The sequence below is a fragment of the Acomys minous genome (assembly GCF_964271855.1).
Source record: "Acomys minous genome assembly, chromosome: 9".
In the NCBI taxonomy this organism is placed as follows: Eukaryota; Metazoa; Chordata; class Mammalia; order Rodentia; family Muridae; genus Acomys; species Acomys minous.
Genome location: NC_140490.1, coordinates 82,352,086 through 82,473,981, shown reverse-complemented (window position 1 = coordinate 82,473,981; position 121,896 = coordinate 82,352,086). Strand labels below are relative to the sequence as shown.

The 121,896-nt window shown below is 43.4% G+C and overlaps 2 protein-coding genes across 19 annotated transcripts; both read left to right on the top strand.

Annotated features, from left to right (window-relative positions):
- Positions 1-6,240: 6,240 nt before the first annotated feature.
- ZNF554 (zinc finger protein 554) lies at positions 6,241-80,104 on the top strand. 15 transcript variants are annotated; one of them, XM_084795224.1, is made up of 5 exons: positions 6,251-6,383; positions 18,120-18,269; positions 18,352-18,478; positions 18,719-18,779; positions 19,309-21,391. In XM_084795224.1, exons 3-5 carry the CDS (start codon positions 18,445-18,447, stop codon positions 21,026-21,028), a joined length of 1,815 nt encoding a protein of 604 aa, XP_084651350.1. In that variant the 5' UTR covers positions 6,251-6,383; positions 18,120-18,269; positions 18,352-18,444; the 3' UTR covers positions 21,029-21,391. The 15 variants fall into 15 exon arrangements, 14 of the variants coding, with proteins under 14 accessions (XP_084651342.1, XP_084651350.1, XP_084651349.1 ...); XM_084795222.1 differs by lacking the exons at positions 6,251-6,383; positions 18,120-18,269 and adding exons at positions 6,558-6,724; positions 7,565-7,675; XM_084795225.1 differs by lacking the exon at positions 6,251-6,383 and adding an exon at positions 6,559-6,724.
- Positions 80,105-92,353: 12,249 nt separating this feature from the next.
- Positions 92,354-104,159, top strand: LOC311604959 (uncharacterized protein). 4 transcript variants are annotated; one of them, XM_084795211.1, is made up of 5 exons: positions 92,354-93,505; positions 94,639-94,739; positions 100,329-100,455; positions 100,656-100,716; positions 101,409-104,159. In XM_084795211.1, exons 2-5 carry the CDS (start codon positions 94,698-94,700, stop codon positions 103,213-103,215), a joined length of 2,037 nt encoding a protein of 678 aa, XP_084651337.1. In that variant the 5' UTR covers positions 92,354-93,505; positions 94,639-94,697; the 3' UTR covers positions 103,216-104,159. The 4 variants fall into 4 exon arrangements, with proteins under 4 accessions (XP_084651337.1, XP_084651335.1, XP_084651338.1 ...); XM_084795212.1 differs by lacking the exon at positions 92,354-93,505 and adding an exon at positions 93,780-93,821; XM_084795209.1 differs by lacking the exons at positions 92,354-93,505; positions 94,639-94,739 and adding an exon at positions 93,682-93,821.
- The last annotated feature ends 17,737 nt before the right edge of the window (positions 104,160-121,896 follow it).

Sequence of the window (121,896 nt, the reverse complement as noted above, 5' to 3'; positions counted from 1 at the left end):
GACTTTACTCTTTTATTTCAACAAGAACCATTTGCTCATAAATGTCACAAAAAGGAGAAATGTAGGAGTCTGGTTCCTTTATTAGTAAGGGTGCTTAAAAGTCTCTGCAGCCAAGTCTCGTGACCTGAGTTCACTTCCTGGAATCCATAGGGTACCAACTCCTGCACACTGTCTTCTGACCTCTACAGGTGCACCGTGGAAGGTAGAGCTACCTCTCACCCCACAGTGTGTGTGTACACATATATACCCACCCATGAGAAGTTAATACACAGATGCATAAAAAAAAATAACAATATCAAGTTCTTATCTGTGTTCTGGTAAAGACAAAATTCTTACTCCTGTCAGGGCTAAAAGTCTTCACACACTGATGCCAAAGGACCAGAATGAAGTGAATTCTGCGTCACAGTCTAGAAAGCCTGGGCCTTTCATCTCATCTATGTGCTCATTTATTTTTATGCAGGACATCACCCTGTGGGCTAAACTGGCCCGAGTTTTCAGTATAACACTGACTGGGATGGAACTCATGGAATCCTCCTGCTTCAGCACTCTAAGTGCTAAGATTGCATGACTGACCCAAGATGCCCAGTTTCAGTCTCCTTAACAGCAATAGATTACTAGCCTGCGGGAGGACTGTAGTCCCTGAGTGGCGTGCTGAAAGAGCTGTCGAAATGATAGGCCCTCCTTCCCAGCCCAGCCTGTGGCTACCGTATGGTACCACTACAGGAACTGTCAAAAACCTGTCAAAAACTTGGCTCCTGTCAAAACGACACCTCCTCAGCCTCCCCAGCCTGTTGCTGTCATGAGGTATCCCACAGGAGCTGTCCACCATGGCTGTACCTCCTCTCCAACCTCCCTGGGCAGCTGCACAGTGATTATACCTCAGCCAATGCCACCTGCAACCAGAAAGGTCTTCCTATCCTATCCCATGGGCCCAATGCAGGGGAAAGGGAGTGAAAAAAGTCGCCAGTCACTAAGCAGGAAAACTCATCAATCTCTGAGCTCCCTAAACTCAGGACATGAAATTCCACCAGTCCTCACTGTGGAAATCTCTGCCCTGAAAAGCTCCACCCCAAAAGAAATCTTAACATAAACCCTGCTGTTACAATAAAATATATCTGTTCAACCTAGGAAGCCAATAGCTGACACAAAGAGACTGAAACGTAATTCAAATCCGCAAGCACTATGCCAGGAAGAATCAAAACTGCTACTTTTTAAAAAAAACATTAAACTAAACTACTCTAATCCTCATAGCCTACATATATATCTCAATCACTTGCCAATCTGATCCTCTGTGGCTTCTCTCCTCCCTCTCTCAGTCAATTGTCAACTCTCTGCTCCTTCCCCTCTTCAGGAAGTCCCGCCTTCCACTCCATCCTTCTGCCCAGGTGATTGGCTAAACAGTGTTTTATTGGCAGTTGTTACATCCACTCAAGACATTCCTTCACAATTCCCCTTTTTAGTCTAATAATAAGAAAAACTTTTACCTATACATTTATATAATTATAACGATATACAATATACACACACAAGAACCAGAAAACGATGGTTATATTCATGTTATACTCACAATGTTTCACAGTCTTCAACTCCATCAGAGACTTGAGAAGGAAGAAAATTAATTACCTGAGTAAACAGGAAGTACAGGTTAACAGCTTCTAAAATGAAAAAATGGCAGGGATACTTTGCTGCCTGAACAGTCATTCAAAACTCTCTAGTACGTTGGAGCATCATCTTCAGCCTTCTGGTCCACTTTATCTGATAGAAATATTTGTGAAGCAGGGACTATTGAGGACTTGCTTACACTGTCTTGGTAGAATTTGGCCGTCAACTCCATCTGCATCCAAGCTTGCCCATTTCAGGCAGAATTCTGCCTGTGGCAGAAAACAAGGACATTTTTTGTCCAGTGGCTTGTTTGCCACATCTGAAGCCATCGCCATAAGGAGGTTCCTCGATGCTCTTTACCTTCTTTGAGGCAGGCTGGGTGTTGCCAGGAGTCAACCTGCCTCATTTTCAAAGAATCCTCAAAACAAAACAAAACAACAACAACAACAAATCTTTAAATGCTATATTCTGTAGGACTCTGAGGTTTTTTAAGATCTTACCTAAATATTTTAACTTATCTACCTATTGAAGCTAGGATGTATAGTCCTGTGATAAAATTGAGTAGCACAATGAATTAAAATTAAACTTATTTCATGTCAATATGTAAATTTTATATCAATGAATTAAAAATAGCTTTGTGAGTAATAAGTAAGGCCTTAAGTTGAAGAGTAGATTCAATAATCTAACTTTTGCCCTATCATCCGTATATATTTCCATATTCTCAGAGAAAAATCACTGAGTCCAATCTTGTTCTCTCTCTGAATAAGACCAATAATAACATAACCAGTGAAAATAAACATCCATAGCCCAAAACTCTACCCAAACCCCCTAAGGGAAATGGGACGGCAGTCTCTTAAGGCTTCTTCTGGCTGATTTGGGACGAATAATACCTATGTAGGGGCCCAAATAAAAATAGGAAAATGGTTAAACAAGCTAGAGACAGCATTTGTGGTCCAGCCTCTAAATATTGAGAAATTCAGGCTTAATAAAAGTCCTGTGTGGGACAGTCTGAAATGCTGGACCAATTGGAATCAGGAGCTTTCTTCTAAGCTGTCCTGGGAGCTGTTCTGTTCTGATGACAACAGCAACCAAAGCACTTGTGGATGGAACATGAGGAAGGCAGGATGTCAGCATCTCAGCATGCTGGAGGGTGAATCCTGTCGGGTCTGACCCAGCATCAGTGTCCAGTTCTTTTGTTCTGAAAGTATATAATTTCTCACAAGCATTGTACATTTCTAAAACTCTAAATGCACGAGGTGTGCAGGATGCACAGAACAATCAAGGCTGGTTCTGTAGTTTGAATTCATGTACGTATAGACTGACTTAAGTGAGCAGCCTCCCTTTCATCCAGGTCTGGTTTATTTTGATCTCCTTCAAAAAGGAAGCATAATATCACCATTACCAAAGGACATACAATCATTATCTAATTGAAATCAAAACAAGATTGTAAAGTTCTAAACGTCCTTCTCTAGGCTCTGTGGTGCCTGATGTATAGGCCAGGCCACTACCTGTGTTCTGAGAAAATGTATCCTGTTTTAGAGATAAGACAGTTTCCCCGACAAAAGAAGAGGCATTAAGGCTTAAATAAAATTATGAATATCCTAGGCATCTTGTACCTGGGTTTTTACATTTATTGAAAGTGTTTTTGTCTCACTCCTTCTCCCCATTGGGGATGGATGCTTTCACCTTTTAAACTTAATATAAACTCTCATTTTAGAGTTCATGCATACCTTAGGCATCTTGTACCTGGGTTTTCACACTTACATAAACTCCCATTTTAGAGTTTATGCATACCCTGGGGATCTTGTGCCTCAGATTTTACATTTGGTGTGGGTGGTTTTTGTCTTACCCCTTCTATTAAGGGATAGACACTTTCACCTTTTAGTTCTAAATGTCCTTTTCTAGCTTCTAAGACACCTGATGTGTAGGCCAGGGTGCTACCTGTCTCCCAGGAAATGTACCCCATTTTAGAGACAAGCCAGTTGCACTGAGCAAAAGAAAAGGCATTAAGCCTATTCTTTTATGTATATGAATTGTAGCCTTTGAGTTTTTGGGATCTAACTAGGCTGATGTGTACCTTGTCACCTGTAAGTCCTCTGTGTCTTTTTGCATCCGGTGTGACTGCCACCTGTCGCCACCCCCCCCACCCCCCCACCCCCCCCCCACCCCCGTGAAAGTAGCTCACGTTTAGAGGGAATTAGCCAGCTGCCAGAGCAGTGACACCTCAACTCAGCATACAAAGGGTTTTTGACATGGAAGGCATGTAGCTTGCATGTCTGTCACCTGCTCAACCCTGGTCCTTATATAGACCAACAGAAAATGTCTCGTAGGCCAATTACCCTTTGGCACCAGTTCTCCCAATGGAAGCTCCACTTTAACGGAGATTGGCTGGCCATTTTAGAGCAGTGACATTTTCCTTACATAAACCTAAGATTGATGTATATCCATCGTTTAGATTAGTAAGGACATATAATCTATCATTAAGACAAAGGAACATACTTAGTAAATTTAAGGAAAAAGTTAAGCGTTTCCAGGGTCGCACTTTTCCGTTCCGTGGTTGCCAGCACTTCAGGTTTCTGTGAAAGAAGAAGAAGAAAAGATTTAATCCAAGCGGGAGAGTTGTTGTTAACTAGAGCTTCCCAGACCACAATGTATGGCACTTCATCTGGGTGTGCTACCTACGGACAGAAGATAATCTTTTTCAACCGCATGGAAGTCTTTCAGTCCCCTGTGGTCACCGCTACCCAGCATGTCTGCTCCAACAGTCCACACACAAATTTGCCACAAGTCTCAGAACAAAAATCAGGGGTTCAGAGGCAGACACAGACAAGATGGTTCCAGATTCTTCTGTTCAGGGATCCTGGGAGCCTTGGGGTTCTAATCCAATGCACCAAAATGTTGTGCTTAGTTCACGAAAACCCAAAGACCACCAAGGATCTGATTCCAACGCAAACACACAAGGGTCTTTCTTGTTAGCTTGAGCAAAGCTCACATCGTCACCAACACAGCAGTTCTCAGATGTGAGCCTCAAGCCTAGGGAAAAAAGGAATTTTTATGGATTGTAGCAAGCAAGCAAGCAAGCAAGCAAGCAGGCTTCTAGCATGACGAGCGTCTCATTGGTTAATATTTGTAGCAATAGAGAGACCGGCCTGGGGGCCTTAGCAATGGTGCCCAGTTCACCCATCACCCCACAGCTCCCTATACAGTACTCCCCTGAATTCTGATATGCCCCCTACATCACAACCACCCACCCAGGTGTACGCACTCACAGAGAGATGGGGGTAACCAGTATGGGACAGTAGGTGAGAGGAAAGATGGGGCAGAAAGACTCAGAACACAGTTTGATCTTCTGGATTCATTGACACAATTATGCAATTAGGTATGACTGCAATGCAATATTTAAAGTCCTGCCTCAGGGGTGGAGACCCCGTGTACAACTTCCACGAAGAGGATGGGCATGTGGTCAGGGGTGGAGCCATGTGACCCCTTGAGGGGGTGGTGGGATCTGGGACAACTGAGTCAATAATTGAGGCTGACTGAAATATCATGCAATAGCTAACTTTACTCAGAGCTCCAGACTGTATGTGCTCTGAGGTTTAAGAAAGAGTGTGTGAGGTTAGTCAGGTCACAAAGAAACCCCATATTCAAAAACAAGAGAAAGAAAGAAAGAAAGGAAAAGAAAGAGTAAAAACCTGTTTTGTCGTCCCCCCTAATCCCCCCCAAGCATAAACATTTGTTTGAAGAACAGCAGCAAGCATTAGTGAGTAATATGAAGTAAATTCACTCTTATCCAATAAAATTGGAAAGTGCACGAAAGCACTGAGGACGCAAGACTCCTGTCTTGTCTTCCTGGAATTGTTCTCACAGATGCTCAGAGTTCTGACAAGCCTGAGCGGGACTGGCTCATGCAAGACCTACTGATGAGTTCTGCTTGTTTGTTTGTTTTTGGGGTTTTTTTCCGAGACAGGGGCTCTCTCTGTAGCCCTGGCTGTCCTGGAACTAACTCACTCTGTAGACCAGGCTGGCCTGGAACTCAGAGATCCACCTGCCTCTACCTCCTGAATGCTGGGATTAGAGGTGTGAAGACCACTGCCAGGCGATACCAAACTTTTCTCTTTATCTTCTAATCCCATGGTCCTCAACCTGGAACCTCCACTTTGGGGACCCTAATTGTGGGTGTTTCCCTTCTCAGACAGATCTGGTTTAAGCTTTTCATATCCTCCCTCCTCTCACCAAATGCTGCCTGATAGGCCAGGGGCACCTCAGAAGGCTGGGAAAGTGTTAATAATGGTTCACTTAGGATGTGCAGCTGTGAGCAGGCCTAGCTTTGCCTGATTGAAATTGCTGATGGGTGGTGACTGTCAATCGGCTGAGACAGGGGATCACTCTAGTACACATGGGGTAAAGGTCTCGGGACCCAATGCCTGCACAAAGGGACAGTGTCTACTGGGCGCAGCGACGACTTTGCAGTCCAGGCTCAGGTTCTACCGTGATGCCCAACTCCGCAGGTCTGGACAGCTCTGTGCCTGGGGTGGAAGCCAGGGCTGGGAACCGCTGTGCTGTGACTCTGTCCCTAAGGGAGCTGCTCCTGTCACTCAGGCCTCACTAGCCAATCAGGGCCTCGAACAGGACTGTCAGTCAGAATGGAGGCGGGCACTTCCGGTCCTCCATGCTTCAGGCTCCGCTTTGTCTGAGGGAGGCTCTCGGGTTCCGTGTGCCGCGCCGTGACCCGCGGCCGGGAGCTGTGAGGAGAGCGGGGCGAGCTCGGGATCCGCGCCATGGTGAGCGGGGCCGCCGTCCCCACGCGGGGAGGAGCCGCGGGAGCGCGCGTGGGGCTCGTCCCGGGGTGCGGGAACCGGCGGCGCCCGGCGTGACTCATTTTGTTCACTGAGCTCCCTGCACCTCCCAGGCGGAAGCGGGACCTCTGAGTGATTGAGCTCCCAAGGCTGCGCCTGCGCACAGCATGGGAAAAGGGAGCCGGTGCCTGGAAACTGTTTACGTAATTGTGCGGGGCGCGCGCATGCGCGGCTTTCACTGCCAGGGAAGGCGGACTCGCTGCCTCGCAGAGCCCTGGCTTCTCTGGTGTCTTCTAGGAGTTCTGCGCTGGGCACTGGACACTCAGGTGCAGGATCCGTGTGCAGTTAATTCTGTGCAGGTGGAAAGTCTGTGTCACTGACACATTTGCATGTGGATGCCGCGGGGGTCCAGTGTGTTAGTAAGACAGGCTTCCTGCGTTTCCTGGCCTCATGTATCAAAATAGACCCAATGTCAATTTCTCTCTAATTGTTCGTTCATGTTCTTTTGATCTCTTTACTCTTTCCCAGACAGCGCAGTCTTTATTGCAGGTGTGTGGGAAGTTTTGAAGTCAGGTGATGTCACTGTGTGTGTGATTTATTCAGTCTTGTGTTGGTCGTGTTTTCATTCAAGATGACGTTTTGCCATCAGTTTTCTGATGTTCATAGCGTAAATTATTGTTTTGGAGTTTTTATGGTTTGTTGGTTTTGGGGTTGTTGTTGTTTTTGTTTTTGTTTTTTCGAGATAGGATCTTTCTGTGTATCCTTGACTGTCCTGGACTCACTCTGTAGACCAGGCTGGCCTCGAACTCACAGCGATCCGCCTGCCTCTGCCTCCCGATTGCTGGGATCACAGCCGTGCGCCACCACCGCCCGGCCTAGATTTTTTTATTAGACTTTTGTTGAATCTGTAGTTCAAATTTTGTACTGAAAGAATATTAAGACTGCCTGTGTGTGATCATGGAATCTTTCTTCTTTTATCCAGTTTTTTGATCTTTTAATTTCAAAATTATAGTTTTAGCTGTAGATAATTGTCACATTTCTGTGTATTTTTGGCCATTTTATCCATGCTGATGTATATGAGACGTGGGGTCTGTGTTTTTATCTTACTAAATTTATGTGCATGAGTGTTTTGCCTCTATCTGTGTGTGTTCATCACTTGGGTTTAGTTCTCCCAGAAGACAGAAGATGCTACCAGATGCCTTGCCTACATGATTTACAGATGATTCTGTGCCACCATGTTAGTGCTGGGAACTAAACCCAGTTCTTCGGCAAGAGCAGTAAGTGGTCTTAAATTTTGAGGCATTTCCCTAGTCCTAAACGACAAATTTTCAAATTTTCATTTGTGTGTGTGTCTGTGTGTGTGTGTCTGTGTCTCTGTGTCCGCGTGCGCACGGAACTGAATGTCAAAAGAATTTGGATTTGCTTTTTAAAAAATCTGTATTTTGGGGGTGGCAGATGACTCAATGGGTATGTTGATTAGATGTCAGTGGGAAAATGTATAAGGCATTTTCTTAATCAATCATCTATATAATATTGGCCAACCCAGTGTGTTTTGTGTCACCTTGGGCTTGTGGTCTTGAGTTGCATAAGAAAACAGTCAGCAAGCCATGAGATCAGGACAGTGTCTTAGCAAACTTCTGTTGCTGTGAAGAGACACCATGACCATGGCTACTCTTAGCAAATCACTTAGTTAGGGTGTGTGGTCTGATTCTATATTGGGAAGGCACATTAATTCCAGATGAGCTTTACCTTCAGGCTTTCAGATAAATATTTTTACAAGGTCTTTTATATTGATTCGGGTTGACTCCACTCCACTGTGTAGCCACACAGGCCTTGCTGTCCTTCTGAGTCACCCTCCTGAATTCTTGAATTAAAGGATTGTAGTACCACACAGTTCTAAAAATACCCATTTGAGTCATTGAGTGCACTGTCCATATCAGTAACAGGAAAAGGATTTGTGTGGATAGCATGGTTTCTTTCTTGAGACCAGAACAGAAGGAATAGTTTAGTGTGTACACTGCAGGGGTAAATAGGCTAGGCAAAAGCTGGGTTACGGTTGGTTCAAGTTTAAGTCAGTGAGCTGCAAAGGTTTCTGTTGTATATGTTTTGATCTCACAGGTAAGTGACTTCCTGTTTACATTCTCAGCATGATTAATTCATACCTTACGAATGAAGGCTAATCAAATTGGTGAATGTACAATTTGATGACATTGTCCTGGACCAATGAAATTTCCAGTTGGGCAGCTCTCTCATATGGGTCAATACAAACCTGGTTGGCTCACTTCAGTCTGGTGAGAGGACTCAGACACAGGGCGTTTGGCTGTGGCTTCTGTGTCAGCATACAGCACTCAGCAGCTAACGTTTTACACAGGGCATTTGGCTGTGGCGTGTCTGTCAGCATACAGCACTCAGCAGCTGACGTTTTACACAGGGCATTTGGCTGTGGCGTGTCTGTCAGCATACAGCACTCAGCAGCTGACGTTTTACACAGGGCAGGTCATACAGTCCCCTATTAATGGCATTCCCTCCACCAGGAAAGAACTTAGTCTGTTTTAGTATCAATACACCTTAGTGTTCCTTATAGTTATTTTTATCTCTTTAAGAAGCCATGTATTGGCGTCTGGCTTAGTGTGGTGGTTTGAGTGGGTCTTTGAATGCTTGGCTCATAGGGAGTAGCCCATTTAGGAGGTGTGGCCTTGTAGGAAGTGTGTCACCATGGAGGCTGGCTTTGAGGTCTCCTCTATGTTCAATCTGTCCAGCGTGGCACAGTCCCCTCTTCTGTTGCCTGAAGATCAAGATGTAGAATTCTGAGCTTCTTCTCCGGCACCATGTCTGCCTGGATGCTGCCATGCTTCCTGCCGTGATGATAATGGACTAAACCTCAGAATCTGTAAGCCAGCATCAATTAAAATGTTTTCTTTTATGAGAGTTGCCACGGCCATGGTGTCTCTTCACAGCAATGGAAACCCTAACTAAGACACTTGGTCAGTGTTTCATTGCTGTAAAGAGACACCATGACCATAGCAACTCTTATAAAACCTACATTTTCAGAGATTGTTGTTGTTTTGGGTTTGTTGTTGTTAGTTGGCTTGTGTGTTTCTTTTCTTTTCTCACTTGTCATCATTGTGTGCAGCATGGAGGCAGTCGTCAAGTATACATGGTGGCTGAGAGTTCTACACCCAAAGCTGCACTCAGCATGAGGAGAGAAATCCACTGGTCCTGATGGGGACTTTGGTACCTCAAAGTGTCCCTGGGCCATCCTGATCTACGCTGTCTTCCATGCTCTTCTAGTATGGCCCATTAAGCCCTATTTAGAACATTCAACCACTGCCTGAATCCAAACCCCAAAGTGCACGCTCTGCCAACAAGTAGCATGGTCAGGCCTGTCAGAGAAATACCCTGCTTCCTAGTACCAACTTCTGTTTTAATCGGTATTCTATTGCTATGAAGAGATAAAGTGACTATAGCAACTCTTATAAAGGAAAGCATTTAATTCGGACTTGCTCACAGTTTAAGCGGTCATCATGGCATGGAGAATATCAGCATGCAGGCAGACATGGTGCTGGAGAGGTAGCAGAGAGTTTACATCTGGATCCACAGGCAGCATCTGGTTCCTGAGTCTTTACTGGTAAAAATCAAATGATTGAAATTTTGTTTAAAACAACACCATACTGTCTCTTATCCAGGGGTTTTCTCCCTCTCTCTCCCTCTCTCTCCCTCTCTCTCCCTCTCTCTCCCTCTCTCTCCCTCTCTCTTCCTTCCTCCCTCCCACTTTCTCCATTTTTTGAGACAGGGTTTCTCTGTGTAGCCTTGGCTGTGGACTGGGCTTTCTTCAAACTCACAGAGATCTGCATGCCTCTGCTGGGATTAATGGCATTACCACCCCTGCCAAGCAAAATCAGCACATTTTAATGGCTGTTAATTAGAGAAGGTTTTGCCTCCCTTGGAGTATAAATAAACTTCCAGTTTTCCCTTTAAACATTTCCTTGACCCTCTTCTCCAAATTTACAATCTATCAATCTCTGTTACGTTTTTCCATCTAAATACAAGTTGAGCACGAAAGAACTCAGGCTAAAATCCCCATATAGAGGTGGCTTTATAAGTGAGGCTGCTGGGTTAGAAAAGGTACAGTAGAGACAACATTGTGGCCTGCACCAGTGTCTCCACAGACCTGCAGGCACCAGAAAAAGCCTGCGTACTGCTGTGGCAGGGCGCAGCGGGAGGTTGAGTAAGTAGGTGGTGAAGTGATGGGAGAGACGGAGTGAGGAAAAATGGAGGCTTTGTGCACTGTGAAGTGAGGCGGAACTGGAGGCTGAAGGTAGGTTCTGTTGTTTTTCCTTGGGGAATGGTGACTTACGGGTTGTGATCCAGCAGTAGCGCCAGTGACAACTGCAAATGCTAAGCATCCTATGCATTCTTCCTTTGAGAAAACCTACCACTGGCTGAGTTGCTGTTACCCCAGGAGCTGCATCCTAGTCCAGGAAGAAGAATAGTGCATGCAGAGTAGAGACCCAAAACTGAGTCCACATGTCCTGCTGTGTTTACTTCCCACCACTGGCCCATCTGCTAATCTCTCTAGTTGGTTGTGGTGGTTCAACCATGAGCCATGATGACTCTATGTTGAGTTACAGTTTTCCTGTGCAGTGTTTAACTTTGGCAGATATTTCTTTGCAGTCTTTTGGTTGGGCAAACATTTGAAGCCACCCAGTGTTAGGGTCTGAAAGTGTAGAGCAACCCGAGAAGGCAGAAGAGTCCATGCAAAGCAAGATCTTTATTTGAACTGGGTAGCAAATGCTAGCCATTCAGGGACAGCGGCCTAGAATAAGGAGCTGATTGTGTCCCCAAACGTTCATCTTAGTAATTATCTAACCAGAAAAAAAAATCACAAAACTCACAAGTATCTGTGCCAAGATACGGTTCAGTTTTTCATCACTCAGAAACTTGGGTTCTTTTGAGGTCAGGAACAATCATTTGTGGAACAAAAGAATAAGGAGGAAGTTGTTCATCATCTGGAAAGTGACCAGCTCTCCTACAGCCTGAATTTCCCCCTTTGATCAAAATGGAGTCTGAACCCAAAATGGCAGCACTTAGCAAAAGTCTCATTTGTTTGGTCACAACATTCCCCCCTTATTTTTTTACCTTATTCAGGTCTTTGTTTATCTGTTTCAGAGTAGAGGAGGTTGTATTGGGTCCTCGGGATCTTGAGTTTAACTGACCTTTGGTGGTTGTACACAAACTGAGCAATGCCACTAATAATACAAAAGCAATATAAAAAAACAACAACGTTAGGGGTCTTATAGAACTAGTGAGGAGGGTAGTCAGCCTGGGGGACCAGTTAAGCAGAGATTCAAACCACTTAGAGATCTCACTGCTTTCTTCTTCTTTAGCAAGGAGGTTATCTTCTACCCTAGCCAGTTTTTAATAACTCCAGAGTGGTTAGCATCAAATCAGAAGGTCTCTCCTAGAGTCAAGCAGAGGCCTCCTTCTTTTAAAAGAGCAAGTGTATCCCATACCTCTTTTGGAGTACTACTTTGGCCAGGGAGTCCACTGGCCCGTCTGCTGATTTTTCACAAAGTAAACAGAAATATAAGTGGTCCTCTGTTTTTACCACAGGTCCCATGGCTTTGGAGGACTTGGTAAAGCTAATTTCTCAGTGGTGACTTTGATCCCTGTGTCTTCACCTGTCTGATATGCCAGGAGCCCCCAGGTCAATCCTGTGTCCCATCTAAAAGGGGGTAGGTGGTGAGTCCCAATCCCTGAGAGTGATTTGATAGGGTTGCATGTCCTTGGGACTTTACCAGAGGAGTGTTGTCCCCTCCGGATATGAATGTGTTCATCCTCATACTGCGGCACAGGGCTGTCATCCCCAGTGGTCACAATGGAATTGGCCTCTAATGCTAGAAGTGGACCCCTTTCTGTCAGCCAAGCATATTTCCTGCTCCAGAGCCTCTTTTTTTAGCCTCTGTCAAGTGGGCAAGGCACCCTTGGAATATTTCCCCTTTGCAAGGAACTTGGAGGGAGACCCCTTTCCAGTAGGCCATAAGGTCTACTTTAAATTTGGGATCTGAGGTGAAAATCTGATAACATAAATATTGACTATGGACAGAGCTAAAATTTCCTGGTTACTGTTCCCGGTGGAGGAGAAGCACGGGAGGGACTGACCTCACCTTGTTTAGGCAAAATGGGGCAACCAACTCTCCAAAGTCATGCTTGTCCACTGTTTTGGCTGGTACCTAGCAACATGGGAGGCACTGGGGCAGTATTGCCGAGTGGTTAGTGTTACCACAGTCCAGGTGGAGTCCTTTGTCTCTGTGCCATTGTCTTTTTGGAGACCTTGGGGGTCATTACTAGGATCCGAGAGTCTCTGTTTGTCATAGTAACTTTAAACATGTTGAATGCAATATTCAGCAGATCTCTGACAGGTTTGAGGGCCTCAGTCTCTTCCAATCATTTCCAACGTAAACCATCCTTGCCTATTTTTAGTTATTTGCTCATAAATCAGGATCCTAATAAGGCTTATTCTTATAATTAATTGCATTCGTATTTAGTATGAGTATGAGTCTAGTTCTTACCATATTAAAGAATTGGATCATTTTCAAGGTGACTGACTTATTTACTTGTAATTTTTTTTTTATCTTTCACAGTTTGCAAAAAAAAAAAAAAAAAAAAGAAGACAATTTCTGAGTTAAACCTCTTTCAGAACCAAGATACGACTTTTAAATATCAAGATTGGGAACTTTCTGGATCCTCCATGATATACCATTATAGAACACAACAGTTTTCCTGTATGACTCAGTTTATCAAAATATCTATAGCTTAAGAATGCTAGTAAAAACTAGCAAGTTAGACATATATCTTTAAGTCAGTCTCTGATGGCCTGAATAGGCCTTAGGGAAGGAGAGACATAGTTTTAAGCCAGTGATTCTCTGCTCTTTACTCCTGTAACCCTTCCACATAGTTCTTTTTTTTTTTTAAACATGTGGTAACTGAAATCTTAAAATTAACATCTGTCTTGCATGCAGCCCTAGGCTACCCATGTAAAAAAGGTCTTTTGACCCCCAAAGGGTTGTGACCCTTAAGTCAAGAAACTTTTCTTTCTTAGATTGCCTTAGTTCATTGTTCTACTGCATCAGAAGTGAGACTGTATAATCTGATGTTTAGCTGTAGCATTAATTTTTATTTATCTATCCATCAAGATCATATATTGACAAGAACATTACAACAAAATATCTGATAAATTTTAAAATGTCCCAGAACCTTATAAGTGTAAACTTTTGCTGTTTTTAAAATATCCAGTTTTTAATTTTCTGTAAAATTCCAAAACTTTCTTTAAAGAAGTTTAAAATCTCTCAATTGTGTGTTTTTGCAATATCAAAATAAAGTACCATTTAAAGGAGTAAAGACATGCAACAAAATCATTTTTAGAGGGAAAAGCCAAGTTTTAACAGTGTAAACAATTCAGTGTTTCCCAAACCAATACCAAGTGGGTTACTTTTATTTTACAAAGTTTGGCTGCCAGTGAGAAAAATTTCTACATATAAACACATGGAGTTTTTTTGTTTTGTTTTGTTTTGTTTTATCAACCTGATTTTAAAAACAGGACAGGGATTATTTAAAAATCTTATCCTAATTTAAAAGTATCTGTGTACACCTGTTTTGTTGGTTGGCTCATGCCATGTGTTGCTGGCCAGAATGTCTCTAACCATGAGTTACAAGTTTTAAGTTAATTTTTTCTTACAGATGTTACAGATTTCTAACCATACTCAATAACTTATAAGCCATCTATTACCAAAACATACATTACACAGTAAACCTACACACTTACTATACAAACATGTAGTGTCCCCCTATATTTATGCACTTAAACCGACAAACTTTCCTTAGTTTCTCCAGCTGCAGTTTTAAGGGAGGAGCACCTTGCTGCCTGCTGAATCCAGTTCTCATGGGCACAGCTTTTCTGTAGCATGACCAGCCACTGGCTTCCCTACCTGAGAAAGCTGAGGAGCTGCTGGAGCCCTGTAGTAGCAGCTCGTACAGATCGGGTGGCCCAGGCTTCACTGTTAGCCGGATCCAGGCACGAGGTGGGGCATTGCTCCTAGCTGTGGGTACAGGGCTTCAAGAGCAGCACCAGTTTATCAGTTTCTGTGGTTCTTATTTAGCCGCTTACTTTTTTTTTTTCCTCTTAGAAATTTTTGAAATGGGTTAAGACAAAGTCAAGGGATGAACAGCTGGTAGATGAAGTTTGGCCCATTTCTCCAACAACAATCAAGCTAAACAAAACTAGAGGTACAACTGACAGACATGGACAGACCTGCATGCCCAGAACCAGAACCAGGTGCTCCCCCAATGGGAGCTAGTGGGAGACCAATACACCTCCCAGGGTCTCTGACCCTAAGAACAATACTGTGCCCAGTTTCTCCTTCCTTGTGTCCCAGATGGTGTCCACCAGAAACCAGAATACAGGCTTGCCTCAGGAGGTCCAAGTGAGTGAAAAATAGTCCCATGTGCTGCTGATTTGGCTTTGTGGGTCACGTGTGTAGAAATTTGGTTCCTAGACAACACACCAAATGTTATGGTTGAAAATACAAAACAATCCAAGCAGACACAAGAGTTTATGCAAAGTAAGATATTTACTTTAATTAGGCAGCAGAAACTGACCAGTCAGCGATATCAGCACAGACCAGGAATCTATATAGATGTTCATGGCTTGTATTACCACCACAGGCCATGCAGGTGTTCCCAGTCTGGACTGCCACTTGGGTCCATGTGCTGTGATCCAAGGGCCTCACAGAGCTAGTCTTGCCTCTCACTGGCTTCAGGACATGGGAGAGCTATCCCCACTAGCCTTGGCTGCACAGTAGAGTTGGCCTTGACGGAGTGAGCTTGGGAGACCTGGCCCTGCCTTTTGCCAGCCATGTGGTAGCTATGAGGGAAAGATGCCTTCCCCCTCCTTTGCCCCTTGCTGCCTGAGGCAGACAGGAGAGCTGGCCCTGGTGGAATAAGTGCAGGTGGGGTGGACCTGAGGATATGAAAGCAGGAGAGCTGGTCCTGCCCCTTACCTGGTGTGTCATTGGGTGAGGTAGGTGGGGCAGTTCTATAGAGCTCTTCCTGGTGGTAAGGATGTGGGAGAGCTGGTGGTCTGACCAACTTAGCCACCACCCGGGCCCAGATCAAGGGCTAGGAGTTAGCCCACACTAACATCTACCTCATCCACAAACTGCTAGGGCACATAAATGTGCCAGTCTTACAGATCCTAAACTCCAGGATCTCGTTGACACAGGAGAACAACGGTATATCTTAGCGCAGTCCTGGTGAGGACCCAGTATTGATAGTGCAGTAGAGGCCAGAGGACTCAAACCAGACCAACGACTCATTGCAACGAGCACTTGCGAGTAAAGGTATATGGACAACAGGGTATACTGTGCGAAACACTGTGACACACTGCAGCTTCCACAATGAGGTGGCAGGGGCAGAGGGCTGAAACAAGGGGATGGGCAGATGAGTGGGATTCGGGGTCATGATGTGAAATTCATAAAGAATGAAACGTGGCTGCAGGGCAGCATTTCCATAATTATAGTGATGGTGGAGTCCAGCCTATTGTGAGCTGTGCCACCCAGGGGCGCAGGCTAAGCAAGGCAGTAAGCAGCAGCAGCCATGACATGTGCATCAGCTTCTGCCTCAGGGTTCCTGCCCTGCTTGAGTTTCTGCCCTCACTGTTTTGGATGATGAACAGTTATATGGAACTGTGAGTAGAGTACACCCTTTTCTACTCCCCCACGATTGCAATCTGGAATTCGGTACTCACTCATAGTTTAAGAGCTATAGGATACAAAGTACAGAAAACATCTGAAATAGCTGAAACAGAAACAATGTTAGAATGTTGTTTATCCACAGCTTGTTGATGTCAGAGCAACTGAAAAAAATGAAGATAAATGTATAGGTTCTTAGTGCACACTTGGGCAGACACAAGACTGGATATCACAGGTGGAACAGAATTAGTCCCGAGTGTCTTAGGGAAAAATAGGCATGGAGATTACCAGTTGGGGCAGGGGCGTGAGGTGAGGCGTTAAGACCCAGCATAGCCTGTGTCTGCAGCCTCCAGCTGCCACAGCTGCTCCCTGGCAGCAGCTTGTCTAGCACCCAGCAGGCTGTTCTTCTGGTTCCCTTTGAATTGTGCTTTCCCAACATTAATGTCTTGGCTGATGTAAATTCTTTGAAGTTAGACTAAATACATTTTGCATATGGGGTGACTGAGAGCCTCTTATGACTGGTATGGAAATGTGGTGGCTTGAATGGACAATCCCCCAGGTAGGATCTTTGAACACTTGTCTCTTGTGTGTGGCTTTCATTGGGTTGCGTATGGAACCTTCAGGAGGAGGATCGCTTCTGAAGGAGTTGGTCTCTGAGACTGGGCTTTCAGTGTTTATACCCTCGCCGCACTTCCTCGTTATATGTTTTCTAGTGTTTCACACTGAGCAGCCCACTTCCTTTTTGTGCTGTACACCATCACCACCCTTATAGAGTCCATCCCTGAAACACATAAGATAAAACAGAAGCAATTGCTTTTCCTTGCTACGCTATTTTTCTGGCCTTAATTTTTTTTTTTTTTTTTTATTTTTTATTTTTGGCTGATGGAATTAGGTTTTTGTAAATGCCAAGCACTTACTCTAGTGGTGAGCTTTACTCACATCTTGACTTTTGAACTTTGGCAGTAGTTGGCATTATTGTTTTCACCAGGATGGCATGAATTCATGACATTAATACTGAGTCTTTAGAATCACTGGATTGCAGGTCTTGAACATTTTCCCTACCTTTGTGTACAATTTTGATTTTTATAAAATGGTATGAGTCTTTTGCACACATGTATTTATACACACACACACATACACACACACACACACACATGAATGGATGGATGGATGGATGGATTTTACCACTTGTGTGCATGGTGTTCACTGAAGTCAAAAGAAAGAATTGGATTCTCTGGACCTGGTGTTATGAATGGTTATGAGCCTCCAATGAGTGTTGAGGATTGATCTCGGTCCTCTACAAAAGCAACACATGATCTTATCTATTGACTCATTTTTCCTGTGCTTTTTGGATTTGATTTTGGATCAACATTTATATGCTACTATTTTTCAGAAATCTTTTGTCAGTCAGTTACTTATTAAAAATGCATCCCTTTGTAGGAATATCATAGTCCATATTACAGCTTAAAGTGGGGTACTCCAGTTTTATGATAGACTAGTATTGAACTGAAGGGAATGTTAAACTCTTTGGAGGAATTTCAAGTGAGCCCCAAGTGCTTTCTGTTTGTTTGTTGGTTTGAGAGAGGATCTCACAATGTAGTTATGGCTGTCTTGGAAATCACTACATACATTAGGCTGGCCTAGAAATCACAGAAATGCACTTGAGGTATGGGATTAAAGGTGTGCATCACCACGTCCATCTTGCCCATCCTTTTCTGAAGTTAGGATATATTCAATAGTGTTGATCTGTTTGAGTCTGTCTTTAATATCTCTTAGTTGTCATTTCTCTGGCAATGTCATATGGAATTTAGCAGGCCAAGAAATGAAAGGTGTGATCCTCCTTTTCTGCTTTCTTCTAAAATAACTTGGTGATTGCATTTGAAGTCAGTGATATGGAATATATGCGTTGACCACCCAGAATTATGTAAATATATTTTTAAAGGTTTATTTACTTTTATTTTTATGCATACAGTGTTCCATTTGCATGCCTGCCTGCAGGCCAGAAGAGGACAGCAGACCTCATTATAGATGGTTGTGAGCCACCATGTGGTTGCTGGGAATTGAACTCAGGACCTTTGGAAGAACAGACAGTGCTCTTAACCTCTGAGCCATCTCTCAGCTTGTAAATATATTTTCAATGAAATGTGCATTTACCATCATTAAGTCTCACCATTTCTATAACACAAATGTATTGGATACTTCAGGATGCAGTCACCTATGAGGATGTGCATGTGAACTTCTCTCAGGAAGAGTGGGCTTTGCTGGATCCTTCTCAGAAGAGTCTCTACAGAGATGTGATGCTGGAAACCTACTGGAACCTCACTTCTATAGGTAAGAGTGTTAGTTGTCCTTTACTTGTCACTAGGAGACAAGTTTCTCTTGGTTATTGGTGCACTTCTGTTATGTGTGTTGTGTGTGTGTGTGTGTGTGTGTGTGTGTGTGTGTGTGTGTGTGTAAGAGGAAGAATGTAGTGAATAATCAGACATGGTTCTCAGGTTCACCGAAGATACTAAACTAAAATTTATATAATTTTCAATAATATATAATAAATGTTCTGGTACTACATTTTAGGTTACAAATTGGATAACCGGAATATTGAAGAACACTGTCAAAGTTCCAGAACATATGGAAGGTAAATTTCATGTACAGGCTGATAGAAATATGTCACTGATATTTTAATGTGCCCTGAAGGTTTAGAGAAAAGCAACAGTGTAAATAAGCACAGCACAGCGTTATGTATGTTGATGATTATTAAATTCTCACAAGACCAGGTAGCTGACCTGTGTTTGCAAGGCATTCCTCTAAGAAACAAGACAAGGAAACGATAGCTTAACATATGATACATTTAAGTCATAACCCTGAGAGAGCCATGATGTGTAATTTGTCAATCCATTTAGTTTGATACCATTCAGTTATCATGAAATCATGCACATCCATTAGATCAGCGTATGTCAAGACTGCTTATAAATGAATAGTTCATAGTAAAACTAGTGTTGTTCATATGCTTACCAAAGTTTAGTGAGAGCAACAGTTTGTGGGAGGCAAGGAGGTTGTTGCCATGGACCAACCTTAATCTCCATAGCACATGTCAATGGGGAACAAAAAGTTAACCTGTGTGAATGCAGTGTGAAAACTCTTCATTTGTTATTTCTCCTTTATAGGTATAACGCCTGTCACTGTGGGTACAAGCCTTGTGAGCATAAGGGATATGGAAAGAAGCAGTGTACCTTTGCATGGGACAATTTTCTTCAAATATTTGAAAAAATCCGCTCTGAAGATGAACCCTATGAATGTTATCAATGCCGTAAAATCTTTACAAATGTCCGTAGTCTTCGAAAACATGAAAAAAATCATACTAGAGAAAAACCCTATGAATGTAATCACTGTGGGAAAGCTTTTCCAAGTCGCAGTTCTCTTCAAATACACATAAGAACTCACACGGGAGAGAAACCCTACAATTGCCCTGAATGTGGTAAAGCGTTTGCTTGTCGCAGTCATCTCCAAATACACAAAAGAACTCATACAGGAGAGAAACCCTATGTTTGCAATGAATGCGGTAAAGCGTTTGCACGTGTCAGTAATCTTCAAATACACAAAAGAAGCCATACCGGAGAGAAACCCTATGACTGCCCGGAATGTGGTAAAGCCTTTGCGTGTCGCAGTCACCTTCAAATACACAAAAGAAGCCACACAGGAGAGAAACCCTATGATTGCAATGAGTGTGGTAAAGCCTTTGCAACTCGCAGTCGTCTTCAAAAACATGAAAAAACTCACACTGGAGAGAAACCTTATGGATGTAATCTATGTGGTAAAGCCTTTGCAGGCCGCAGTCATCTTCAAATACATGAAAGAAGTCATACTGGAGAGAAACCATATGAGTGTACTCAATGTGGAAAAGCCTTTGCATATAACAGTGATCTCCACAGGCATGAAATAATTCACACTGGAGAGAAACCCTATGTATGTAATCAGTGTGGTAAAGCCTTTGCAAGTCGTAGTAGTCTTCGAAATCATGAAGAGCACCATACTCTTGAGAAACCATATGAATGTACTCAGTGTGGTAAAGCCTTTGCATATTGCAGTAATCTTTATATACATGAAAGAATTCACACAGGAGAGAAACCATACAAATGTAATCAGTGTGGCAAAGCCTTTGCACGTCCCAGTCATCTTCATATACATGAAAGAATTCATGCTGGAGAGAAACCCCATGAGTGTAATCAATGTGGAAAAGCATTTCTATTCCGCAGTAGTCTTCAAATACATGAAAGAACTCACACTGGAGAGAAACCTTATAAATGTAATCAGTGTGGTAAAGCCTTTGCACGTCACAGTCTTCTTCAAATACATGAAAGAAGTCATAGTGGAGAGAAACCTTACGCATGTAATCATTGTGGTAAAGCCTTTGTATGTCGCAGCAGTCTTCAGATACACGAGCGATCTCACACTGGAGAGAAACCCTATAGCTGCAATCAGTGTGATAAAGCCTTTGCACGTCGCAGTCTTCTTCAAATTCATGAAAGAAGCCATAGTGGAGAGAAGCCCTATGGCTGCAGTCAGTGTGATAAAGCCTTTGCACGTCGCAGTCTTCTTCAAGTTCACGAAAGAAGCCATAGTGGAGAGAAACCTTACGAGTGTAATCAGTGTGGTAAAGCCTTCGCAAGTCGTAGTAGTCTTCGAAATCATGAAAAACATCATACTGGAGAGAAACCTAATGAATGTACTCAGTGTGGTAAAACGTTTGGATGTTGTAGTCATCTCCAAATACGTGAAAGAAATACTGGAAAGAAACTCTATGAATGTACTCAATGTGGTAAAGCCTTTGCACGTCGAAGTAATCTTTATATACATGAAAGAAGTCATAATGGAGAGACCATATGAATGTACTCAATGTGGTAAAGCCTTTGCATATTGGAGTAGTCTTCATAATGACAAAAAAAGTCATACTGGAGATAAACGCCACAGATACAATCAATGTGGTAATGCCTCTGCATGTTACAGTCTCCTTCAAAGACATGACAACATTCCTGCTGGAGAGAAACACCATGAATCTAATAAATAAAGCAAAGCCTTACACACCAAGCACATCCCCCCTCCCCAAGTCATCTCGCTGTTGCTCATGTAAGATTAGTATAACCATTTCATCATTAAAATACTATCTTATTTTTAAATTGTATACAAAATGTCATCCAAGGACAGAGGTACACAGCATAATTTGAATAATAAACCTGTTTAAAAATGAAAGTGATATTTATACTGCCATCCATTTTTATGGGTTATGTTAGTTTATTCTGAGGAATAAATACTTGTTCTTAACAGTTTCTCAGAAACACAACTGAATACCAGAGAATTGTCTTAGTGGGTAAGGGTGGTTGCTGCTGAGCCTGATGACCTGAGCTTGTTCTCTTCAGAGACCCACATTACTCATGCAAGATTTTTTCTGATTATTACATGTACTACTGGATTTAATGTATACTATACTAATATAATAGGTCAAGCTATATTTAGAGGTCTCTGATGTCAAGATCCTGGTGCTTTAATTGTGGGAAACGTGGTCATTTGCAAAGAAGTGTGAACAAGCTGGTAAAGGTTCCCATCTCAAAATGCCTAGTACATTAACTGTGATAAATATGGTACTTTGTGTTGGAAAAGTGTACGCGTGGCATCTTTAAGGGTAATGGTTTTCCTAATCTAACCAGAAAGACAGCCTATGCTTTCATGGGTGTGCAGGCAATGTGGCAAAGATTGCCAACGGACCAATGAGTGTAGGTTCAAAATAGGTATCCAAGGCAATTTCTTACTATTGGGAAAAGCTCTGGCAGCCTGGCTTGAGGTCCTGCAGGCGGGGGGGTTGGGGGGGGGCGGGGAGCAGAAAGTAATTTGCCTCTTGTCAGCTAGGAACTAAGAAGCAGGCAGAAAAACCTCAACTAAGTATTGTAGATCTAATGCAATTACTGCACGCAGTGCTGCTCTAGACTTGGCCATAGCTAAACATTTTACTTTATCGACACATCTCAATGTTACCAAAAAAAATCTATTGGAGTTTATGGTTCTTTGTCTTTCAGGACAGTAAAAGGGGTGGGGGTGGGGGCATGCAATCTAATGCAGCTGATAGGATTGCTCACCTGCTGCTGTTCCCTACATCAAAGGTGAAGCTGCTCACATAGAAAGAGCGGGAAGGTTTGGAAGTACTGGAAAACATGTGTTATGGCAAACGGTTGTTAGTGATCAGAGGCCAAAATTTAAATTGCAAGTAAATGGTATTGAAACAGAAGGTTTGGTGCATGCAGGAGCTGATGGAACATTTCACAAAAAAATGTAAGACTGCAGAATGGCCACTTCAAAAGCTTTGTACCTAGTTTCCAGGAACTGGAAAGTTATCTCAGATAAAATGAAGTGTGCGGTGGGTTAAATGTATGGGACTGGAAAGCCAAAAGGAATGGTAAGGCCTTATGTGGGTGACATATCGGTAAATTTATGGGGAAGAGCTCTTGGACAACAGTGGAGTATGCAGATTAATATTCCTGCAATCCCAGAGACAGCCTCTGATGTCATTAGGGGTGAACTGGTAGATGCTCCTGGGGAAGGTAGTGACGTGTGTCATCAAAAATAACCCTAGACTGTGCCAATTGTTAAAACACAGGACATCACAGGGATTACGTTTCCAAAGTTATATGGTTGGGGGGGGCACTGCTGATGTACCAACGACCCTATACTTTGACTGATAATTCTTTATTGAGCAGCTGGCAACAAAGATCACACTTGCCTTAAGGAACTCGATGCCCCTAGTGAGTAGTCTAACTATAATGTCACTTCTTTCTTCATCTATCCTTTTTTCCCTGTCCTATTTAATGTTAGGGTTTGAAAGGGAGGAAGAAAAGTGATGGAGGAGGGTGGGAAGAAAAAAGGACCTACAAACTACCACATGCTGGCTACCTCTGGGCTCACCTCTACTTAAGTCTTTTGTTGTCTGCACTCTCACAAAGAGAGCTGTGTTAAAAATGACAATGAAAAGCAATATGCAGAATCCATTCACAAAGGGAGAGTTATCCATTCAATTCTTAAATATACCAGAGATTGGTATCACCTGCAAGTGATAGAAGACAGAATTAGTAATGGGGCATCTTCATCTTTGGCGTTGTAATGACATATTTGGGGGTCTGAAAAGCTGACTTAATGGTACTGATTTTTTTTTTCAACTTTTAGAGACTTTATTTTCCTTCCATTTCCCCCTTTGCTCAGGTGTCTGCGGAGCAGCTCAGGACCACTCCGTGGTGGCTCCAACCCACTCGGTGGCCTGCGCTGTAGGAGCTGCTGACCAGTCCTCAGTAGGGGACTGCTGGATGGGTACAGAGGGCACCTGCACACCCTCAGAATGGTACTGATGCTGTTGGGATCAGTTTCCTAGCACCCAGACCAGGTGGCTCAGAACTACCTGTAATTTCAGGTGCACCTGATGCATCTTCTGGCTTCCTTGAGCACCTGGTATGTAAATGTTAAGATACACAGGCTTGCACGCACACACACTGACTTCCATATTTTAAGATGTATATGTGTGTGTGTGTGTGTGTGTGTACACATATATACGATAAAAATAATTGATGTGTTCTGTTGGAACACGGTAGGCTCTGTTTCTTAACAATTAAACTTTATTATACAACCCAACTAGCTTACACAAGAGGGAAAAAAGGTTAAAGGGAAAAAAGAGTGAACCTTACAGTATCCATTCCACGGGACGGGTCCTTAGGTGTCTCCGGCCTGCGTGCTGGTCCAGCCTGTTCGCTGATCCACGTGCGCTCAAGCCCAGTCTGAAACTGCTGCTGCTTTTCCCTTCACCTCTCTCGGTGACCTGCAAAGGGCGGTTTAGAAAAACAAGAGTCCAGGTGGAGTCCCCAGGTCTGCTTCCTGAATTCCAGGCCCAGGATGGCTCCACTCAGTCTGTCACAAGGTATCCATGGGGTGCCCAAGGGTAAAGCCAGACAAGACTGCTTCCACCTGTGGCAACACTTACAGTCTTTCCCACAGAACACAGTTCTGTAATGGAGTCATGTGAGAGGTCTGAATGCTTGTGAGAAAACTCCATGAAAACAAAAGATGAGATGTGACTTCAGTTTCTTCAAATCACAGAATGGGCCGGGCGTGGTGGCGCACGCCTTTAATCCCAGCACTCGGGAGGCAGAGGCAGGGGGATCGCTGTGAGTTCGAGGCCAGCCTGGTCTACAAAGTGAGTCCAGGACAGTCAAGGCTACACAGAGAAACCCTGTCTCGAAAAACCAAAAAAAAAAAAAAAATCACAGAATGGTTTCAGCAATGTTTTTGTGCTCATGTTAGGTGTAGCAGATAGGAGCGAGTGTGATTACTCATTATTGATTGCGGTTGTTCAGTTAAAAGGGTAAACTGTACTTTATATGCTTCTATGGGAAAACATGTTTATGCCACATGCATGAGAACTTTACTCGGGTGACATTTCTCAATCCTCGGAGCTCTGTATAACTCCGCCTCTGTGTAAAGTTGGCTATTGATGAGACTTCAATCCATTGGCTCCTCTATTGGCCCTGTTCTCCCAGGTTGCACCCTCCCCCACCCCCCCCATCTAGAGCAGTGAGAGGAGGTGAGTCGGGAATAGGAATAAACAACGATAAAGAGAGTGGAAACCCTCACAGGAGGTGAGTGTGAGAGATGGGGGCAGAAACCAGGAAAGGCTTTGCCTTATGTCGAAATTATCAATTCATCATTTTTGAAAGCAAGAAGGAGCATAAATCTTAGGATCACATTTATTAGAGTTCTTGCAAGTCACTTCTGGTTATAATTCCTGGTTTCCATAAGAAAGACTTTAGATGAGGAAGTATGGGACAGAGTCCAAATGAATATTGAAAAGAAAAATGAACTAGGAGGGAAAAAAAAATCCCCATTCAATTTTGAATCACTTTACCATAAATTTGGACTATTTCAAAATACTTAAGGAAGATAATATTAATTATGAGGAAGAGAACAAATTTTTGAATGAATCAAAACTATATATCAAGCATTAAAATGGTAAAAGAGGAAAAAAACTTTCCCTGTTCAAGCAGTATCAGAAGTAAAAGCGATGCCACTAATGACTGCCCATGTGATCACGGTCTCACTTCCCTTACTGTAGTTTCTTTTATTTTTGTTTTTTTGGTTTTTTTTTTTTTATGGTTTTTTGAGACAGGGTTTCTCTGTGTAGCCTTGGCTGTCCTGGACTCATTTTGTAGACTAGGCTGGCCTCGAGCTCACAGAGATCTGCCTGCCTCTGCCTCCTGAGTGATGGGATTAAAGGCGTGCACCACCACGCCCAGCTTTGTAATTTCTTTTAAATAAGCTTCCTTCGTTGCCTGAAGATGGCCTTGAAGCGTGGAGCAAAGAGTTTGGTCATCAGTCTTAAGCTCCTACCATTTCCTGCTGAGGACTTAGAAGAGCCTGTGAAACAGCTAACTTTACCACCTAGACAAGCGAGGGAGGGCACACGTGGAAGGGGAGTTTGTTTGCCAATTCCTTCACTGTGTCATGAATTGCATTTGGTATTTCAAGAAAATGGTTAACGTCTAACTATGCACTAACCAGTTGAAGTAAAACTCTAGTAGGATAGACAGCATCGAACAGGGAAGAGCGGCAGCTGTTTGAATTCAGCCGAAAGGAGGCTTTTGTATTTCCTTGTGGATCCTAAACTGCCTTTAAACTTACTTATTTTAACCACTAAACTGTCTTCTGCAGGTCTCATAACACAAGATGATAAACCTTTGGTGTAGATTTATTTACCTCATATGAGTCAGAAAATATTAACTGCTTCCCTTACCCTTCTTGGTCAACTAGTAAATCAGGATAGCCTGATGTCAACAGTTATACGGATGTGATACTGTAAGACCCCCGGCACGGTGGTCTTAACGTGGAGACCCCCACCAAGAACCAGCGAGACCAAGGTTTCGGTTGCAACACGCAAGAGGCTTTATTGTAGAGGGACGGGTACCCGGGCGTCTCAGTCTCCGGAGAGGCTAGCGCGCCGAGCGAGTCTTTCGGGGGCCTTTTATAGGGATTTTAGCGAGAAGCGCGGGTACAGAAGCGAGAAGCATAGTTACAGGGCTCTGATTGGTAAATTTAAATGAGGCGAGGTTATAGCCCGGTCATTAGATGGGCTCTGGGAACAGGGGAGTTCACTCGTTCTCTGGGCCAGGTGGTCGTCCATAAATATCTTGTTTGACATGAGGCGAGGTTATGGCCCGGTCATCAGATGGGAACAGGGGAGTCTACCCATTCTCTGGGCCAGATGGCCGGCCATAAATATCTTGTTTGACAAGGACAAACTGTTTCTGTTATCTTAGCACGCTTTTATCTTTTTCCTCTGGGCCCCAGGCCTCATCTTATCCCAGGAATCTATTATTCTAGTCTTGCCTTGCAAGATAGCGTTACTGCTGCTATGCTTGCTATATCGGGTGCACAGGGGAGGGGGCCTTACAATACTTGCTGCATTATGACACCCTTAACTGAAAATTAATTTTTCAGAGCGTTACACAACTCTATGCGTTTTCAGGTTTTATTTGTAGATTACCACAGGAGGATAAGGAATCATTTTCCAGCTGGCAAGATGTGGGATTCTCTCATAGGAACTGAATTTGTGATTCCAAAAATTGTCCAGCCTTCTGCCATTCCATGGGCAGATACTCATTTTATTGATGCCTAAACTAATCGTATAGAAGGGGTTGATGGTCTAGATAATCATTATTCATCAATCTATTCGTAGTTTGTTTCCCCAGCCCAACAGGTGGAACTGTGTGTTTTGGATTCATCTATCGTGGTTAATTCCGTCATTGCAGAGAAGTATTCATCTGTCATTGCAGATAGATCTATTGTGTGAAATGTTTTCCAGTAAGGTAAAAAAAAACACTACAAAGGACCTCTGACTTTACTGTCTTATTTCACCAAAACCATTTGCTCTTAAATGTCGAGAAAAGAAGACATTTTAAGAGTCCAGTTCCTGTACCAGTATAGCTTCCACATAAGCCTTGTGGTCTGAGTTTAACTCTTGGAATCCATGGGGTACCAAATCCTGCACACTGTCCGCTAACCTCTACAGGCGCACTGTGACTATAGAGACGCTTCCCGCCCGGCAGCGAGTGTGTACACATATATACCCACCCGGAAGAAATGAATACCCAAATGCATAAAAAGAATATTTAGTTCTTATCCGTGTGTTAGGTAATGACAAAGTTCTTGGTCCTGGAAGGACTGAAAGTTTTCACACATCAATGCCAAACACCAGAATGACGTGAGTTCTCAGTCCGCAGTTTAGAAAGACTGGACTCTTTTCATTTCATCTGTTTGTTCTTTTTTTTTTTTTTTATGCAAGCTATTGCACTGTGGTCTAAACTGGCCTGAGTTTGCAGTATACCTCTGACGAACTCATGGGATCCTCCTGCCTCAGCATTGCAAGTGCTGAGATTGCATGAGTGAGCCAAGATGTGCATGCAGTTTCTGTCTCCTTAAAACAACAGACTAGTAGCCTGAAGGAGGACTGTAGCCCCCCCTAGTGGCATGCTAAAAGAGCTGTCAAAGCGATGGCCCCTCCTTCCGAACCCAGCCTGTGGCTGCTGTAAGGTACCATGATAAGAGCTGTCAAAATGGTGGCACCTATCAAAACAGCAACACCTCTTCCTGCTGCTGTCGTGAGCTACTGCCACAGGAGCTGTCCACGATGGCTGCACCTTCTGTTCCCACCTCAGACCGCAGCCATAGTGAGATAGCACTGCGGGAGCTTTCCATGCTGACAACGCCTCCTTCCGGCTCCTGACAGTGAAGTGACTGTACCGCAGCCAAGGACTTACCGCCCTAACCCATTGTCCCAATGTAGGAAAAAGGGTGTGAAGAAAAGCCACCAATCCCTGAGCTTCCCACAAGCGCTACCAATCCCTGAGCTCGCCGAGCTCAGGAATTAAAATTACACAAACCCCCACTCTAGAAATCTCTGCTCCCAAAAGCCCAGCCCCCCTATGAAATCCTATATAAGTCCTGCCCTTTGTTCAAGTCCCTAGGGACAGCAAACTCTAGATTCATCTTTCCACACCCTGGACCTGTTCGGAGCCAGCCCAGGGTCATTCAAGGCTAAAGGAATCTACTAGCTAAGGAAAAATACTGATGCCCCGTTCCAAAGCTAACTTCCTCCTTTCAGCCTCTGCAGATGTTGTTCAGCAGGATAGCTCGGGACTTTCCGAGAGATAGTGTTCCGAGATGAACCACAGGATGTTCCCCTGATGGCATCATCTGGAGGCATTCTCGGGCCCCACCCCTGCTGCTTAGCCCCTGCCTCCACTCCATATAAGCTTTTGTTTTTGATTCAATCAACAGACCTTGACAGGAGCGCTACTTGGTCTCGGCTCTCTCTTTCTCGTCCCATCTTTCAGGTATGGCTCCCCTCGCGACCCCGTAATTACTGGTCCTGCTGGACGGGACATGGACCCTCCCAATAAATCTCTTATGAGATTTGCTGCCTGGCGTTGCCTCTCGTATTGGGAGAAGCCAAGAAGCAATGAAGGAAGAAGAAAAGAAACAAAGAAATGGAGCAGGGCTGAGGCTCCTCAGCTCCTCAGCTCAGCTAGGGATACCCCTGGTAGCTCAACACCTCTGCTGAGGAGGCTTCTTCTTGGGACTGTGTGGTCCCTAAGCTTCGGCATCTCAGGATGTCCTTCCATTGAGACACAGTCCCACCTCAAAGGCTTGTGGTTCCTTATCGCTACTGCCTGCCAGTAGCAAAGACGCTTAACACCAGGATTCTTCTCAAACACGCTTTATTGGGAGCGCCCTTGAAGCTGAAGCGAAAGACCCCGAATACCCCTAGAGCTTGGACTTAAATACCATCTATAGCGGTGTGTTAGAACCTCACAGGTTCAGGCTGAATGCCTTATTACCATACATATGCAGATAGGTCGGCAGCTTTCACAAGCGTGGCTACAATTAGCATATCCCCTTTTCGGGAGGGGCGGATAGAGACAGCTCTGGTAAGCGCATGCGCGCTGGCAGTTGTTTACAGAAAACCCGCACACAGACTGGCGCCATTATTGGGTGCGGCTGCCGTGGTCGTGGCTGGCGCCTTACAGTTCCTGGGCTCCCATGTCTCAGGATGCCCAGCCATCATGATACCATCTCTCCTCAGAGTTTGTGGTTCCTGGGCTTCCGAGTCTCAGGTTACCCTTCCATCCGAGCAAAAGATGGTATGACGTGGAAGTGGATGTTACCTAAAATGGGTGGTATTAGGAAGGTGAGGACATTTGAGGACCACTTCTTATATCATGTCCATAAGGGTTGAGAGAGTGAGATGTGTACACTACCCTCTGTGTTTTGATCGTGCCTGGTGGGCAGCTGTGGTAAATGCTATACTAAAGTTTACCAATGTCTCTTCCCATCTCCCATCTATGGCACCATGGGTCCTTAATTAGAATATAAAAGATATTTTTGCATCATTTGTGCAGTGACAGAATTTGCCATCATTGAAAATTTTGGCCACTTGAATTGTACTAAGGCCAAGCTGTTGGTGGTAACCGATTGAGGCTTTCTTTAATAAAATCTGAGTCCATGTTGGAAGAGAGAAAGAGTCACAAAACAAACTCTGCTGGAGAAAATTTCTATATGCTCCAAGTAGGAAATGAGAGGCCCAGAAGCCCAGGAGGATGTGGAGAAGCTGTGAGACTTGTGAGAGACAAGGTTGTAGAGTCCCAGAAGGGTTTAAGGAAGCTGCAGGGCTTAGAAGGTATCACCCCGGGGGGCGGGGGGAGGAAGGGAAGCAGGGAGGGTTCCAGTAGAAGAAAAGGAGCAAGTGTTTTAATAACTAGAAAGTTGCCCACGTGGTGAGGCTCTGGAGAGCTAAGCAGGCTCCAGGAGCCAGAGAAAGGCTCCTTACTGAGTAGGCAAGGAGGAGTGAATGTGTAGAGCAGGAGGGGGGAAGAGACTGATGGAGAGGCACACTCTAGAATCTGGAACCAAATACGATAGGTGCCAGAAGCCAGCAGAAACAGAGGATCTCTACATACTGTAAAGGGAGCCAAGTCAGTAACTTGAGTCAACATGACATGTTAGTATGTGGACATGGCTGAAAGGTAAGTGTAGGTTCTGATGTCACCTGAAGAGAGAGAGAGAGAGAGAGAGAGAGAGAGAGAGAGAGAGAGAGAGACAGACAGACAGACAGACAGACAGACAGACAGAGACAGAGACAGAGACAGAGACAGAGACAGTATTGGAGACCCTTCTGTTAAGAAATGGTCTACGTGGTGGAAAGAGAAGACTATAGTAGGTGAGTTGAAGGTTAATCCCTTTTGATTTGCGTATAAAAAGTTCAGGTACAGCAAGAGCTCACAGACATGGTCCAAGTTTTAAATTGAGGGTGAGCAGTTTTGACGTTGACAAGAGAGAGAAATAGTATTAGCTGAGCAATCCTATCACCTGTGTTAAATTGCATATCTCTTTTAACATAAGCCATTATTTTAATTTATCCTTTGAAATCTTCTTCTGTAATTCCTGGTATGCACAGTGAACTCTGGAGACATCAAACTGCTTTTTCCCCGAGACCATCCCTACTGTCCCTGAGGGTAGAGGACCTTAAACTCCAGGGGTTACTTTTAGAATATTAGCCTTTTTGAGGATAGTGTAAGATGCTTAACCATGGCCAATACTAGAGCAGCACCACCTGCAGTATCTGGTATTATTTCCTGGCTGACAAGAGACAAAGGACTCATACTTTTTGCTGTAGGTCCTCAAGACAGGCCTCCCATTTAGCTGCCCAATGACAAGAAATTACCTACACTCATTGGCCCAATGGCAACTCCTGCCATGTCACCCTTGGGAGCCTAGGCCTTCTTTCTTGTTTATATTTAGAAAAGCCATTAACTTTAGAGATGCCTTGCTCACAGTTTTGTTTCAAATATCCATATTTTCCACAACTAAAGCACCAGCTCATCCTGGAAACACAGGTAGGTGGGGAGGGCACAGCCAGCAAGGTCTTGTGAGTTCAGCCCATTTATCACATGGGAAACTGAGTCACAGAAAAGGAAGAAAAATCTCAGCTAGAGCCTCTCCGGGTGTGGATGCTCCAGCTGGCTATTGTCTCCATGGTAACAGATGTCCAGCCCTTTCTGCTCTCCCTGACTGTCCCCATTGGGAGTAACAAGCGCAGGGAGGTGATGTCACTCACACAAGGTCGCACAGTCAATACATGGATCATAAGCCAGGATTTGGACCCAAGTTTCACATCTGTACCTTTAAATTTTTTCAGATTCCTTACATTTGTTTTTGTTGCAGTGAGTACACACCAACCAGGTGGGTCCGGAGGATTGAACTCATGTAGAGAGACAGACTTGGCAGCAACTGTCTTTAGCCCTGAGCCTTCTTACTAGTCTCCAACTTTATCTTTTTGTGTGTGCCTTTTGTGTGCACGTCAGTATGTGGTGGCCACAGGTCAATCTTGAGCATCCCATAAAATAAGGTAAAAATCCCAAGTTAGGTTTATGGGTTCTGAGCATGGTGAGACAGCTCCAGAGCCTAGTTTTTTTTTTTAATGTGTTTAGTTTTTAAAAAATACTTATTTATTATGTATACAGTATGTATCAGATCACATTATAGATGGTTGTGAGCCACCATGTGGGTGCTGAGATTTGAACTTAGGACCTCTGGAACATCAGTCAGTGCTCTTAACTGCTCAGCCATCTCTCCAGCCCCAGAGCCTAGTTTTTTTCCTGAGAGGTGCCAACACATGTCCTAAGATCAGGGGAGGCAGGATGGTGTGTGTGTGTGTGTGTGTGTGTGTGTGTGTGTGTGTGTTTTATGAAGAATAAAAATAAAATAAAATAAAAACAGTATTTATTGCCCCAAAGGCTACAGAGTGTGTAGTTCCTGTTTGCTATAAGCAGACGGGGCCATGTAAGGATAAAACTTTGTTGATAAATGTCACACTGTGATTTGGAATCTCTTCAAGGGTCACAAAAGAGAGTTTTCTTTGAAAGTATCTACTATTCCCCTGACGTAATCATTGTCTCTGAGGCTTACTGCCTTCGTCTGCTTGCCTAAGCCTAGTCCTAGAAGCTTCTAACCACATACAGTCTAATCTAGGCCTAGAATGTCCTCAGCCTCTGAGACTTTTGCTGAATAAACTCACCTTTTCTAGCTCTTCTGAACTCCGGCTGCCTCAACTCAGCCGTTCTAGCTCAAACGCCTCCCCCAGCTGACTGAGTCGATCTGGCTTCTCTCTAGGCCTCTGACTGAATTGCTCTGCTTGGCCTCAAACTAACGCTAGCCGCCCATTCTAATCTTCCGGCTCCTTCTCATTATCTGCTCTGCTCTGTCTTCACCTGTGTCTAGTTTGCTCTCTCTTCAACCCGTCTCTGTAAAATTCTCCCAGTAAAACTGCCTCTGGATCCTACGAACTGACCTGCCACTGTAAGACCCCCGGCACGGTGGTCTTAACGTGGAGACCCCCACCAAGAACCAGCGAGACCAAGGTTTCGGTTGCAACACGCAAGAGGCTTTATTGCAGGGGGACGGGTACCCGGGCTCTGGAGAGGCTGGCGCGCCGAGCGGGCCTTTCGGGGGCCTTTATAGGGATTTTAGCGGGAAGCACAGGTACAGAAGCGAGAAGCATAGTTACAGGGCTCTGATTGGTAAATTTAAATGAGGCGAGGTTATGGCCCGGTTATCAGATGGGCTCTAGGAACAGGGGAGTTTACCCGTTCTCTGGGCCAGGTGGCCGACCATAAATATCTTGTTTGACAAGGACAACTGTTTTTGTTATCTCAGCCTGCTTTTATCTTTCTCCTCTGGGCCCCAGGCCTCATCTTATCCCGGGAACCTATTATTCTAGTCTTGCCTTGCAAGATAGCGTTACTGCTGCTATGCTTGCTATGGCGGGTGCACAGGGGAGGGGGTCTTACACCACAAACTCAATTCCACTGCCCTGCCTCTCAACTGTTCAACTGAACTGACTACACCTCGGGTGTCTGCATGCCTCTCTTTCTTAGGTGCTGGGGCTGAAGGCAGGCACCACCACGCCTGGACCTAAGCTTTTCTTTGCCTGAAACTTGCTCTATATCAGGCTGGCCTTGAACTCAGAGATCTGCTTGCCTCTGCCTCCCTTCAGGAAAGGCATGTCTGTATTCCAGCCAAATCACACAGACCTAGAAGGCCTTTGGCTGTCATCTCTTGCCAGGGCAGCCATGTTCTGAATTTAAATTCCTCTACATCTTTCTTTTGATTCTGCCCCCCCCCCCCGCCCTCCAAACATTTAAATATGTGAGGAATGTTTTCAGCCCTGGTGCGTACAAATTCGAGTTTGAGGTCAGCTCAGCTTCTGGACCATATCAGTGACCCTGTACCAGGCTGCCCAGGAAAGGTACAGAGGTCCCTGGTTTCTGCCTGGCTCAGAGTGGCCACTCATAGAGGCCCTTCCTGTCCTCCGCCACACACTTCCCGCCCTCCCCCCCCACACACACACCAGATCACAGATCTGTCCAAGGATCTGTGCAGAGGGAGGCTGTGAAGGCGCAGCAGGTAGGCTCAGCCATATCTGAGGAGAAGGCCCTGTACAGCCAGGTGACAGAGTTGCGGCAGCAGATGGAGGTACCGACTCTGTGAGTCACAGAACAGTCAGAGTGCTGGTGGCCGGGCAGGGGACCTCTCAGGCACTTCCCTGATTCAGCCATCGGCAGCCACTGAGTGTGGGGTTTTGACTTGGATGCAGAGTGTGAGGGTGTGTCTCGCTGTAGGTGGGCCTCCTCTCCCCTCTCAAATCACCTCCTTCCCTTCCCTCCCCTTTTAGTTCCCTTCCTCCCCCCCCCACCTCTTTTTTTGAGTCAGTGTCTCGCGTAGCACTGTGTAGACCAGGATGACCGTGAATCTCTGATCCCCTTTGCCTATGTCACAGGAAAAGGCTTAGGAGCATGGCGCTGTGGTGGCTTTAAACCGAACCCATCTCCTGTATGCCATTCAGGTGAGTCTCCTGCCTCCTGCCTCCATCCCAGGGTGCCTACCTGGATTTGCCATTCCTCTGCCACTGCCTGGGCCTCAGCTTCTCCTGTTCAGAGCCAAGCTGGGGCTTTTGAGAACATGTTAATGTTTCCCTTCTCAGACCAAGCTGGTGTAAACTTTTGACGCCCTCCCTCCCCACCTCCCAAACGCCGGCATGATAGACCAGCGCCACCACAGCAGGCTGGGAGAGTGTTCATGTTTGGCTAACAGTGTGCAGCTGGGAGAGCTGTGAGCAGTCCTAGGTGTGCCTCACTGCAATTGCTGACGCCTGGTGCATGTCAATCAGGCGCCTTAGATTTGACCTGGATGTGTTCAGCATCCTTTCGTTTGTGAGGCAGGGGGATCACACAGTGCACGTTGAGTCATGCTCTGCGTGTGTCTATAGACACTAGTCTAAAGAGAAGTTATCTACGGAGTGCAGGGACGACTTTGAGGTCCGGGCGCAAGTTCTACCGCAATGCCAGTCTCTGCAGGTCTGACAACTCTGTGCCTGGAGTAGAAAGCAGGGCTGCTGCGAACCGCTGTGCGGTGACACTTCACAGCACTCTGTCCCTAAGGGAGCTGTTCCTGTCACTCAGATCTCACTACGCCAATCAGGACCTCGAACAGGACTGTCAATCAGAATGGAGGCGGGCACTTCCGGTCCGCCGAGGGGCTGGCTTGGCTGTGTCTGAATGAAATTCTCCTAGTCCGGTACACTTCGCCGTGACCCGCTGCCGGGAGCTGTGAGGAGAGCGGGGCGAGCTCGGGATCCGCGCCATGGTGAGCGGGGCCGCCGTCCCCACGCGGGGAGGAGCCGCGGGGGCGCCCGTGGGGTTCGTTCCGGGGTGCGGGAGCCGGCGGCGCCGGGTGTCATTCCGTTTGTTCACTGAGCTCCCTGCACCTCCCCAGCGAAAGCGGGACCTCTGATGTATTATTTTATTCCCCTGTCTGCGCCTGCGCACAGCACGGGACCCAGGGGCTGGTGCCTGGAAAAGGTTTACATTATTCTTCAGGGCTCGCGATGTGCTGCCTCGCAGAGCCCTGGCTTCTCCAGTGTCTTCTAGGAGTTCTGCACTGGGCACTGGACACTCAGGTGCAGGATCCGTGTGCAGTTAATTCTGTGCTGGCACTGACACATTTGCCTGTGGATGCCGCGGGGGTCCAGTGTGTTAGTAAGACACACTTCCTTACCAAGAAGAGACTTGATACCCTATGAGCATATACAGGGGGAGGAGGTCCCCCTCAGGCACAGTCATAGGGGAGGGGAATAAGGGGAAAATGGGAGGGAGGGAAGAATGGGAGGATACAAGGGATGGGATAACCATTGAGATGTAACAAGAATAAATTAATAAAAAAAAGAAAAAAAAGACACACTTCCTGGGTTTCCTGGCCTCAAGTGTCAAAATTGACCCAATATTAATTGTGCTTTTATTTTTAAGTCTTTTCCCATGTTCTTTTTTCTTTATCCTTTCCCAAACAGCACAGTCTTTATTGCAGGAGTATGGAAAGTTCTTAATCAGATGATGTCACTGTGTGTGTTGTTTGTTCGATCTGTGTTGGCCTTTTTTTTTTTCCCCATTCATAATGACTTTTGTCATCAATTTTCTGTTGTTCATAGCCTAAATTGTTGGGCTTCTTGGTTTTGGAGACAGGCTTTCTCTGTGTAGCCTGGCTGTCCTGGACCTATCTCTGTAGACCAGACTGGCCTTGAATTCAGGGAGATCCTCCTGCCTCTTCCTCCCAAGTGCTGAGATTAAAGGTGTGTGACAGCACTGCCTAGTTTTGTTGAACTATAGCTCAAACTCTGTACTGAATAATATTGAGGCTTCCTGTCTCTTAGAATCTCTCTCCTTTGACTGAGTTCTTTGATTATTTCAATTACGAAGTTAGAGGTTTGTGTCCACCTTCTGCCAAGAAGCATTATGGTCTGGCCTGTCAGATAAATACTCTGCTTCCTGGTGCCACCTTTTGTCTTAGGCAGTGTTCTATTGTAAAGAGATACCATGACCATGGCAAATCCTATAAAGGAAAACATTTGTTTGGACTTGATTACAGTTTTAGAGGTCCAGTCCATTCTCATGGCCAGGAGCATGGCAGCGAGCAGGCAGACATGTTGTTGGAGAGGTGGCTGAGAGTTCTTTGTCTAGATCCACAGGCAACAGGAAGAGAGAAAGCCAGTGGGCCTGGCTTAGACTCTTGTAACTCAAATCATGCCCCTAATCACACACTTCTCCTATGACCACACCTACTCCAACAAGGCCTCACCTCCTAATCCTTCTCAAGCAGTGCCTCACCCTGATGCCCAAGAATTCAGACATATGGGCCATAGGGGTCACTTTCATTCAAACCACCACACTGTTCACTTTTAAATCTTTATTTTTGGGCATTGATCACTGCTCTGATCATTATTTGCTCCTGTTCCGCAATGTTTCTCAGCTATTAGGAAATTCATTCAATTTTCAAGAAGTTTTTCGGGGCTGGAGAGATGGCTCAGCGCTTAAAAGCACTGCCTGCTCTTCCAGAGGTCCTGAGTTCAATTCCCAGCAACCACATGGTGGCTCACAACCATCTATAGTATGATCTGATGTGCACTGTAAATGTAATAAATAAATCTTTTTTTTTTAAAAAAGAAGTTTTTCACTTATTTATTTTTAGAGTAATGCGTTACGCGGGTGTCTTAGTTAGGGTTTCTGTTGGCTGTGATGAAACACCATGACCAAAGGACTAGTTGGGGAGGGAAGGGTTTATTTGTCTTATACTTCCGAAGCACTGTTCAGCGTGGAAGGAAGTCAGGACAGGAACTCAACCAGTGCAGAGACCTGGAGGTAGGAGCTGATGCAGAGGCTGTAGAGGGTACTGCTTACTGGTTTGGTCCCTATGGTCTGCTCAGCCTGATTTCTTATAGAACCCAGGGTCACCATTCCAGGGAGGGCACCATTCACAATAGGCTGGGCCTTCACCATTAATCACTGATTTTATTTTTTTTTATTTTTATTTTTTTTAAAGATTTATTTATTTAAGTATACAGTGTTTCGCCTGCATGTACACCTGCACACCAGAAGAGGGCACCAGATCTCATTACAGATGGTTGTGAGCCACCATGTGGTTGCTGGGAATTGAACTCAGGACCTTTGGAAGAGCAAGCAGTGCTCTTAACCTCTGAGCCATCTCTCCAGCCCCTAATCACTGATTTTAAAAATGCCTTAGAGGCCTGCCCAAAAACCAGTCTCATACATCTCCTGACTTGAGGTTCCCTCCTCTCAGAAGACTTCACTCTGTGTCAAGTTGACACAAAACCATGCACCATAAAATGCCACACTTGCCTTGCACTATATCACTGAGAATTGCTTTGAACACCTAAAACTGGCTCTTCTGCCCAGTGCTTGGAACGCAGGTATATTCAGGTCAGCGAAAAGAAAAAGAGAGAGACAGAGGAATGAGTGTTCTGGTAGAGCCCAGGCCTTTTCTTGGGGAGTTACAAATACTGGGGACCCTGTGTAAGAATCGGAGTCCACTGTCCACTTGCGAAGTCTTGTAGTCAGAGAAAGGGACGTAGTAGGGACAAAGTTTTCCAGTTTTTCCTGCAGATGGGTTTATCAGTGATAACTTAGGCAATCAATTTTAATTGATTGATAAATACTGTTTTTAGGGTCCACGGAGCAGAGCAAACAAGAATGTGGATAAGGAAATGGATTTCCTTCTAGAAACCAAACTACTGTAGTTACACTAGTTCAACCAGAACGGAAGAGCTGGACACATTGGTTTGGCTCTGCCTACCTGAGCTGTTGGTTTTTCTGGCTGAACACATAGAGCCTGAGAGAAAAAGTTTGAGTTATCCTTGGTGTGCTTAAATATAAATTGTTAGTCCCCTGCGCACACGGGGCCATAGAGCCTGTTTCAGTGCTTTAAACATATTTTTTGAGATCATAATTACCACTTAGCCTGTCCCTTTTCCTCTCCTTTTGTCCTCCACATACCCTCTTTCTTTTCGAATTCGTGTCGCCTTCTGCCTTAATTGTTGCTCCTATGTGAATTTGACCTAAGGTTGGCTGCAGGACTTCCCGGGTCTGGAGGGCAAAGGGTTGGCTGCACTGGTCGTTGAGTGTGTAATAGGCTGTGCACACTGGAGAACCTACACCTAGGAGGAATACGTTTGGAAGCTGGAAGAATTTCCACTTAAATGCAGGTGTCCAATCTGGTGGCTCTGCGTGCTCATGGACGGAGGGCAGAGCTGTGAAGACCTGTGTTTCGTGACACATTTGGTCTCTGATCATAGTTCAGGATAGTTGCTCTCTAGTGAGGCCTGTATAGCAGGGTATCCCTTGCCAGAGAGATTCTCTGGATAGGCCTTGCAATGGGAGCATCAGTGAGGAGTAGCATGGTGGTCCTTTCCAGAGTTTTCCTCCTGGGCTAACGTGTGAGTCTACTGTGTCTAATGTGCTGATGTGTATCTGAGTATCTGAGCCGCTGTGCTTTCCCAGAAATACACTGTGTTGAGCAGGTGGATCAGGTAGCGTATGTGGCAGGAAGCAGGTGTTAAATTATCATTGAAGAGTTTTGTGTGTGGGAATGTTAGACGTATGTTCAAGGTGGCCAAGAAAGAGACTACCACTCCAATTGTAGTGTCTGGAGGAGGCAAGCATTACTCTTGATTGAGAGATTCTGTTCCTGTTCTAGACAGAAGGTGCTCTTGTGTTTTATTCTAAGAAAAGTGGTGGCTGTATCCCTTATCCTTTGGCTGGTGTCTGGCTTCAACATTGTTGGTTGGGTACTCTGGAAAGAATTGCTGCTTAAGAAATGACGGACAAAGCAGAAGAAAGGCAGTGCTTTAAGGAGAAAAGAGTCTCCTTAAATGTCCCAGGTCATGAAAGTCCTACAAAAGAGAAGTGAATATTTGAGTAAACAAAGGTTTTACTGAGTGGGAAGATTAATAGGATTTGAATTTCTTGTTCTGGGGCTGGAGAGATGGCTCAGTGGTTAAGAGCACTGCCTGCTCTTCCAAAGGACCCAGGTTCAATTCCCAGCACCTACATGGCAGCTCACAACTGTCTGTAACTCCAAGATCTGACACCCTCACACCAATGCACATAAATTAAAAACTAAATAAAAGATGAATTTCTTGTTCCCAAAATGAACTTAATAGTATTTGATGGAAAAGACACATGTATGGGTTTTTGTTTTTGTTTTTGTTTTTTGACAAATTCCTTCCTCTCATGCTCTCTTTAAAACACTTTGTTTCAAACTCATTAATATGTTGGAATAAGAAGGTGCAATGGGGAGGGAGTACCTGATTAGCATTAGCTGATTGAATAATTCTATGTCAGTCCTCTAGTACAAAGGAATTATTACATGTCTTTCATCAGTGTGGTTTATGGTGAATCTCTTCGCTAATTAGGAATCTGTGAGCTCCTGTCTTAGAGACTGTGGCTCCTCTCTTAATGAGCAGATCTAAAAAAACTGCTCTGTAATCTTGTTTTCTACATAACTTCTTGCCAGATTACTATAAATTCTGCCCCTATTTAGTATGCCAGTAATTAACGTTATTCTTATAAAACAGTATTTGTTTCTCTTTATTTCTTAACCTGGCTATCACACAAATAACTGAGACTCTTTTATATTTGTTTAAAATCAAGCTTCACAACACAGTCTTGAGCAGTTTGTGCCTATTCTTAACCTATGTTATTTTGTCTCACTCCCAGCAAGCATCCCAGCAATACCTGCACTTTGTAGCTTTCCCCAGCTCCAGCTCCTTCCCTCTGGTCTTCCTTGGACCTCTACCCATGGCTGAATCCCCTGCTTTCTCTACTAATTCCTTCCTAGCTGGCAGGAAGTCCAGCCCTGTTCTCTTTGCCTGCTCATCAGTTGACTGTAAGCTGCTTTATTGACATAGGGGGACAATTGGGGAGCAGAGCTTATACAACATTTAGACAGGAAATCAGAACTTAAACTACACAATAACCTGATGCCCGCAGGGGCTGTTCCCGAAGATCCAAAGCTGCAGGATCTCCATGACCCGGAACAACAACGTGGTGTGTGAGAGTGGCCCTGGTGAGGATCCAGTATTGGTACTGCAGTAGAAGCCGGAAGACTCAAACCAGACCTATGACTTGTTGCCATGAACGCTTGCAAGTAATGATGTATAGGCAAAAGGATGTACTCCGGGGCACCCTGTGGGTACACCACAGCTTCTACAATGAGATTTGTGGTTTCGGGGGGGGGGGTTGCGAGGGCAAAAGGCCAATGCAAAGGGACAGAAAGATGAGTAGGACTGGACTGGGATGCATAATGTGAAATTCACAAAGAATAAAAGGTGGGGGGGGGCATTTTCTTATAGTAATACTTGGTCAGGGTCCAGCCCACTGTGAGTTATATCACCAGGGACTAGTGGTCCTGGGTTCTATAAGGAAGCAGTCTGAGCAAGCCAGTACACAGCGCCCTCCACGGCCCCTGCATCAGCTTCTGCCTCCAGGTTCCTGCCCTGCTGGAGTTTCTGCCCTCACTGTTTTTGATGATGAACAGTTACATGAAGCTTTGAGTGAAATAAACTCTTTTCTTCCCCACCTCCAAAATCCGCTCTTATATCCAATACTCATAGTTCAAGGGCTATGGCATACAGAATACAAAAAAAAAAAAAAATCTAAAATAATTGAAAAGGAAACAATGTTAAAATGTTCTTTTGTCTATAGCTTGTTTATGTGAGAGCAACTGAAAAATTGCAAATAAAATTCAAGTTCATAGGGCATGCTTGGGCAGACACAAGAATGGGTCTAACAGGTGGAACAGGAATCCTGAGTGTTTCAGGGAGAAGCAGGCATGGAGATTACTATTAAGGGCAAGAGCACGAAATGAGGCATTAAGATCCAGTGTAACCCGTACTGGCAGCCTCCATTTGTCATAGCCACTCACTGGCAGCAGCTTGTCTAGCAATCAGAAATCTATTCTTTTGGTTCTCTTGGTTGGTGTGCTTCCCCAGGGTTGACTGTCTAGGCTGATGCAAATTCACATTGAGTCTTTGAAGTCTAAGCGTTGTGGAGCATTAGCAGCTTCCTTTCATACCTGACTATTTGGTGGAGGTCCATGGCTAAGAGAATTCTTCATTTTTCTGGGGAAGCCAGTAAAGACATCAGGTAAAGCAGTGTGTCAAAAGCAAAGCAAAGCAAATGCACAGCATGACAATCTGACATCTTAGTATTGGTGGAGTAATCCCCTTAGGGCTCAGTGACACCAGGAACTTTATGGTTGTTGACATTTGGTTTATGCCATGTATTTATAGTAACCAGGAAGTCAGGTGGCATTTGCCCTGTTTTACGAAGCCATGAAAGATGAGAAGTGTCAGAGAGGATGAGGCATCTACGCCCTACAAAACTGAAATCCCAAGTGTCTGACACAGAGCTGCAAGACTTGGCTCTTGCCCAGTAAAGTTACAGTTTTTCCCTGGTCCAATCTTTTCGTTCTCTCTTTATTTTTTTTTTAAGATTTATTTATTATGTATACAGATTTCATTATAGATGGTTGTGAGCCAATATGTGGTTGCTGAGAATTGAACTCATGACCTTTGGAAAAGCAGTCAGTGCTCTTACCCTCTGAGCCATCTCTCCAGCCCGAATCTTTTCTTAATTCATTGGAAAGGAGATGTGTATTCTGTGCCATTGTGTGTTATGAAAATATGATTTGGGTTTTGTTTGCTTGTTTGTTTTGCAGGATGTCACGGTTAATATCTTGCCTTGAGTTTATGAAGAAACTTTGGGCATTGGAACGGTGTTGGGACTGTTCTATAATATGGGAATCTTTCAAGTTCAACTAAATATGTTTAGCATATGGGGTAACTGAGAGCACATCGTTGAAATGGGATGGGTTGAGTGAAAAATCTCCCAGGTAGGATGATATCACTCAGCACTTGTCTCGTTTTTGTGGCTTTAATGCGGGTGCTTATGGAATCTTTAGGAGGAGGATTCCTTCTGGAGGAAGTTGGTCTCTGGGGCTGGGCTTTCATGTTTATACCCTCACAACACTTCATCTTCTTATGTTTTCTGGTGGTTCAACCTGAGTAGCCTGCAGCCACAACACCACCATTACAGACTCTGTCCTTAAAAAATGTAAGAGGAAACAGTAACAACTGCTTTTCCTTGCTGTGTTATTTTTCTGACTTTATGTTTTTTTATTTTTATTTTTTTATTTTTTGGCTGATGGAATTAGGTTTTCATACATGTCAAGCATTTACTCTTGTGCTGAGCTTTACTCTTATCTTGATTTAAATTTTCGCAGAGGTTATTATTTCCTTCAGCATAATGGCATTCGTTCATGACATCACTACTGAGTCTTCAGAGTCATTGGATTGTAGGTGTTTAACATTCTCCCTACCTTTGTGTATGTTTTTGAGAGAGAAGGGGAAAGAGGAGAGAGAAAGAGAGAGAGAGAGAGAGAGAGAGAGAGAGAGAGAGAGAGAGGGGGGGGGGGGAGAAGGATTGTGTGCCTAGTGTTTACTGAAGCCAGAAGAGAGCATTGGAGTCTCTTAACCTGGATGGTTGTGAGCCTCCAAGTGAGTGCTGGGGATTGATCAAGGTCTTCTGCAACATGTGATCTTAACTGTTGACACATCTTTCTCCCTTACACTTTTTAATTTTTATTTTGGATCATTTATTTGTTAATATTTTTTAGAACTCTTTGATCTGTCAGTCATTATTAAAAATGCATTCCTGTATTAGAATATTATATTTCCCTTATGTATTAAACCAGGGCACTTAAGTTTTCTGATAGACTAGTGTTGAAATGTGGTGAGTGTTTAACTCTCTGGAAGAATTTCAAGTGAGCCCCTAAGTTCTTTCTATCCTTTTTGTTTGTTTGTTTGTTTTTTGAGACAGATGTAGGCTCAATTTTCTTAACCAATATATTTTATTAAGAACTTATTAACCAAGCATATGTCCCTTTATAACCCAAGTAACCAAAACAATAGGAAAAGAGGATTAAAGAATACAATAACAAAACTGTAAGGATATCAGTTCCGAGGGATGATTCTCTTGATGTAATTAGCCAGATTTCTTCTGCTGGAGTCTGGAGTAACCAGAACCCAGAACCTTAGCAGGAGCCGGAGCCCCGAAGCCGTCCCTCGAGCGGTTCTCTCTAGGAGCATCTTGAAGTGGAGCAATGAACAGCCAAAAATATCCCAAGTCTCCAAAGGCCCCGCCTCCTGTTTTGAGCTCATTTGTATATCTCCTCCCAGAGTCCATTCACGGATCTTTTCAGCTGGCAACAATGAAGCTCCCGCAAGAGGTGGTTTGTCTCCTAGTAGATTAACCTCACCTGTTCTCACAAGACCGTTCTGATCCCACACTTGGGGTCATAACAAAAGCAGGTTTATCTCTCCTTCAGACAGGGTCTCACTATGTAGCTCTGACTGTCATGGAAATTACTACATAAACTACAAATCACAGAAATTCACCTGTCTCTGCCTCCTGAGTCTGGGATTAAAGTTGTGAATCACCACATCCATCTTGTCCGTCCTTTTTAGAAGTTAGGGATTTTGATACAGTTTTGCTAATATATTCTCAAGTGTTTGAGTGTCTCTCTGTATTATCTGTCTGTCACTGTGTCTCTGGCAATGCCATGTGGGATTCAGCGGGTCCAGAAATGGGAGGTGTGATCCTCTTTTTCTGTTTCCTTCTAACATGACTGGGTGACTGCATTTGAAAGTCTGTGACATGGAATAAATGAGTGAAACACCCAAATTTTTATAAATGTATTCACAATGAGGTATACATTTACAATCATTACATCTCACTATTTCTATTATACACCTATATGGGATACTTCAGGATGCAGTGACCTATGAGGATGTGCATGTGAACTTCTCTCGGGAAGAGTGGGCTTTGCTGGATCCTTCCCAGAAGAGTCTCTACAAAGATGTGATGCTGGAGACCTATTGGAACCTCACTGCTGTAGGTAAGGTATTAGTTGTCACTCGTTGTCTAAGCCAGGTGACCAGCATATGCTGGCTAATGGTGCACTTACGTGATTTCTGTTGTGAAGGAGGGAGAATGTGGTGAATAACCAGACATGGTTCTCATATTAGTATCTCAGAGATACTAACTTTAAATTTGAATCGTATCCAATAATATAGTGTAAATTTTCTGGTACTATATTTTAGGTTACAAATTGGAAGACCAGAATATTGAGGAACACTGTCAGAGCCCTAGAAGACATGGAAGGTAAATTTCATGTGCAGCTGATACAAATGCATCACTGATTAAAAATTTTTTTAAAGATTTATTTATTATGTATACAGTGCTCTATCTGCATGTACACCTGCAGGCCAGAAGAGGGCATCAGATCTCATTATAGATGGTTGTGAGCCACCATGTGGTTGCTGGGAATTGAACTCAGGACCTCTGAAAGAGCAGTCAGTGCTCTTAACCTCTGAGTCATCTCTCCAGCTCCCGCTGATGAAATTTTAATGGGCCCTGAATTTTAAAGAAAAGCAGCAGTGTAAATAAGCATGGCTTTAAGCAAATTGTCCATAGTAAAGCTAGTGTTACTCACATACTTAATGACTTCCCAAAGTTCAGCGAGAGGAACATTTTATGGGAGGCAAGAGGGTTGTTCTCATGGAGAAGCCTTACTCCCTACAGCACATATCTGTGGGGAACAAAAATTTAACCTACGTAAGTGCAGTGTGAAAATCTTTTATTTGTTATTCCTCCTTGAACAGATATAACATCAGTCACTCTGGATACAAGCTTTGTGAACGTAAGAGATATAGAAAGAAGCAATGTAGCTTTGCATCAAACAGTTTTCTTCAACTATGTGAAAGAATCCACTCTGAAGAGGAACTCCATGAACGTAATCAATGGAGTCAAATCTTTTCAAATTTCCCCAGTCTTCGAGGACATGAAAAAAATCACACTAGAGAAAAACCTCATGAATGTAATCACTGTTGTAAATCCTTTCCAAGTCACAGTTCTCTTCAAATACACAAAAGACGTCATAAAGGAAAGAAACACTATTATTGCAATGAATGTGGGAAAACATTTTCATGTCACAGTAATCTCCAAACACATAAAAGAATTCATACAGGAGAGAAACCCTACGTTTGTAATGAATGTGGTAAGGCATTTGCATGTCGCAGTAATTTTCAAAGACACAAAAGAACTCACACAGGAGAAAAACCCTATGACTGCAATAAGTGTGGTAAAGCTTTTGCATATAGCAGCGTTCTTCATAAACATGAAAGAAGTCACACCGGAGAGAAACTCCATGTATGTAGTCAATGTGGTAAAGCCTTTGCCCGTTATAGAAGTCTTCAAAATCATAAAGAACATCATACCCTTCAGAAACCATATGAATGCACTCATTGTGGTAAAGCCTTTGCATATTGCTGTAACCTTCATATACATGAAAGAAGTCATACTGGAGAAAAACCCTATGAATGTGAGCACTGTGGTAAAGCCTTTCCAAGTCACAGTTCTCTTCAAGTACACAAAAGAACTCACACAGGAGAGAAACCCTATGTCTGCAATGAGTGTAGAAAAGCATTTGCATGTCGTAGTAACCTTCTAATACACAAAAGAACTCATACAGGAGAGAAACCCTATGATTGTAATGAATGTGGTAAAGCCTTTGCATGTCGCAGTAGTCTTCAGAAACATGAAAGAACTCACACTGGAGAAAAACCCTATGAATGCAATCAATGTGGTAAAGCCTTTGCACGTCGTAGTGACCTTTATATACATGAAAGAAGTCACACTGGAGAGAAACCCTATGAATGTAATCGATGTGGAAAAGCCTTTCTACATTGCATTAGTCTTCAGAGGCATGAGCGAACTCACACTGGAGAAAAACCTTATGCATGTAATCAGTGTGGTAAAGCCTTTACACGTCGCTTTAGTCTTCAAATACATGAAAGAAGTCATAGCGGAGAGAAACCCTATGAATGTAATCAATGTGGTAAAGCCTTTGCAAGTCGTAGTAGTATTCGAAATCATGAAAAACATCATAATGTTGAGAAACGTAATTAACATAATCAGTGTGACAAAGCATGCCACCTTCAAATACATCGAAAGAAATCATACTGGAAAGAAACTCTTGAGTATAGTCAATGTGCTCAACCCTTTGCATGTCAGAGTAGTCTTCATAATCACAATTTTTTTTTAAACTGGAGAGAAACCCTATGAATGTAATTGATGGAGTAAGCTTTGGCACATCAGTGTCATCTTCAAACACATCAGAGGACTCATACTAAGAATGTGATTGATCATTGTGATAATGCCTCTGCATGTTACAGAGCCATGCATGAATTCCTACTCTGAGAAACACTTTGAATCTAATAAATGGCCGTAAAGCCTTGCACAGCAAGCACATTTTTCCCACTGAGCCATCTCCCGGGGGCTCATGTAAGATTAGTAGATCCATTTCATCATTAAAATATTGTCTTGTTTACAGGTTATCATCCAAGGATAGAGGAACACAGAATAACATGAATAATAAACCTTATTTGCAGATGAAAATGATTTTATACTAATATCCTTTTTATTGGTTATGTTAGTTCATTCTGAGGAATTAGTACATGTTCTTAGCACTTCCTCAGAAACACAAATAAATACCAGAGAATTACCTCAGTGGGTAAAGATGGTTGCTGCTAAATCTGATGTGCTGAGCATGTGTGTAATGTGGAGACTCACATTGCTCATGCTCATTTTTCTCTCATTACTACACCTGACAGCACATACATAAATCTTTTTGAAACCTAAATAAGGGCCAGTGAGTTCACTCACCGGTTGAAGGTACTTGCTAAACTTGGCCACATGGGTTTGATCTCTAGAACTCTTCTAGAGAAACTAGGGGAAAGATAACTGTAAGTTGTCTTCTGACTGGCAAATGTACAACATAACACAGGTATGTACATACAGGTAAAATTTATTAAAGATGAAATTCAGAGCCGGGCGTGGTGGCGCACGCCTGTAATCCCAGCACTCAGGAGACAGAGGCAGGCGATCGCTGTGAGTTCGAGCCCAGCCTAGTCTACAAAGTGAGTCCAGGACAGCCAAAGCTACACAGAGAGACTCTGTCTTGAAAAAACAAAACAAAAGAAAAAGATGAAATTCAGAAATCAAAGAAAATAATCAAATTATTGAGAATATAAGAAACTAAACAATGATGTTTCCTGTTTAAATCTTATATTTTCTTTTCATTCTATTATTCAAAGATAGGGTTGGTTTTTTTTTTAACAGCTGGGTGTAGTGTTTGCATGCCTGTAATCCCAGCACTTGGGAGATAGAGACAGATGGATTTTTCTGGGTTTCAGGCCAGCTTGGACCACACAGTGAGTTTCAGGATGGCATAACTGTGTAGCAAGAACCTGTCTCAAAAACTTCAAAACAACAAAGAAACAAAACCCAAAAATATCCAAACAAAACAAAACACCTAAACTAACCAACCATATCTCCCTTTATGGATATCTTCTAATATGATCTGGATGTAGTGAGCATTTTGTGATTTAGGTTTCTTTTAAAAACAGGAATACTATGGGACTATGTTTTTGTTTTAATCTTAGATGTGACTACATGGCGCGTCATCACAGCAGGTAAGTAGGAGTTGCCTTATGCTTTAGCAGAGGCAGATAGTGTCTGCAATTGTGTGACATTTGGAATTCTGGGGACTTTTCAGAGGGTATAGAAATTCCAGGGCCCTGAGAGATGGTGTTAGTGGCTGGTTAGTGGTTGGATGATATTGGTTGCTGTTGGCCATTGTTTGTTAAGTAGTCACTCACAGAGAAACAAGAAGACATTAGATATCCCAATGGCAAAGATCGACCTTGCCCCCAAGGGACTTAACATCCCTAATCAACAGTAAGTAGTCTAATGATAATGTTGCTTCCTTTCCTCTTTATCCTTTTTGTCCTCTCCTATCTAGTGTTACAAGGTTGAAAGGGAAGAAGAAAAAGGGTGGAGAAGGGTGGAAAAAAGAACCGGTAAAGTAGCAAGTGTTGGCTATAAGTGGCCCAGCTACACATGGGGCTAGGCAGGATGGGAAATTTAATTTGAAAGAATGTATATTTGTTTCAAGATGTAAGCAAAACATTTATTGTGTTTACACTTCTGAGATATTTCCTGGTTTATTCCCAGAGGGAATTTTCTGTGATCTTTTTTTTTTCTCTTTCTATATTCTGTTTCAAAAAAAAAAAAGAATTAGAGAATGACTGAGCAGTTGGAAAAATTGTGGCTGGACATGGAGGGACCTGAGGAAAAATGGCAGACATGGGAGAAAAAATGGTTAACTCAGCTCTTTTCTGAAAGGGTTACAGAATTGGCAGGGCAACTGGAAAAAAAGTGGTGGAGGGCAAAGCACTTGGAAAGCAATAAACACTGGAAAAGGGACTACAAAGAGACTAAGGTCTGATCACTGTGCAAGAGAATGGGCCAGTCTGGTCTGCAAAGTGAGTCCAGGACAGCCAAGGCTACACAGAGACACCCTGTCTCGAAGAGAGAGGGAGAGAGAGAGACAGAGACAGAGACAGAGACAGAGAGACAGAAGAAAACAAAGTATCTCTGAGGGAAATGTTTTTTCTGAATATATACCAGAAGGAATTATTCCAAAAGTATGAAGGTGATGTTTCGAGGGTTGCCATTGGATCAGTGAGTGTAAATCCAAAAGAGATCCAAGACAAGATCTTACCATCAGGAAACAGCTTTGGGGGCTTGGCTAAAGGCCCTACAGCAAAAAGCACAAGCCATTTGTTTCTTGTCATCAAGGAACTAACAAGCAGGCAGAAAAACCTCAAATAAGTATGACAGATCCAATGCAGGATACTGTAGGCAATACCTCTCTAGACTTGGCCATAGATAAACATCTTACTCTCTCCCAAAAACTAAATGTCATAAAATATCTGCTAGAATGTATTGTCCAATTGGATAGTAGGGATGATCTTAGGAAAAGTGGGCTGACTTCCCAAGGATTCGTTGTACATCCAGGAATTACAGGTGAAGATTTCAAAGGAGAAATTAAAATTATGATCTGTGTGTGTGTGTGTGTGTGTGTGAGAGAGAGAGAGAGAGAGAGAGAGAGAGAGAGAGAGAGAGAGAGAGAGAGAGAGACGCAAATGAACACAGGTGACTGGATTGCTCTGCTGCTACTGTTTCCCTACATCAAAAGCAAAGCTGCTCCAGTAGAACAGGAGGGTTTGGAAGTTCTGAAAAACAGTTGTAAATGATCAGAGGCCAAAACTAAAACTACAAATAAATGGTATTGAAATACAAGGTTTGATGGATTCAGGAGCTGATCCGTTATCATTTGATTACTGTCAAATAATGATCACTGTCATTTCACAAAAAACGTGGAATTCAGAATGGCCATGTAAAAAGGTTTATTCCCAGTTTCTAGGAATTGGAAGGTTATCTCAGATAAAATAAAGTGTAAGATGGGTTAATTGTATGGGAGGAACTGGGACTGGAAGGTCAAAAAGAAAGTTAAAGCCTTATGTGACTGAAATATCCATAAATATATGGGGGAAGGGAACTTTTACAACAGTGGGTACTCAGATTAATATTCCTGAAATCCCAGAGATAGCCCATGATGAAATTAGAGGTGAGCTAGTGGATTCTCCTGGGGAAGGTACTGATGTATGGTATGTAAAATAACCCCAGGCTATGCCAATTGTCCAAACATCCTAGGGATTGAGTTTTCAAATGTATAAAAGAGGGAGAACATTACTGAAGTACCAATGACCCTACCCTCTAAATGGTTGACTGACAAACCTGCATGGGTAGAGTAATGGCCCTTAATGAATAATAAATTATAGGCACTTCAGCAGTTGGTACAAGAGCAACTGGAGGCTGGACATATAGAAGAGTTTACCAACACATTGAATTCCCCTATGCTTGTTATAAAAAATGGAGAATGTTAACTGATTTAAGAGCAGTGAATAGAATAATTCAACCAATAGATCCATCACAGCCTAGAATTCCTTTACTTTCTTTATTTAGCTAAGGCATAGCCTAAGATAGTAATGATATAAAAGATTGCTTTTTACTATCCCCTTGCATGAGCAGGATAGGGAAAAGTTTGCTTCCACAATACCTACTTATAATAAACGTGTTCCAGTAAATGGGCTTCAGGGGAAAGTTCTTCCACAAAGAACATTAAATAGTCCAACTCTATGTCAATATTTTGTGCAACAACCTCAAGAAATAATTCATAGACAATATCCACAATCCATTATTTATTATTACATAGATGATATTTTTTGGCTGATTCTGGAGCAGATATCTTAGAGAAAATGTTTAAGGTAACACAAAAGAATTTTGCTATGCTGGGGGTTAGAGACTGCTCCTGAAAAAAAAAAATACAGAGAGGACATCCTGTTAACTTTTGGGGGTTATAAAATAAATTAACAAAAAATTCAGCCACAAAAATACAGATCAGAAGAGTTCAGCTGCAAACTTTTTGATTTTCAAATATTAATTGGCTACCAGCCACCATCAGATTAACTAACGAAGGTTAAGTCATTTGTTTCAAATGTTTCAAGGAGATTCAGACTTAAACCAAGATGGTTAACAGCTGAAGGAGAGAGAGAGAAAGAGAGAGAGAGAGAGAGAGAGAGAGAGAGAGAGAGAGAGAGAGAGCGCTCTGGTAGAACAGAGACTGTGAGATGCATATGTGGACCACATAGATACCAAACTTAATTTTCGTTATTTTGCCTTCATCTCATTGTCCCACTGGGCTCATTATGCAAATGACAGATAGTATTATTGAATGGATTTCTTAGCACACAAAGTAAAAAATTTAAGACTTACATTAAAATTTTTCTGACTTAATCATAAAAGGTAGAGTAAGACTGCATCACTTGTCAGGAACAGACCCAGCAGAAATCATAGTAATACTAATACTGCGAGTATGTCATTATGGGTAATCAATAAGATTGGCAGAGTTTGTAGCAGCTATTAGGGATAAATTAACAACAAACATCCTAAAAGGTTTTTTTTTTTGTAAAGAATTGGATCTTTCACTTATTGTAAAGGGAATGCCAATTCCAGAAACACCCACATTCTATATGAATGCAAATAAGTTAGGAATGGTAGGCTATAAATCAGACAAAATGGACAAAGTAATTTAAAGCCCGTATGCTTTGGTTCAAAACTCTGAGCTGTATGCAATTCTTAAGACATTAGATTTTCCTGAATCTCTTAATATAATTATTGACTCTCAATATGCAGAAAGAGTTGTTTTGCATATAGAAACTATTGAACTTATTCCTGATAATTCAGAATTAAACTTGTTATTCACACAACTGCAATGGGCAATCTGAAATAGAAACTATCCATTATGCCCCACCCATATTCAGTCTTATAAAAGGTTGTCAGGTCCACTGGTGCAAGGAAATGAAGAAATTGACCAGTTATTAATAGAAAAAGTGGTAGAAGCCTCAAAATTTTATGAAAACACCATGTTAATAATAAAGGCTTTAAAAAAAAAGTTTCTATTACCCGCTAACAAGCCAAGGAAGTTATAAGAAAATGTCCTATTTGATCTTTGTATAACCAAACTCCATTGCCCACTGAAAGTAGCACAAGGGGTACTAAAAGAAATGAAGTCTGGCAGATGGATGTATTTCATATTGCAAAATTTGGAAAGCTAAAGTTTGTACAAAATTCCAATGATACATGCTCTGAGTTTCAGTGATCAATATAAGTTATGTAAAGGAAGATTTTTGTAATTACACATTTATGGGGAAAAATGGCTATTACCTGTCCAGATGAAGACTGGCAATGCCTCCTCATTTATCTCCAGTAAAAGGAAGGAATTATTTGTTTATTATAATATAAAACACATTACAGGTATACCACACAGTCCTATAGGATAAGCAGTTGTAGAACGATCTAAGCACATCTTAAATGCTTATAAAACAAAAATAAAGACCCCCCCCCAGGGACAGACTAAATAGTAGTCTGTTAACTTTAAATTTCCTTAATGTTAATGAGAAAGGAACAACAGCAGCTGAGAAGTACTGAGTTACAAAAAACTGGAATTAAATCAGACTATATGTTATAAGGATATGTTAACATAAGAATGGAAGTCCACAGATGTTTTGTGTTGGGGACAATTCCAAGGAAATGAAAAGTTGTGGATACCATCAAAACCGATAAAGATTAGAAATGAGTAGGAAAGCTCTCCTGAAAACCTTGGCCACTGATCCAAAAGTGCTTATTTCCATGAAAATGTCTCTTGTTTCTAATTTCTTGCTACACACACTATAATTAATGGCTTGAAACAGAAAAGAAAAAAATGTAGTGAGAATTTTGTTATTCTAGTTCTTTAAGATATTAAATGTCTATTTAAATAAAAATATTTAAAATGGAAATATTATGGGGCCATGTTTTTGTTTTAATCCCAGGTGTGGGGATATAGGACTGCTTTAGAGCAGGTGACTGTGATTTGCCTCATGCTTCAGGAGAGGCGTGATTTTGGCAGAGGAAGATAGTTTCTGTAATTGTATGATGTTCGGAACTCTGGGGACTTTTCAGAAGGTATATAGTACCTAGGGCCCTGAGACATGTTTTGGGTTGCTGGTTAGTGGCTGGATACTGTCGGTTGATCTTGGTCATCACAAAGACCCGAGAATAAGAAACTAAGTATTCTGACAGCAAAGATCTAACTCACTCCCAGGGAACTTGATACCTTGAATCATCAGGAAGCAGTCTAATGGTAAGGTCACCCCCTTTCTGCTCTACCCTTTTTGTCTCTCCTATCTAGTGTAAGGGGTTTGAAATGGAAAAAGAAGAAGGGTGGAGCAAGGTGGAAGAAAGAAAAACCCACAAAGTAGTAAATGGCAGCTGTATCTAGACTCATCTCTTCTCAAGCAAATCTCTGTTGTCTTCACTCTCATCAAGAGTACTGTGTTTAAAATGACAATGAGAAGCCTGGTGTGGTCGCACACGCCTTTAATCCCAGCTCCTGGAAGGCAGAAGCAGGTGGCTGTCTATGAGTCCAAAGAGAATATGGAAAGCTAGGGCTCAGTTACATAGAAAAATCATGTCTTGAAAAAGAAAACAAAGCCGGGCATGGTGGTGGCGCTCACCTTTAATCCCAGCACTCGGGAGGCAGAGGCAGGCGGATCGCTGTGAGTTTGAGGCCAGCCTGGTCTACAAAGTGAGTCCAGGACAGCCAAGGCTACACAGAGAAACCCTGTCTCAAAAAACCAAACCGAACCAAAACAAAACAAAACAAAAAACTATAAATGACAATGAGAGACAATATTCAGTGTCCCTTCACAAAGGGATAAATATCCCTTCAATTCCACAATATACTGGGGATTTTCTTCACCTGCAAGTGACAGAAGACAAAAGGATTAATGTGGCATCTTCATTTTTCTACATTATAATTACACATCTGAGTTCTTGTAAGTGAAGTCAGTAGTACTGCTCCTGTTGGGTGCTCAATTGTGTTTCCTAGCATCCACGTCAGATGGCCCAGAACCACCTATGGATTCCAGGTGCAGAAGTTCCGATGCACTCTCCTGGCTTCCTGGGGCACCAGGCATGCAAACACTGTAAAGACACACACACACACACACACACACACACACACACACACGACTCCATATTGTAAAACTTGCTTTCTTCCTGTATATGTTACTTCTTTTTAAATAAAAACAAATTTACTGGTGTGTATCGTTGGAACACAATCTTGGAATGGAGTCATGTGAGGATTCTGAGTGCTTGTTGGGAACACTCCAAGAAAACAAGAAAAGAGTCTTATGGCCTCAGCTTCTTCCTCACGGATCAGTGGGAATGATGGGGCAGAAACCGGGAAAGATTTTGCCTTATGTCAGCCTCATGTCTCATTCTTGGAATAAAGACGCACAGGCATTGAGGTCACGTATATTAAGTTCTTATAAGTCATTTATGACTATCAGTCCTGGTTTCCGTAAGAAGGGTGGTAGATGAGGAAGTATAAGGACAGAGTCTGAGAGAAACGGAACATAAACTAGGGCAAAAGATCCCCGTTCAATTTTGGGTAACTTGACCACTAATTTGGGCTGTCTACAAAATACTTAAGGAAAATAAGGAGGATATTAATTATGATGAGATAATGAGTATTTGAAGGAATCAAAACTGGACAGTCGGGCTGGAGAGATGGCTCAGTGGTTAAGCGCACTGCCTGCTCTTCCAAAGGACCTGGGTTCAATTCCCAGCACCCACATGGCAGCTCACAGCTGTAACTCCAAGATCTGATACCCTCACACCAATGCACACAAATTAAAATTAAATACAGATTTTTTTAAAACTGGATAATCAAGCCCTAAAATTGGTAAAATTAGCCAAGGTGGGGGCAGATATTTTCCCTGTTCAAGCAAAATTGAAAGTAAAAAGAGTGTCACCAACTCCTCAGACCCCTTATTACAGTTATTTTATATATGGCCTTGCCTAGTCTCAATAGAAGATTGTCCTACCACTAGGTGGGGCATTAAGTTTATCTAAACCTTACTGTCTATTCAAATGTTAATTGATTGGCCCTAGAAGATCCTTGCTGCTTTATGAACAAATCTTCACCTATACAAGATGATGTTACATAAATCTTGCCTCCCAAATCATCCCTGATTGGATAATAAAAAGGCTGACACTGGGCAAAGAGAGAAGTGGGAGGCAGGACTTCCTGGGAGAGAGAAAGGAAATCTGGGAGGAAAAGGAGAAGTTGGGTTTTTTTGTTTTGTTTTGTTTTTGTTGTTTTTTTTGTTGTTGTTGTTTTTTGCCAAGAGACAGGGAGGAAGCAGATGTGACTGTGAGCCTGGAAGGTATAGCAAGCCATGTGGCTGGACAGGGCTAGGTGGTCAGGTTAACTTAAATGGGCTAGTTGAGTGTTCACCCAGCTAAGACCTAAGCTTCAAAATATTAAAAAGTCTTGGCATCTTTATTTTTATGGCCTAACGGCCTGCCTAGGTTTTAGGCCTTTTCACCAGGGGACATAATTTGTTGGTCTTCCACATTTGGTGCCCAACTGGGTAGCACATTATCCATGCCCTTAAAATTCATATCCAGGCATTAAAAGACAGGCTGACTGTACATGTTTTCCTAGGGTAGACCAATCTGGTCCATCCCCTCTCATGGCGGCTCTCCTACCGCTCCATTCTCCCACCCACCACACAAAACCATCTCTCCCAAGCCAGATACAACAAGCCTCGCAAAAGGTAAAATTGCTGCCTGTTCTTTACTAAGAAGGTTAAAGAATGTGGATCTAAAACATTATAGTCAAATATAAATATTTTAAAATTGGTAATTTTAAAGAAAAATGGGCAAATAAAATAAAGGACACACTGATTCAGACCCTTTGGACTTTAAATAATACCATTTTAGATGGCTTAAATATAGGAAAATATAAATATTGCCATGTTAATAACTATTATATTGGTATTAATAATAATCTTCCTTAAGTCATTACTTTAGAACAAAGGGCCTTAAGAAAATATTTAGAAAAATTATAATTAAAATTAAAGAGGTAATGGAAAAAGTTGGAGACGTTTAGAGATCAAAATGAACAACAAAAGGAAAAAGTTAAAAGCTTAGAGGGGGCAATGGAACAAAAAATACAGAATTTTATAGATCCAAATGAAAAGGATACTAAAATATCTTAATTACAAAATAAAGAAAAATTAAGATATGAAGACAAAGCTTAGAATAAAAGATACACATTTTTATGGATCAACATGAACAACAGAGAAAGATGAAATATATAAACAAATCTTAGAGGAAAAGTTTCAAAAATTTATAAGTCAGAATGAAGAGAATACTAAGATATCTGAAAGACTGAAAAAGGCAAGGGTGAAATATAGAAGCCAGCATTAGAGGAGAGTTTAAACAGGTTTATAAGTCATATTAAGGAAAATGTTAGGATAGAAAAATGGGAGCATAAGAGAGGTATGAACTATGGGCAAAACCTTAAGAGAGATTTAAAATTAATAAATAAACATAAGGAAAACATTTACTCAGATAGACAGACGATTAAAAAAAAAATTTTAAAGCCAACCAAAAGTTGTTAGAAAGCAAACTCTAGTCTATCCACTTGGTACACATCAAAAACAGCAAAAGGAAATCATCCACAAAATTATCACGAGTATGAATGGCATCCTGTGGAAGTATTGGATTTGAAAAAGTTCCAGGAAAGTATCACTAATTTGGGGGCACATTCACTACTCATAAAGCAAATCATGACTTCTTGGGCAACGGCAATAAAAAAAAAGAAAAGAATAGTCCCCAAGACTGGAAAGATGTGACAAAAGCAACATTAGACCCTGGGCCGCAGTTACAATACCTCTCATACTGGAGAGAAGTAACTAGAGAGACAGCAAAGAGAAGTATAGCCAAAGATATCAATATTGCTAAAGACCGGCTGCTAGGCAATAGTCAATATGGTAAGACGGAGACACAACTCTTATTTAACAAGGAACCCTGTGGCATTGTGTCACATAGCAGCCTTAAATGCCTGGGACGAGGCCCAGGGACCACAGTAAGGACCGGAACCATTTGCTCAAGCAGTACAGGGTCTAAAAGAAACGCTCACGGAACTTTTACAAAGACTGACTCCAGCTGCATTTAGAAAGGTATCGGATCCACCAGTTAGAAAAACACTAATCAAATCTTTGGCTTTTGAAAATGATAACACTGAATGTAAAAAGGCAGATCGTACCATTAAGGGCATGACCGGCACCTACAGTTAATATTAGATACCATTCACCTGAGATAACCTTAGTAGGAGAAACCATGATTAATGGTTGTGGAAAAAAAAATACAAATTCACAAATGTCTTAGTTTTGGTGAACAATGTTATTTAAAGAAAAATTACCAAAAAAAAAAACCAAAACTAAACTGAGTCCAAGAGAGATCCTATGCCTTTTATTACGTGCAGAAGATGTGGCGAAAGCTATCATTGAACTAAGGATTGTAGAGCAAAGCAGACAAGCGGGGTAACCCGTTATCAAAAAACACCTCCAGAGTCCTCTAGCACGCCCCATCCAAACAGCAAAATATACTCTCCCACAACACAAGTAAACACCAATGCTCTGAACTTAGACACTCAAAACCCAGATATCACGGTCAGAGCAACATATAGAGGTAAAACAAAACAAAGCAAAACAAAACACAAGATTTGGGTTGCAGAATTAATATGTTGGCAAACTTTTGTAGATAATTAGAGCAAAGAACTAAAGGTATTTATAAATCATAGTGAATTCGAAGGAAGGGTAGACATAGGCGCCAATATCACTGTGATCTCTCCAGAGTCTTGGCCCCAGATTGGGCTCTGCAATAAATAGACATTTAATTTCAAGGAATGGAACTTTATCCCAGGCGAAACAAAGTATCAAGTGGCTTAAATGTATAGGGGTAGAATATCAAATAGGAAAGTTAAGGCCATACATGGCTGATCTAGCCATGAACTTATGGAGAAGAGATCTATTACAACAGTGGAAAACACGGATTAGCATCCCACCAACTTCAGGAACAGACTATAAAGTAGAGGACGGTCCTTTTTTTTTCTTTTTGGTTTTTCGAGACAGGGTCTCTCTGTGTAGCTTTGGCTGTCCTGGACTCACTTTGTAGACCAGGCTGGCCTCGAACTCACAGCGATCCGCCTGCCTCTGCCTCCCGAGTGCTGGGATTAAAGGCGTGCGCCACCACGCCCGGCTCCTTTTTTTTTTTTTTTCTTTTAAGGTTTAAATATTATCTAAGACAGTTACAGACTGTCCAGGCAGTCCATAAACAGGATATCATAAAGGCTGACTCTTCAATTTTAGTTGAGGCAGCAACTGCTGGTAAAACAAACCACTGAGGTGGTTGACTGACCAACCTATTTGGATTGAACAGCGGCCTGTGACAAAAGAGATATTATAGGCACTAGAACAGCTAATCCAGGAACAGCCGGGGGCTTGACACATACAAGAGTCTACCAGCCCTTGGAATTCTCCTATATTTGTCATTTAAAAAAAAAAAAAGTCTGACAAATGGAGGATGTTGACTAATCTGAGAGCAATTAATAAAATTATTTAACTAATGGGTTCCTTGCAGGCTGGAATAAAATTACCTTCCTTCTTAGCCAAGGAATAGCCTACCATGGTAATTGATTTAAAATACTGCTTTTTAAAATTTCCTTTGCAAGAGCAATGTCCCGTCCAGCGGGACAACTTCAAACCAGGGTTCACCTGAAAGAAGAGGTGCAGATGGGGGAAGGACAGAGAACGCGGAGACAGGAAGGCCAGGTCGAGGATCTCCGATCAAGGCCTCCGTTTATTAAAGCACAATGCAAGGTTTATATGGACATCGGACACCTGCCTGTATACTCCACCCTACCTTGCCCTCGGGGCAGGCTGTAAAGGAAGCATTCTCCTGCTAAACTCTCCTGCTACAGAAACTTGTTACAAGTCCTCCGGGGCAGAGGTGGGAGTGAGGGGCGGGGCTGAGAAGAGAGCAGAGCCTGGAGAGACCCTCTGCCCAAGTTCCTTTGTCTCATCTCAGCAGGAGGTAGTTCACACCTTCAGGTGTGGCAGCTTCCTCAGCAACGCAAAGGGTCCTCCCAGAACGTTGTTTCTGGCTAGCAGAAGGCTGCCTTTGCGCTCACAGAGTCACAGTCCTGAATTACGGCTCCCTGAAGAGCAGGGTGAAGGAGATTTTCTTTCACAGTGCCTACATCTAACCACTCTATGCCAACAAAAAGATATCAGTTGAACGTCCCGCCGCAAAGAATGCCAAACAGTCCTACCTTATGACAACATTGTGTACAACAGCCATTAGAAATAGTCTATAAACAATTTCCTTAATTCATAAATTACCATTACGTAGATGATATTTTGTTGGCCAATACAAATAGAGATGACTTAGAAAAATCATTTAATGAAGCAAGGAGAATTTTGCCTTATTGAGGATTACAAATTGCTCCTGAAAAAAAATACAAAGAAGAGATTCTACTAATTATCTAGGATATAAGATAATTAACAAGAAATTCAACCACAAAAGGTACAAATCAAAGATTATTGGGAGATATCAACTAGCTAAAGCCTACAGTTGGTCTGACTACTTAAGAGCTGAGTAATTTATTTCAAACTTTAAAAGGTGATAAGGAATTAAACAGTCTAAGAAGGTTATTGGCCGAGGCTGAAAAATAATTGGCTCTGGTAGGAAAGAAACTACAAAATTCCCATACAAATTATATAGATCCAAAAATGGCCTGAATTTTAGTTATCCTGTCTCATACTTATTCTTCCACCAGATTCTTACGCAGTGGGAAGATTATATCTAATCATGGATATTTTTAGCACACACACTAAAAACTTAAAACCTATATAGACGAGGTCTCTGAACTAATTCTAAAAGGAAAAAAAAAAAAGAGAGAGAGAGAGACATCATCAATTAGCTGGAATAGATCCACCTGAAATTGTAGTACCTTTTACTAATGTAATGTAATGGGAAAAAAAGAAAAAAGAATATTGGCAAAGAGCTTGCAGTAATTTTTGGGAGAGATTAACAACAAATGTCCAAAAAGCAAGCAACACCAGTTTATGCAGAAGGCTCATTGGGAACTCCAATTTCTAGAGCCCTGACATTTTACAGCCACGCATACAAATAAGGACAGGCTGGGTATAAATGAGAAGACATAAGGGAGGTGGTTGAGTGTCCTTAAAAATCAGCTTTAAAAATCAGAGTTATATGTAATTCTCATGGTATTATTAGATGTTCAATAATCTCTTAACGTAAAAAACTGACTCTGAGTATTTGAGAAAGTGCTTTTTTTTTTTTTTTACATATAGATACTACTAGATTTATTCAGGATGATTCTGAATACGTTCATTGTTTAGTTAATTACAAGTAATCAGGAATAGAAATCATCCATTGTATACCGCACATCTGATCCCAAGCAGATCTATCAGGCCTTCTAGTACAAGGTAATTATGAAATTGATCAGCTTTTGATAGGATATGTGCTAGAGGCTTCAGAATTTTATTTTTAAAAAACCATGTTAATAGCAAAGGTTTAAAGAAAGAATTTTCTATCACTTGGCAACAGGCCAAGGAAATTATAGAGTGATGTCCTACTTGTTCTTTATATAATCAAACTCCATTACCTGCAGAGAGTAACTCTTAAAAGTACCCAGAGAAATGAAATTTGGCAAATGTGTATGTTTCATTTTGCAGAGTTTGGGAAACTGAAATACGTATACCATACTATAGACACCTATTAAGATTTCGGTGGGCAACCGCTTTAAGTTCTGAAAGGGCTGATCTTGTAATCACACATTTGTTAGACGTTATGATAATTATGGGAACACCTGTACAAATTAAGACTGACAATGCCCCAGCACATTTCTCTAGTAAAATGAATATTTTTTTACATATTATAATATAAAACGTATTACAGGTATATACCACACAGTCCTACAGGACAAGCAATTATTGAGAGTCCCAATTGTACTTTAAAAGAGATGCTTAATAAACAAAAAGGGGTAACAGGGGACCCCAGAGATATAAAATGCCTTATTAATTTTAAATGTTTTAATGCTAATAAACAAAAATCAACAACATCTGAGAGACATTGGATTATGGGGGGAAAAAAACTGCTAAACTAAGTCAGCCTGGTTATATTAAGGAAGTCATAACCTCAGACTAGAAGGCAGGAAATGTGTTGTGATGGGGAAGAGACTTCGCTGGGCAAGGAGCTGTGAGCATGTTCATACAGAAGAAGAGAGATTAGAGATTCCATCCAAACTGATTAAAATCAGATTTGACACAGGGAGACCTCCCCACCCAATCCCCCCAGCACAGCCCCCCATGCCCCGCCCTTGAAGCTCTTGGCCAAATTAAGACCCAAACGGGTAATGTATATTTTGGTCCCTTTATGGGAACTCTAAGACTGGCTGAGACATAAATGTCTATGCATAGCCACTAAATAATGTTTGCTACAAAATCTTCAAGAATTATTATATGCCAACCCTTCGTACGGCATGAGTGGAGACTGGATTACATTTTGGTATACAATCCAGACTGGCTTAAAGAAAGACAGATACTTCACCTGCTCATACAAAAAATTTGTTTTAAAAATCATCTTTAACTGATACACGGCACTGTGCACATCTCATGAATGTACAATTTCAGAACTGTATGTTACTTGTGAGAGCTTATATATTTGCAGGAAAAAAAAAAAAAGACCAAACACCAATAGAATGAGACAGACCTGACAGACTCCCTGTGAAGGATGCTGAGACACATCTTTTCTTCCAACATTCTGCTTGATCAAGCATCAGACTATTTCAGTTGCTGTTCCATCGAATCTTGTTTCCAGGACAGCGGCAAAGAAAACTACAGTTTCATCTGTATTACCAAACTCTCCCTCATGAAGTGAACCACATTTTTCCCATGAAGTGTTGTGATAATCTTTTTTGGTGTGCACTGTGTACAGGTTGTTTTTGTATCATTCAAATGTGGTTTTCTGTATGAGCAGAGAGTTGAGTGCAGGCCAGGCTTTGGTGTTGTTATTTTAATGAAGCCTCATGTGGCTTTTAGTAACTGTAGCTTTTTTGTCTTGAGTTGCTTTGTTTGTGGGTTCTTCTCCTAGCTCTCTCCTAACAGTGTCTTTGTCGGCTCAGCTCAGCTTCTCCTGCTCAGCTGTCACCAACTGTCTTCAGCTCTCTCTGCCAGCCCAATCCACTTTCAGTCTTCCCTTCCCTCTGCTCAGTCTTGTCTTCTTCTCTCCAGCCTTACTCAGTCTTCTTTCTTCTGGCATCAACTGTCTTCTCTGACCTCACTCTTCTGTCTCCTGGACCCTCCTCCTGCCTGTTCCTCCTGCTCATCTCTCCTCTCCACCTCCCAGCTCTAAGTCTCTGCTGGCTTTCTATGTCCTCCTGTGTTCCCAGAAGTCCAAGAGCCAACTGACCCTGAAGGGCATAGGGTCATTTAAAGGGCCAGGCACATAAAACCTTTTCTGTACCAGCAGAGAGTTGAATACAGGCAGGATTTTGGTCCTGTTATTTTTGTGGAGCAGCACCTGTCTTGGTGTTTTGTAAGCACACTTCCCTTACCTCCTGACTGATTTAATAAAGACCTGATTGTCTATAGCTCGATGGGACAGGAAAGGCGGGACTTCTGGGCAGAGATAGGAATGGTGGGAAGAGCTGAGAAGCTGGAGGTTGGCTAGACAGATGTCCTGAGGCTGAGGAGAGGTAACGGGCCACACGGCAGTCTGTGGACTAGTACAGACTGGATTAAGTCAGTTATATGAGCTAGTTGGGAATAAGCCTACGTGGTAAGGCCTAAGGTTTCCATGTCTTTTTTTCAATCTACCGGAGGTCCAGCGAATGCCCTGTGATGATGAAGGGACTACATAACACAGTAATAATAATTGTACGATTTTTCTCCCACTTTATACTGGCAATCGCTTGGCGCTTTAATTATGACTACAATTCTACCTGCCCCTGTCTCCCAAGTGCTGCGACTACAAATGTTCGCCACTGCAACCAGATGCGGTGTTTATTTTTTAAATGACCTCCCTTTGAACTAGAGAACGAAAGAACATGATGCAAGGTGTAAACAGTAGCCGTCACTGGAGTTCAGAAACGCGTCTTGGAATTCTGCGATGTATTGATTTCAAATGGCAAATTGTGTCCTGTGTTCCTCAATATTTTGGTTACTTGCCTTGTTAATTTCATCTTTTTTCAAAAAAAAAAAAATTCAGCCGTGCGTACACCTGTGCTGTCATGTGCATCTGACACTCAGAGGACAACTTAGAGGTGTCTATTGTCCATTTCTTCTGTGTGAGGCAGCCAGATTTGGAAGCAGGAGCTCAAATGGCTTGAATCCAGAGTAACAGACATATATATGCCTATTAAAGGAAGAATAACACGTAGAAGGTTTTCACACCACATTCACAGAGATTACATTTTTTTCTCCTCATAGAGATATGGCATAGGGATTCAGGTTTCTCTGCCACAGCATTCTTGTCTCTTCTAAGCTGCTCCTGTCACTAAAGTAGGGTACACTACAAGTGTATGAGGGACACTAGCTTTAATATGGATGATTAGCTTATAAAGTTCCCGGATACACACTAAGCTTACCATCGATGTGTAAGCCTTTTATGGTAATTGAACAGCATGAAAGTAAGGGAATGGAGAGTTCTGCACCGTGGTTCTCATGCGGCTGCGACCAAAATTGTGATGTCTGTTAAAAGGTATTGTTTTCTTGTCCTGTTTCTCAGAAAACTGCCTTGCAAATACTGATCAGCTGCCTGACATTGAGATTTACGGTGCTGTGAAAATTTAATGATCCTCACAAAACTGTGCTTATTTAAGCTGTTGCAGAAGCAACAAGATCAAGGTGGGAGATACTACTTGGCCAATTAACTCCTTTTGTTGCCACATTTCCTCTTGATAATTTGTCTTTTTCTTCAGATGTTTCGTTTTTCCAGTGGTCTTTGGATTCCTTAGTTAGATATTTTTATTCTCCTGGAAAAATAAAAACAAAACCCTGCCCCAACACTAACTCTGGGGGGGGTTTCTTTTCTTTTTCTTTTTCTTTTTTCTTTCTTTTTTGGTGGATTGTATCTTTTCTAGGGCAAAATGTTTTTTTTTTCACAACAGAAAAAGTATTATCTCTGAATTGAAATCTTAAAAAATTAATTTTTCAAGTGGCTCTTAAAATTAAATCACTGTAATTCCTATGTGCCTGCCCCTGTCTCCCAAGTGTTGAGATCAAAGGCATGTGCTTTACAAGTGCTGGGATTAAAGGTGTGAATTACCTCATCTGCATCTAAGTTTTTCTATGCTAGGAACTTGATCTGTATTAGGCTGGCCTCGAATTCAGAGATTTATATGTTCTGTCTCCTGGGTGTTGGGATTAAAGGAATATGACTCTCAAGTGCTGGGATTAAAGGTGTCAACCACCTCTACCTCTGTTGGTTGTAACTCTAGAATTTAGGAAGCAACTAACTTATATGGATCTGCCTGTCTCTGCTAGGATTAAAGGCATGGGCTACCATTGCCTTCCTAAATTTTTTTATTTTAGGTCAGGCTGACCAGGCTTGAGTTTCAGTTTCTTAGAAAATGAAACCGCAGTTCCTGGAAAAAACCTAAATCCTGAGCAACCAATCAGCTTCTGCCCTGACACCTGGCCTGAGTGAAAAACAATGAATTCATAACTACCCTGGAAAGTCCCTGTGTGCTGGAACAATCCTCAGTGTCTCTGTATCTCCTAGGCCATTGTCAACAACTCAAATAAAGGTTACCTAACCACCCTTTCTGTGTTTAAATTAAGCCTGTAAGCACATTTCAGGGTCACCATTTTGTGAAGGTGGTGACCCCCGCATGCTGGAAATCTCTGCAGAATAAATGTTCTTTGCTTTTGCATCCTGCCTGAGTCTGGGCTCTTCTTTCAGAAGCTCACACAGATCCCAACAAGACTTATATGTTAGTTTGAACCGAATGTCCAAGCTGTCTGATGAACTATCAACTCTTTTCATACAGGAGATTTCTCCTATTCAAATCTAATCTTTATCAATTTGTGTCTACTAACCCTTCAATTCCGATGCTATTTATTTATATTTTTAGCTTAAGTCTCTGATAAGTTATAGCAGTTTGCCAATATATTTGTTTTATGGTCTTTCTTGAACATTTTGTTTTATCTATTGAAGCTGTTTTGTCATTGATTACATCCAGATCAGTGCTGTGTTTAACAACAGGCACTAAATCTTTTAATTGCTCTGTGAATGAGTTTCTCCTACACTGACAGGGGATGACTGAATTGCATTGGATGTTGGGACCCTCAGGAGGCTCCCGTCGGCATTTCCCAAAGGCCTATTCCTTGTTGATCTGTGCTCCTTAGTCCAAAGCCTACACTTGCCATACTTTCTTCATATTCCAAAAGGCTGGGTCTTTCTTGGATTATCTCTAGAAAACCATTGTTTCTAGGAAAGCCTTGCCTACAATTTTTTTTTAAGACAGGGTTTCTCTCTGTAACAGCCTTGCTTGTCCTAGACTCTCTTTGTAGACCAGAATGACCTTGAACTCAGAGATCCGCCTGCCTCTGCCTCCCGAGTGCTAGGATTAAAGGTGTGCGCCACCACTGCCCAGTTTACAATCCTTTTTCAAATGACATTTCTTACCACAATTAAAACATCTGCCATTTTTATTTTTTCCTAAGTCATTTAGAAATTACTTCTCCTATCAGATTAGCATCATAAACATGAGATCCAATATCAGTCATATGTCTAATCCATTTCTTTCCTGGTGCTGATCTTGCCTTTAAAGCTCTAATTAGTCTATCACATTCTGAATTAGCATTTTTCAAAAGCCAACGTTTCAACTAGTACTTTTCTGCCTACCGAATCTGATCCTATTCTATTTAGTCAATCTTTGCAAAAGTTCAGTAAAAGTTTCTTTTGGGCTTTGTGTAATTTTAGTAAATGGCACAGACCTCTTCCCCAATTCTTAAACCTTCTCCCAAGCGCTTAAAGCTGCTATAGGGCATAGTGCCAAGGTGTGACCCTCAAATTCCTACTGCCTTTGTAAATCAACATATTGACCTTCACCTAGCAACTTACCCTGGGGAATATCAATACCTCTGGCCTGATTTCTTTGCTCTGTGGCCTTCACTTCATCTTTCCACCAAGATTGTCATTGTGACTGAGGACCAGGCTCCAATATTGCAGTTGGCAAATCTTTCCTGTCTTTGAGGATAATCCTGTTCTGAGTTGACCATGAATATAACATCTGTTTAACATAGGATGAACGTATATCATAGGAGATGATTGCTTCCTTAAATCTCCTCAAATCTAACATATCTATAGGATGCCATTCAAATTTATTATAACCCTGGGGTGCCTATCATCTCCTGGTATGTTTTGTATAGTAACTGATTATACTAAGGCTGGTTTTCTAACAACCTTAGACCACGTCCTTCCAGTTTTCTTATGCTGTTGCCTGATAAGCTCTTGTCTAAATTCCTCTGTGTGTATCTGACTATTTTTCCTAGGTCTTTCACTAACGTTTGTCTAAATTCCTCTATCTTTGTCTGAGTATTTTCCTTAATCTCATTTATAAGTTCCTCTAATTTCCCTGGTATGGCTCGTATGCACTTTGCATATTTCTCTTTTTTCCATGTATCTCTCAAGGTTAGAGAGATGCAGAGATACAGACATCTTAGAGAGGGTACAGAAAGCTGTTATGGCCATTAATCATCATAACTGGTATGGAGCCAATTTCATCTAAGTTAGTTTTTTATTTAAAGCTTCTATTTTTAGGCCCTGCGGAGTAGCACTGAGCAAGGTTCTACAGCCTTCTATTAAGTTCCAGCTACTTCCCATCCTCAGCTCTCTATTTAAGGGTTTCCCAGATGACTTACCAAACCTGATGGCTTCTCAGTTTGTCCTCAGCTGGAGTGATCGCTCTGGCTGTCGGGCCATACCCCACATTGGGTACCAACATGTTTTAAAGGAAAATCCCAAATGTTCTATTTTACTAATAAAGACTCAGGAGTGAGATGCTGGGGTAAAAACCTGCTAGCTCAGAGAGGCAGAGAAGCCCATGTCCTGACGGAAGAGGCTGAAAAGGCTCACTAGCTCAGCTAACAGCCCAGGGAGAAAAGGCCAAATAACTCAAGGCTAAAGTATTCCTAATTCAAAAGGCAAAGCAAAGGAGTTGAAGAAACTCAAGAGCTAAAGAGCTAAAAACTAAGAGAAACTCTGTGTCTAAAACTCATGAAAAAATTAAAAGCTAATGAGCTATAAGCCCCAGAGTTCCTTCTGCTTCTAAGTACTGTACTAAAGACCCCTCAACTCGAAATTCCCCCTACTCTTTAGTCACTGTCAGCTGTTTTCTTGCATCACCTCTTGACCTTGGGTTAACTTTATTAAATACTGTGTACAGAAAGCTCTGGGATCAAAGGTGTGTGTTAGAACTCAACTGAACCAAACAGAAGACAGATTTTTATAGTTCACAGTCTCTGGGATGACAGTGGGATTAAAGATCCTGCAACAGCGAGCTTTCTTAAGATTTAATACTTTCCCAGATTTCTATGGCTTCTAAAAGGAACATACACCCCAAATCCAGGAATCAACTTTAAGAAAGGTATGCCCCATTTCTCAGGGAGATGGTGGTTGTGGTGGCTTTTTGGTCATTCAGTGTGTTATGTGTGTTTGTTGTTTAAGGGAATTGCTTGTAAGATATTAAATTATTTTTATCAGGGAGGAAACAAGGTATAGGAGATTAGACTCAGGATTTTCTCTCTTTCTTTTTCTTTTTTCTACCATTTCTCATGTAGAGGGAGAAGGGTTGAAAAGGAAAAAAGTGGGGGTATAGAAATAACAGGAAAAAAAGGCAGACGATTGAATGTACTCTGATAGGTCTTTGTATATTGATACAAAATTAAGTTTATATTTGGTGACATTGATGAAGACTTTTGTATATTGGTACAAAATTTAGTTTATATTTACAATAAAACATACTATGCATCAACTCTTTTTTAAGGTATTGTGCCCATGTAATTCTTTAAGATGCAATGTGATTTTCTAGTCCCTTGGAAAGCTACTGTTACACACTTCTTAGGATAATTAAGACATGTAAGTCCTTGTCCAGTTGAGACATCTGCACTGGGGAGTTGGTGAGAGCTGTCTCTTCTGTTTGAACACGGTGCAGACCAGAGCAAACTGTGTCCCGGGAGCCGTCAGCAGCCACCACTTGACGTATTCACCTTTGCTACCAAGTTTTCCTCGTGTGCATCAAGAAAAGCTGAAAATAAGTATGCAGGACGGAATCCAGTCAGTGTGTGCCCAACTCCCAAATAGCAAAAAAGACATTGGAGAATTCTTCAGGCTGTCCTCTAAAGATTCTGAAAAAGAGAACAATTTTCCTGAAGACCCTGGAAGCCATAGCTTAGGAAAAGCAACGAGAGAAGTGTGTCCCTTGCAACCTCATCACACAGGCGATGAAAATAAACAGAACTTAATCATATGAATAATGTGTTTAGTTTACTTACATATTCTAGAAAGTAAATTTGGGTATATGTATTTGTTCAACTGGCTTGTTGAATAGGCACTTAATTGAAAGAAAGGCTAATATTTAGCCACTTAAAAGGAACTGTAGTGGATGTAAACATGTTTTGTTTTCATCCTAGTTGTGGGATGTGAAACTGCCTCCTGTGATGATATTTATCATTGAAGACAGACTCCTGAGAGGGCTTATGATGTTTGTCTGCTAGAAAGGGAACTGCCTCATGCCGGGGCGTGGTCTTTGCCAGTTGAAAAACATCCTGTGGGGACTATGGGGGATTATAAATATCCCCCAAAACAAAGATCAATCGCTTTTACATCACTTTGCTTTGCTTCTTGGCTTCGAATCTCTTTGCTCTGAGATGCTCCTAGCGAGAAATGGTCCAGAGAAGGCTTCAAAGTTCCTGCTGCCGTAGTTGTGGTCATTTTTCCTGGATTGCCAGTTTGCTATTTAAGGGATCTGCTGGAATCCTGACGATAAAGAGTGAAATCACCCCAAGGAACTGAGTCTGAAAAATTCCACCTCTCCTGTCCCTGTTAACCTTCCTTCTCTCCCACCCAGGTTCAGTGGGTTGGAAGAGCATTATACGCATTAAAGAACGCCAAGTAAAGAGGGTTTAAAAAGATCAAAGCCCACAAGCACCTAGCTATAAAAAAGGAGTATTTGAAAATTTGTAAATTCTAATTGCACTCCTGAATTTATAATGCCATATGTTGCTTCTTTTACCTGTTAACGTTCTTGCTAGAAATCATGTTTGCATGATGTTCTAATAACTAATCTACTGTCTTTGCAATTTGCTTAGATCTTTATACTGATGACATTTTCTGGGCACTGGTTATGGAAATAATGCCATATTGTTATGGCTGTTTTGCTTATAAATGTTGACAGTCTTTTTCTCATTAAACATTCAGTATTAATTTAAAAAAAATAAATGCAAGTTAATAGTCAGTAGATCAAGCTTGTGGTTCTGACATATGCTAGTTTAGCTAATCACAGATGTTCTCTAAGTTAATCATAGAGTAAATAATTAGAGACGAGCAACATTTTCCCATTCAACTATACTGAGATAGATAGGTGGTCATCAAAAACCTCAGAGATCTGTAGAATATGGCATTTAAAGATGTTTTATTAACTTGAGACTTTTAACAATGAGACATGTCAGCTCCTGGCAGCACCTCCAAACTTCAAAGAAGATGATGATTATAAAACAACCTTCTTTAAGAGTTTGCTTCAGATGCGGCATGCCGTCACTGGGTTAGAAACTGACCTTGCCTCAGCTGCTGACAGTGTGCTTTCCAAGCTGTGGACAACATGACATAAAGAAATCTGACTGCCGAACTCTACCGGGACAAGGTTGAGAAGTTCCTCATAATTCCTGCTTCACAGAAAAACCTGCCAGATAATCTGAGCCAGTAGGCTGATGAGACGGACGCTCCAACCACAGCAGAAACTTGGGTGATTGTTTAAATGGCCAACATTGTCTGGTATTTCTATAGATTTGGAAGCTGCTTGCTCTGTACTTCCTGTGTATTCTGGTAATATGTATCCTTCTCAGGCCTCTGACTGGGTTGAAGACTAGATAGTTATAGACTCATAGTTATGCTCAAGTTGTTTAGGGTTAAAAAAAATGGTTTTGGGTGTAAAAGGATGTTTTATGTTGATAAATGCAAGTTAGGAAAGAAAGTGATTTCGATATAGAACTTTGTACTCACCAAGGCAGAATAGATGGTAGAGTCCTTTTGCAGAGTTTGCTAAATAGAAATGGCTTGGACATTGTAAGTGTAGTTCTTACCAGACAGTACGTAGTTTATTGATGTTGTCTTTTATTTAGACACAAAGTAGAAAATGCATGAGATTTGATCACATTGCAAACCCTGAGATTTTTGAAATGGAAAAACATGTTACTTGTGGTATGGCTCAGCCCTAGCACACACCTTTAACACACGAGCTTTCTGTAAGGAAGAGCTAAATAAAGTCAATCATAGGTTAAGAGAGGAAGCAAGCAACCACATGACAGGACGTGAACATAAGAAAACACAGGAAGTAGGAAGGAGGAGCATTGACTGGAAGGGTGTTTAAGATAGCGTGAGCTGAGTAGGAAGGGCAGCTGGGTGCTTTCTTGCCTCTCTGAGCTAGCAGGTTTTCACTCCAGCATCTGGCTCCTGAGTCTTCATTGGTAAAGATTAAACAACTTGGATTTTTATTTAAAAACAACAACAACAACAACAACAATCCTCAGCTTCATTGCAGAGTTTAAGGCTACTCTGCCTCACACCAGACCCTGTCTCAGAACAAGCAAACATGAGAAGCCAGTTGGAAGAGGAAGAATGGAAACTGTTCCCTCCAGAGACTCCATGTAACAAGTAACACACATGTAGAGAAGCCATGATGAAGGGGACTCAGTGGGCTTTATGTAAATAACCTACAAAGATCAGGAGCTGGGGATGACACACAGAAAGTACATACGCTGTGCAATGCATGAGGCTCAGAGCCCAACACTGCGCCCTGTGTGTGGATCCTGGCCTGGCCCCCAGGTCCTGTCTCCCCTGTGCCAAGAACTCAAGTGTCCAAACACAAAGAGCAAGGGGCCCCCAGGAAGAGGAAGGATCTTCAGCCAGCATGTCTCTTCCCATAGAAGTAGGGTGGCTCAGTGTGGGATGGGGCTCTGCCTCCGAGGCTGACACATACGCTATGGGCAAATTACAGATTCAGCGTTCTCTCTTCCAATAAGAAACTGTCCGTCAAGTACCTGGAATTCCTCTCCATGTAAATGAAGCATTCCAGGCACCTCTGCCCCAGCCAATAATGTACACCCAGCTTGGGAAGCCCTAACCACCGGCCATGTTTTACGTAGCAGGCCCTCGTTACGCCTGGAAGCTGACTCCCAGAAGTCTTTCTGCCATATTCTGCCTGCTTGCATCTTCTGCTCCCCGTGGCCACTGTGGCTTGGTGGCCAATGACCTCTGAGGAAAGGGTGACCCACAGCTAGGTGGGTTGGGGCCTGGAATGGGGGTAGAAAGGACAAGGACAGGGCAGGGGCAGGGACATCATCAAAGTGTATGGTGTCAGTGCTGGGAGGGGCAGGGATGAGAAGATCCAGGGCAGGGATTGGGTGGAGCCAGGACAGGTGGGCGGGCTTGATGAGTGTGGAGAGTCTGGTTGGTCAGTGCCCGGCCAACCCTGACGTACCCGGGTTTCACCCAGGCACCATGGTACACACACTAGATCCAGCCACACATAACTTCCACAACCCCACATATCTATGAAGACTTCTCCAAACACACACACACACACACACACACACACACACACACACACACACACACACGCAAACATGGCCGCCACACTGACACATGCACCACCCACTCCCTAAACATGTAAATCTACCGGTTATACTCAGGCCACACCCCTCACGCAAACACCCACATAGTGCTCAAAGTGTGCATTTAGGGTAGACAGATGGGCCAGCCCATAAAGTGGTTGCTGCTAACTCTACTGACCTGTGTTTGCCTTCCACATGATGGAAGGAGAGAACCAATTGTCAGGTTGCCTTCTGCCTGCCACCTACGTACTGTGGCATGTGTGCGCACCCTGTAGATTACACATAATCACACAGGAAATATATGGTGTCCGCAAGCCCCTTTATCCACTGAGCCTTCCCCCAGAGCTCTGGTCTTATTTTCTTTTTATTGCTTTTTTGGGGAGTTGTGTTTTTATAATAGAACCTCATGTAGTCCAGGCTGACCTTGAACGTATGACCCTCCTGCCTCTACCTCCCAATTAGAGGGATGGCAGGTGTCCCCACTAAGACCTGTTTGCCCAGAGGCCTGGTGCATGCTGGGTCAGCTCTGTACCCACTGAGTCCCGTTGAGAACATTGATACAGCCGACTTGGTGATGCGCAGCTGCACACCGAGGCCCTGTCTCAACAAAACAAAAAGCAAATGAACAAACGCCCTTAGAAGGGATTGTGTGAGTGTGTGTGTTTTGAGACACAGTCTCTCTCAGTATCTGGGCTGGCCTTAGATTCACACTGTAGCCCTTGAACTCCTGAGTCTCCTGCCTCTGATGGGGTTGAAGACTAGATAGCTACAGTGTTACTATTTTTGAAAAACTCTGGACACTAAGATAAGACTCAGTAGGATAAGATAGATAGTGAAATAATTTCTCCAAGATTGTCAAATACTAATGGACTTGTCCTTGTAAATGTGACCTTTACTGGACAATTCTCATATAATTATTTCCATTGTATATAGTTTATTATATATAATAGAAAGGGATAGATGAAGGGGAGACGAACCTGTTTCTGTTTTGATCCCAAGTGTGGGATGGGGAAGAGGGCAGGATGTTTACCACTTAGATGTGAGAAAGCAGGATGTTTTTCCACTCAGAAGTCGAACTACTTCGTTAGGGAGCTTGGTGAGACTGAGAGGGGAGATAGATAGATAGACAGACAGACAGACAGACAGACAGACAGAGATAGAGATGCCAAAAACAGGAGAGGGGGCTTTTTGAAGGGACTTGGTTTTTGGCTCTTCATCCTTTCACTTCAGAAGGCTCCTAGAGAGAACCAGTCCAGGGAAAGCTTCAAGGCTTTGGGCTCCAGCTGAGGTTTCAGGTTGCGGTTGCTCCAGGTTCCAGCAGCAACTTTGGTGGGATTGCTGGTCTGCTGAGGTCCCGCTGACTACGCCAGGAGAATCATTCACCGGAACTGATAACCTTAAGGGTTCAATGTTGTGTTCTTTAATCTCCTTTTCCTATTGTTTGGCTTAGTCGGGTTGATAGGGAGGTAGGCTCGTTTAATAAGTTCACAATAAATGTAACTGTCAAGAAAATTGAGCCTACAGATGATGATGAAGGAGAAGACGAAGAAGTACGAGAAGAAGAAAAAGAAGAAGAGGAGGAGGAAGAAAAGAAAGAAAAAACAACATGTTATTCCTGAGAAGCATAAACACTTGCCTGTGGAACAGCAGCAAAGCAGGAAGCAATAGCTAGTAACGTGAAGTAAACTTACTCCTTCCAAGAAAGCAGGAGGAACATGAAAACACTGAGGTCACGTGACTCTTGTTATCGTGGAATGTGCTCACACGCTTTCAGGAGTCTCCTAAAATGACGCAGTTCCTGGATCTTGTTCTGACAAGCAGCAACACGATCAGTTTATTTAAGACCCAAACTTTTTTTTCCCCTGTACTGCGTTTCACTGTGTAGCCTTGGCTGTCCTAGACTCGCTCTGTTAGACCAGGCTGGCCTCAGACTCACAGAGATCCTCCTGCCTCTGCCTCCCATGTGCTGGGATCAATTGTGTGAACCACCACTGACTAGAGATGTCAAACTTTTCTCTTTTAATTTCTTTATCCCAGGTCCTCACCCTGAAACATCCCCTTTGAGGACCCTAATTGCAGGTGTTTGCCATCTCACACCAATCTGTTTTAAACTTTTCATGACCTGCCTCCTTCCCCCAAATGCTGCTTGATAGGCCAGTGGCACCACAGAAGGCTGGGAAAGTGTTTGGCTCACGATGTGCAGCTGAGAGAGCTGTGAGCAGTCCTAGCTTTGCCTGACTGAAATCGCTGATGGGTGGTGACTGTCAGTCTGGTGGTTTAACTTTGGTGTGAATGGGCTGGACGTCACCACAGCTGAGGCAGGGGGATCACACAGGGCACACTGAGTAATGGTCGTTGTATGCTAGAGACCCTGTGCCTAGACCAAGGAGAAGCGCCTGCTGAGCGCAGGAAAAGTGCAGGACGACTTTGCAGTCCAGGCACAAGTTCTACCGCGATGCCAAACTCCGCAGGTCTGGGCAGCTCTGTGCCTGAGAGGGTGGAAGCCAGGGCTGGGAACCGCTGTGCTGTGACTCTGTCCCTAAGGGAGCTGCTCCTGTCACTCAGGCCTCACTAGCCAATCAGGGCCTGGAGGCGGACTGTCGTCAGAATGGAGGCGGGCACTTCCGGTCCGCCAGGCTGTAAGCTGGGCTGTGTCCGCCGAGCATCTAGGGTTCCGTGTGCCGCGCCGTGACCCGCGGCCGGGAGCTGTGAGGAGAGCGGGGCGAGCTCGGGATCCGCGCCATGGTGAGCGGGGCCGCCGTCCCCACGCGGGGAGGAGCCGCGGGAGCGCGCGTGGGGCTCGTCCCGGGGTGCGGGAGCCGGCGGCGGCGACTGCAGCGCCCCAAGTGACGCGGTTTGTCCCCCGCAGCTCCCGGGCGGAAGCGGGTCCCCCAGGGACTTAGTTCTCCTCGGTGCCGCTGCGCAGGGCGCGGGGAGCGGGAGCTGCTGCCTGGACGCAGTTCTTGTCCTGCAGGGCGCGCGCATGCGCAGCTTTCATTGTCAGGGAAGGCAGATTTGCTGGCTGGCAGAGCCCTGGCTTCTCTAGTGCCTTCTAGGAGTTCTGCGCTGGGCACTTGACACTCAGGTGACATTCGGTGTAGGTGGAAAGTCTGTGTTATGCTGTGAAAGTGTAAGACAAACCGTTTCCCCCCCAGCTTTGCTTTTTGGCCATTATAGCAAGAGAAAAACTAAGATATATATATATATACATGACACATTGCGCTACCATATGTATGTGAAAAACCCACTTGAGGAAAATTGAATGTCATTCTAAATAACTGAGGAACATTGAAGAATAGAAGCAAATAGACATTTGAACAGTGATATATGTAAAAAAAAAAAAAAGAAAAGAAAAGAAAAGAAAAAAGAAAAGCCGGGCGTGGTGGCGCACGCCTTTAATCCCAGCACTCGGGAGGCAGAGGCAGGCGGATCGTTGTGAGTTCGAGGCCAGCCTGGACTACAAAACCGAGTCTAGGGCAGCCAAGGCTACACAGAGAAACCCTGTCTCGAAAAACAAAACAAAAAAAGAAAGAAAGAAAGAAAAGAAAAGAAAAGAAGAACTTTTAAAAAATGATACTGTGGTGGTTTGAACAGGCCCATGTGTCTGAATGCATGGTCATCAGGGAGTGGCACTACTTGGGAAGGATTAGGAGGTGTGGCCTTGTTGGAGTAGGTGTGGTCTGTGAGGAAGTGCGTGACTGTGGACAGGATCTGAGTTTCCAGGGCCTAAGCCCAGCCTGTTGGCTGGCTTTCTTTCTTCCTGATGCCTCTGGATCTAGATGGAGAAATCTCAGCAACCCATCATGCACCGTGTCTGCCTGGATGCTGCCATGCTCCATGGCATGGTGACAATGAACTAAATCTCCCAAACTGTTTAAGTGTTTTCCTTTCTAAGAGTCGCTGTGGTCACAGTGTGTCTTCACAGTAATAGAACACGGACTAAGACAGAAGCTGGTACCAGGAAACAGGGAATTTCTCTGGCAGCCTGACCCTGCTTCTTGTGAATTCAAATAGTTATTTCTGTGCCCTGATAGTTGGTTGCAGTTAGGACACGGGCGCTGTCATGAAAATTGAACCGTCTCCTGTATCAATATGGTGTCAGGCATGCTCCCCAGTTATCTCTTATTGGTTAATAAAAGTCGTAGCATAGGAAGGAGGTAGGCTGAACTTCTGATCTGAACCGAGGGAGAGAGAGAGAGAGTCTGAAAACAAAATGGCAGTACTTAGGATAAGTCTCATTCGTTTGTTCCCAGCATGTCTCCTTTTCTTTGTACCTTATTCAAATCTTTGATTATCTGTTTTAGAGTAGAGGAGATTGTATTGGATCCTCAGAATCCAGAGCTTAACTGTGCTTTTTAGTGTTTGTACTCTCTTCACACATCTTTGTATGTCTTCTGGTGATTCAAACTGAGCAGCCCACTTTCTTTTTCTGCAGTCAGCACACACACCATCACCACCATTATGGACTCCATCCCTAAAAAAAAAAAAAAGTAAGATAAAATGTAGCAATTGCTTTTCCTTGCTAAGCTATTTTTATAGCCTTATATTTTTATTTTCATATTTCTGAGTGATGGAATTAGGTTTTTGCACATGTCAAGCATTACTCTAATGCTGATTCTTTACTCACTTGTTGACTTTCAAATTTTGGCAGAAGGTATTATTACTTTACCAGGACAGCATGCATGCATGACATTAATACTGCATGCACACAATCATTGGTGTTCAACATGCTCCCTTACCTTCGTCTGTATTTTTTTATTTTTTATTTTTAATAAATGTGCATGAGTCATACACACACTCACGTATATATGGAAGTGTGTCTGGTGTTTCCTGAAGTCAGAAGAGAGCATTGGATTCTTTGGCCTGGAGTTATGAATGGTTGAGAGCCCCCAAGTAACTATTGAGCATTGATCTGGTCCTCTGCAAAGCAACACGTGATCATAACTGTGGACTCATCTTTCTTTCCTATGATTTTGTTTTTGATTTTGGGTCAACATTTATTTGATAATATGTTTGAGACCTCTGATAATGTCAGTCAGTATCTTATTAAAAATGCATTCCTTTGTAGGAATATCATATTCCCCTTGTGTTTAAAGTGTGGCACTGCAGTTTTCTGATAATATAGTATTGAGCTGGAGTAAAATTTTAAATCTTGGGAGGAATTTCGAATGAGCCCCTGAGTGATTTGTATCCTTTTTGTTTGTTTCTTTGAGAGAGGGTCTCACTATGTCACTCTAGATGTCATGAGAATCACTACATAGACCAGGCTGTCCTAGAAAGTCACCTGTTTTTGTCTCCTGAGATCTGGGACTAAAGGTGTGCATCCCCACATCCATCTTCTCCATCCTTTTTTGATGTTAGGGATTTTCATACAGTTTTGCTGATGTATACTCAACTGTGGTTATCTGAGTGTCTCTCTGGTGAGTTTGTCATTTCTCTTGCAATGCCATATGGAATTCATTGGGCCCAGAAACAAGAGGTATTTTCTTCTAAAACAACTTGGTGATTGTATTTGAAATTCTGTGATGTGGAATAAATGTGTGTAGCACCCAGAATTGTATAAATATATTCTCTTTGAAATGTATACTTATAATGCTGTAAGTCTCACCATTTCTATAACACACATGTATGGTATACTTTAGGATGCAGTGACCTATGAGGACGTGCATGTGGACTTCTCTCAGGAAGAGTGGGCTTTGCTGGATCCTTCTCAGAAGAGTCTCTACAAAGATGTGATGCTGGAAACCTACTGGAACCTCACTGCTATAGGTAAGAATGTTATTAGTTTTCCTTCACTTTCTAAACAAGGGGACACATATTTCTTGGTTATTGCTGCACTTCTGTGATTTCAATTGTAAAAAAGGAAGAATGTGGTGAATAATCAGACATGGTTCTCAGGTTCACCAAAGATACTAACTTAAAATTTGTATGATATCCAGTAGTATATCATAAATTTTCTGCTACTGTATTTTAGGCTACAAGTTAGAAGAGGAGAATATTGAAGAACATTGTCAAAGTTCTAGAAGATATGAAAGGTAAATTTCACATGCAGACTGATACAAATGCGTCACTAAAGAAATTTTAATGTGCCCTGAAGTTTTAAAGAAAAGCAACAGTGTAACTAAGCACAGCACAGCTTTATGTATGTTGATGATTATTAAATTCTCCCAAGACCATGTACTTCAGTTTCAGGTAGCTGACCTGTGTTTGCAAGGCATTCATCTAAGAAACAAGACAAGGAAACAATACCTCAACACATGACACTGTTTTAGTCAGCCTGGAGAATGCCATGTGGTAGAACTGTGAAGAGTCATGCTGTAGAACTGTGGAGAGTCGTGCTGTAGGACTGTGGAGAGCCGTGCTGTAGGACTGTTGAGAGTCGTGCTGTAGGACTGTGGAGAGTCGTGCTGTTGGACTGGAGAGTCATGCTGTAGGACTGTTGAGAGTCGTGCTGTAGGACTGTTAATCCATCTAGTTTTATAAGCGTATAGTTCATAGCAAAGCTAGTGTTACTCATATACTTACAATGACTTTCCAAAGTTTAGTGAGAGCAACAGTTCGTGGGAGCTGAGAAGGTTGTTATTGTGGGACAACCTTAATCCCGATAGCGCATGTCCACGGGGAACAGAAAGTTAACCTGTGTGAATGCGGTGTGAAAACATGTTGTTTTTATTTCTCGTTTAACAGATATAACATCAGTCATTCTGGATACAAGCATTTCCATAAAGAATATGGAAAGAAGCAAAGTACCTTGGCACGGAACAGTTTTCTTCAAATACAAGAAAGAATCCACACTGAAGAGAAACCCCATGCGTGTAATCAATGCAGTAAAGCCTTTGCTAATTTCCGTAGTCTTCGAAAACATGAAACAAATCATATTAGAGAGAAACCCTATGAATGTAATCAGTGTGGTAAAGCCTTTCCTAGTCGCAGTAATCTTCAAATACACGTAAGAACTCATACAGGAGAGAGACCCTATCACTGCAGTGAATGTGGTAAAGCATTTGCACGTCACAGTAATCTCAATATTCACAAAAGAACTCATACGGGAGAGAAACCCTATGAATGTACTCACTGTGGTAAAGCCTTTCCTAGTCGCAGTAATCTTCAAATACACGTAAGAACTCATACGGGAGAGAGACCCTATCACTGCAGTGAATGTGGTAAAGCATTTGCACGTCACAGTAATCTTGATATACACAAAAGAATTCATACGGGAGAGAAACCTTATCACTGCAATGAGTGTGGTAAGGCCTTTGCATATCACAGTAATCTGAAAACGCATGAGAGAAAGCACACTGGAGAGAAACCGTATGAGTGTAATCAGTGTGGTAACGCCTATGCAAGTCGTAGGAGTCTTCAAAATCATGAAAAAAATCACACTGGAGAAAAACTCTATGGATGTAATCACTGTGGTAAAGCCTTTGCACATCGTAGTAGCCTTGAAATACATGAACGAACTCACACTGGAGAGAAACCTTATGGATGTAGTCAGTGCTGTAAAGCCTTTGCACGTCGCAGTCTTCTTCAGATACATGAAAGAAGTCACACTGGAGAGAAACCCTTTGAATGTAGTCAGTGTGGTAAAGCCTTTGCAAGTAGTAGTAGTCTTCGAAATCATGAAATACATCACACTGGAGAGAAACCCTTTGGATGTAATGAATGTGGTAAAGCCTTTGAATTAAAATGCGATCTTCAAATACATCAACGAATTCACACTGGAGAGAAACCCTATGGATGTAATCAATGTGGTAAAGCCTTTGCACGTCGTCGTTATCTCAGAAATCATGAAAAGCATCACACTCTTGAGAAACTGTTTGAGTGTATTCAATGTGGTAAAGCCTTTGCAATTCGCAGTCATCTCCAAAAACACAAAATAATTCATACTGGAGAGAAACCGTATGAATGTACTCACTGTGGGAAAGCCTTTGCATATTGCAGTAATCTTTATAAACATGAAAGAAGACATACTGGAAAGAAACTATGAATGTAGTCAATGCGGTAAAGCCTTTTCAAATTGGAGTAGTTGTCATAATCACAAAAAAATGTCATACTGGAGAGAAACCCTGTGAATGTAATCAACTTGATAACAACTCTGCATATTATTGTCTTCTTCAAATGCATGAAAGAATTCCTACTGGAGGGAAACACCATGAATCTAATAAACGCAGTAAAGCCTTGCACACCAAAACATTCTTTCTACTGAGCCTTCTTACTGTTGCTTATACAAGATCATCAGAACCATTTCTTCATTAAAATATTGTCTTGTTTTCAAATGGTATACAAATTCAAAGACGAGGAACACACAATTTGAATAATAAAGCCTATTTGCAAATAAAAATTATGTTTATACCACCATCCATTTTTATCTGATGTTAGTTCACTCTGAGGAATTAATACATGTTCTTAGCACTTTCTCAGAAACACAAATGAATACCAGAGAATTGTCTCAGTCAGTAAAGGTGGTTGCAGCTAAGACTGATGACCTGAGTTTATTCTCTGGGAGACCCACATTACTCATTCAGGTTTTTCTCTGATTACTGTACTTGGACTGGGGCATATGTGTGTGGGGGTGTGTTCACGCACATGCGCACACACTATTATAAATAAAATTGAGATGCACACAACCAATATGAATATGGAGACATTTATTGTGAAAGGTTTGCATTTTCAGTACCTCCCATTAACAAAGCAGGGCCAGCCTCTCACTATGAATGGATTGTCCTTCCTCAAGGCATGGCCAATAGCCCAACCCTCTGCCAAGAGGCTGTGGCTACTGCACTAAGGCCTCATCTGGAAAAGGGACTCAATATTTACCATTATATGGATGATATCTTAGTGGGGAAATTCTTCCATCTCCCCTACCCAACATAAGGACCAGTTAATACCTTCATTATCCTCCCTAGGATATAAAATAGCTCCTCAAAAATTACAACTTATTTCACCCATTAAATTCCTAGGAATGGGAAATTTCCCTCACCTCAATACGCCCTCTTAAGCCCACCCTTTCTTTTCCACAAAAATTAACACTTGCTTCCCTCCAACTTTTATTTTGGGGCAACCTTAACTGCCTTCGACCCTGGCTCCCTTTCCCCACAAGCACTCTCCAGCCCCTTTTTGATCTTCTAAACAGAGACAAAAATCCCTCCTCCCCATGAACATTCTCCCCTGAGGCAGGCCAAGCTCTAAATTCAGTTAATAATATAAAAAACCTGACCCTCACTAGATAGGACCCTACAATGCCCATAAAACTCCTTATCTTTAATTCCTCACCTACACTTGTGGGAGGCCAAAACCAGCCCCAAGGAGTGCTGGAATGACTCCACACCCCAGGGGGTAGTGTCCCTTGAATCCTAACAGAAGTGGATGCACTAGCCCCTATAATTAAGGCTGGCAGAGACAGAGCCCTACAAACGCTAGGGAAAGAACCCAATGTGCTTGTCAGCCCCCTTTTCCCTCTCTGATATTCAGTGACTATTCAAAAATCACTCCTGCTTTGCCACCAGCTTAATAGGATTCACCGGACAAATTGATAACCATTACCCTAACGAAAAGTGGACTTCTGCCCTTCCCCTCTTAACATGGCTCCCTCCCCCAGCTCTTTATCAAAGAACCTAGCGCTGGGGCCCCTTCAATATTCACGGATGGAGGAAAAAGAGGAGCAGTGCAATAATATTCTACTCCTCAGGAGAAGATGCTCCCATCGTCCAGTTCAAAGAGTTACCTCACCACTCCCCTCATTATAAAGAACTCTACACTGTCTACTTAGCCCTCAAAGAAGTTAATAAACCCCTTAATCTTTTTTCAGATAGTGTGTATGTTGTTAACCTACCTCCCTGGCTATCAAGGTCTTTTATTAAGTTCAATGCCAACCTGCTCTCACTATTGCTCAGACAGGTCTCCACCCTCTTAAAAGAAAGAGCCTCTCTCCCACCCCTTCATACAACATGTAAGATCTCATAGTGACCTGCCAGGATCAATATCTGAGGGAAATGCCTTTGCTGACCAAACCGCCCGCCTCTACAGGGACGTTTGTAGCTCCCATCGGGCAGACAGATCAATTACACACACACACACACACACACACACACACACACACACACACACACGGGCTTCATGCCCGCTTCCCCCATATTCCTCTCAGTCAACTCCAGAGGATAATAAATACATGCTCTCGCTGTGAATCCCTCATTAGGACACCAACCCTACAAAGTATGGACACCAATCCTAGGGGCCTCAAATCCAATGCCCTGTGGCAAATTGATGTTGCTCACATCCCTCAGTTTGGCAGACAAAAATATGTCTTTGTCACCATCGACACCTAATTCACATTTCATCTGTCCTATGGCCCAAACAGGGGATTGCTCAAAAAAAACAAAAACAAAAACAAAAACAAAAACAAAAACAAAAAAACTGATATACCATATGCTCTCCACCTTTGCCATCTGGGCATTCCTCAACACAAAAACTGGTAATGGCCCTGCCTTTGTTAGTTTCCAACTCAAATCTCAGGGCACTTAGGGTCGTATCTAGTGAGGGTTATGTTTTTTATATTATTAACTGAATTTAGAGCTTGGCCTGCCTCAGGCCGTGCTCATAATGGGAAATTGCCCATCACACTGGGATCCCCTATAACCCTCAGGGTCAGAGAATAATAGGGAAAACACATCGAACCCTAAAAGCCCAACTTCTAAAACAAAAACCAAACGCCTACCCCCAACATACAACTAATGATGGCCGTCACCACTCAAAACGCCCCCTATCCCCTCCACTGGCACACAGCAGACATGGCGCCTCCTATTTTAGTACGATGGCAGAATGCCTTAGATGGGATCTGGAAGGGACCGGACCCCCTCCTTACAACCAGAAGGGGTTTTGCTTGTGTCTTTCCACAGGACTAGCCCCACTCCGCCAGCCAGCCAAGAAGACGGCCAGGCTCTCTCTGATGGGTCGAAGACAAAAAAGGAAATGGAGACGGCACTTTCCTTGAAACAGTAAAATCTCCTGGAAAGACATTTGCGACTTGGTGACCGCTGCTCAGGAGATGTGCCCACCACAGGTATATCTCTCTCCCTCCCTCCCTCCCTCTCTCCCGCTCTCTCTTTCTCCCTCCCTCCCTCCCTCCCTCTCTCCCTCTCTCTCTCTCTCTCTCCCTCCCTCCCTCCCTCCCTCCCTCTCTCCCGCTCTCTCTCCCCCTCCCTCCCTCTCTCTCTCCCTCCCTCCCTCCCTCCCTCTCTCCCTCTCTCTCTCTCTCTCTCCCTCCCTCCCTCCCTCCCTCCCTCTCTCCCGCTCTCTCTCCCCCTCCCTCCCTCTCTCTCTCTCTCCCTCCCTCCCTCCCTCTCTCCCGCTCTCTCTCCCTCCCTCCCTCCCTCTCTCTCTCCCTCCCTCCCTCCCTCCCTCTCTCCCGCTCTCTCTTTCTCCCTCCCTCCCTCCCTCTCTCTCTCTCTACCTCCCTCCCTCCCTCCCTCTCTCCCGCTCTCTCTTTCTCCCTCCCTCCCTCCCTCTCTCTCTCTCATTCTTATGACTGTGCGTGCCATTCTTTATTCTAACTCAGCTAGTGCCCTGCCCCTCCCTAGGCCCCCTAACACTTACCACTGGAAATTCTTCTTAAGGGAGACCTACGACGGACACAACGAAGTTGTGGGAACCCAGGACTGCCCACTGGAAGGATGCCACACCTGGCTTAAAATTCCTCTACACCTCGGGTCCATCCGCTCACCCTCTAACGGCCCTTTCCTCTGCTTTCCTTACCGAAACACAGGTGGTTGCCTCTACCTCTTCACATATGGAGGCTGCAGATACTGGAGTTACAGAGTTTGAATACTCCGGTCGCCATGACACCATGTTCGCAAATCTTTTTTTGTTTGTTTTGTTTTTCGAGACAGGGTCTCTCTGTGTTAGCCTTGGCTGTCCTGGACTCACTTTGTAGACCAGGCTGGCCTCGAACTCACAGCGATCCGCCTGCCTCTGCCTCCCAAGTGCTGGGATTAAAGGCGTGAGCCGCCACCGCCCAGCATGTTCGCAAATCTTAACACCCATTTTCAGCTTGCTATCGGCGACCCCTGGGATGAACGACGGCGAATAGGTTTCATGGGCAAGCTCTATTCTACTGGCTATGCCAATTACCCTATTGCTGACCTTTCCTGTCTCTCGCCATCTTGTCCCCGCCTCCCAATCGGTCCTGACCTATGTTAACATTCTTACACAGGAAGCTCAAACCCAGAAGGAGCTTCAAACTACCATGTCCTGGCTACGGTACATTCCATACGCTGCTGACCTCCTTCCCTTAAGCATAAGCACGCACCCCAGCTCCTCTCCCTGCTTTCTCTGCGTTTCTTTCCCGACCATTATTAGCAGCCGTTCCGATTAACGCCTCCCTTTATGAACCCCGAGGATCTCTATCCATTAAAAAGTCACAGGATATCCCTCCCTTCGACCAACCCCCCCACCCCCGACGCCTTGCGGGGTCCTCCTCGGAACCCCATCCTGCTTGCTCTCACAATATCACAGTCACAAGGTTGTGTTAGTCCCGCTGCCATTGTTTGGTGTAGGGAGACCACTGGCTTCTGCCTTACTCCTCCTTTTCAGGGCGTCTGCACCCCTGTAACAATTGTTCCCCCGGTTTACTTCTATGAGCCGGAAGAGCTCGCCTTACAACCAGTAGGAAGCCGGAAGAAGAGAGAGATTTTCACTCCCCTCCTCATTGGACTGGGCTTGGCAGCTTCACTGGGTGCCGTGGGAACTGCAGGAGCGGCCCTCACTCAAACCCATCATCTGGCCAGTGATTTCCAGGACAAACTCGACCAGGCGATGGCTTCTAAGACAGTCTCGAATCCCTCCAGGCACATTATGCTTCCTGCTCCCCCACCCTCTGGTATTCAAACCCCTTTGTAAACTGGCTGCTCCCCTTCTTTGGCCCTGTACTACACATTGGAACCCTGTTTCTCCTTGCTCCCTGCCTTCTGCGATTTTTAAAACAACAGATGAATAGTATTGCTGAGGTTACTTGCCAGCTGAGTCCTGGTTCAATACCAGACAATTCCCAACCTAGAAACACACTGGTGACACCCTTTTCCCCCTTTGTTCTTTAAAAAAAAAAGAGGGGCAGATGTAAGCCCTCGTCTGCAGGCAGAGAAGAGGCTCCCTCCCAGTAAGCTTTGTGCTTAGACTTAGGTGAGCTGACCCCCCTGCTGATAACAACTCACCAGGCCCAAATGTGTTAAAAAAGATAGCTCCTTGCAGATCCTAACCCACACAAAAGGTGTCAAAAGCTGGCTCTTTGAAGAAAAACATATCAAAGGTGCCCTGGAGACAAGCCCCGGGAAGTGTCCTGGGAGTGTCTCCTGCTATTCAAGTCCCTTAGTTTAAAAACCCAGAGGCTGGAAGGTTTGGGGCGCACTCCCCATTTCTCCCCCATAGCTCTCTGTCCTTGTCTTTCGTTTATCACTAAGCTTAGTGAATTAAAATCTAGTTCTTTGACCCTTGACTGTCTTTATTTTAATCAAGCGCGGTCTGGCCTTTCACAAGCCAGAAACTCCCTTCCCCCTCTGGAAGGGACGCAGATTTCTATTGTCTCAACCCGCCTGAGCACAGCTGTCCTGCGCTCCCTCCCTGCCCAGAAGGCCTTCTTCCTGACAGGTTCTCAGGACTGCGCCTTCTTCAGCTAGCCTCCAGAAGGCTGAAGAAAACTCTGTGACCAGATTCTCAGCCCAGCCTCTCGGAGAAAGGAACCCATGGGATATTAAGGCCAAGTTTGGTTGCAGAGACATGTGTTGGACTCTCACGCCCAACTCGGGAAGGGGGGTCGCCGTGAGAGACCACGCGAGGCACAACACACTGATGCAAAAGCAAAGGTTTATTGTTATTGCTGATGCACCAGGCTCCCTCAGCCCTCGGGAGGTGAAGGACCCCGAGTAGCTGTTACAGACTAGTTTTTAAGGGCAAAAACCGCAAAGCACGTGGGGTTCCTTATCAAGCTTAAACCATATGGACATTGGCAGTGGGAGACTTCTTGTGGGGACTTGGGTGTGGGTCCCTAGGGCGGTTACTAGAAACCATATGGGACCTCTGATATAGGGAGCTCGCATGTAGCTATTCTGGGAACTAGGGTGGGACTCTGAGGCTGGTAGTAACGAGAACTGGGAGAAGCCTCTGGGCAGGGCAAGCAAGCGTCTTACATTTTATAATTTTATAATTTCTCACATGTAAGCTTAACATCCCTTAATGCAGGCCTAGGGATTTGAAATTCTCCTCTAGAAGGCACCGCAGAGGGGAGCCTGAAGGGCCGGCAAATGGACTATTCCCATGGGGAGAGCAGAAGTCAGTGACCAGTTGAGAAGTCCCCCAGAGCAAGGTTTGACTCAACGAGATTGGTGCAATCTGTTCCAGCAGCTCGTCAGTCCCGGTCAGAGACCAAAGGCACGGCCCAAGAGGACACTGTCACCCAGGGCTAGGGCTTTGAAAATGGGTGAGATGGGGAGGGGAAGGGACCATGCTGGTAGAGGGAGAGCTCACCCAAAGGAGAGGTCCTAGATGAAGGGTTTGGAATTGTCACACAACCAGATGGGAAGACTCAGCAGTCAGGGGTGGATGCAAGAATGTCGGTATAGAGGGGAGTTGTACAGCCAGAGAAAGGGAGAAATCCCACCCTCTGAGACAGGCAATAGGTGGGAAAATTACGCTGCTGATGGGCGGTACTTATCTGGGTCCCATTTGACCTGAGAGGTGGGTTTCCTGTAGCTTACAAGAATCCCTTTTAGGTTTACAAAGGGAGATAAATTTCATACATATTAGCATCACCATTGTTCGCAATCTGCAGTGAAATACACATTGTAAAAAAAAAAAGTAGAAATATACATTGTAGAAAGCAGATATACCTTTGTTTTTGTTTGTTTGCTTGTTTGTTTGTTTGGTTGGTTGGTTTTGGTTTTTCGAGACAGGGTTTCTCTGTGTAGCCTTGGCTGTCCTGGGCTTGCTTTGTAGACCAGGCTGGCCTCGAACTCACAGCGATCCTCCTGTCTCTGCCTCCCGAGTGCTGGACTAAAGGCGTGCACCACCATGCCTAGCATGGATTTTTTTTTTTAAACCAGAGTTAGATTAATAAATCAGAGCTTCACTGATTAATGGTAAAGTTCTAGATAGAACAACAATAGCACAGCAACAGGAATAAATCTGAAGGATTTTTATCAATTTTGGAAACCTTAAAACATCGTTTAGACGCTCCAACTTTTAGAACTTTCTTTTTTTTTAATTTTTATTTAATTTTTAAATATTTTATTTATTTATTACATATACATGCCAGAAGAGGGCACCAGATCTCATTATAGATGGTTGTGAGCCACCATGTCGTTGCTGGGAATTGAACTCAGGACCTCTGGAAGAGCAGACACTGCTCTTAACCTCTGAGCCATCTCTCCATTGAGCCATCAATGGGATCAGAGACCTGAGAAGGATAAATTGTAACCTAAATGAATTTATGTATCAATTAAAATGACAAAGGCAACTAGTTATTCATATCCCAGTACCTAAACAGTTGTCCCAGGCTCCAGTGGCAACAGGGGCAGGCAGTCTGTTCATCAGGGGCAGAACATATGTGGGTTTTCTTGTTTGTTTGTTTGTTTTTGTTTTGAGGGGTCTTTTTTTTGGAAGGAGAGACCTTGTTTTCAGCACGAGACAATAACTCTCCTGTCGCGCGCAGCCTTCGCCGACAAAGGAGACGCAGCAACTCAGGATTCTTCTGACGGTGATTTTATTGTTACAGCTCTTCTTGATGGCAGACGGAGAAAAAGGACCCTGCCCCAGAAAACCCGCTGCTTATATAGGGAATTCAGGGGCGTATAGGGGCGTGTCCTCTTGTCATTGGTGCTCCAGAGAACACCCAATTAGCATATTGTTGCGTAAGCAGGTGACGTCATTGCGCATGCGCACTGGCCACAAGGGCTTCCAGGAGACAGGGAACCAGCGCCGGCTCCCGACACTCTCCAGGTGTCCAGCCTGTCTACAGTTCAGGCTGGGCCCTAACAGAGGCTGAGGCAGTGGAGACAGTCTTGTCCGGTGGTTAGTGTGCCACAATTCATGGATGAAGTAATCTGCCATTGTGCCCAAATCTTCTGAGACCTTTGGGAAGCACTGGCAGGATTTGAGGGTTGTCTGTTTACTATAATAAGTTTATAGATGTTAAATGCCACGTTCAGCAGATCTCTGACAAGTTTGAGGGTTAGTATACTTGAGTTATGCAATCTTTGTCTGTATTTAGTTATTTGTTCTAAATTACACCTTGGAAACACAAAACAAAATGCTGTAACCATATTGTATGTTTGGCCTTGAAGATATGTCACATTGGTTCTTAGCATGACTGAAAATATATTCTTGAACATGTTAAAGGATTTGATAATTTATAAGGTTTTAATTGCTTAAGACTAGTACTTTAGGTTTCATCCCTATTAAGTTGGAGTCTTATATCATAAACAAATCATAACAAATCATAAACAAAGTCCATAAAGAGATCAGAACAGCTTCCTAAATGGTTTAGTTTATTAAAAAAATCCATAGCTTATAAAAGTCCAAAGTTATATTAGTACGTTAATAACATTACCATATTCAGAAAACAAGGCTGAACATAGTTCTAAGACTTTATGAGATTGAAGGTGGAGTGTGACAATCAAGTTCTAATATTGTAAACAAATGAATGTCTTTAGAATTAATATATCAAAGTTCCCAGGGCTGGCAATATAGTAGAACATTGTAGAACAATTTAAAATTATATTTGAGGGGTTGGGGATGTAGCTCAGTGGGACAGTGCTTGTCTGGCAAGAGCAAGGCCCTGGGTTCAATCCTCAGCTCTGGAAAAAAATTACACTTGAATTTATTGTATCCAGTCCATTGTCCAGGACTGAAAGTTACTGCAAGTAACGCAATGCAGCTAGCAATGGGAAAAACAGCATTTATCCAAGCACTAGTTAGTGAAGACATAGCTAGTTAAACATGTATTTTAAGTTAGTCTGTTAATTTGAATATACCTTTATAACTTTGAAATAAAACATTATATAAAAACATCTGGGGCTGGAGAGATGGCTCAGCGGTTAAGAGCACCGTCTGCTCTTCCAGAGGTCCTGAGTTCAATTCCCAGCGACCACATGGTGGCTCACAACCATCTACAGTGAGATCTGGTGTCCTCTTCTGGTGTTCAAGTGTACATGCAGGCAGAGCACTGTGTATGTAATAAATAAATCTTTTTTTAAAAATCTGAATCATGGTTGACATATGTGTGGTGTGTGTATACATATAATAAATTTGAATTTATATAAAATCTATGCCAATTTCAAATGAGACTTAATGTTTTTTTAGCAGAAGCATAAGACAGAAGTTACATTTGGAGTTCAGCAAGAATTTGAGAAGGGATTGGTAGCCCTCAAAAAAAATGGTTGGGTAGCCATGTTTTCCCCAAAATAAAGATGGTGGCTAGTTGTGTGATTGCCCTCAGTCAAAATGGGGTCGATGCCATAGCTTCACCCCCTTGTCTCAAAATCAATACGTGTTGTGATCAGCCTGTAGGGGTGGACTTTAAAAGTGGCACCCAGTCACTCCTGCTAGAGCTGCAGTGTGGTTGGGGCAGCAGGTGGCAGCGACTCAGCGGGGCGGGGTGACTGTGCAGGGTTCTGGGGGAGGGGCGTGGGAAATGGGAGAAAAGGTGGGAGTTGGCATGCACTAGTGGTGCTCCTTCTGCCCAGCTCTGACCACAGGGTGATCAAGCGGGACAGCGCTTTGGGGGTGGTTATTGGACCTGGGGGGTGGGTGGGAAATGGGGACCCTTGGCCAATCGCTTGCCCAGATTCCTCAGAGCGGTGGTGCAGCTCAAATCTGTGCTCAGTAATTGTGCCTCCCATCCCAGAAGTCATGCCAGCAGCATGATACCTTGACCAGCAGGAAGGTGGGGGAATAGGGCTGTGGGTTTGTGGGGGGACTAGGAGGTGGGTGGGGGTGGGGGGACTAGGAGGTGGGTGGGGGTGGGGGGACTAGGAGGTGGGTGGGGTGGGGGTGGGCGGCCACGCAGTGGCAGTGACTCCAAACACATAGTGGCAGCCTGTCGAGCAGAGCTGGGGCAACCAGGGGCAAACAGACAAAAAAGGCACCCCTTTAAGTGAGTGGCAGTCCTGAAAAGCTGGTTTTGTCAAGCAGCTGTTTGCAGGAAGGCGGCTGCACAGGCGCTGTGGGCCATGCACACTTAGCGCAGCTCCGAGGTGCTCAGTGCCTGGTGCCAAGGTGGCACAGGCCAGGGTACCCCTGGCGGCAAAAGGCCGAGGGGACTGTGCAGGCTGAAAGGAAAGTGTGGTGGGTAGAAGGGTTTGCTAGAAGGGATCCCAGTGAGCCATACAGTACTGGAAGTGCCCTTCCTCGGCTTTGGCACCAATGCTATGATTAAAAAGGAGATGCCGTGTGCAAGCGATTTGAATACGGAGAGATTTGTTTTGGGGAGAAGGGAAATGGGGAGGAGTTGGTACCTGAGTGGGCCAAGAGGGTAGGGAGAGAGAGACAGAGGGGCAGAGGGGAAGAGAGAGAGGGGGGGAGAGGGAGGGAGGGGGGAGAGAGAGAGACAGAGAGAGAGACAGAGGGGCAGAGGGAGGGAGAGAGAGAGAGATGGGGAGAGAGAGAGGGAGGGGGGAGAGAGAGAGAGAGACAGAGAGACAGAGACAGAGAGAGAGACAGAGACAGAGAGAGACAGAGAGAAGGGGAGGGCAGTCTTAGAGAAACTGTAAGAGAGACATGAGAGAGAGAGAGAGAGAGAGAGAGAGAGAGAGAGAGAGAGAGAGAGAGAAGGTAGCAGGTTGGCCCTTTTATCTTCTGTCACACACCTGGCAGCAGGTGATGAGGTCAGAGGTTGCTTGGCAGCCTAGAGGCCGCTTAGATGCCAACACATACAACAGCACCTACACACATGAATATTTTTGAGACTTTAATAAGGGCCAGTGGGTTCACTCGCCCACTGAAGGCACTTGCTGCAAAACTTGAGTACTTGGGGTTGATCTCTAGAACTTACCTAGAGGAAATAGGGACGAGACACCTGTAAGTTGTCGTTGTGACACACCTGTGAACATTCTGGATCAAGTGTGTACACATAGGTGAAAATTACTAAAGATGAAGTTAGAAAAGCCAAGAAAACAGCCAGCATCAAGCTAAACCGCAAACAGCAGTCAGCAGCAGCCTTCTTGAGGACTTCTCCAGGAGCGTTTCTCTCTCTCTGTCTTTCTCTCTGGGCTCCTATTTATACCCTCTCAGAGTCCACACAAGGATGTGTTTCCGTGGACAAAGGTCCCGGGCCCTCCTCACACCTGCCTGCATGCTGCCACGCTTCCCGCCATGATGATGATGATCTCTATGATCTGACATAGAGAGGCATTTGCATGACAAGTTGGCAAAGGGTGGATCATGATGGCTACTTTTGGTTGTCAACTTCACTGTATCTGGAGTGAACTACATTCCAGCAATGGAGGGCACATCTGATCCGGATCTTGAGTCTGGGAGACAACATGTCTTTGATCCAGCTATTATCAGCTGTGGATTTCAATTTCACACTTTTGATCAAAACGAAATATATTTGTGTGACATAACCCAAACTTCCACTACACTCCATCCCTCCCCTTCTTGGTCCCTCCTTCCTCCACCCCTTTCTTTTGAGGCAGGGTCTCATGTAGCCCAGTTGACCTCAAATTCACTATGAAACAAGGGTGAGCTTGAACCTCTGATCCCCTCCCCTGTGCCCACAGGAGGAGGCCCGGGAGCATGGCGCTGTGGTGGCTTTATACCGAACCCATCTCCTGTATGCCATTCAGGTGAGTCCCCTGCCTCCTGCCTCCATCCCAGGGTGCCCACCCGGCTTCACCACTCCTCTGCCACTGCCTGGGCCTCAGCTTCTCCTGTTCAGAGCCAACCTGGGGCTTTTGGGAACATGCCTGTGCTGGGACCTACCTCATGGAGCATCGACTTGCAATGGGGCTGGCGGGGGGGGGGGGGAGGGGAGGACACCCAGCAGGTGCAGCAGGGTGTGACTCTGCCTCTGTCCCCTCCCACCTCACCAGGGACAGATGGACGAGGACGTACAGTGCATTCTCAGCCAGATCCTGCAGATGCAGCGGCTGCAGGCGCAGGGACGCTGAGGACAGAGCTCAGCTGTTCTGTCTCCATTTGTCACCTCTGCAAGCTGAAGCCACAGACACCAGACCCCCAGACCCCAGGGGGATGAACAGGACTCAACACACAGTGGGAGACCAGCCTGGGGCCTTATTAGCAAAACGTGCCCAGCTCACCCGTCAGCCCACAGCTCCCTTACACTCAGATCCTCTTATGCCCATCACTACCCACATGATGTGTTCTGACTTCGGGTATGCCACTTACATCACAAGCAACCACCCAGGTATACAAGCTTAGAGGAGGAGAGAGAGAAAGAGAAAGGGAGAGAGAGAGACAGAGACAGAGACAGACAGACATAAGCAGTGTGAGACACTGGGTGATGGGTGATGTCACTGAAGAGGCAGCGAGACTCAGAACACAGTTTGATCTTCTGGATCCATAATACAATTATGCAATAAATATGAGTGCAGTGCAATATTTAAAGTTGTGCCTCAGGTGTGGAGACCCCACCTAGGACCCCCAGGAAGTCATGGGGGTGTGGTCAGGGGTGGAGCCATGTGACCACTCTAGAGGTGATGGGATCTGAAACAAAGCAGTTGATAACTGAGTCTGACTGGAGTCTCATGCAATCACCAACTCTATTCAGAGCCCCAGACTGCACATGCTCTGAGGTTTAAGAAAGGGTCCATGAGCACAGCCAGGCTGGAAGAAGGAAGAAGAAGAAGAAGAGGAAGAGGAGGAGGAGGGGGAGGAGAAGGAAGAGAAGGAAGAGGAGGAGGAGATGAGGAAGGAGAAATGTTATTTCTGACAGGCACAAACATTTTTTTTTTTTTTTTGAGAAACAGCAGCAGGCAATAGTGACTAATCTAAGGTAACCTCACTCCTTTCCAAGAACACTGGAGGAACATGAAACACTGAGGTCATGTGACTCTTGTTATCTTGTTTGTGCTCACAGGCTTTCAGGAGTCTCCAAAGAGTATGCAATTCCTGGTCCCTGTTCTGATAAGCAGGAGTGAAATCAGCTTATGCAAGACCCCAACTTTTCTTTTCTTTTCTTCTAGTGTCTCTGTGTAGCTTTCCCTGTCCTGGAACTCTCTAGACCAGCTGGGCCTCGAACTCAGAAGCCTTGCTGCCTCTGCCGCCTTTATGCTAGGTTTAAGGCGTGCGCCACCACCAGGTGTTGCTGTCAAACGTTTTTCTTTTCTTCTTATCCCAGGTCCTCACCCTGAAACCTCCCCTTTGGGGACCCTAATTGCAGGTGTTTCCTGTCTCAGACCAATCTGGTTTAAAACTTTTGATGTCCTGGTTTCTCTTCGCAAACGTTGGGGCGGTGGCACCACAGAAGCTGGGAAAGTGTTTGGCTTACGACTTGCAGCTGAGAGAGCTGTGAGCAGTCCTAGCTTTGCCTGACTGAAATCGCTGATGGGTGGTGACTGTCAATCTGGTGGTTTAACTTTGGTGTGAATGGGCGGGACGTCACCACAGCTGAGGCAGGGGGATCACACTGAGCACTGATCTGCGTAAGTTAGAGTCTCTGTGCCTAGATGAAGGAGAAGCGCCTGCTGAGTGCAGGACAGCGCAGGGACCACTTTCCAGTGCAGGCGCCAGTTCCACCGCAAAGCCAAACTCCGCGGGTCTACAGAGTTCTGCTCCTGGAGCGGAAGCCAGGGCCTGGAGCCACACGGCACTCAGTCCCTATGGGAGCTGCTCCTGTCACTCAGGCCTCACTAGCCAATCAGGGCCTAGAAGAGGACTGTCAGTCAGAATGGGGCGGGCACTTCCGGTCCGCCATACTGACGACTCCGCTGTGTCCGCCAAGCCTCCGGGGTTCCGTGTGCCGCGCCGTGACCCGCGGCCGGGAGCTGTGAGGAGAGCGGGGCGAGCTCGGGATCCGCGCCATGGTGAGCGGGGCCGCCGTCCCCACGCGGGGAGGAGCCGCGGGAGCGCGCGTGGGGTTCGTCCCGGGGTGCGGGAGCCGGCGGCGCCCTGTGTGATTCAGTTCCCATACTGAGCTCCCTGCACCTCCCGGGGCCGAATCCGGACCTAGTTCCCTGGTTGCGCTTGCGCACAGCGTGGAAACCGGTAGCTTGAGCTGTTCCTGTGCGGGGCGCGCGCATGCGCGGCTTTCACTGCCAGGGAAGGCGGACTCGCTGCCTCGCAGAGCCCTGGCTTCTCTGGTGTCTTCTAGGAGTTCTGCGCTGGGCACTGGACACTCAGGTGCAGGATCCGTGTGCAGTTAATTCTGTGCAGGTGGAAAGGCTGTGTCACTAACACATTTGCATGTGGATGCCGCGGGGGTCCAGTGTGTTAGTAAGACAGGCTTCCTGCGTTTCCTGGCCTCATTTGTAAACATTGACCTAATATTAATTGGTTTTTCTCTCTTAAATGTCCTCTCGTGTTCTGTTGATCTTTTTATTCTTTCCCAAGCAGCACAGACTTTATTGCAGGTGTATGGGGAGTTTTGAGGTCAGGTGATGTCACTGTGTGTGTGATTTATTCCGTCTTGTGTTGTCATGTTTTCAGTCATGATGACCTTTTGCCGTCAGTTTTCTGATGTTCATAGCATAAATTGTTAGACCTTTTTTTTTTTTTTTTTTTTTTTGGTTTTTCGAGACAGGGTTTCTCTGTGTAGCCCTGGCTGTCCTGGACTCACTTTGTAGACCAGGCTGGCCTCGAACTCACAGCGATCCACCTGCCTCTGCCTCCCGAGTGCTGGGATTAAAGGCGTGCGCCACCACGCCCGGCTATAAATTGTTAGACTTTCAATTCGACTTTTGTTGAGCCTATAGCTCAGATTCTGTACTGAAAGAATATTGAGGCTTCCTGTCTATGATCGTGGAACTTCTCCCCTTTGAACGACTCCCTTGTTTCTCTTAATTACAGTTATAGCTTTTACTACAGATTTTTGTCACATTTCTATTTATTTCTGGCCATTTTATCCATGCTGACATATAAGAGGCATGGGAGTCTGTGTTTTTAATTTAATTTAATTTAATGTATATGTGTTCATCACTTGGGTGTTTGGTGCCCACAGAAGACAGAAGAATGTATCAGACGCCCTGCAACAGGATCTAAGGATAATTTTGTGCCACCATGTTAGTGCTGGGAACCAAGCCCAGGTCTTCTGCAAGAGCAGTACGTGGTCTTTACTGCTAAGTGTGTGTGTGTGTGTGTGTGTGGTCTTTACTGCTAAGTGTGTGTGTGTGTGTGTGTGTGTGTGTGTGTGTACATGCACATGTTGAAAACTGAGTGTTAAGAGAATCAAGGTTATTCTTAAAAATCTGTTTGGCATACTCAGTAGGTATGCTGGTTAGATTTGGTCAGCTTGACACAGCTAGAGTAACACTGGCCTGTGGACAAAGGTATAGGATGTTTTCTTGAATAATGATTGAAGTAATATTGCCTATTCCATGTGTTTGGTGCCACCCTGGGCAGGTGGTCTTGAGTTGTGTAAGAAAGCAATCTCAGCAGGCTATGAGATCAGGACGGTGTTTTAGGCAAAGTTCTTTGCTATAAAGTGACACAGTAACCATGGCAACTCCTATAAAGGAAATCATTCATTCAGGGCTTGCTTCCAGTTTCAGAAATTTCATTCCATTGTCATCAGGGTTGGGAGTATGGTGGCCCAGAGGCAAACACAGTGCTGGAGAGGTAGCTGAGAGTTTTCAATCCAGATCAGGCAGCGGGAAGAGAAACACTAGGCCTGGCTTGAGCATTTGAAATGCCAAACCCCACCTCAAATGACACACTTCTCTAACAAGACAAGACCTAGTCCAACACGGCTAACGGTCCTAATCCCTGTCAAGTAGGCCCACTCCCTGATGACCAAGCATTGAAATCTCTGAGTGTGTGGCACCATTATTACTCAGACGACCACAGGCAGTCAGCAGCATTTAACAGATTGACAGCTTAGGTGGAATGCATAAGCCTGTGGCGTATAGTTCCATAAGTTAGCAAACTGTTAGCCAGAGCTGGCTATTATATGTGTGTGTGTATATATATATAACTTGTTATTATAGAGATTTTTATTTGCTAACTTCTAAGTGTGTGGTGTGATTCCACATTGGGAAGGCATATTAAATCCAGCATAGCTTCACTTCCAGGGTTTCAGAAAAAATATATTTATGACAAGATCTTTTATGTAGAGTCAGGTCGCCTCCTCCCCACTACTCTGTGAAGCCACACAGGCCTTGTTGCTCTTCTGAGTCAACCTCCTGAATTCTAGGATTAAAAGATTGTAGCCCCACACAATTCTAAAAATATCCATTTGAGTCGTTGAGTGCACTGTCCATGTCAGTAACAGGAAAAGTGTGTGTGTGTGTGTGTGTGTGTGTGTGTGTGTGTGTGTTTAACATGTTTTTTTTTTCAGACAAGAATAGAAAGAATAGTTTAGTGTGTGCACAGCAGGTGTGAACAGGCTAGGCAGTAGCTGGGTTGCAGTTGATTCAAGTTTAAGTCAGTGAGCTACAGGGGTCTCTGTTATATATCCTCTGATGTGGCAGGTGAGTGACTTCTGCGAACTTTCCCAGCATGCATTAATTCATACCCTATGAATGAAGGCAAACCAAATGGGTGTGGGTTCAACTTGGGGAGGTTACCTCGGGCCAATGAAATTTCCAACTGGGCAGCTGTCTCATATGGGTCAATACAAACCTGGTTGGCTCACTTCAGTCTGGTGAGACACAGGGCACTTGGCTGTGGCTTGTCTGTCAGCATACAGCACTCAGCAGCTAACGTTGTACACGGGGCAGGTCATACAGTCCCCTATTAATGGCATTCCCTCTACCAGGAAAGAACTTAGTCTGTTTTAGTGTCAATATACCTGTGTCCTTTAGTTATTTTCATCCCTTTTAAAAGCCAAGTATTGGCATCTGGCTTAGTGTGGTGGTTAGACTAGGTTTGACCCCATAGACTCCTGTGTGTGAATGCTTGGCTCAGAGAGAGTGGCACTATTAGGAGGTGTGGCCTTGTTGGAGGAAGTATGGCCTTGTTCTAGAAGGTACGTCACTGTGGAGGCCAGTTTTGAGGTGTCCTGTATGTTCAAGTCCTGTATGTTTTCTGCCTGCAGATCATGATGTAGACTCTCAGTTTCTCCAGCACCCTTTCTGTCTGGACGCTGCCTTGTTTTTTGACATAATGATAATGGATTAATCCTCTGAAACTGTAAGCCAACCTCAATTAAATGTTTTCTTTATAAGAGTTGCCATGTTCATGGTGTCTCTTCCCAGCAATGGAAACCCTAACTATGCCACTTGGTTACCTGACAGCTCTTATAATGGTAAGCACTATGTGGGACTTGCTTACAGTTTCAGAGCTTTATTCTGTTGTCATCATGGTGAGGAGCATGGTAGCATGCAGGCACACATGGTACCAGAGTGTCCCGTCCAGCAGGACCAGTAATTACGGGGTCGCAAGGGGAGCCATACCTGAGGGATGGGACAGAAAAGAGAGAGGTGAGACCAAGTAGCGTTCCTATCATGGTCTGTTAATTGAATCAAAAGCAAAAGCTTATATGGGGTGGAGGCAGGAACTAAGCAGCAGGGGGGGGCCCGAGAATGCCTCCAGATGATGCCATCAGGGGAACATCCTGTGGTTCATCTCGGAACAGTTCCTATCTTATCTTAGCTAACTATCTCTTGGAAAGTCCCAAGCTAACCTGCTAAATAACATCTGCAGAGGGTGAAAGGAGGAAGTTAGCTTTGGAACTGGGCATCAGTATCTTTCCATAGTCAGTAGATTCTTTTAGCCTTGAATGACCCTGGGTTGGCTCTGAACTTCAGAGAGTTCTACATCTGCTTATGCAGGCAGCGGGAAAGCCACTGGGCCTGGCTTGGGTCATTAAAACCTCAGAGTTCACCCCCAAAGGACACACTTCCTTATACAAGACCACACCTCCTGATCCCCTCCAAGCAGTGCCACTCCCTGGTGACTTAGCCTTCAGATCTATGACGGGAGCCTTTCTCTTTCAATCCACCACATTCCACTCCCTGCTGCATAGGCTTGTGTCATATCATAATGCCAAATGCAGCCAATCTGATGTTAAACTTCTCATAGTCCATCATAGTCTCAACATTGTGTAAAAGTTTAAAGTTCAAAGTCTCTTCTGAGATTCATGCAATCGTTCAACTCTAAGCTTTGTAAATTCAAAATAAAAAGAAATCCCATACTTCTAACATACAGTGGCATAGGATATACATTACTATTCCAAAATAGTGGAAAAGAACCACAGTGAGTAAATATTAGACCAAAGTAAGGACCAAAAAGCAGTTGGACAAACTCTAATCTCTGGGTCTCCATTTCTGATGTTAAAGTGCAGTTCATGTTGCCAACTGCTTTCAGCTCTATTGGGCACAACTTATGTCTGTCTTGTGCTGGTTCCACCGGTTTCCTTAACTCATATCCCATGGCTCCACTGGCATCTCCAACATAGTCAGGGTCCCAAGACAATCCAGGCTTCACTTTTACTGCTTCATGTTAGGGGCTGTCTGAGCCTCTACCCAGGGACACCCTTGACATATACCTGTCCTCGGAGGCCTTTCTTAGTCATGGAGAGAGATTGCACAACCCGTGTATCCTTGACTCTGAAAGTAGAACCTTGGCCACAGCTGCTAAGTCCTGATGCTTGCTGGGGCTAGAACTTCTTTCCCTTCTTCAACTTCAGCGTGAAAGAAAGCTTTCTTTTGTTTGCTTGGTTTTTTCTTTTTCCTTTCTTTTTTTCATGGTTTCTTTCACTGTTTAAGACTCTCTTTAATTCCTTTTCACAAACTGGAAGTTTAGCCGGTTGGGGTCTTGACCTGACGTCATCACTGTCCTTATTCCATTTAGCATCAGACTTTTCTTTAATGTTTTAATCTTTCTGTGACCTGGACTAAGCTCCATTATAAAGCCTGGTGTTCCTTTTCTTTTCAAATTGTACATTTTTTATTTTTCCATGTTTATCATTATAAATCTCCATAAGAGTAATCGCTAATAGCCATATGACAGAGTCACTGCCAGGCTGTATTGAAGTCTCCTCTGCCAATGCCATTAATCCAAATTCTTCAATTTGGATGCACAATTTTTGAACTAGGGCAGAAAGCAGTCATATTATTCATCAAAATGTCAAAAGAATATTCTTTAGGTCACTTACATTCTCGTTTGAAAACGCTGGAGCCAGGCCATACTGATGTACGTCGCTCTCAGCAGCACTGTATGCTATGCTCTTCCACGATGGCCCATAAAGCCCCATTTAAAGCACTCAGTGGCTTCCCTAATCAAAAGCCCCAATGTCCACCTTCTGCCAAGAAGTGTTATGGTCTGGCCTGTCAGAGAAAAACTCTGCTTCCTGGTGCCAACTTTTGTCTTAGGCAGTGTTCCTTGTAAAGAGATACCATGACCATGGCAAATCCTATAATGGAAAACATTTGTTTGGACTTGATTACAGTTTTAGAGGTCAAGTCCATTCTCATGGCCAGGAGCATGGCAGCGTGTAGGCAGACATGTTGTTGGAGAGGTGGCTGAGAGTTCTCCATCCACAGGCAGCAGGCAGAGAGAAAGCCAGTGGGCCTGGCTTAGACCCTTGAAACTCAATTCATGCCCCCAGTGACACACTTCTCCTATGACCACACCTACTCCAACAAGGCCTCACCTCCTAATCCTTCCACTCACAATGGGTAGGCCCTCCCCATTAATCACTAATTCTAAAAAAAAGCCTGAGAGGCCTGCCTACAACCTAATCTTATAGAGGCATTTTCTGAGTTGAGGATCCCTCTTTGCAGATGACTGCACCCTGTGTCATTTTTGACACAAAACTATTCAGTGTAGTATGCCAGGCTTGCCTTGTACTATGTCAGTGAGAATTACTAACACCTAAAACTGTCTCTGCTGCTCAGTGCTGGAATTACTGGTAGTCAAGTCAGCAAAAAGGAGAGAGAGGGAGGGAGGGAGAGAGAGAGAGACAGACAAGGTGATAAGTGTTTTACTGGAGCCAAGACTATTATTGGGGAGATGTAAGATTTGGAGTGTATTGTCCACTTGCTGGGTCTTGTTGTCAGAGTAGAGAAAGGGAGGTCACAGTAACAAGGTTGAAAGTTTTCATTTTTGTCTGCATTTTAGATAATCAAAGATTTCTCCAGTAATCAATTTTAGGTGATTGATAAATGTGTTCACAAATAGTGTTTTAAGGGTTCACAGACCAGAGCAAACAAGAATGTGGCTAAACAAGTCCATTTCTGTGTGCGTCCTACCTTTTTTTGGTTTTGTTTTTTGTTTTGGTGTTGTTGTTGTTGTTTTGTTTAGTTTTTATTTGAGAAAAGGACTCACTGTTACTCTGGATGTTATGGAAGTGACTACATAGACTAGGCTGACCTAGAAATCACAGAAATTTATCCGTCTCTGCCTCCAGAGATCTGGGGTTAAATGTGTCCATCCATTTTTGTCTTTAAGGGTTTTGGTTCAGTTTTGCTGATAGAACTCAATAGTGTGGATCTGGGTCTCTCTTGCGTTGTCTGTTATTTGTCATGTCTCTGGCAGTGCCATATGGAATTCATTGGGCCCAGAAATTGGAGGTGTGATCCTCCTTTTCTGTTTCCTTCTAACATGACTTGGTGGCTACATTTGAATTTCTGTGATCTGGTATAAATGTATGGAGCACTTAGAATTATATAAATATATTCTCTATGAAATGTACTTTTGTAATGCAGTAATTCTCGCCATTTTAATTAAATGAAATATGGTATATTTTAGGCTGCAGTGACCTATGAGGATGTCCATGTAAGCTTCACTCATGATGAATGGGCTTTGCTGGATCCCTCCCAGAAGAGTCTCTACAAAGATGTGATGCTGGAAACCTACTGGAACCTCACTGCTATAGGTAAGAATATTAGTTTTCCTTCACTTTTTAAACACGGAACAAGCATTCCTTGGCTATTCATGCATTTCTGTGATTTCTGTTGTCAAAGAGGAACAATGTGGTGAATAAACAGACTTGGTCTCAGGTTCACCAAAGATGCTAACTTAAAATTTGCATAATATCCAATAATGTTTCATAAAATTTTTGGTACTATGTTTTAGGATACAAATTGGAAGACCACAATATTGAAGAACACTGTCAACGTTCTAGAAGACATGGAAGGTAAATTGTATACAAATGTGTCACTGAAGATATTTTAATGTGCCCTGATGTTTTAAAGAAAAGCAGAATGTAAATAAGCACAGTTTTATGAATGTTGATGATTATTAAATTCCCACAAGACCATGTACTTCAAATTCAGGTAGCTGACCTATGTTCAGAAGGCATTTTTCTTAGCAATAACAATATTTTAACACATGACATCATTTTAGCCTGGAGAGAGCTGTGTTGTAAAATTGTCAATCCAGCTTGGTAGTGGTGGCACATGCCTTTAATCACAGGACTTGGGAGGCAGAGGCAGGAGAATGTCTGGGTTTGATCCCAACCTGGTCTACAGAGTAAATTCCAGGGCCATGCTACACAGAGAAAAACCCTTTTTCAAAAAACCAAAAACCAAACCAAACAAACCAGGCTTGTCAATCCATTTAGTTTCAAACCATTCATATATCATAATAGGCATACACATTGATTAGGGCATTACTGTATGTCCAAGACCTTTTATAAGCAAACAGTCGGTAGAAAAGCTGGTATTATATATACTTTTGGGGAATTTTAAAAGTTTGCTGAGAGGAATGGGGCTCAAGAAGGTTGTTGTCATGGAGAAACCTTAACCCGATAGCACATGCCTATGGGAAACAAAAACTTAAGTGGTGTAAATGCAGTGTGAAAACCTTTTGTTACTTCTGTTTTAATAGGTATAACATCAGCCACTCTGTATACAAGCCTTGTGAACATAATGGATGTGGAAAGAAGCAGTGTACCTTTAAACATAATAGTTTTCTTCAAGCATATGAAAGAATCCACACTGAAGAGAAACTCTATGAACATAATCAACGCAGTAAAGCCTTTGCAAATTTCAGTAGTCTTAGAAAACATGAAAAAAACCATACTAGAGAGAAACCCTATGAATGTAATCAATGTGGTAAAGCCTTTTCAAGTCGCAAATATCTTACAATACATAAAAGGACTCATAATAGAGAAAAGCTCTATGAATGTAATCAATGTGGTAAATCCTTTACAAGTCGCAGTTATCTTCCAATTCATAAAAGAATTCATACGGGTGAGAAACCCTATAATTGCAGTGAATGTGGAAAAGCCTTTGCATATAGCAATTCTTTTCAAAAACACAAAAAATCTCATACAGGAGAGAAACCCTATAATTGCAATGAATGTGGTAAAGCATTTGCACATCGCGGTTCTCTTCAAGTACACAAAAGATCTCATACAGGAGAGAAACCCTATAACTGCAATGTATGTGGTAAAGCATTTTTAACTCGCCATTACCTTCAAGTACATGAAATAGTACATACAGGAGAGAAACCGTATTTATGTGATCAATGCGGTAAAGCTTTTGCATGTCACAGTAGTCTTCAGATACACAAAAGAACTCACACTGGAGAGAAACCCTTTAAATGTAATCACTGTGATAAAGACTTTGCAAGTCGTGCCAGTCTTCAAAATCATGAAAAACATCACACTGGAGAGAAACCCTATGCATGTAATCAGTGTGGTAAAGCCTTTACACGTCAGAGTGTCCTGCACAGGCATAAAATAACTCATACAGGAGAGAAACCCTATAATTGCAATGAATGTGGCAAAGCATTTGCACGCCGTGGTGCTCTTCAAATACACAAAAGAACTCATACGGGAGAGAAGCCTTTTGATTGCAATGAATGTGGTAAAGCATTTTCAACTCGCCGTCATCTTCAAGTACATGAAATAATGCATATGGGAGAGAAACCATATGCAGGTGATCAATGTGGTAAAGCCTTCACAAGTCACAGTAATCTTCAAGTACATGAAACAATTCACACTGGAGGGAAGCCCTATGAATGTAATCAGTGTGGTAAAATCTTTGCATGTCGCAGTAATCTTCAAGTACATGAAAGAACTCACACTGGAGAGAAACCCTATAAATGTAATCAGTGTGGTAAAACCTTTGCAAGTCGTACTAATCTTCAAAATCATGAAAAACATCATACTGGAGAGAAACCTTATGGATGTAATCAGTGTGGTAAAACCTTTGCACTGAAGTGTAAACTTCACAGGCATGAAAAAATTCATACTGGAGAGAAACCCTATGGCTGTAACCAGTGTGGTAAAAACTTTGCATTAAAGTGTGATCTTCAAATACATGAACGAATTCATACTGGAGAAAAACCCTATGCATGTACTCAATGTGGTAAAGCCTTTGCAAGTCGCGTATATCTCAGAAAACACAAAAGAATTCATACCGGAGAGAAACCATTTGAATGTACTCAGTGTGGTAAAGCCTTTGCACGTCGCAGTTATCTTCATGTACACAAAAGAAGTCATACCGGAGAGAAACCATTTGAATGTACTCAATGTGGGAAAGCCTTTTCATTTCGCAGTAATCTTTATACACACAAAAGATGCCATACTGGAGAGAAACCATATGAATGTACTCAATGTGGTAAAGCCTTTTCATGCCCCAGTAGTCTTTATACACACAAAAGACGTCATACTGGAGAAATGATATGAATGTTGTCACAGACATGAGGACAAGTTGTAGAGGCTTTGCTTGACAAATGTTCAAAGACCTTTGGCTGATCAGCACAGTCCTTAACTACTATTTAAGATCCATATCTATGTATGCAATGATTTTGCCTAAGGACTAATTGGATATCTGCTTTTTCTCCTAAAACTGTCTTTCTGTTTCTCACTTACATTATGAGTTTAGCCCTAATGAAATTCACTGGAAAAAAATTTCCCCACTGAGACTGTTGAAAGAGGGCATTGTGAGCAACCAGGCAGAAACTGCTTGAAAAGAAAGTTAGGGCTTTGATATAACAGTACCAGGTTAGATATTGTCAGCTGTAGAAAAGCAAAACTTTTTTTCTTTAGAATCTGCTTTGAAAGGTAGGCTTGGAATGTCATGTTTTATAGATATTTTATAACAGAAGACATCTTGGCAGTTAATTTGCAGGTATTTTACAGTAGAGGACCACTATCCGTTAGCCTAGCCTTGGATAAAGATGGATAGCACACCTGTTGGTTTGGGCCTGGCAGTAAGTCAAACCTTTTCTGTGTTAAGGACATGTAGTTTCAAGATATGTTGCTATGATGATCATGAAATACAGTGGCTTAAGCCCAGGGAAATGTATGATTATACTTTCCTGAGTATTGTTTAAGAAATAATAATCAGGTCATGCTGACCATTGGTTGGACAATGGTTGATTTTTGCTATGTACTTTATTGTTGGGTATACAAAACTGTTTGTATTTCTTTGTTAGATTGTTTTCTTGCTCTGTTAATTTTTAAATGCTCTACTGATTGTAAAAGATGAAAAAAAATGATACGATATGTAAAAAAAAAAAAAAATTGAATAAAGTACTGGGGTTAGCCCAAGGAGATGAGACAGAAAAAAGGGACAGAAGAAAAATAAACTTCTCCTGGGCTAGAAGACTTTTCAGTTTTCACTGCAATTTATGTCTGGGCCTTAATATTTCTTTTAACCTCCAATCCTCAATCTCTCTTCAACAATTAGTTCTGCTAAGTAATTGTTAACCAACAGCTGGTTGTTTTCACTGGCTCTTCACTGCCTGCTCCATTCTCCCTACCTTGGAACCACCAAGACTTTCTCTTCTTTTACCCTGAAGCTGGTCAACGGGAGAATGTACTCAATGTGGTAAAGTCTTTGCATGTTATGTTAGTGTTCGTAATCACAAAAAAATGTCACCTTTGAGAGAAACTCTGTGGGTATAAATTGTTGCAATAAAACTTTAGCAGATCACTGTAATTTTCAGACTCATCAAAGTACTCAATACTGGAAAGAAACCCTATGAATGTAATCAATATGATAATGCCTCTGCATGTTCAGATTTCTTCAAAGGCATGAAAGAATTCCAACCAAAGAGAAGCACCATGAATCTAATAAATGCAGTAAAACCTTGTGCACTGAACACATCCCCCCCCCACTGAGCCATCTCACTGTTGCTCATGTAAGATTAGTAGAACCATTTCTTCATTAAAATATTGTCTTGTTTTCAAATTGTATACAAATTGTCATCAAAGGATAGAGGAACACAAAATAATTTGAGTAATAAAACCTGTTTGCAAATGAAGATGATACTTACACTGCCATCCATTTTATGGGTTATGTTACGTAGCACTTTGCTGGGCAGAGATGTGAGTCAGCTCCTATCTGGAGAAGCCAGTTTACCTGTGTGTGGAAAGAGGAAACCCTCCCTCCCGTCTCCAGAAAGCAACCATAAGATCCCATTTGGCCTAAAGGTGGACTAACCTGGTTCTGTTTGATAAAACACTTCAAAGCTGCCTCTGAGTTAGCAAGAGGACCCATCCTGGAGACAGGGCCTATGTGAATCAAAACCTAGGTTTTTGTTTCTTGGCTGTGACATTTGGCGAAGCACACTCAGCTACCTAGCACTCCTTCAAGTCCCGGATTCCTTTCCCTTGCTTGAAGAGACACAGAAGCAGAGGCTCGTCCTGCAGAAGAGGGTGGGAACCTGGGCGCCCTCTGCTGTAGAACCCACTGATCTGCCTGCTCCTTAACCATGGGAGCAACTGGCTTGCTGCCTCATCCCAGGTTGCAGCTAAAGGCACACCCACGCCCACCTCCTCCATGCAGAGCAGCCCATTCCCAGGACGACAGAGAACCAGAGAAGAAGACTGGCAAATCCAACAATGCTAGTTTATCCTGTGAAATAAACATTTGTTCTTAACACTTTCTCAGAAACAAAAATGAATGACAGAGAATTGTCTCAGTGCTAGGCCTGATGACCTGAGTTAAATGTCTGAGAAACTCGTATCACTTATAAAAGTTTTCTTCTGATCACTATACTTGAGTGGTAACATATGTGCACACACAACAGCACATACATACATGCATGCATAGATACATACATACATACAGATTTTAGAAATGTAAAAGGGCAAACAAGTTCACTCACCCATTGAAGACACTTGCTGCAAAACCTGACTACCTGGGCATGATCTCTTAAAACATACCTAGAGGAAATAGGGACTAGACACCTGAAAGCTGTCATCTGATTGGCCCATACACACTGGATCAGGTGCATACACACAGATAAAAGTTATTAAAGGTGAAGTTAGGAAAGTGAAGAAAATAATAAAAATATTGAGAATGTATTATTCACAGTCATTATTAATAGTAGTAGTAGTAGTATTCCAAGATGTGTTTCTGTTCATGAAAAGAATAATAGTTCTTGTTTAAATCTTACATTGTACTTTCATTATCAAATCAGATATAGGTTTTTGTTTTTGTTTTTTTAATCTCAGCTGGGTGTAGTGACGCAGGCCTGTAACTGTAGCATTTGGGAGACAGAGGCAGAAGAATTTCACTGAATTATAGTCCAGTTTGGACCACATACTGAGTTGCAGGATGGCATAGCTACGTAGAGAGACCCCGTGTTTAAAAAACAATGCAAAACAACAAACAAGACTCAAAACATCACTAAAAACAAAAATTCCCAAAACAAAACAACCATATATCCCATTATAGATAGTTTTCTATTAAAAGCTAAATGTAGTAAGAAATTTGTAATCTTCAATCCTTTAAAAAGCAGAAATGTTATGGGGATATGTTGTTTGCTTTAATCCTAGATGTGGGGATAAGGAAGTGCTTCACAGCAGTTGACTACGGTCTAGCTTGTGCTCTACCGTAGGCATAATTTTCCCAGTGGCAGTTATCGCCTCTAATTATGTGATGTTTGGAAATTTGGGGAAGGACTGAAGGAACTAGCGAGGTCAAGGACAGCAGGAAAAAACCTACAAAATCAATTATCCTGGTTCCACAGGGGCTCACAGAGATTGAACCACCAACCAGTGAGCATGCATGGGAAAGACCGAGGCCCCTTACACATATGTAACCCATTCACATCTTGGTCTTCGTGTAGGACCTCGGCCAGCAGGGAGAGAGCCTGTCTCTGACTGTGATTATTGCCTCCGATTCCCTTTCCTCTAAGAGGATGGCCTTGTCCAGCCTCAGTACTAGATATTCCCAGTTGTGCTGTAATTTGGAATGCCAAGGCAAATTGATGTCCATGGGAGGCCTCCTCTTGTCTGAGGTGAATGGTCAGGTGGATTGGGAAAGGGAAGTAGGATCTGATTGTGATGTAAATAATTAATGAAAATAAAATTTGCCCCACAGGCAATATATGTTCTAGATCCCAGAAACATTTGTCTACAGAGCATTCTGAACTGCCTTTAGATTGGCCTGTGTAGTTTAAACAATCTGAGACTTGGAAACATTCCTGGCTGAAGAAAACTGTGAAGGGATATTCGCTCGTCATGGTAGATAGATCACTTGTGTGAAATGTATTTAAATTAGGTTTAAAAAAACACTATAAGGGTCTCTGAATTAGCTATATTATTTCACCAGAACCATTTGCTCATAATTGTCAAGAAAAGGAGCCATTTAAGAGTCCAGTTCCTGTACCAGAGAGTCTGCTTCAAGGTGCTTACAGCCAAGCCTTGTGACCTGAGCTCCACTTGGAATCCATAGGGTACCAACTCCTGCACACTGTCTTCTGACCTCTGCAGGTGCACTGTGGAAGGTAGAGCCACTTTCCACCTGGCAGCGTGTGTGTACACATTTATACCCACCCAGGAGAAATAATACACAAATGCATAAAAATGCAACAATATCAAGTTCTTCTCTGTGTGTTGGTAATGACAGAGCTCTTGCTCCTGTCAGTACTAATAGTCTTCACACACCAACGCCAAAGCACCAGGGTGAAGTGAATTCTGAGTTCATGGTTTAGAAAGGCTGGACTCTTTCCATTCCATCTATGTGTTCATTTATTTTTATGTAGGACATTGCACTGCAGTGTGCACTGGCCTGCAGCTGCTATATACCTCTGACTGGGCTGGAACTCATGGAATCCTCCTGCCTCAGCATTCTAAGTGGTGAGATTGCATGAGTGAGTGAAGATGCTCAGTTTCCTGCTCCTTAAAAGCAACAGACAGCCTGAGGGAGGACAACTTTGAGATTTTATAATTTATTCATTTCCAGCACAGACTCCAGAATCTCACTGATAGGTTTGTCATGATCCATTTCTTAGCCAAGTGTGGTATGTTAATATTATATGAGGAACATGGAGCTGTGCAGAGAGAGGCATCAAGTCTAAGACATGAAGGAATCCAGGGGCTGTGGCTGAAGCTCAGTTTGCCTACTGCTTGCCTGGGATGGTCAGAGCCCTGTCCTCCATCATCAGCATAGCAAAACCTAGGTATGGTGGCTTGCTTTTGGCATCCAGCACTCGGGAGGCAACAGTGGGAGGCTCAGGAATTTGAGGTCATCCTCAGCTACACTGCTGAGTTTCAGTTCTTCTTGGATTACACCAGACTCTGTCTCATTACAAACAAACAAACAAACAAGAAGAGAAGCCAATTGGAAGAGAAAGACGGGAAACCTTTCCCCACCTGGACACTCCATAGAACAAAATAGACATGTGAAAAAAGCCCAGGATAAAGGGGACTCAAGGCTTTCATGTAAATCACTTATAAAGATCAGGAACTGCAGGAGTGGCCCACAGGGAAAGCACACTCGCTGTGCAAAGCATGAGGCAAGAGTTCAACATTGTACACCCTGTGTGGATCCTGGCCTGGCCTCCATGTCCTGTCTCCCCCTTGCCAAGAACTCAGTGTCCAACCATGAAGAGTGAGGGCCCCAAAGAATAGGCGTTTCCTCACGCCTCCATCTAAGCACACCTGTTCCCATAAGAGCTGGGGCATCCTAGGGTGGAATGGCGTTCTGCCTGCAACTCAAGATGGTGCAGCCCTAGAGACTTCATTTAAGGTGCTGTTCCCTGGTGATGGGTACAGGAGGCTTCTGAGGAGATTGTGTGCCTGAGGCAGGAGAAAGGGTGGGTCCTGGAGAAGAGCCTGGAACATCACAAGGAACAGAGGAGGAAGGAGCTTAGGAGGCTGCAGAACATGCTGTTTGGATGTAAGGGAGCAATTCCCTGGGGTCTTAATACTACTCATCCTTCCTTCTCCCTCTCTCCCCCACCCTCCCTTTGCTCCCGACACTCAGGCCCCTCACTGACCCTCCAACAGTCCAGTCTCTGCCCTGCCCCAGGGCCTTTGCCCACGCTGTTTGCAGTACAGGGGCTGTATGCTGTCCCTCCAGCTGTTCCCAAGGCTCCCTTCCCATATCTTCTGCTTGAGACTAATAGTATTTTGTTGTAGAACATCTGTTCCCCAGAGATTAATAGGAGCATGTGTAACATACGGCAATAGAACTGCTGCTATGCCTTCTGGACCTATGCATTGTAGTTTTGTATCGCTTTATTTAATTGCCTTGGAGTTAGTAGTTCCCATTGTAGATGGAGGGTGCAGGAGGCCAGGCATAGCTCACCACTGCTGTGTTTTCCCTAGTGTATAGTGGTCACTTCCAGAATGCATATAGGGTAGGGCTCAGTAGATGGAAGGCACAGGGTGCTAGGCGTAGCTTACTGCTGCTGTATTTGCCCAGTAGCCTGGTGTAAGTAGGGGGTTGGCTTGTGGAGATCATACCTGTCTTCTCCAGGTGGCCACTGAGGCCCTCACACCTATGTGCATTTCTGGAAGCCAGTGGCCCCCAAGGATGACCACTATTCAATACCAGAGACAACCAGACGGCTAAAGGCCTACAGAAGAACACACATAACAAGAGTCTGGGAAATATGGCAACACCAGAACCCAAGTATACTACAACAAGCCCAGGATATTAACATAACTGAGGAAAGAGAAAATGACCTTAGATCCAGTCTCATAAAGATGATAGGGGTCACCATGACGAGACTTGATTCCCTATGAGCATATACAGGGGGAGGAAGTCCCCCTCAGTCACAGTCATAGGGGAAGGGAGTAAGGGGAAAATGGGAGGGAGGGAGGAATGGGAGGATACAGGGGATGGGATAACAATTTAGATATAATATGAATAAATTAATAAACTATATTTTTTATAAGATGATAGGGGTCTCTAAAGGAAATGAATAAATCCCTTCGAGAAATACAGGAAAACACATTTAAACAGGTGAAAGAAATCAATAAAACTGAAAATAAAAGTAGAAGGAATAAAGAGTGTAAAATCTGAAGGTATCCTGGAGATAGAAATCCTGGGGAAAACAACAAGAATAATAGATTCAAGGATCTCCAACGGAATCCAAGAGACGGAAGACGGAACCTCAGATGTAGAACATATGATACAAAAAGTTGGTACATCAGTCAAAGAAAATATTAAATTTTTAAAAATGCCAAATACAAAACATCCAGGAAATCTTTGATATTATGAAAAGGTCTAATGTACGAATAATAGGTATTTTAAAAAGTGAAGAGTCCCAGCTCCCAGAACCAGAAAATGTTTTCAACAAAGTCATGAAGGAAAATTTCTCCAACCTAAAGAAAGACATGCCTATAAATACACAAGAAGCATAAAAAACATCAATTATTCTGGGCCAGAAAAGAAAATCTTCCAGCCAATAATTAAAATGCTAAACCTACATAACAAAGAAAGAATATTAAAAGCTGCAAGAGAAAAAGGCAAAGCAACATAAAAAGGCAGACATGACCCGGCCTGCGGGGTCTTCAATGGGTACCTGTGGAGGGGGCAGACAAGTGGGGGGACAGGAGACACAAAGAAATGAGGGCAAGTCTGGATTCTGATCAAGCCCCATTTATTGAAGAATTTTACAGAGTTTTTATAGACACAGAGGCATGGGTATTTGTGTAAGCGAGGGTTGCTATGGATACCTAACTCTGGAATGCTCCAGCAGGTGTCTACCTTTACAGCTGCTATAATCACAGAAAAAGAAGAAATTCCAGAGAGAGAGAGAGAGAGAGAGAGAGAGAGAGAGAGAGAGAGAGAGAGAGAGAGGTTGTAAAAGATCTGGTTAATCAGGAAAAGTTCCCAGACCTGCTGCTCGCAGACAGCTGGCCTTTAATCTGATTTTACCAGTAGTCTTACTGGAGAAGCTAGTTTATAGCCAGATAGGAGTAGCTCTTACTATGAGCTCAGGGGTCTTAGAATGATTGTCCCCCACAATAAACCACAACAGGTGTCTAACTGCCAAACCACGACATGGTCAGCTGGTTTCTGGTAAATGACAGACTGCTGGAGAAATAGGAACCTAGACTCTGACAAGATGGAAGAACATTGGCCATACAGCCCGTCCCCAATGCAGACCTATCAGAAAGACAACTGAATTATTATCAGAGAGTTTAAAAGCCAGAAGGGCCTGGGGAAGAAATTTAAACCATATCTATCCACAAATCCAGCCATACAGAAAATACTAGAAGAAAAATTCCATCCCAATGAGGGTAACTAGATCCAAGAAAACACAGGAAATAAGTAATTCCACACCAGTAAAAACAAAAGAAGGGAAACACACACAACAACAACAACATCAAAATAACAGGAATTAACAGTGGTCATTAATATCTCTAGACATCAAGGGCCTCAATTCACCAATAAAAAGACACAGGCTAACAGAATGGTTGTGAAAACAGGATCCATCATTCTGCTGCATACCAGAGACAAATATCAGCAACAAAGATAAGCATTACATCAGAGTAAAGGGCTGGAAAAAGGTTTCCTAAAGCAAACAGACACAAGAAGGAAGCTGGTTAGCTATTATACTATTTAATAAAATAGACTTTTAACCAGAACTAATCAAAAGAGATGGGGAAAGACACTTCATACTCATCAAAGGAAAAGATCCACCAAGATAATGTATCAATTCTGAACTTGTATGCACCAAATTCAAGGGCACACATAGTCTTAAAGTAAGTGTTACTAAAGTTTATACCACACATTAAACACCACATCTTAATAGTAGGAGACTCCATCACCCATCTCTCATTAATAGACAGATAACTGAGACAGAGGCTTAAACAGAGAAATGATGAAAGCAACGGATGTTATGAGTCAGTTGGACCTAACATCTCTGCAGAACATTCCATCCAAAAAAAAAAGGATATACCTTCACAGAACATTGTCCAAAACTGATCACATACTTGGTTACAAAGCAGGCCTCGACAGATACAAGAAGATTGAAATCACACCCATATTCTGTCAGACCACCATGGATTAAAGCTGGGCTTCAACAACAACAGAAACAACAGAATGCCTACAAACTCATGCACACTGAACAACCCTCTACTCAATGATCACTGGGTCAAGGAGGAAATAAAGAAATTAAAGACTTCCTAGAATTCAATGAAAATGAAGGCACAACATACCAAATGTATGATACACTATGAAAGTAGTTCTAAGAGTAAAGTCCATACCATCAGTGCCTTCAGAATGAAATTGGAGAGAGCTCATGCTAGCAATTTAAAGCACCCCTAAAAGGTCTAGAACAAAAAGAAGCAACTACACCCAAGAGGAGTAGATGGAAGGAAATAATCAAGCTCAGGGCTGAAATCAATATAATAGAAACAAAGAGGATAATACAAAGAAGAAACAAATCCAAGAGCTGGTTCTTTGAGAAAATAAACAGGATAGGCAAACCCTTAGCCAATCTAAGTGAAAGGCAGAGGGAGAGTATCCAAATTAACAAAATGAGAAGTGAAAAAGAGGACATACCAACAGACATTGAGGAAATCCAAAGAATCATTAGGTCTTACTTCAAAGTCCTGTATGCCACAAAATGGCAAAGTCTAACTGACATTGATGATTTTCTTGATAGATACCACTGACCAATGTTAAATTAAGATCAGGAAAACAATATAAATGGACTTATAATCCCTAAGGAAATAGAAATGGTCACTAAAAGTCTCCCAAGCAGAAAAAGCCCATGGCCAGATGATTTCAGCCCAGAATTGTACCAGAATTTCAGAGGAGATAATACCAACACTCCTCCAATTAGTCCATGAACTAGAAACAGAAGGGACATTGCCAAACTCATTCTATGAGTCCACAAGGACCCTGATACTTAAACGATACAATGACCCAACAAAGAAAGAGTCTTTCAGATCAATTTCCCTTATGTACATTGATACAAAAATAGTCAATAAAATACTCACAAATGGAATCCAGGAACACATTAAACATATCATCATGACCAGGTGGGCTTCATGTCAGGGATGCAGGGATGGTTCAATATGTGAAAATCCATCAATGTAGTCCACCATATAAATAAACTGAAGGGAAATAACCACACATGATCATCTCACTAGACACCAAAACATATTTTGACAAAATCCATCACTTCTTCATGTCTAAAGTCTTGGAAAGATCAGAGATACACAGCCCATACCTAAACACAATAAAGGCAACATACACCAAGCCATTAACCAACATCAAGCTAAATGGAGAGAAACTTAAAAGTAATTCCACTGAAATCAGGAGGCACAAGACAAGTCTTCCCATGCTCTCCTTATCTCTTCAATATAATTCTTGAAGTCCTAGGTGGAGAAATAAGACAACTAAGGAGAATTTGGAGATGCAAATTGGAAAGAAAGAAGTCAAAGTATCAGTATTCAGAGATGATAGCATAGTATACATAAGTGACCCCAGAAATTCTATCAGGGAACTCCCACAGCTGATAAACTCCTTCAGCAAAGTAAATGGATACAAAATTAACTAAAAATAAAATCAGTAGCCATCTTATATACAAGCACTAAATGGACTGAGAAAGAAAACAGGCAAACAACACCCTTCACAACAGCCATGAATAATATAAAACATCTTAGTGTGACTCTAACCAAGCAGACAAAGACCTGTGTGAGAAGAACTTCAAGGCTCTGAAGAGAGAAGTTGAAGAAGACATCAGAAGATGGAAGGATGTCCCATGCTCATGGATCATTAGGATCAACATAGTAAATTACCGAATGCAATCTACAAATGTAATGCGATTCCCATCAAAATACCAACACAACTCTTTACAGACTTTAAGAGAACAATTCTCAACTTCATATGGAAGAGCAAAAAAAAAAAAAAACCCCACAGAATAGCTAGAACTTTCCTGTACAACAAAGGAACTTCTGGAGATATCTTTATCCCTGATTTCAAGCTGTACTCCAGAGCTACAGTAATAAAAACTGCATGGTACTGGCATAGAAACAGACTTGTGAATCAATGGAATTGGATTAAGACCCAGAAATAAATCCACACACCTACGGACACTTGATTTTTGACAAAGAAGCCAAAACTGCACAATGGAAAAAATGATAGCATCTTCAACAAATGGTGCTTGTCTAACTGGATGCCTACATGTAGAAAAATGCAAATAGATTTATATTTAATCACCCTGCACAAAACTCATGTCCAAGTGGATCAAAGACCTCAACATAAAACCAGATACAAAGTCTATCAGAGAAAGTGGGAATCAGTCTTGAACTCATTGCCACAGGAGACAACTTCCTGAACAGAACACCAACAACTCAGGCTCTAAGATCAAAATTGATAAATGGGACCCCATAAAGTTGAAAAGCTTCTGTAAGGCAAAGGACACTGTCAGCAAAACAAAATGGCAGCCTACAGAATGGGAAAACATCTTCACCAACCCTCCATCTGAGAGAAGGCCAATGTCCAAAATATATAAAGAACTCAAAAAATTAAATTCAACAAACAAGTAATCCAATTAAAAATGGGGTACAGAGCTTAGCAGAGAATTGTTTTATAGCCTCTTTTTCATTATTATTTTTCTTTTTTTTTACATACACATTTATATTATTTTACACACACACACACACACACACACACTAAACTGCCTACAACAAGATGAACCATGAAACAATCTGGTGCCCTCTATTGGCATTCGGGAACACATTTGGGCAGAATACTGTATAAATAACAAATAAATAAATCTTTAAAGAAAAAAAAGGCAGCCTTATGGGCACGAGCCACGAGGGAAGTTACAAATGGATTCCTAGCTAGGATGTCTCCTGGGGTATGGTCATCCTGCCCAGCATCCTGGTCTGGGACTGCTTCAGTCCTGCCTGTTGCCAAAGATGGGGAAAGAGAAGTCAGAGAGGCTGAAGGAGAAGAGAAGGGAATGTGGTTTGGTAGTGTTGTCGAAATACTGGAGGAATCATCTGGTTTGGGCCTCACAGCTAGGAGGAGTTGTTTGTTTGTTTGTTTGCTTCCTTTATGCCACTGAGAGACCAGAAAGAATTAAAATCCATATCCCAGGGTCAACAAGGCAAGGTTTTAAGAAATAGGCTTAAAGGCCCAGGACCAGCTGCAGGGAAGGCTGACTTGGCCGCATTCCCTCCCTGCTCACCAGAGATATGGGCTCTAGGAAACCAGAGCAAAGGGCCCCCAGCTCACGACTTAAGTCATGTAGCCCTGCTGTGCTATCACCTTTCTCCCCTGGCCACAGCCAGTCAGCACCGGACAGGACATTCCAACCAAAGCCCGAGCCCAGATATTCTCCCCATCCCAACAACAAAGAACAAAGAAGTCCAGAGCCATTTGTGATTGTGGCACCCACTCATAACCTATTATTTTAAAACCCAAAACCCCCTCATGTATCTTAACCAGTAGGCGTTTGCCAAGCTGGGGCCTTCTCCGCTCTCCTTTCCCCCACCCCGACCCCCAGGCTTAGGCGTTTGTCGGGGAGGAGACCTGTAAGTAACCCTAAGACCAGAGTGCATCGGAGGCGCCTCCGGACACCACTGCATTGCTGATGGTTGAGGCTCAACTCAAGCTCCAAATAAAGACCTTCGTGCCCTTGCATTGGTTCCTACTCCTGGTGATTTTGGGGGGTATTCGAGAGACGGGGACAACACCATGTCGTCACTTTTCATCAAGACGGGAGTGAGGTCACATGGTAAAGCCCGTCCTTTCCAAAGCTAGCATAGGTTGTTGGTTGCCATGTGGCTGCCTTAATGCTGCTGGGGAAACAGCCGCCAAGATGCCAAAAGCCGTCTGTTTCCCACGTACACAATTTTAACTATCAGCCCCAGTGGGACTGCAGCCATCCCTGCCAGGGTGGAAATCACCGCCATCCGAGGCCATTCAGGTGGTTGTTCTGCTATGGTTGTAACAGAGCAACAGTTCCAGGGTCGAGTCATCTTGTAAAAGTTTTTCCTCATTGTTAAGTACAATAATGGTTTATCATTCCTCTTCAGGAATGTGCTTAAACTACAGTTTTATCTATGTTACCAGAGTCTCCCTCATGAAGTGAACCACATATTCCCCGTGAAGTATTGTGACCATCTTTCTGTGCACTGTGTCCAGGCCATCTTTGTATTATTCAAATGTGGTTTTCTGTATGAGCAGAGAGTTGAGTGCAGGCCAGGCTTTTGGTGGTGTTGTTTAATGAAGCCTCATGTGGCTTTTGGTAACTCTAGTTTTTAATCTTGAGTTGATTTTTTTCTTTTTTAATATAGCTTTGTCTTTTTTTTTTTTAAAGTTTTTTAATTGTTTATACAGTATTCTGCCCATGTGTGCCTATAGGCCAGAAGAGGGCGCCAGATCTCATTATCGATGGTTGTGAGCCACGATGTGGTTTCTGGGAATTGAACTCAGGACCTTTGGAAGAACAGATAGTGCTCTTAACCTCTGAGCCATCTCTCCAGCCTTGAGTTGCTTTGTTTGGGGGTTCTTCTTCTAGCTCTCTCCTAACAATGTCTTTGTCGGCTCAGCTCAGCTTCTCCTGCTCAGCTGTCACCAACTGTCTTCAGCTCTCTCTGCCAGCACAATCCACTTTCAGCCTTCTCTTCTCTTCCCTCTGCTCAGTCTTGTCTTCTTCTCTCCAGCCTTACTCAGTCTTCTTTCTTCTGGCATCAACTGTCTTCTCTGACCTCACTCTTCTGTCTCCTGGACCCTCCTCCTGCCTGTTCCTCCTACTCATCTCTCCTTTCCACCTCCCAGCTCTAAGTCTCTGCTGGCTTTCTATGTCCTCCTGTGTTCCCAGAAGTCCAAGAGGCAACTGACCCTGAAGGGCATAGAGTCATTTAAAGGGCCAGGCACATAAAACCTTTTCTGTAGCTGCAGAGAGTTGAATACAGGAAGGATTTTGGTACTGTTATTTTTGTGGAGCAGCACCTGTCTTGGTGTTTTGTAAGCACACTTCCCTTACCTCCTGACTGATGTAATAAAGACCTGATTGTCTATAGCTCGAAAGGGCAGGAAAGGTGGGACTTCTGGGCAGAGATAGGAATGGTGGGAAGAGCTGAGAAGCCGTAGGTTATCTAGACAGATGTCCTGTGGCTGAGGAGAGGTAACGGGCCACATGGCAAAGGTGGACTAGTACAGACTGGATTAACTCAGTTATATAAAATCGCTGGGAATAAGCCTAATCTCTAAAGCCCAAGCTTTCATTTTAAAAAGTCTCCATGCCTTCATTCTATCCGCGGCTGGTCCAAAAAAAGTCTCATTATAATGAAAGGACTACGTAAGGCAGTGTCATAATTGTGTATTTTCGTCTCCTACTTCCTATTAGCAATCAGTTGGAACTGTGGTCGTATCTGCAATTCCACTGGATAACCTTCATCGATGACTCCTGCGTGAGCTATGATTCCGTTCATGGGTAAACTACTGAGACTCAATGAAAGTCCCACTATTTCTGGCAGCACAGGCCCCCAGTGTCCGTGTGAAGCTTAACAGAGGGCAGTTTGGATCGCGGAAGAACAGAGGCGTGGGCGCCGGGGATCTCGCGGTGCGTCTGCCTGGCCTCCTCTCTTCCTGGCTTGTAGGAGCTTCAGCACAGTCTGAGATGGCTTGGGGTAAGGCAGGAAAGGACTCCGGAAAGGCCGAGACAAAGGCGGTTTCCCGGTGGCAGCGAGCAGCTCCCTGTGGGCAGTATCCGTCCACACCGAAAATCTAGGACAATCAACCTGGGACGTGTGGGAGAGGCTGCCGCTGGGCGGGGCGGCAGCGGGGCGGCAGCCACCTGGAGCACATCGCCTCAGAGACGCTTGGATTGGCAGGAAAATGCATCGAAAGACTTCAAGGTAAAGCGTATTACCCCTTGCAACTTGCTGTTTGTGGAGATGAAGACCGCTGAAGGATGCCTGGATTCTTTATTGTCTCAGGACTCTAGATGTTCTTAGCATCATCCAGTGTTGGCGATTCCAATGGATTGTATCTCTGAGAAAAACATGAACCTGCCTTTTTGTAATTCTATTTGAGCAAGTTGAAGGATTAATTAGCCTTCCAGCCAACCAAATTCCTGCAATCGAGTCTTATCCATATTTAAGTATTACTGTGGCTTTAAAGAAGCTATTGATTCTAAAGTAGTGGGTTTTGATTGAGTTAACTGTTTTTTAAAAAACTGTTTGGGCTTTAATTGTGATGCATAAGTTACAGTAACAAACATTTGGTTTTGTACAGACATTATTTCCTCGCTGGTGGATAAGCTCAATAAAGGTCATAGGCCAAACTAGGAGGGAAAAATACTTAATTCTGTGGATACCGCCCACAGAATTGAAATGGCAATATTCTTTTTTTAAAAAAATCTATTATAAACCAGGTGTGGTGGCGCACGCCTTTAATCCCAGCACTCGGGAGGCAGAGGCAGGCGGATCGCTGTGAGTTCTTAGGCTAGCCTGGTCTACAAAGTGAGTCCAGGACAGCCAAGACTACACAGAGAGACCCTGTCTCAAAAAACAACAAAAAAATCTATTATACTTTGTTCAGACTACATCCTGATTGTTATCCTCTTGCTTGTATCTTCCCATTCCCACCCTCCCTGTTCTGCCCTGTTTCCCTCCCCTAGACCTCTGACTGAAAGGAACCTCCTCCCTGACCATATGACCACAGCATATCAGGTCTCATCTGGATAGCCTGCTTCCCCTTCCTCTGTGTGTCCTCGAGCCTCCCCACCAAGGGGAAGTGATCAAATCGAGGGCACCAGAGTTCATACCAGAGGCAGTCCCCACTCTCCCCACACTCATGAAGAATGAGCTGCCCATTGGCTAGATCTGAACAGGGGGTCTAGGTTAACTGCATGTATTGTCCTTGCTTGATGCAACAGTTTGTACAGTGCCCCCCCCACCCCACCCCATCTGGGTCCAAATCCACCAGCCTTGATGGTCTCCTTGTGGGGTCTTTCCTTCCATACCACTCTTACCTGGAGTCCAGAGTGGAGTCCCAGCATCTGTCCTGGTACCCCACTGCGTAGAATCTCTCCAAGGACACTTATATTGGGCTAATATCCACGTATAAGTGGGTATATACCATGCATGTCTTTATGGATTACCTCACCCATAATGATCTTTTCTAGTTCCATCTATCTGCCCCAGGCACTCCAGCTCTGGTGCTCTGTAGTTTCCAGCCCGGTCCCCCAGCTCAGTTCCACTGATTAGACACATGATCATGATTGGTGCCGCCATCTTGGATCTGAAATGGCAAGGAATAGCAATAACAACACTTCCTTGTGCACCAGCTTGTAATGACAGAAGAGACTGATGTCAATCTGAATCTGGCACATATGTTATTGCTTTGGGATTTAACCGTTTTAGTTTTGTGGAGCATGAAGGGGAAGCCTCAGTCCACTTCCTCCTTCTTGGTGTGTACTGTTATAGTGGATGTGCCATGCACAGCCGTCCTTATCATTGTTAGATCAGCATTCTTTAGCCCAGTCGTTTTCTTTCTTGCGTTTAGGGCATAAGCTATGAGCTGCTAGATTCTTAGTATTCATTTGTTGTAAGGGCAATTTACATCATTTAAGTGGCCAGATCATCTGCCATTCAAATACTCTGTCAACATGTGTCTTTGAAAAGCATAGTGTTTATTTTTTTCTTTGTTTTTGTTTTTGTTTTCAAGGCAGGATTTCTCTGTGTAGCCTTGGCTGTCCTGGGCCAGGCTGGCCTCAAACTCACAGCAATCCACCTGCTTCCCGAGTGCTGGGATTAAAGGCATGAGCCACCACACCTGGCCAGCATAGGGTTCTAAAGCAGATAATTTTGTTCTACGTGTGATGGTCCCTGTGTTTTTACATAATTTAGAAAGTCTGTACCATTCCCTGCCTCTCTCTGAGGTTTGATTGATCCTTGGCAGTCTTCACTGGCATTATCAAATCCCAGCTATTTTAATAATAACTCTTGAATTAGTTCCCATTTTACTTGTTTCTCAATAGCATCTTTGAGTCTCCCTATAAAATCAGCACAAGGATCAGAGGGACATTGTGTAATCTTTGTAATAAGTAGGACTGATATCAGATTGGGAGCCATGCATGGCCAGGATCAGCTCGGGCGTGTAGAAGGGACAGTTCACCTGATGGCAAAGGCCCTTTGAGCTCCTTCCTGTTTGACAGGAACCATGAAGGAAGATTTCACTCTATCTCCTGTGACTCCCTGGAGTGACGTCTGGCCCTGGGTCTCTCTTTGTCTCATTGCTGTTGCTCCCAGGGTTTTCAAGGTGATTTTTGCACAGGAAAATAAGGAGGGGTGTTATGGGGAAATGGATAACAATTCCTGAGAGGAATGTCCCAGATGATGCAAGTAAAGGGGAACACTACGGAAACAGATGAAAGTTCTATGCCACTTTCAGTCCTACTCAGCCTGATTGTACGGTCACCCCGATCACTGTAAGAGAAGCTCCTTTATCTGAACTCATTGAAGAATCTTTAACGTATCCTGTTGATTGTATTCTGAGAGGCACTGATTCCAGGAAACATTTTACAGACAAACGGTATTGGAAACTTAACTGGTACGCTGGATAGTGGAATCTTGAGAGCATCTGACTGCCCAGGGCAACGCTGAGCCTAGAATAGTTGGCACAGGATCAAAGGGACAGAGGGGAGGCACGCTTTCAATTAAACCTAAAAGAGCGGTGGCTGCAATCAGGTCTAAGTTTCCAGGCTATGCAGCTTATCAATCGGCAAGAAGAAATTGGTGTGTACCCCAGAAGGAGGGATTCTGTTAAGAAGGTGGATTGGCTTGATCCTTCTCAGCCATATACATGGGCATGCTCAGAGGGGGTTAGGATAGTATGTCATAATGGAAAGAGTAGACTATAAAAGTCTTCCCTTTGGGGAACATATAAGGAGAACAGGGCTGGCTTGTAGAACTAAGGCACAAAGCAGTGCACTTCAGAAACAGCTGAATGCTTATTATGCTAGACTAGGGTGCAGCTGCTGCATCAAGCCTCTTGAATAATAGAACTAACTCTGAGATTAGCCTCCCAGGACTCGGTGCCTGGCATCACACAAAATATGTTAGCTAGTATAGAAAGACCTAGTTGTTTGCTCACCTCAGGAGCCAGGTGTTTTCTGCCAGACCTGCAGAGACCGGTGTAGCTCTTTAAATGCCGCGTGGATAGCCTGTGACTAAACCTTTGTTCCCCTGACATGGAAGGAGGAAGTGGGTAAAAGGCTTGGGGAACATTGTGGTGTAATCGTGAAAGTTCTTCATTATTGAAAAGATAAACCAAAGAGGGTCTCTCTGTGCTGGAGGAGGGTCTCGTGCACTGTGTTTTTCGTATACTGATTTCGGTGTCTTGAGATCTGTCATAGGCATTGTTATGTATGTTGAACCATCTCTTTGTATCCATGTGATGTAAAGAATGTTCCCTATTTATCCCTGATTTGTTTAAAAAAAAAAAAAGATGCTGAAGCCAGTGACCGAACAGAAGAGAAGCAGGTGGGACTGAGGCTCCCAGGCTTGGGGTCTTGGAGGAACCAAGGCAAGAGAAGAAGAGGACGGAGCTCGGTGACTGGACTGCACAGAGCAGGAGCATGAGGAAGAGCACCATGGCCACAGACTGAGGGTGTAGACGCCACCCAGAAGTCTCTAGATTGGCAAGTGATTGGCTTCCATGCAGGTGTTAAGGGCAGTCAGGTTAGGATGTCTTAGAATCTGCCGACAACTTGACAGTACAGCTTAGTTCCTGTGTGTCAGACTGTTCCATGGAAACTGCCGCCATATCACTTTCCCGCATATGTTATTATTCGCCGCTGCATGTCTCTGCGTGCGGGCAGACAGTGTGTGACCAACGCGCCCCGTGTGCTTGCCTCCATTCTCCCCGGGCATACTGCACACCTCCTCAGGACCTGAATCCCTCGGCTGCTGGGCTCTGGCATTGGGCCCTGTGTTTGTTTTCATCCAGGCAGCCTCGGCTACGTCCCTAACATGTGGTAGGGCTGCAAGAGCCTTAACTACCGGAAATCTACTGGTCCCCATCACCCCACTTCCTGTCTCATATGGAACATTCCCAGGATTACTCCTTAGTACTAGTTTTTGCACTCACTATGGACTACTTCATCTACAAATCACATTTAGCATTGAAGAAGTTGGGAAGGGCTA

Coding starts and splice junctions, on each gene's coding strand:
- ZNF554 (XM_084795215.1), top strand. CDS start 6,566: ATGGGAAAAGGGAGCCGGTGCCTGGAAACTGTTTACGTAATTGTGCGG. Junction 18,479..18,718: donor CTGGAACCTCACTTCTATAG/GTAAGAGTGTTA, acceptor ACTACATTTTAG/GTTACAAATTGGATAACCGG. Junction 18,780..19,308: donor AGTTCCAGAACATATGGAAG/GTAAATTTCATG, acceptor TCTCCTTTATAG/GTATAACGCCTGTCACTGTG.
- LOC311604959 (XM_084795209.1), top strand. CDS start 93,720: ATGCGCGGCTTTCACTGCCAGGGAAGGCGGACTCGCTGCCTCGCAGAG. Junction 93,822..100,328: donor GCTGGGCACTGGACACTCAG/GTGCAGGATCCG, acceptor GGTATATTTTAG/GCTGCAGTGACCTATGAGGA. Junction 100,717..101,408: donor CGTTCTAGAAGACATGGAAG/GTAAATTGTATA, acceptor CTGTTTTAATAG/GTATAACATCAGCCACTCTG.